The sequence below is a fragment of the Melopsittacus undulatus genome, chromosome 6, assembly GCF_012275295.1.
Source record: "Melopsittacus undulatus isolate bMelUnd1 chromosome 6, bMelUnd1.mat.Z, whole genome shotgun sequence".
In the NCBI taxonomy this organism is placed as follows: Eukaryota; Metazoa; Chordata; class Aves; order Psittaciformes; family Psittaculidae; genus Melopsittacus; species Melopsittacus undulatus.
Genome location: NC_047532.1, coordinates 83,871,577 through 83,987,709, shown reverse-complemented (window position 1 = coordinate 83,987,709; position 116,133 = coordinate 83,871,577). Strand labels below are relative to the sequence as shown.

Genomic DNA, 116,133 nt, shown 5'->3' with positions numbered 1-116,133 from the left:
TAAGTGGTTGAACTGCTGTACTAGCACAGCTGGGAAATCTCAGCAACTGTGTAGTAGAGGATCAGGGCTTGCAACCAGCAGGTGCATCTCAGAGTGCAGCTAAACTTTGTTCATGTGGATAAAAAGGGTTGTCTCTTCCCCTCCACCAACTTTTTATATGACAACCAATGTGATTCCAAAAGCACCCAAAAATCCATGACTAGCATATAGACCAGACCCTCTTCAGGAAAGTATTGTTATTTGCTGCTAAGAGCTGTCCTGAGGTTCTTTGCAAAACATCTACTTAAACTCTGCCTGGCTGTAGCAGGACTCTTAGTTTTCATGGTCACTAAGCTCACTCATGTGTGTCTGATAGGCACATATGCTACTTGGCTGTCTGTGTGCAGAGCTGGGTGTTGTAACAAAGCATTCAACTACAAGATTACAGTCAGCAGAAAAATCAGCAGTAGGTGGTTAAAGATCCTCTGTCCCAAAGGGTTTGGAGCTGGGAATTGGGTTTGGCCAATGTTTGTGAATCTGGGCTGGAGAGGGGGAAGCACTTCACCACTGTAGCATCCTTAGTGTGGGGGAAGTTCTAGAGCTGACATGCATGTCCCACTCCTGCCTTGGTAGTCACCATGTTTCACACTGCAGACTTCAAAGAGACTCTGGTGATGCAATGCAATCACACCTTTAAATACAGGAAGTGTCAGGTGTGACTGGCTGCTAGCATCTCCTTCTCTACACAGCATGACATAGCTCACAGACCAGCACAAGGTTCCCAGTATGTCTATTGTTGTAAGTCACAGCCCTTTCTGCATCAAGGATGTCACAGGATAGGGCAAGTGAGGAGAACAGACTGTTCAATTATGTCTTATGTCATGCACTGAAACAAGATAGTAATTACCGTAGAAGACACAGCAGAGACTGGGATAAAGGACTAAAAGGGATAGTTGGGTTACTGTGACCCATTGCCTGCTGCTACCAGTACCTTGTCACATCTCTTCATCCAGACAATCTCCGTCTTAAGAGTAATCAGACTCTGGGAGGGCTGAGATATTTTGGCCAAAATATACCAATACTGCAAAGCACCGCCATGGCAAATTAACATCTATGGATGTGCCTTGTACCTGGTAAACAGCAAGGCACACAGCATGCTGCCAACTACATATACTCTCTCCATATAGATCAATAGTCATTGGGAAAATACACTTGTGAAATCCCTGGATACAGTGTGAATATCAGGGTGAAAATGAGAGGGAAGCACTACATAAACCAGGTGGAAAGCATTCCCCTATATGTCTGTTAATACAGGCAAAGAATATCTTACTGCAAGGACTATCACAGGTTAAATCCTACATGCACCTCAGAAAATGACTGCATCTTCAAGAGTCACAGGTTGTCTGGACTGACACAGACCTCACTTTGTAATGTCTGCTTTACTCTTTCTCTCAGTCTAATTAGCTTCAGGATCCAGCCTCCAGCTTGTACTTCACAATCGGCAATTTCCAGTCTAAGTATCTTGGTAAGCATCATAGTACATGGAGCTTAGAGGAGGAAAAGGCACATATGGACAGAACCCAGGAACCAAACCATCCTGAAACAGCTTCAGCTCAGATTCATTTTTAGCTTTTCCTTTACAATGTCTTGTCTACTGTACATTAATGAGGAGTGGAGGAATCAATTTATACAAGGTTCAGCACACAGATTAACTGCTCTGATTTCAGGCAGCATCTAGCATTTAAAGAACAGTAGTTCTACCTACCAATTTGTAAAGCCCTGGTTGAAAGGATACTACCTGAAACAAAAACTAAGCCATGGTTTAACAGTTGGGCAGAGAAGGCAGTTGTACATCTTTGCCATAGCAGGGGTTTAATTTTATCTTCCCGAACACTCCATTCTTTGTTCCTGCCTTGCTTGAGACAACCTCTTTCCTCTCTGTTTGTCCATCTGCAATTCTGCAGAGAAGAAAACCATCAGCAGCTTTTCTTTCATCACATACTTCGCATGAAACTAACTTCTCTGAATCCTCCTAGCACATACAATGTCCCTGCTGCTGCAAGATAAAATGTGTCACTGCTCCATCTGCTCCTCATTTGCTGATGAGTCTGTACAGCAACATGCTGCTGAGCAGAATATTCCAAAGAGGAAGAAACTATGCAGCCCAACAGATCTGGCTTTGGCAGAGCTATGGCCAGGTCTCAATCATTCTGCTGTGCTGCTTACAGTACCTGGTGGAACACCAGGGCTGCCTTCCCAGTTCAGTGTTTCGTGGTACCATCATACACTGGTTAGACAACTCTTCGTTTGGTGCAGAACGGAGAACCAGAGGCAGCAATGCTAAATGATTCCTTGTTTCAGTACTGCTCTGATATTCATAGGCAACAGTCCTTAGTTTTGAGGCAAGGAATGATGACAATCCAGGTGCAGTTTTCACCCTCCTCCGTACCATGTCAAAGCTATATCAGAAGATGCTGAAAGCATAAGACACACAGTACTGAGGCATTGCCAGCCCCTTTGGATTCCTGCCCAGGCCTGCTTACCAAGGGGGAGTGGGACTCCATGTTTTGGAGAAACAAACTGCCCCTCAACATCAGCTATGGGGCAAAATTCAGCAGAACACAGCAAGAGATGTACAACCTCTGACCACTTTGGTGGAGGGTTCCCAGCATGCAGACTGTGAAAGAGACTGGATGGTTCTACCCCTATTCTAGCAACAACCAGGGGAACCTCCTGGGGACCAGCTTGAGGAGAAATGCCTGCTTGCCTCTGGGCTCACTCTGCCAGGGCTGATTCACTGATGAAGGTAGGTGAACTCAGAGAAGCTGGGGTGTCCATCACCTCTCAGCCCCATTAGCATCACCTGGAACATGAAACATCTCACATCACCATAAGTGGCCCCCACTGAAATCAGCCCCATCACATTGCACCTGCATTCCCCCCCAGTTCCCCCTGCTCAGCACCAGAGAGATGCACAGTCCTGCTCACCTCTGACTCCATCCTCCTTGTTCTCACCCCAGAGCCCCTCATCCTCACAGCCCTACCACTGCTGAGTGTCCTGAGATGTCTGAACCTCCAGAGCCCTTCCTCAGATGCAAGAGTGTCAGACAATCTCCTTCTCCCCAGAAGGCAGACTGGGGAAGCAAAAAAGGTTTTCCATTCGGATCATTCAAATCTGATGGACTTCCCACCCAGCAGCATCTGAATAAAGACTGCTCCATCACTTAGGGCTTGGGGCAACTTCTGGTATCCCAAAAGCTCCTAACCTGGTTTTCCCCACAGAGATAGCAATGAACCCAGGACAGTGTCCTCTTCATAGCAAATTAACTGGAAGCCACAGATTCGAAACAAAGTTTCCTAATGGCCATGTCTATTTAAGCACAATTTTCTGATGTAAAAACAAAAAAGTCGGTCTCTAAAACATAAATGTTGCTCTATTTTTCAAAATAATTGAGGGGAGGAAATGATGATTATTTGCATTTCATTTTCATTTTTCAAACCAGCTGCAATCAAAGAAACGCCTGATCTCCACTGAATTACAATCTGCCTTTGAACTCTTAATGCACAGCTCTTTCCTGTACTTTACATAATGTTGTTATGGTACATGCCCAGTCACAAAGGATACACAGACAGACAGATACAAGAAAAGCAAAGCATATGAAAGTGAGGTGATAACATTTTCAAGGCAGAAACACGTTTTTCTACTTATCGTTGCCTAAGGATAACACTATTTGAAGCACAAAGACATGCAGCTCCTCATGTTTGATGAAAAGGTTACTAAAAAAGAAGACAAGAAGAAATTATGACATTTCCCCCCACTCTTTCTCATTTAAGTCAGAGGAGAAACCAAACATGCCTAAAGGGGAAGCAAAGCAGCTGCCATAAGATACTTTGTGAAACTCAAGTTTTTGCTGAACAGCTATGGGGTGAAGTTATAGCCAAGTTGAAGTTGGTAATACAGGATCCTTAAATTTAAGAAGTCAGGTTTCTAAGACACTTGGTAAAGAAGAGCTGCAAAGGGGAAAGGTTAAAGAGAAGCTATTACAGTATGCTACAATTTCATTACAAACCTGAGGATCTGACAAAGGGAAACATCCCTCACCAATAGAGAGGTGTGAGTAACTGAGCTTTTGAGATCTGTGGTTCAGCTGGAGAGAGAAAAGATACCTGAGGTAGACATAAAGCAATTTATTAAACATATATATATATTTCCTTTTATAAAAACATGTGTATATGTATATATATATTCAATAATTGGTAATGATTTGTTTTGGCTTGAACTACTCATTTCAACCCTAAATGACTTTATTTCACTTTGTAATATTTCAAACAACAGCAAAAATGGAAGTTACCAGCTGCACACTATCACAAACCAGCAAGACATCACATCTGCTAATGCAGCTAGGCAGAGAAGAATCTAGAAAAGAAGAATCTTGAGGCATTTCTTTTTCCTACCCAGCTGAGAATAGGGTTTCAGATCTGTTTATCAGGATAGGTTTGTAAGCACCAAGACCTCTGTGCACCAACTCAGTTATGTTTAAATGGGTCCACTTCATAATCAACACTGGAAATTATTCCTCCCCAAGTCTGCAATGTTATTTTTAAACCAAAACCAGGCATTCCATGCCTGATTATATGCAATCCCCTGTTGTAGCTGTTGTTCCTTTTATGAAGTATTTATGTACCTCTTAGAGGTAGAGTGCATGGTGACTTTATAGCTCAGAGGTTGAAACATCCACATGGTACACGAGAACTATCCAAGGTATTTTACTTACCATAGCTATAGTAAACACCAGACTCAGAAAACTGGGCCTAATTCTGATCAGCGTTTTCCAGCTTGAAAATTCCTTTTAGCTAAATTTAACTTGATTCAAAGCAAAATACCTATCTGTAAACCCTAGCCTTTATAAAGGGTCCCACTGCTGTCACTGTACACAGAGTTGCTGTAGGACAAAGGAATCTCTATCTTGATCCAGATCAGGACCACAGACTTGTTTTTCAGGGCCTTGCCAGACCAAAAGCAACCTCGGCCATGGCTGGAAGATTAGCTATACCCTCCAGTGAGGACTGATACCATCAAGTTAAGTTTCCTTGTCCTAGATCTCACAACTGCCTCACTACACTGTTTCCAGCTCTTCTGCAGTCATACTGTGACTTAACAGGCTCCTCCAAACCCTTCAGGGCATCAAAAACTCTAGCAGCAACTACCTGAAAACTTCAAGACCCCATAACAAGGTAGGAGATAAGGCTAAGCCTGTACATTGAACGAACCAAGGCAAGTAAATAAAGCTGCTCTGAAAGTCCTAATTGCTCATTACCAAGATGCAAAGGAGAGCAAATCTGGATGGCTGTAAGCAGCAATCTCTTGTTACTATTACTCATTACTATTCCTCCAAGCAACCACCCTTAGTCTTATCCATGGTCAGCAATTACCACTCCAGTCTTTCAGAAGTAGGAGAAATGAAGGGTATTTATAAAAATAACCAGAATCCTTCCCCAAGGCGTTCTGAATAAGACATTCCCAACAGCCTCCAGGTTAAACATCAGCAATGCCAGGGTTGGTGAGGCATTGAAAAGGGACACCTCTCTCCATCATTAGAAGGTAACTTCATTTCTGATGACTTCAGTGGAGTGACAGTGAGTACGTGACTAACTCAATATCCAGAGAACTTCCCACACTCCCACCACCCCAGAAGACTCAAGCACTGGCTTGGAATGAAGGTGAAGGAATTTCAACCAAGTTTTGAAAGGATGGAAAAGTTACTGACAATTGGAAGCAGATTTAATACAGTGAGAAAAATTGGGCAACAGCAACAATCAGGGATATCAGTAACTTGACAGTAGATAGTTACTGATATAACTGACAGTTACTGATAGTAACTCTCAGTTAGTATCAGATAGTAACTGATAGTTACTGATAGTTTTAGCATTTTAGGTTGGGTGTGTGTTCTTGCACCAGCTAGTGAATCCCTTGGTCTGTGTGCTCTTGCTCCCACACTCAACATGTGCTGTTTGTTTCTTCTCCACACCCTCCACCATGAAGAGTTTCTGGAGAAAGCCTAGTCCATCTCTTCTGTCTTTAAATACTCAGTGTCAGCTACAGATATCTCGATGGTAGGGATTTACAGCAAAGAAATACCTCACAAAGAACAAGATGAGCTCCTAAGGAGTGAGGCTGAGTTGCCATGCTTTAGTTTAACAGATTCTTTTGAGAACCATATACAACATACAGTAAGTAACTCCAGCATGATCCTGAGCTAGCTGCATGGGCTACTACTGGTGTCAGGAACCAGGCATAAAACTGGGAAACCTCTCTAAACTGGGGAACAGCTGTTTTAACTCTGGAAGTCAGTGGTTGGGTCATTTTGTTCTGCTTGATGAGCAATCCCACCCAAAAGCTTCCCCCAGGAAAAGATAACTTATGTCTGTAGTGAAGGTTTTATTCTCTCAGACAATTCAAGCCCAGGATAGTGAGAGCTGTCTTCCACAGAGCACAAGAACTGCCTGTCAGTGCTTAGGATCTTGTCTGCTTGCCTGCAAGGGCTCATCAATATCCCAACCTCTGCCATAGCTGGGCTGCATTCCCAGCAACAGAACTGCACTCATGGAAAACATGTTCTTTTATTCCCCAAGTCTTTCTAAAAGCTCAGATTCCCACCTAGTCCTCAATCAGAGCTTTAAGAGCTCTACAAATCCAAGAGAGAAACTCTTGCTCTTACACCTAATACAGCTTCCAAACCTCACAAGCCCACTCACAAGTCTATTTGTTCCTTATGCTCCCCAGCTGGTATACATTGATCTGCTAATCTGTCAAGCTTGCAGCAGCCAAGGCAACACAACTGTACTTTAACCTAATTTATCATGCTCCTTTTGCCTTGGCCACAGCTTACATCAGCTTTTTTGCTTCCTTCCTGCTCTGTCCCTTGAGTCCTTGAGCCATCCTACAGAGTGTCATTAGCTTAATAACTTCAGAGCAAACGGATTCTGTTCTTGCAGGTTTTGCTGGAGTTACACACAGGGTTCCCTGAAAACCTGGACTCACAGAGGAAATCCCAGTCATGACATGGAGCTTGACATTAAATCAAGGAGAACAGACAGTTGAATTAGTACCATGTTCTTTCCATTCTAAACACACTTCTGTCCAGGGTATCACACATTCCAGCTCTTCAGCAGGAATAGCTGTAGCTTGTATCTGGATTTCAACCCTGGAAAGATCTCCAGCTCAGCTGCCACACATCTTCGCACTCCTACCAGAGCCACTAAGCCACATGCTAAGCTGTGCAGAATGCGCTGAAGTTCAGTCTTTTGGGAAGCCTCAACTTGCCCTCTAATATGACCACGTCTGAACATGTTCAGATATCCCTATGCCTGCAGTACATGAGTTGCCCAATTACTCTGCTCTTGAACATTAGTAAGTCCATCAAGCCCCAGATTTTGCTTTAGTGCCGGCAGAGGACCTCTGTTCAAGAGAAATGCTTACCATGCTACACGCTCTGCTTGCTGCCCACTCTAGGCAACTGCAGGTTGTGCCCATGCCTGGGGCCAGACCTCAGCAGGTCCTTCCAGGTCTGGTTCTGTTCCTTCCCTCTCACAGACTTATGAAGAAGTGAAATCTCAGCTGTCGTGGGGTTGGCGAGACAAGCAGGGTTTCTAGGTGAGAAGAACAGGCCAAATGCTCTCTCTCACCCTTCCATGTGCCAGCTCCACAAACCTGCTGACAGGCCTTGACAGCTGATGACACTTCCCAAAACATCGACAGAAATAGACAAGCACTTCCCCCTACCATTGAAAAAACCCTCAACCATTCCCACAAAGCCCTTCTGCTCTCCACTCTTTGACCACCTTCACAGCCAGCTCTTCTCCATCAAAACCTTTACCCAGACTCACCCCATTCCACAGTAAAAAACCTGCTTTTTGGGAAGCAGCTGACAGCTCAACCTATTAAGGGGTGTTAACATTCTAATGGCAACTCCAGTATGATGTAAATTCTGGTCCTGTCCCCTTACACAAGAACAACTCCTAGTGACTCCCCATGAAAATATTTACTTGAGTGAGAGCTTAACGTAAATGAAGGCATTAATACCTGTGACTAACACTAGAAACAAAGTGAAGTGCTCACTGAGCTCAATTTCAAATGTATTTCTGTAACCTGAGTGTATACACTTGCTATATATACAGTGTCCTTTAGTAATATGCAATAAATTGAACTGAATAAGTGTAATACCATTTTATTTTTCCTTTTAAAGACATATTTATTTCTGTACTTCTTGTACTGATCCTCTAAAACCTATAACTATGCCTCTGTTGGATGTAAATGTATCAAGATATTTAGTCTAGAGGTGCAATTTAAATACTTCACATACAGGGATTAATATGCCCATTATGAGCCATTAGTTGGCCTGGGAATAAACTTGCAAGATGGGAAGCATTTTGGCTCTTACTCAACTTGAAGTTAATATACTTACATTCAGCATTTGCCTACTTCCTCTGCAGAACTAGAACGAAAGCTGTTGACCAGATTAGGGACATGAAATCCAGCATCCTGAAGGATCAAACTCTCACTGATAAGTTATATTCTTGTGTCAAGTAGTGTGATATGTTTGACTGATCAGGTATCACAGGCAGAGGAAAACAACACAGTTCTACGAGAACCCAAAATCCAAAGCGACTGGACTGAACTCTTACAGGGTCTAGGGTCTATTTATGAAATACAGGATTCTTCCTAAGCTCCCAGAAGTTAGCTTTGCTTTGTCTGGCTCAGATTTTGATGAATTCCCCATTTCTTATATCCCTCCATATCCAAGTAGCTTTTTTCAGGCATGACATAAGTGGTGTGAGACCCACACACTCCTTTCTCTCATCTGACTAAAAGCTCACCACGCTAAACCAGAGCTATACAGACCATAATTCATTCAACACACATGAATTCTGCTTTCCAACTGAAGCAAAACAAGCTTTAGAAGCCTCAAAAGACCTCATATGCAAGCAAAGGATGAAGTCAGCACTGCAAGAGTTGCAGTTGAATTGTAGCTCTACAACCTGACAGTGTCTTTGCATTCCTAAGATTAGCTGTATGTACTACCTAGTTTGCTCCAAGTCCAAGAACACACCTAAATCATTGACAGTGTTATCTGTCTTTCAAATAAAAGGTCACAAATAAAAGCTATTAATTCTGCAACCTCAGAAATGCAAACACAATGGTTTTCAACTCAGTATGAGCTGGAGCCATATTATGGCACTAGGAAGAACAAAGTCATGTTAGTGACTGAACAGGTACAAACCCAAGGAGTCAAGGAGAGGCAGGAATACACCAAGACTGTCTGCAGAACAAGAGAGCATTGGCTCCTCTGGGATTCAGCTCTCAGTGCTTTGTCTTCATTGATATTTTCATAGCTTCCTCAATATGATTGTATCCAGTTTATGTTGAATTCAGTCTGCTTTCACTCCCTGTTTGATTCATCTACAACTGAGCAAGAGTCAGAAGGGAAAGGATAAAAGAAGAGTTGTGATGTTGAGACACTATGATGCACAAAGTGCCATCATGTAATTATTACAAAAATACTTGTAAAAAAACCTAAGTTAATAAAAGATTTTCTTACTTGAAAAAAAAAAACAGCATAAAGTTAACACCTGGCCTCATTAATATGCATTCAACCTGTTTTCAAGGTAAATAACAGCATTCCTGTAAGCCATTTAATATAAAAGCAATCACACAAGGACATACACAATCCAGATCATGCCAAGATTCTAATTTAATGTTTAGATCATAACTTTAGTTGTTTAAATTGAACATCAAAAAATAAATAATAACCAAATATAAATGCTTACTTGAGATGTGGCTTAGTCTTTAAGAACTACACAGCCTGGCAGAGGTGGTCATCAATGTGGGACCACACAGATTTGTGTGAATTTCTTCCATTTCCAGGGTTAAGGAACACTAAATATTCTTAGAAGTGGTCCCTCAGAAGGAAAACTCAGAAAACTCAAGAGATATAACAAAAAAGGTGTCCCAGGTCTCAATTGAATAAAAGCTTCAGACATCCTCCACTAGTCAGTTTGGACTGACATTCAGAGTATTAGACCATAGTCAAGACAGACATAGTAGTATAATGTAAGGCTTAGTCTGCCCTCAGCCAAGCAAGGACAGGCATGGACAAGAAGAGACACTCCATCACTGGGACAGCTTGCACCATTCTTTGATTTCAGTTATAGAACTTACTGTTCCATCCTCAGGTGAATACTGAGCATGAGGAACTGCCAGAAAATCCAGGTCAGGGCTATAGACTTTGTCTTCAGGTCCTTGGTAGTTCAGCCCTCCATTCAAGGAGGACTATTTTAATCAACCCAGTGGGCAGCCAGTGTGATAAGACAGACCAGTGCTTCTGACTACTCATGATAGTCTTTCCCAAGCAGAAGGAAAGCATTGCATGTCTCAGTCATCCCTCCATTCCTGAGTCCTGTCATAATATGGCCTAAAACTACAGAGGGTGGCAATGACAATGAATGGGGTGGACCCACTCCCTGTTTATATTCTTCGTTTACCTTCCTTATGAATGCTGCTTTGAGCATCATTTTACCCCTCAAAGAGGCTTTTCCATGGGAAGGATGACCAATGACTAAAAAAGGAAACAGAATACATGTTACCTCAGCAGTGCTACCTCCAGAAAGGTCATTTCTACTCATACTCTCATCTCATCTCTCAGACTCCCACCTCCAGTTAAAACATCCTGATAGCTTCCTTTGTCTCCTCCTTCAGTCTTTCCCTAAGAACAATCCCCATTTCCTATAACTATGTTATTATTAAGTCTCCTATCTTATAGTTTATCGGAGAACAGGTTTTATTTGCCTCCCCAAGGGCCCCTTGAATGTTAGTTTACATATTCTGACTTCAATAAACACCTTTCTCCCTCAAAAAAACTGAAATCCCATCTCATATAAATAAAATATCTTTTCAGAGGTTTTGTGTAAAGTAACCTCAAATTAATGACCTGTACACTGGAAAACACTTAACTGTATCCTGCTTCTACACACCTTGGCCTGACTCTAATAGTTCTATCCTGATGCTTGACATTAAATTCTTCTCTCCGGTTCAACAACTCAACAAATTGCTGTGATGTACATAATACAGGTAATAACGTTCTGGCAATCCTCACATTCATCCTAAGGTAGCCAGCTATCTCATAAACCCTTGTTTAGCAATGATTGATAGACCATTATTAACAAGCAGAACAAGACGCTGCAACAAGTCATTTAGTCCAATTCAACTCATTGCTTATATTCATTGAGGAAAGATGAAGATACATAGAGCACAGCTTGTCCATAAATAAGACTGCTTATATGAGATTAGAAAGCCCTCATTGACACAAAGCAAGCCATGTCATTCCAAACAAGCATCCAGAAGACAAACTTTCTGTGTGTGTGTTCTTGCACTGGAATGTTTGCAAATGGATCCAAAACCAAAAAATCATTCTTGAAACCTCAACTTACCCCAAAAAGTCATAACTCATCATTTGCATGGAATACAGTCCAGTCAGGCAAGATGCTGCAATAAAGCCAGTTAGTAACAGTTGCTGTGATAGCAACTGGCTGCATCTATTCAGAAAGTTTGGCTTCTGTGTTCTAACATCTTAATCAATTTTGTTCGATTAGCAAATATATCACTTCATCCCCATAGACAAACTTGCCCTGTGTGTGCTACCATTATGCACTGGCTGAAACACCCCATCTCCATGGAGAGGTGGGATGAAGAAACCTGGAGACGCCACCAACAGCACCAGCAGTAACTTAGAAGGGTGAGACTGACAGAGAGCAACACACATGGCTGTGCCTTCTCATGGCTCATAATTCTCCCTTCATACTGCTCCTCATCCTCACTAAGAGTGAAGCATAGCTCTACTATGAACACTCCTTATGTAAGATCAGAGGCAAATGGTCTGAATTGGCACACTCGGTTTTTATTCTATTTTTCAGGTCTTTCACACCTCATTCACTCATTTCACACTTCATACACCTCATTGTGTATGTGCTCCTGCTCTTGGAGCTGCATTGTCCCTGTGTGATGCTACAGCATCTAAGCATGATCTGTTTGCTCAGCCTCAGGCCCTTAACTTTAGGATTCATTTGATGTACCAGCTAAACACTGTACTTCTGAAGTCTACATTAAGGAAAAAAATGGAAATCCCATTACACTGCATAGCTCAGAGTACTGCAATGTATTCAGTGCCAAGTGCTTATACACACACAAACAAGCAGATATTGGCCTAATTCTTGACATGGTGAAAGCCAAGATACTCCCATACATTCTGAGCTTATGACACTGCAAATTTAGCTAGTGAGGAACAGCTTGGGAATAAGCTCATGAATCTAGGTCTTTTGCCTGGTCACAGTCATAGTCAGGTACTATATTTTACTCTGCATAAATGAGCTCTTATTCGCTTACCCAGAATCTTGAAGGGGAAGTTTACTCTGCTGGATATTTCCATCTATTTGATGAAAGCAGATTCACAGATTTCAGAGGAGCACTAATCTTCTGTATTAGCTTTTTCTTCACAATCTGTACTTGATTTGTGACATGGATGACATGGAATTTTCACTGTTCTCACTATTTTTTCCTTTAAAATTGCAAGTTTTTAATGAAAGATACAACATGAGAAAGGAAGTTTCCATTAAATTTTGTATCTAATTTTCAACCCATTTTATCACCCAAAATATACCCAAACACAGTGCCAGAAAATAGTTGGGAAATGGTACATGCTCACTGCTGAGAGAAGCCCAGAATTATCTTGTGTAAGAACACATCTTTATATAGCAGACAGATGGATCTTGCCCTTGAGTGTCCAAGCACTATAACTGCTACCAGCTCAGCAGCTGGAGGGCCTCAGGAGATAAGGTAGGAAAACAGAGGAAAGGGGAAAAAAGAGCTCTTCAGCTTTCATGCTGAAGTATTTAACTACTGTGTTACACCACAGATAAGTTCTTTGTTCAAGACTGCTAATACAGTCTGTAACCCATGGGCTAGGGCAGTCAGATTAGACTGGCAGAGCTACGGATGCATCCAAACCACTAGTTCACACTTAAAACTGCAACACCTCAGTTTTTGTTAGCATTTTACCTTGGGTTAACTGTATAAAACACCCCAGTTTTCCTCAGGGAAGTGAGGTTGTGAGGAAAAGTACTCTTACCTACACTGTTCACAGTGATTCTTTGGGGAGAAAAATGCTTAGAAAGGGAGAACTAGAAAACAGCTGGTCCTTTAAGACATGGAATCAAAACGACTGCAGCCATGGTGAGGAAGCAGTACTACAGGGGAGGGATCCTGCCTTCTTGTGTTCATCTCCCAGCCAAGCACCTTATTGTTATGCCAGGATGGCTGACCCTAGATCCACTCCCTTACATTCTTTACAGCTTTCTCCATCTTCACCACCTAGAGAAAAAGCAGCCTCTGCTCCCCCAGAAGACACAGTCTATGATTCTCTGTGCATAAATGGGACAAGGAAGAGCCTGCTTGTTTACTGCAGGCTAACAGGAGAACCAGGCTGATGCCAGCCCCACTCTCACAGGCTGCCTTACGTTTATAAATAGTCAAGCACTTAGAAGATGCCCATTATTGCTGAGTCTGAAGAGCAGCTAATTTTAGTCAGTAGCAGGAATTCTTCATCAGCACAACCCTTCATTACTGGAAGATAACATCTCTTTCACCTGGAACAGACTTATATAGTTCTGTCTTTCTGGTGACACTAATGAATTACTGCCCTGGGGATGCTTCACTCAGATCCCTCTAGCTGGCTTGCTTTAAGCTGTCAGCTGCTGGCTGCATCATAACTCCCTACTATGAGTTAAATCCTTCAGGGTAGCACATTCTCTATGCACTGGGCTTCCTGTATCTGCTTCCCCTCTCCTCAGATCTTAACTTTATTCTTTAAACTTAGAGCCACAGATCAGACCATAAAGTGTCAAGAGAGATCCTTAAATATGAATTCATTCTCTTCCTCCCACATAAACCTCACCTGCCATCACCTCCCTGAATATAGTTACCTTCACTCTGTCTTCTCAATCCTTTACTCACACTTTGGTCTTATACAGGCTTAGTAAGATGTATATCTACTTTAAAATGTGGCTCCTGAAGATTCCATGCTTGCTGTCTCTGAGCGACTCCAGATGAGACATGTTCAGTTCATAAATGGAGTGGGGGAGAAGAACCAAACTCAGCAAAGTTCCTGCCAGCTCAAGGCTTTGGCTGCTATCCTGCCTTCCTCACAAGGTTCTGCAGGATGAAGCGTGCATTTTGAAGAGCTCCTTACTGAAAAAGTACCACTCTTCCAGTGGTACAACTATCCCTGCTATCCACAGGAATAGCAGGTCCAAAATCCTATCCCAACTAAGTCCATCACTAAAGCCACTGAACCTGATTCTGTAGGCATAGGGAACAGATCCTGTGCAAACAATAGTTGTGCATTTACCAAAGCCCTCATGTTTTATATTTACAGGACCTAAGCCTTCTGTTGCACCAAGTGCTTCTCTCACCCTGAGAGTAGCTCCTAACCCCATTCACCTTTACTCCTTTCCAATGATGCCTTTACAAACCAGTGCTGATACTAAAAGCTGTCTATAGGTAAACTACCCTCTGGCTCCCATATCTGCTACCTACCTCTTTCCTCAGCCTGCTCCTTTCTCTCCTATTCCTTGTATCCTGTGTGTCAGCTTCCATCATGGGAGGCTACTGTTTTAGCAGTACCACCTGCTAAACTGCCTTCCAAGACATTGAACACAGCTGTAGGAGAACAGTAAATGTACAAAGTTTTCATGGACCTTAATGTGAAAACTGAGCTCTTTTTCCTTTTGAGTGATTTCAAGACTTGGACATTTCACTTCTGCAGTTCTGAGGGGTCAGTGGGCTGTTCTGAACATGAGATCATGATCTTGTGAGATGCAAGTTCTTTATATTGCTAAGCTGAAAACCATCTTCTAAGCCACTGAAAATGAACCAAATCATATGGAAGCTGCACAAGACACTGAGGACAGACAGAAACAAGTGACTTCTGGGTTCTATGGTGTGCAGTATGTGCAAGGACTATCTTAGTGAATTATGCCCTTACCATTGAACCCAAGTGAGCTTTCCTTGGGCATAAAAGAAACACAATACAGACATACAAAGCTATAAAGAGCTCTAGAAGTATATGACACTAAAACATCAGGCACTGATGACTGGTAAGATTGAATTCATCAGCTGTGATCAAATGAGAAGCAAAGATAACACAAGAGGTTCAGAAAAACAATAATAATGAAACAATTCAAGTCCAGAAGGCCCATGGGGCTCTGAGTGAAGCAGCCTGGATGGCTCAGAGGGACACAGCAGCCAGGCTAATTTATCCACATGGAAAAATGGCATTTCCTAAAACCAGCTAAATTAATCATTTGCCCCAGTGCTCCCAAAGGAGACAAGATGATGACAGAAAATGACATGTCAGATAATTCCCTCTGCTAGGAGGGAGCTAGCAGAGATGCAGGGGTTGAGGCCTAGGTATACTTACTGTGCTACTTGGCTGCCTAGGGCAAACCCTTTGGTTGATGAATACAGAGACCATAAAAATGACATGCCAGTGCTCTACAATGGAGAAGGTTCTGCCTGTAGATCTGACTCTCCTTTGCCTGTACAAAGTGACTATGAAATTCTTCTAAGTTCTCCTTTTTTTCCTGGTGGCAGCTCAACACTCCCTGTTCACAGGTATAAATGTCTCAACAAGGTGCAAAGGAAAACTCCAGGTACAAACTAAATGTCACTATTCACACAGGAACCAGGTCAGAAACCAAAAATCATGTGAAATTAACAGTGGGAAGACCTGGCCTTCATCAAGCCAGGCAGAGCCCCTGTGAGCTCCTGCTGCAGGGTGAAGGGGCTGCTGGCTTTCTGGTACCAAAGGGACCTCAGTGTAAGAGAGATTCCCAGAATGAAAAAAGCAAAAAGATCCTATTTTTTTTTCTCAACATCAATGTTAGCTCCATTTTTAACTGTCCATAACTCACTTCCATTTACTAAACAGCTCCCCCAGTGACTGAGGGTACTCATGCATGTATCCTGTGCAATGTGTTTTAACTACTCTCTGTTACATGAATGCATAGAGATTAGTGACTGCTCCCAAGGGTCTCACTCCATCCCCCAGCCTCCAACAAGTCAACAGCAGTACTCCCACTGCAGGAAATAGCACCTGTAAGGACATGATATTAGAGGACTTAAGTATAACCAACATACTAGAGCTAAAAGGGGGTAAACTCATTCTGATAAATATAGAGGGACACATGAACCCACCATCAAAAAGCAGATTGCAGAATTCTTGGTCATGCTTCTCCAGGTTTTCAGTACTACATCAATGCTCAAAGATTGAGATAAAACCCAGTAAAACAAGACCTGCACATACACTTGGCATCACTGTTGTTTTACTTCCCATAAGCACAGAAAGACTTTGGGATACCATGGTACAAAGATAATGAGATTGCAAGGTGTCACATTATTCTGAGTCATTCAGAGGTGGGTTACAGACAAGCCTTATCAAGATCTGTTTAACTGCACAGGTAGAGGAACCTGGAAGGAGTCATAACCTTCTTGCAGCAAAGCTCTTGGAAGCTGCAATAATCCAGGTCTGTCCTTCTTGCACAAGTCTGACCAATTCATTTGTCAGCTGCAAAACATCTGCCTACAGTGAAGAAAAACACATCTCAGAGTATTATCATCATACACAATGCAATCATGCAGTTACATATAGAGACATGAATGTAAGGGGGGGAAGGGATGGATAAGCCACAAAAGAGCCTGAAATGAGGCGGTTTGAATTCCCTGAATTCCCTCTTTTCAGATGTCAGCGAGTCAGAAGATCATGGCAATTGCTCGCTTTAGACACACTTGAGAAGGTAATCAATAGAGAAGAGAGAGTAATAATGCAATTTAATTTAATATACATAGACTGGGATAATAAATCTCCCTCTAAACTAAGAGATAATTCCTTTCCCATTATGTTTCATTCTGTGCTTCTAAACCAGCATGTATGTGAGTCTGATGAGATATGAAAAGCGCAAAACTAAGCTACCGAGGTATGCACAAAATTACACATGAAATGCTGTAACTAAGAGGTCATGCAAGACAAGGATTCATTTTACCTGTTGACATCTTATACATGTTCTTTTAGCTTTGCAGAATCCAAACTGCATTACAAGCTTCACCCAGCAACTGACATACCTGAATCTGGGATATCTTAGAACAACTCATTTTGAAACATCTGTAGCAAACTGGTAAGAGATGAGGATATTGTTGTAATTCCAAATGACTGGAAACAACCTGGCTGAAAGGATGTAAATGTCAGCATGTAAATAATCACATACTCTGGCTTAGTTCAAAGGTTGTTGTCTTCACTGATGGACTCTTGTTGAATCACAGAATCCAAAGGGTTGGAAGGGACCTCATGTTCTGTGAGTAACCACACTATTAATGAACTTCTGTCCCAACACATCCAACACAGGTAAAGTTTTCTGGGCATGTTAACTGTGCTGAAGTTCTGGTCTGGAATAAACAAAGGTCGAACCATTTTAGTGCAATGCGCCTGTAGCTTGGGGGCAGAAAAAGGAAAACAAAGTGTATCTTCAGTAGCAACGAGTTCCAAAATCCCAAAGTCATAAGTAACAAAGAGTGGTTATATACCTATGACATTTCAGATCTGTGTTGACATCAGAGGCAAGTGAAGCTGACTCTCATATGTATCAGAAGTTCACAGGTACAGGAATATATAGTTATCTCTAAGTAAAGATTACTACTCTAGGGCAAAAGCAAAGAAGCCACAATTCAACTGCACTATATACAATTTAAATCATTTCAATACTAAAAGATCATTCAGGGATGAAGAAACGGCACAATAGAGCACATTGACATGATTGTTGGTTTAGGTTTTAGGAAAGAAGGAATTAAGATTCTGCTCCAAAGAGGTGCTATGTCATCCTGGGCTCCAACACATGCAGGTAGCTGTGAGATCATCAAAGCTCTGCGCACTGCTGCAGATGGTACAGAAACATCAGTGTCTATGGAAGCGATGTGGCTCTTGTTCCCAAAGAGCAAGAAGACTGAAGTGATGCTTGTGCACAAAAATAGCTCTCAGCACAAGATCAGCCAGACCCCAGGCTAATCAATAATTTCAGGATGGCAGTATGTAAGGGCACATTGTGCTGCAGAGAGGAGTTAATCAATGCTTCATTATACTCTGGCACTCGATATCGGATGCTGCAGGATGCTCCTAGCTATTCACATTAGAGTGTGGTGCTTCTTGCCACAACACACAACTCGCAGTAAAAAGACAAGAGGAAATATGGTCCATGGGTAACCCCCTGATCTGTCAATGATTCTTTTTGATCACTGAGTCCTGTTGATGTTTCAACTGTGCTAACAGTCACTTTGTGGCAACCCAACTCCCTAAAAACACACAGTGACAAATCCTGGTCCTTATATTCCCCTCCAGCTCTCACTTATGGATGAGGTAATGGAAGGAATCATAGAATGGTTTAGGTTGAAAGGGACCTTTAAAGGTCATTTAGCCCAATGATGTCCCTGCAATGGACATCTTCAACTAGATCAGGTTGCTCACAGCCCTATCCAACCTGGCCTTGAATGTTCCCAGTGATGGAGCATCTACCACCTCTCTGGGCAACCTGCTCCAGAGCTTCACCACCCTCATTGCAAAACAATTCTTCCCTATACCTAGTCTGAATCTCCCCTTTCAGTTTAAAACCATCACTCCTTGTCCCATTGCAATAGGCCCTGCTAAAAAGTTTGTCCCCATCTTTCTTACAAGCCCCCTTTTAAGTACTGACAAGCCCAATACCCAGATTAGATGATGTAGTGATAACTCACTGGTATCCTGACCCTCTGGGATCTCCCCTCACAGAAACACCTTGGTCCACATGTTAAATACTTCTCTGCACATTTCTAGTGTAGTGTCTGGTTCTGGCCTGAAACCAGGGCTGCAGGATTGCTACTGGACCAGCCTGGCTCTGTTTTGCTTGACTTCTGTCCAGTCTCACATCTGTGGGTCCTAAAGCCAACACAGAGATGAGAAGAACCTGGACCTGTGGCTGATGGTGCATGCGAATCAGCTGCCTCTTCCACAGCCGGAAGAGCTGTGCAGTGTGGGCTCATTCTAGCAAGCCAGGGTAACATATGGAGTGCAATCCTCCATAAACTGACACCAGTTTATGTAGGTAGGACACAAGGCTCTTTTCTCACAGTCACTTCTCCGGCCATTGATGCATTTGGAGGACATTTCCTTCATTCCCTTAAGGCACTGGCACTGATGGAAAGTGTTTATAATACTTCTTGCCAATCTTCCATTGTTATTCCACAGCTTACAAGCTATTTCGCTATCCAGGATGAAACAGGAACCCACTTGAAACAACAGCTCCCAGCCACATTGCTGGGAGAGCAAAATGATAGTTAGCCAGGGGACTAGACAGTCCATCAAGGGAACCAGCATACAACCACTTGTTTGTAAGGCTCTGCCAAAATATGGAGGGGGAAAAAACCAGGGAAAGTGAGGCCTTACAAAAAGAAAAACCACTTTGTAGAGTATCTTGTCCCATAGAGTTACTTCCTATTTAATACAAGGTCAGTTTCCCTTGCTGAGACTTTTACTGCTTCATCTATGAAAAAAAGGAGTATCCAGCAATGCACAGAGGTTTTTTAAACTGAATTTGATACACATGCAAAGCCTCTTGTGCTATCTACAGCCAGATGTTCCGTGATTCAGAAGGTATCTCCTACCCTTTGTGTCTATTTGGCTGGATGCTTAATGGGCTCACCCTCAGTCTAAGTTGTCACGTCTATAAGGGCTATTCATATGGTCTTGTTAGATTTTAGGTAAGATTCACACCTGGATTCTACCAGAGCAATTATTATTTTTCCTTTTTCTGCCTCGGACTATCTGTAGTAACCAGAGATAACAGTGTTCATACAGAATGAGTAACAACCTGTGCAGATAGGGAAGGAAACAAAAGTTCCCTTCTTGCCCTCTGTCCATTCACTCTTGTTCTTTTCTTAGCTACTACTGATATTTGGGGTCTGGAACAAGCTGCTTTCCTGGGATGCTGCAGATAACAGTACCCATGTTTGGGGAGGAGACTGAAGCTCCCGCAGACACCAACAGCAGGAGGCCAACGGATGATCCTGCTTTAAACGCTGCCCATATGCAAGCCCGGAGCGGAGCAGGGGCCGCGCTGGGTTCCTCCGGCCTCGGCAGCCTCCGGTGGGAGCGTACGGAGCTGCCGCCCGAGGCTGCGGCGCAGCAGCGCGGCCGGAGGGCGACGCCTTGTGGCCAGACCGGGTACTGCGGCTTGGGCGAGCGGACAAGGGGTAATGGTTTTAAACTGAGAGAGGAGATTTAGATGAGCTATGAGGAGGAAATTCTTCACTATGTGTGTGATGAGGCACTGGCACAGGGTGCCCAGAGAAGCTGTGGCTGCCCCATCCCTGGCAGTGCTCAAGGCCGGGCTGGATGTGGGTTGGAGCAACCTGCTCCAGTGGAAGGTGTCACTGCCCATGGCAGGGGGTTGGAACTGGATGAGCTTTAAGGTCTCTTCCAGCACAAACCATTCTAGGATTCACAGCGGAGCTCCCAGGGTTCCACAATGAGCTTCCATTATCCATCAAACCCCCGACATTAACTCAAGATAGCATTGCTCACTAACAGTGGCACAGCACTAGTGAGCTACAGAAAGCAGTTACTTGTGAGCACAGAGCATGGTCTACACACAACCCTGCTCCATCCCTCCATCCAGTACAACTCTTGCCCCCTCATGCATTCCTCAGTGCTCCTTCCTTCTCACAACTTCCTTGAGCACTACTCATGTGCTATGGGAAGAAAAGCTGCCCAGCCTGGAAATTAAAACAATTAAGAACTTCAATTGCACCTTGATACTAAAAAAGGGGACTCTGATTCCTTACAATCTATTATCTACCAGACCAATAAATGACCTGACTCATCAAGCACCTACTGGGGCCAACAGTATTTAACAATATTTCCCCTTTTTTTACCCTTCTTCCATTACAGGAGGCTTGGAGAGGGCTCCACACCTCCGTGGCTGTTTGACACCTATAGGCTGCTGGTCTGTGGCCATTACCTGGGAAATCAATGTTTCTAAACCAGTCTTTGACTTTGCACACCTTAAGGCTTACCGAGAAACTGGGAAAACCCATTTGTGGAGCACACCCCATTTTCAGGGACTTCTTGACAGAGGAAGGGCTTTCCTTGTCCTGTGTATCCTTTTGCTTTGGGGTGATTAGGTTTATGTCATGTAAACTTCAGTGGTCACTTCACCAGCAAAGGATGGAGGAGCCATCACTACAGATCTCTGTAACACATCTGGACAAAAGACACAGCACTTGAGAGTGGCAGCCTGATTACTCATCCACTGCACTCACCTGGGGTGCAGGATGGGCATGCACACAGTGAGTTTCAGCCAGAAAAAGTCATCTCTCTCAAGACATCCAATGTGTCCCTCCATGCACTGGACCTCCCCTGCACCCAAGCACAGCTAATCTGCTCAGTGTCACTGCAAGTCAATGGGACTGGGCAGCTGAGCACACGTTGCTGCTACCATCTCATGGCCCTTTGTGGGAATCTGTCAGCATCAGTGCAACAAGGTTTGGGGAATCACTATTTGTGCTGGGTTGCCTCCCTTCCAAACACTGAAGTGAGTTATAGTTGGATTCTCTCTTAAAATGCCTTTCTGTGCAGGAATTCATTTACCTCACCAGTCTTGCAGGATGAAGTAGTCTTTACAACTCTTGAACCCATCTTATCAGTTGGCTCAAATACAGAAAGCAAACTTTGGGATCTTAAGCCCTTGCTCATGGAGAACTCAAAGGGCTTTCAGGAAAAGTCATTTTCTTGTGTATTTCAACAGGACATCTTCACATGATTGAAGTGACACGTGTTTGATGGCTGCCACCACAACACTCAGCCTCTTGCATTGGATTGATTGCTCCTAGGAACAAGTAGATGTCATTCACCTAAGAACTGGGATCCCAGCTTCAACAGAATTAACAGACCTTTCCTGCACCTACTAACTGCTGAAGCACAATAGACTCCATCAGTGACAAAGAAAGAAGGTCACTGCACAGAATGAATCTTAGAGCAGCAGTGGCCACTAGCAGCAGCCAGTGTTACACAGAGGGTTAAAATGACACTTCCTAGAGAGAATCCCTTTAATTCCCTCACGTCTGTGATGAGCTTTAACTCAGAAGAATGAAGCAACATCTATAAAACCATCACAGCATTGAAATTAACAGGGTTGCTCCTACACACAGCAGATTTGCAGAATCAGAACCATAAGTAGTGTCTTATTTGGAGAGAGTCCTGAAAGGGGCAGGTTATCCCTCTTAGTGCCTGTCTCTGCTGTCATCCACCACCCATGTCTCAGTACCACTTTTGCATTCATCAGCAAGACCAGTTAAAAATCACCCGAACTGCTGTTTGACCAAGTGCTTATCTGCACAACTGCACTGCCCATACCATCAGTTAGGGGAAAACAATTTCCCTTTGCTACTAGAGACAGCCTAATTACTGAATTTGACACGTTATTAATGGTCCAAGTCAACAGAAACTGTAACGGATGCTGATAAGCACAAGCTGCCTAGACATTTGGCACATACAACCCAGCTAGAAATCACTACTGTGAAAAGCTGCCCCTGGCCACAGGACTAAATTGTCTGATCTCTGGGTTTTATTTAACAGGTCTATCAACATGATAAAGAGACAAACTAGCAGCTTTAGTCCATTAATGAGGATTGTGAAACAGTATAACAGGGTAAAAGATATTTATGTTGCAGGTTAATGTACAAATAAATCTCTGCTCCCTTTCTTTATAATTACAACACCCTCCCATTTTACAGGGCTACTCTGGGGACAAAAATCATGTTATTGTCTGGACTAAGGAGAGCAGCACACACACAAGGGCTCACAAGGAAATGGACAGCAAGATTGAAGACATTCTTTCAAGCATTGTCAGCCCTCCTGTAACTCACAAGTGCTGCACTATTTCACAGCTGTTTTAAAGACCCAGTTACTAGACTCACACGATGCAATCAGAATCTCAGCTTTTAGTTTAGAAGAGGAAAGAGACACATCCTTGCAATTACTGAGAGCACTGCACATATGTGTACCCTGAGCAGCTCTAAGACAGAAAGCATACAAAAAGGAACTCAAGCTATCAGTTATATATTGTAATCTCAATGATTTCTGGGCCAGTCTTTTAACCATTTGGCACCTTTCCCCTGAGGAATAAATGCTTGGAAGTAGCAGCACTGAAGCCATTTAAGCATGAAGAGAAAGAAACACCTTTTGCCCATAGGCTTCAACTTGTAGTGAGCACAGTCTACCACTGACCATCACTGGAACAACTGCATCACAAAGGCAAACAGCAGCTCACATCCTCATGAGACAGGTTCTTCACAGAAAAGTATTTAACTTGTATCCAGGTCGTTGGCTTTTTATTTTTAATTAAGCAGAACATTTTTCAGTGTTTTTTGTTGCTCAATTCTCTGTTTTATCCAACACTTCTGCATATAATCACCCTTCTCTGCATAAGCATCCATTATCTATTGCTGAGGCAATGAAAGCGCTTCAGGGGGCTGCTTGAGCAATCAGTACTTCAGTAGATCTTCCATATGTTTTGAGACATGTGCCTTCATTAAATAAAACTTTACACCATGGAAATACTTATCTCTGTATCTCTGCAGACCCCCAGCAACATGACAGGAACACCTTGGACAAATACAAGAAGAGACACCTACCCACTGAAGTGCACCCTGAAGAGCATGTTTGACTGACACCTAACATGAAGATATTTCAGTTCAGGATATTCCACATTTATAGCAGCTTGTACTCCCTGAAAATAAAAGCCCTGGTGGCTCACTCAGTGCTTGCATTGCTTACAGCACTTTAGGCCTAAAGCCCAACTTCTAATCCAGATAAAACAACCATTGATTTCCTTGGATTCTTTTTCCCTATGCCAGCAGCAAAACTACAGATACCTACATGCTCATTCTACAGGAAACTCAAATTCTTTAAACCAGAGCAAAACAAATTGAAAACCAGTTTTAACTGGAACCACCAAGAGAACCACAACAAAATCAGAGCATTTCATTAATGTTAAGATCTTTCACCACTGCTGTGGTTTAATCCCAGTGGCAGCTCAGCCCCATGCAGCCACTCACTCCTCCACAGCGGCACAGGGAGAGAATTGGAAAGGCAAAAGTGAGAAAACTCCTGCTTGAGATAAAGGCAGTTTAATGGGTACAGCAAAAGCTGCACTCAAGCAAAGTCAGACAAGGAATTCACTCAGCACTTGCAGGTGTTCAGCCATCCCCAGGACAGCAGGGCTCTGTCACACATAACAGTGACTTGGGAAGACAAACACCATCACTCCCAATGTCCCCCCTTCCTCCTTCTCCCCCAGCTTCGCATGCTGAGCATGACACCACACAGTCTGGGATATCCCTGGTGTCAGTCAGGGTCAGCTGTCCCGTTGTGTCCCCTCCCAACTCCTGGTGCACCCCCAGCCTCCTCTCTGGTGGGGTCAGGTGAGGAGCAGAAAGGCCTTGACTCCCTGTAAGTGCTGCTCAGCAGTAATGGAATATGATTTGTGGTATTGGAGGTTCAGACATCAAATGGACATAATTATGACCAGAGAGAGCAAGACATAACATTACCTGCAGGATGTTATTAGCAGTGGCAAAAGGTGGCATCCCTGTTCAACACCAGGCAAAACAAGATGCCTCCCTCAAAACGCTTCCTGGGAACTTTGGAACTCAGAAGGCTCAAGGAAAACAGTCCACCAATGGCAAGCAGGTTCACCTAGCCAGAACAGGCAGCTGTTCTGCTCAAAACATGTTTTCACACCCTGGACCACACACTTGAATGCTGCAAAGGAGGCAGCTGACATTAAGGCATTTCAAAGAGGGTTTTCCCCTACAAAACAGGGCTGAACGTTATTCATTTTTTTAATTAGGTGAAAAAATTAGGCAGTGATCCCATCACTGCTTAACACTTCAAAGTATTATTAGGCCAAAAAGGCAGTAATCCTGTTGTGTTAGGTTCTGCAATAATAACCCTAATTGTAATCTAATAATAATAACACAAATTGTAATAATAACACAAATCATCTTTCAATAATAACACTTGTAATAATAACACAAATCATCACAATGTAACTACTCACCTGACATTCCTCACTTGCCTCTCAGGAACTCCAAGACTAGGCTTTGTACCAGTCCATCACTGCAGAGTATTTGGGGATCCCGGAGTCTCTGGCCACTCTCATCATGTGTGTGTGCATGCAATAATGTTGCAGCCCATTGCAGACATGAAGCTTCCTATGCATTGCCAGTGAAGTTCCCTTCAACTCATGGTCCTGGCCCTACAGATGGCATCACATACTGCTGCACTATAAAGACACAAAGAAAGTACATCCTTTTGTAAGTGTATAAACATTTCCAGGGGAAAAAAGATATCAAAAATGGTCTCACAAAGCCCAAGAAAACACAGCATCTTTACACAGTACACAGTAACCTGCAGTAATCTGGGATCTTATTGCCATTGCTATTCATTTTCTTCTTTCTATAGAGTAATTATGGACATCATTTCCACCTGTAGGATAAATCTCTGGAATTGTATCTAAACGTTTCTATATTCTAAGGTCAAGAAACCTAACAGAGGCAAAGTGAAGGCATTTTCTACTGCTGGATTACAAACCTGCTGAAGTCTCAAAAACAAATAAAGGGGAAAAAATACACTGTGTGGCATGGAGGTAATGCAGGAAATGGGGAAAAAAACTTTAACCAGGATTAGGAAAATACCTCTAAGCTGTGTTTGGTATATAAAATTGATCAACAGAATATATATGTATTTCACCATCCTTCATTCCCCGGATGTTTGAAAGCTACAATACAGCAGAGCATTTAGACTTGCTTGAAAGAGTTATGTGCTTCAGGGCTGTGTTCTGATCGCAGAAAATCTTTTACTTTCACGCCATTTGAGTTAATATTAAAGCTCTTATTTAACTGTCACAAGGTGCTGAGGAAAACAGGTTCTGTCAGTGCTATGGGCAGGGTTTCCCAAAGCTTTGTTCACATTTCTACGTCTACCACAAGAGGGAGCAAAGAGTCCACCTTCCTTCGATCTTCCATTCCGAAGAAGGGGTCTAGATAAGCAGCACGATGCTATTACCTACGACCAAGTTCAGGCTAGGAGTTTAAAATGCTTTATACACCACATAGATCCCCAAACAATTAAAAGGGTCAGGCTTTTGCTTTGAGAAAGGTGTTGCCTCGCATTCACACTGTGCGGAGCTCTATTCAGTGCCAGCAGATGCTGCAAAACCCACCCAAGGAACAGAGTTGTATTATAGGCTGGTAAAATCAAGACAATCCTGACGGAAGGAAACCTGCAGCTTCATCACAGCAGTGTGAATAGGATGTTTGCAATACACTCATAAGTATTCCCAACCATATCAGATATGGGGGCAGGCCGGGGACAGAGGAGAAAAACTACACCCTTCTAACTGCACATAATGATTTTTAGTGGCAGTGTGATGTGATTTATCATTAAAACACTATCAGAAAGTAGCTCCCTAAAGAAAAACAAATCCCCCTAAACCTTTTCTGCTAGAACACACACAACAACAGAGAGGGAACAAGTTCTTTGCATAGGAAAGTCTCCCTCGTCATTACTTCCTTCTCTCTCTCCCCACCCCTACCAACATTCCCCTATCTTCAGAACTCTTTTTAGGTTCTACTGTTGTGAAACTGAATAGTTATAATGATTAGAAATTAGTCTTAAATCCAGGCAGTTACAGGTTGCTGCTGAAGTATCCTTATACATTGCCAGGTAATCCAGATGCAGACTTTCCAGAAGGATGAGAGTTGTCTGCTTCACACTTACCTTCCTCTCAGGTAAGGTTACTTGTGGAACTATCCAACTCTTTCCTCAATCTAGGCTGCACTCATGCTGTCATTCACAACTAGTTTACAACATGCAGATGAGAGGTTGGCCCAGTTCAGGTCTCAGCTACTAACTGATTCCTTCTGGTAATTCACTCCATTCCAGTTCCACAGAGCTACTCACAGAGTAATCTTATGCAGCCTCTGCTGTTCAGAAGTGGTTCGTAAAATAAAGAAGTGACTAATGCCAATATCTCTTCCATGCTTTCAATTTGTTGAACCAAGTCACAGACTGTTTAAACCAGTAAGCAGGTGCCCCTTTGTAATATCCCTGTGGAGTCCCCATAGGTCAGCTTGGCTGTAGACCACAGTTACTTCCCTTTGCTACCAACAGCAGCTGTCACAAACACCATCCATGGCAGACTCCAGCTGCTGGTACCAAGTATGCTACAGTTCAGAATGACACATTTGCAGCTGAACACAAACCAGGTTTGATTCCCCTCACACTTGCACCAATATGAATCAGAAGCAGAACTACTGTCAGCAGAAAGGTGTTCCAAAATCACCCTTTTACCAAATGCAGGGCTCTCCAATCTTTAAAAACACAAGAACAAGTCAGAGAAGCAATCCACAAACCAGTGCAGGAATCTCATTACAACTACATCTGTTTTGTAGTGAACTTCTCAGCTATTCAGAAATGGCCATGAGCATACAGGCACACTAAAAGAAACATACTGGTGCAGACTCTCACCTACTTATAAGCTGCTCCACTTATGATTTTGTCAGGAGAACAGATGCAGACACTGAGGATTTCTACAGTTACACCTACTCTAATATTTTTAGTCTATTAAAGTGGGTGCGTTAAAGGGACAGTTGGATAGTTTAAGCAATTACTTCATATACATAGAACAGCCCATGACTATTCCTACAACATTCCATCTCTCCGTGCCTCAGCACCCCATAACAAATGACGGGAACAGCAAAAAGTGGTATGAAGAAGTTGGATAAAGCAGCAATCACTTACTCTATTCATGAAAGTGAGCCAGTGATAACACCAAGACTGTAGCAGAGCCTCCCTTGCACATTACTGTACAGTTCACACTCTTCGAAGTTGAGTGATTTCGGTACCTGCAGTGCTGGGGAAGAACAGGGAATCTCCATCCTGCAAAAAGACATGGACAATAGGGAAGAACACATCTGGTAGAGACATGTTTATAAAGCAGTCATGATGATTAACCTGTGTGCAGGGAAAAAACAAAACCAAACCAGATTTCTCAGTGCTCATTTGGAAGTAAACCCAAGTTTATATTTAGGGTTTAAAAAGGTAAAATGCTAAGGGTATATTCCATGGGCACAACCCATTTTACAATCATAAACAGGTAAATGTCAACTATGTGACCATATTCAACTTTCCCAGAGATAATTTAGTAGCAAAATCCAATACTTAGCAAAGATACACTCTGGCTTGTTAGCCTATTATCTGACACTTTGTCTTAAGAATGCCAAGAAGAAAGATAGAGCTGGTTTTACTCCTCCTTGGACTCACTGCCCCCAGGCTCTACCAGGCTTTTAAGGTTTTCTCCATAAATGCAAAGTGTATAAACTTTCAGAAGTGAAAACATACGTTCTTTACTTTCTAGAAGAGATGAGAGCCTCATGTAATTATGACCCCAAAAGGGGTGGCTTTAGAAGACCCAGTAAACATTTCAGTATCACAGCAGCACTGCCAGAGGTACCCATGCAGCAAAGAGCTCTTCACTTTTCACCTAGAGGGTTTGAGAAACAGTGTATTACAGCAGCTGCTGAGAGAACACCTAGTGCAGTGTTCAGGTTGTTCAAGGTGTCTCTTACAATACATTCATATAATTTCAACAGGAACCTCTTACAACCTCTTTGTGAATAATGTCTTCCAAGAGCCAAAGGCACAAAGGGAAGGCTGAAGCTCACTTTATTTGCCTGCATAAAGTAAAATGCCTGTGCAGGAAATACAACACAGATCTGAAATTAAGACTGCAAACAGATTTGGATGGGGACACAACAGTTGGGTACCTGCTCCAGGCTGGCTGGTCAGAATGAGCACACTGACAGCTGTATCCACCATCTCAGAATGACAGCTTCTCCAGAGTTAGTCAACAACACCCCAATTCTTACCTCATCTGTTTTCCAACTAATACTTTACTCTGCTCCTGAATATGCAGCACAGAAAGGGAAGCTGATTTGCCATGTACTGTGCACACATTCTTTCCAAGCAGTCAGGTATGCCTAATCAGCAAAAAGCACCTACATTATTTTCACAAGTTATTAACTGAAATGGGAAGCCAGCATACTGTGATTCCATTACGAAAGAATTACTGCACTCAAGTGCAGCTGGTGTAAGTATCAATTGCCTGAGAGAACCTAGCTATGCCAACTACAGCTCTGTCCCACCGCATCCAGACTTGCAGTTCTCCAGTATTTACAGGATTGCCACACGTAACATAGATTTAAACCCATAAAAAGAAAGAGAGGTGCTGATCTTTAGGTTCACCCAGATCTTCATGCAGCTGTGTAAAGCAGAAATACAATGAAAGAGAAATTGTATTAATAAGAATATGAAACAACCTGGAGATGTACATTGGCATTAAAGATGTTCTGCACCTTCCAGGCTACTTACAGCACACAAATATGGGTTACCTGCTAGTAAAAGTAGATTTATGGTACAGTCACTTAAAGGCACAGGAAGCACACACCTGACAGTATGTGAACAGGGAGAAATTATCTCATTTTGTTTGATCTGTATGAAAAAACACAGAAACAAAAGCAAAACCCACATCTATTTAACATAAGCTCTTCTGTGTCAAACAGTGCTGAGTTCCCTCAGCCAAAGGGCCACTTTGACACCACGCAGTGAATTTATGCAGCAGGAAGCCTTTGTCCATAGCAGGGAATGCTGGTTTCCTTCAGTACTGCCATGTGTGAAATATTAATTCACTTCTCTAAACAAGATAACAAGGTTTTATTAAGGGACAAAGTCAATAAAGCAAAAGCAAACAGTGCTGGGTGCGTGACCGTAGCCAGAGGCGCAAGTGATCAGTATTTGTTATAGGTTTATATACTTTCACAATTCCATTAGTCACATACATATTCATAATCCCTGCATATAGGCAGGGAACATTATAATTAAGTCCAGTAATTTATTATCATAAGTCTCCTCCTCTTGGCATCTGCTCACTGCTCTTCAATAACTGTGGGCGGGGGTCTTGAGGATGAAGTAAGCAGTCTTCCTCATGTGAGTAGGGGTCTACAAGATGAAGTAAGCAGTCTTCCTCACAGTGTGCTTTTCACCTTTGGCACAGTTGGACACCCCAGTAATCACACAATGAGCTAAAATCAGCATATCTGTAATTATTCTGATAACTAGCAAAGACTTAAATCAGTGTGACCTTCCTGCACAATTTATAGCAGGACGGAGTATCCCAAGCGAGCAGATGTTTGGGAGGCTCTGTCTCTAAACTAACTGATAAGTGGAAGGATGGTGTGAAATAACTCATTCATGTTCAGTGGGGTCACTAAATCTTGTTATCTCACCACAGACTTACAACACAAACGTTCTTTAAAACTAAAGATACTTTAGAGGACTGGTGTGAAATAATTAACTCACATTTAGTGGTGTCACTAATTCCACAGGCTAACAACATAAACATTGTTCTCTTTCTACAACCTAAGTTAAGCTAAGAAGTACTTTAACTCTATATACTTTACAGGCACTAGCTTTTCTTCTATCAAGCATGCAACCCCCCTTCTTCTTTTTACCTTTACACATTCTTCTACTATACGACCCCGTTTTGCTCATCTTGTGTCTTTATCGAGCTTTGGTTTTGTTACTATAAACTTGTATAGTTATATCCACATAATCACATCTATGATTAATTGCGAAAGCCAATACATTTATGTGTTTATCACACATGTAAGCTCATGGCAGACAGAGAAGACTCTTTTTTTCTCTCCACTCTAAGTTTAAATGGTGCACATGCTCACCCCATGCCACTCCAAAAGGCTACAGTGTTTTCCACATGTAACCTGAAAAGCAAAGATGACTTCCAAACCCTCTCCTCTAAAACGGGCCCAGCTGAAAACTACAGCCATGTTTGGGGATGCAAGAGTTCAGTTACATGACCTCTCTTTGCCTTCCTTTGCCCTCCATAGCATTTACCACTATTATATGGCTCTGCAGCCTTAGTTGTCCTCTGATGACATGTGTCTATGGACAGAAGCCAAAGAGGTCTGGCTCAAAATGATGCCTGAGGTTTGGATCTGAGTGTCAGGATTTGAATAGGACGAGAATCTGGGAAAGGTCAAGAAAATTCTATGTTAAAAACAATACTTTCTGTAAATGTTCCCCTTAAATACAGTCACCTCTCACAAAGGCTGTCAAAAGTCAAAGAGTTAGCATTGCAAATGCTTTCCCAAGGCTTCTCAGGGAAGGTGCTGCAGGATATGGTTCATGCAAGTATTGCTTCAGGCCAAACACAGTTCTTGCAGTGAAATGAATAAAGTTGAGGCTAATTCAGTGAAGAGCCTTGTGGCAGAGCACGGAGACAGCAAGAAGAGGTCTGTCAAGAACCAAAGAGAACACTAAAGCATCCACACAGCCCCAGTGAGGTAAGAGTAGGGGAGGACAAAAGGAATAACTCATCTGTTTGTGGACTACAAAGACAGAAGGAACTAAAAGGTTATTCAGCCAAGCATCTTGCATAAAACAGGTCACAGACTGAGGAAGCATTTCCTTTATGCCTTCAGCTAAAATGTAAACCATCCAGTCTTGGTGTAAAGACAGAGAACCCAGAACTTCACCAGCTGTGTTGTTTTCACTGTCAGCACACACATTTTTAAATCTAAGCCTCATTTCTAACCTAAATTCTTCCAGCTTCAGCTATCAGCCATTTATTTTTGGAGTTTATTTTAGGCCTTTTTCTGCTCCACCCTCTATAAGACTCTCTAGAAACCGGTATTTCATTCTCATCCCCCAAAATCTAGACCTCAGGATCAAGTAATTTTGTCATCTAATTTACGTCAGTCTCAAGCAGTACACCACAGCAAAATCAGAGAACTGCTGAAAGCCTCTCTGCATAGGAAATACTTTTTAAACCTCCTGTTGACAAATCATTGCTGCAACAGCACTGACAACAGAATTCTAGCAAGAGTGAAATTAAAGATCTCCAGGGGAAAAAAGCTCGATTTTCCATGGTTTGTGCCTTTTCCCTGCTCTTGTGGCCCACAACACTTTGCAAGGTCGATCTTAAAAGGATTAATTCAACAGGTTTAAGTTCGGCAGAAACAACAGAGAGACAAACTCCACTGTCCCTTCTCTGTGTGTAAGCAAGCGAGCTCCCCGCACACTGTTGCCCTCGGGCAGATGCTGTCGCTGTCACTGTCACTGTCATTGTCACTCCTTGCTCCCAGTTCTCAGCAGCAGCGCAGGGGCAAACAGGAACCCCTGCCCAGCAACAGGTCTCGACGAGCCAGGCGAGGCTCTCCCCTATCCCTGCGGGCACCGGCACAACTACAGCGCAGAGCTCCAACCCCGTGCGCTCGGAGGAGGCTTTAACAGGCAACCCAGCGGGTCAATGGGAATCCCCCGTCCCGGGGAGAGGCCGCTGCGGGCCCGGCCCCTGCGCTGCAAGCAGGACCCGACGTGTCCCACCCCCGGCCTTGACGCCAGCGCGCTAATGAAATGCTAATGCTGGGCGCGGAGCCGGGCGCTGCCCGCTCCGATAAAACCCAGCGCAGCACCGGGGCCGTGCCCGCAGCCAGCCCGCAGCCATGCAGAGCGCGACCCCTGCTGCCCCTCCGGCTCTGCACCTCCTTACCTCCTACTTCATCGACAGCATCCTTGGTGCGGGCCGACACGGTGAGGGGCGGCGAGGCTGGGGGCGAGCAGGGCAGGATGCTCACCGTTCTCCCCCCGGTAACTCCCGGCTTCTCTCTCCTCAGGCGAGGAGCTCCCGGCGGAGGAGCCGGTGGGGACGGGACGGGACGGGCGCCCGGCCGGCGCGGAGGCGGCAGCGGGAGGCGATGCGCCGGGGCCGGCCAAGAGGAAGCAGCGGCGGTACCGAACCACGTTCAGCACCTTCCAGCTGGAGGAACTGGAGCGTGCCTTCCGCAAGTCTCACTACCCCGACGTGTTCACCAGGTAGCGGCCGCCGGTGGGAGCGGGTGGGAGGACGGAAGGGGCCGTGCCGAGCAGTGCGGCAGCTAACGGTGTGCTGCCCCCGCAGAGAGGAGCTGGCCGTGCGGCTGGACCTGACTGAAGCCCGAGTGCAGGTGAGTGCCGGGGCACCGGGCCCCGATCCGGGTTTCAAACCGACCCCCGAGGGGTTCATGTCCAGTCCTCGGGTGGGCAAGAAGTTAATAAAGGCGGGGGGGGGGGATATCGCATGCAGCCCGTTTCGGTTCTTAAAGGACGGAGAAATGGACGAGTTACCTCAGCGACGGGCAAACAAACAGCAACTTAGAAACATTCCCAGCCTGCACTTGACACTCGCATCTGCTGCCGCCTTCATGGGTCTAAAGGCAGGTGCTGTCTCCTGAGTTTTGAGATGATAAAAACAGTATAAAAAACCCCACGAAAGAGAAACCCGGTTGGTTTGCAGCATGTGAGGCGTTCTGGGGGCATCCCAGTTATTCACCTGGGCTTAGGGAAGTTTATAGCTTTTTCTTGCTCTAACTTAGCTCAACACAGCAATCATGCTTCTATATGACTGGTTAATACAAATAAAAGGTTAATCTAACATCCATATGACAGTCAGGCACTGTTCAGGAGAATTTTATGGCCCAGATGGGCTGTAATAATAGCAATGCCTGTAGGATTTCACCAGACAGAAACAGACACTGCTCATCTTGTAGCCTGCAGCTTTCTTAAACTACAAATGCACCTTGTGGCTTTTGCTGGCTCCAAGTGCTCACACTTAAGAGGTGTTGTTAAGAAGCACTTTCTTTAGATTCTTCTCCTGTATAAGCTAGAAATGCCTTTTTATACAGAAACATTAACTTTTGTTACATTGCTTCAAAAGGTGTGGAGGCTTTCGAAGCATTTTTAAGCTCAAAATGACAATTGTACTAGATTTGTCTTGTGCTGCATGTACAGACTGAACTTTACATGTGTGCACACTGATGCAAGATAGAAAACGGGCAGAGCTGCTCAGTGTGACAGTTCACTCACTCCTGCACAGCTTCCTTACTGTTGATGGCAGGTTCTTGTTTATATACACTGTCATTCCTCCAGACACTGAATCTGCAATGGTTCATTCTAACATCTGTAAAGCTGTAAGATTTTTAACCTATTATTTTAACATGCACCATCTTCAAAGGGATGCGCGATACCTCATAACTGACTCGTCTGAATATACCTAGATGCACTTTTTGGTGCTCTTTTCTGGACCTGGAGGAAATGATGTACCCTCACCTACCACCACCAATCGCTAAACTCTCTAGTCACTGAAATACCCCAATATCTGGCAATTACACATGACATCTACCAGGGAGAAAGATCATGGGTAAAGAGCCATTAACTCACCTGTTTTTGTACTGTTCACTCTGTGGAGTACTTGCTCTGTAGTCCATTTGATCTGTGAAGACTAGTGCAGTGATAGATGGCAAAGAGGAACTCTTCTAATGACTCATCTAAAAGAAATGGAAATGTTTAAGTTTAATGGAGTCAGGAAGGAATTAACAAGTGGAATAGCAGAATGGATGTATCCCCAGTGAACGGAAGGAACAGCAGAGAGCTGTTACTTGCACCTCCTTACTCCTTGTCAGATCTTAACACAAGTCTCCTTGGCATGAGCACAGTTTGCCAAGAGTGAACTTCCAGTGCACGGTGCCTCTGCTGTGTACGTGTTCTTGTCCTGTGATAGACGAGGGACTACTTAGCCTGGAGGGAAAAGGATGCCTGGAACAGCTACTAGATAGATAGTGATGTACTGTAGTTAACAAGCTATCTTAATCCTCAAACATTTGCCTCCTGTGCCCATGTTGCTCTGCATGGTGCCCTGTGTGAAATGACTTCCACACCTCTCCCACGGTACCCGGCTGAATCAGCTGATGTGAGATGTGGTATCCTTTTATTTACTCCAGTTTAAATCCAGGAAACTAATCTTACAAACCCTCCATCGAACAGCTGAAATAGGGACCAGCCACTATATTGTCCCTTACTCTTGCATTTTGAGTCTTATGTGAAAATTGAACAAATAAGACAAAAAAATATTGCCCATTAACATTCATTTTAGCATGAGTTCAAAGAGATCCCCTCACCCAATCTCTATTACTTGCTTGTATGGAGAAAGGGAGATGGTAGCAAGAATCTTTGTATTCTTCCTTACCTTGGAAAGGGGTGGTCAGAGCCTGAAAACCCTTTTCATAACCTGAAGCCATGTCAGCATGCTCTTCAACTGTGTTTGCCTCTGTTGTTGCTATTCCACTTCTCATAATTCATGTTGTTAGGATGGGAGAAAAATAAGATGAAGTTAAAGGTGGAAGGAATATTGCCTTAATGTGAGGAGTGAAATATTACTTGGGTATTTCAGTACCCTAAGATGCATCAGTGTTAAAACATTAGCTTATAAATATAACTGATCTATTTTCTGATTATAATCCTATATTCAACTACAGCAGAAGTATGCTACAGTTAGTCACATTTGCCTTTTTATCATCATTACCAATTACAGCAATTAAGTAGGATACATTTATAAAGACCATTACAATAACAAAGCTGACAAATTTTACACCCTCACCTTTTGCTTTTTAAGTCTTAAATCTCATGAGGCACATGCGGTGCTAGTAAGTACAAAAATAACTGGGTAATAGTTTGCATACAATTCAAACATGATAGCTTGAAACTCATCTTTGAGTATTAAGTACTGCATTTTTTCCCCAAAGTACCACTGAAATTATAGTTGTACCATGAAAATCTGAAGACTGATATAGCAGTATCTGTTATGTTTAGTTTGGTACTTGAAATGTGTCTGAAAATAGAGTAAAGGCAAGTTAAGCCTTTTATAGGAAGCAAAAGAAAACTGCTTAACAAAAGGTTCAAGATGACTAATCTGAATGTTAACAACTCTAATGTACGCGCTAGCTTTTGAAAGCTGTTTGTCATGTCAGTGTAAGGTATGAGGCATGCATCTCCTTTCATCACTTGCACTGAGGGTTTTTGTACCAGTAAGGAAATGAAAGCCAGCTTTTTCCTAAAGATAATTATTATGTATCTATGCTGGTATTTCCTTCCAGTTTGATTAGTACAAAATCTAAAAGATGACTAAATAAGTTTGGTTATAAACCCAAAATCACTTGTAATATGAAAAACGTTATTTTGTAGTCAAAGCAAGTGTTTAAGTGATCAAATGGATTCACTTCAGGACAGCGAAAGCAGAAAACCAGACATCTCGTCTCGTGTTAGGCTTCTTTATGAAGAACAGATAGAAAAACTATGCTAAGATTTAGTAAGGTAATTAATCCCTTTGCAGCATTTGTTTTATCCTTTTTCAGAAAGGCTTTATCTGCACATCTCATGCAGGCCAAGTGTCTGGTCCTCACAGGCATAGCTGCCTGGTATTTCATTGATCCAGATATTCCTTTGTAAGATATCTGATCACTTAAATCCTGTGGTTGCTGGAGAAATGGCCAAAGAATGAGTCAGAGCAGTCAAGAATTTCAAGTACCAACTTCAAAATGCTGATGTTCTGACTTCTCTTCTAAGGGCACCTCCTTCTGCCAACTACCTGTACAGTGACACAGTTCTGTGCTTCAGACATAACCCAAGGGATGTGAATCCCTCCTTCAGCAGGACAGCAATTTCCCTGTGTAAAGATAATACAAGCAATGGAAGGATTAGATTTGTAACTCTTCAGCTGGCTCCCTAGAGCCCTATAGCAAGTGCTTTGAAAGAGTAAATTGTTACTGACATAGATAGGAACAACAGCAAACTCAGGGCAACAAGGCTGTGGCACTCTGCAGGCTTCTGGTTTGGGTATCAACACTCTGGTATGGAAAGAGTTTCCTTCCATTATACATTTTATATTATCTAAACATCTGAAGGTAAGTCATGTTGCTGGAAATGGGTATAAGGCATGTCTGAGATTAAAGCAAGCAGTGAAGCTGGGAATCCCTAAAACCTGGTTTTTAGATGTTATGTAATAGAAATTTAAAACTACTTGAAAACATTTTTGACTGAAATACAATTGCAAATACCAAAATGCAACTATTAAAGACAATGGATCTGTAAAACTTCTGCATCTGAATGTTTTGTCATAATACAGATTTCTATAGAATGCTACTATTTCAGGAATATTAGTACCAAAGGAATAACTATGTTTAGCATATGCTGTAATTGTTTTCAGATTTGAATTTTTGCAATCTAATTTCATTATTTCAGTTTGGATTAGTGGCTTTGCTAGATCCTTACCTGCATTGTGTGCTGAAAAAGCTTCATGTTTGAGGTTTACCTTCATAGTAAATCAGACGTAAATGTCAAAGTCATCATAATTCTGTACAGGACACAAGCTGGTCTTTCCAATGACTCATGTTCCTTGTGCTACCACTCTAGTAAATACTGAATCCTGATTAGTGCATTCAGGTATTATTCATAGAATGTGCTTGAAAGCAGCTCACAATTTCAACTACAGTTGCATACAAGACTGCTGAATAAGATTACGTGCCACAGCTAATGCCTTTCTTCCAAATCCAGATCCAGTTCAGAACCCACCTTCAGTGGCCTCCACTGCAGAAGGGGCCAGAAGACCTGAGCAGCTGAGTACATTTGGGTGTTGAGTGTTCAACCTCAGCCGCATCCATTTCTAAACATTCTTAGTCTACATCCTCTATCTCTTGTTTTAGAGCTAATGCTCCTCACTTCTCTCTGCTGCCATCATGGGTCTGAAAGGTTCTGCTCAGTAAATGCTAAAGAATAGGTGTGAAGAGTCAGTTTTCTGTTCTGTAGGTTCAATTGATTAAAGCCTTTAAACTATGTTTAGTGGGCTAAAATGACAACCAGTCAGCCTTGAAGAGGCAACATACCCAAGAGCTTAATACATAAAACCAATACTAACTAAAGCTCCTTTAGGAACAGCTTGATACCCTGGTCTAATGGTGCTTAACTAGTTTTTCTAGTTTAGTATTAGCTTTCACTGCAATTCAGATAATCACTTTCCTGTAACTATATGCTGTTTGCATTCATAGTAGATAACAAAAGCGTCTCATTTTCCTTTTGAATCCTCTGTATAAAGATGTTCAGCTACCACAATAAAAAGCACACACCATATATTTGGCATAGTTACTCTTACAGTCATGATTAAGCTTCTTCCTGAGGTGCCTGTACAGAAGTAGCCACCTCTTGAATGGCATTGTTGCAATTCAATTTTCAATAGCTTATGAAAGGAAGAATGATAATAGTTAATAACTGATCATGAGTTACAGGTGATAGGTCTGTGTATCACAATGGCTTTAAAAGATATGGGACTATTTTGTCAGAGCTAAAGTGTACTCAAATTTACCATATTTATTACTTTTTATTTCTTAGTAAATCCACTGAGAATTTATAAATGGATCTTGCATATTAAAGAAGTGCTTTTTGGTTTAACAGTAAATATTTTGCTGCCTCTATCGCTGCATGCAATAGTAGCTGGTGAGACAAACTGCAGAGTAAGCTCAGCTAATGCCTTTATAATTTCTTACTGAAGGTCTGGTTCCAAAACAGAAGGGCAAAGTGGAGGAAACGTGAAAAAAATGACATTCTGGGGACTGTTCCAGGAATCTCCGTAACGCACCCACTTGGTCTATTTTTGGATGTTCCACTGAGTCATTCTCCCCTCCTAGATCACACGTGGAGGTCAATGCCTCTTTCAACACTGGCTGTGCCATCTGTGTCTCCAGCCTTTAGTCCTTCAACCTTAGGGCCATTTGGCCTCAGCAGTCTTACCTGGACTTCTTTCTTCAGAAATCCTATTTTAAATCCACATTTTGGAAGGTATAGAATTCTTTTTTCTCAATCTCAAAACTGTTCAAAATTGCTGCATTTTTGTTAGTTTGATACATGTTCTCAATAAACACACTCCCATAGATAAACTGACTAAAATGGGGTTAGTGCCTGCATAGAATCAGGAGATTAGAAATAGCAAGATTTAGTTTAAGTCATGCTATTAAAAACTTAACATGTTCTTCCTCTTTGAAGAATAACTGTGCATACTTACTGAAATTTTGGGCTCATTGAACTTTGGTCTTCACTTACATTGCTGTAATGTAGATGGCTCCAACTCCATCCTTACCTCACAGGCTGATCCAGACTATACATCATGAAGATGTGACTGCATACAGAGTGATTTTACACAATAAAGGTGTTAGACATTTCTTCTCAGGAGACCTGAGGCCTGGCTACAAATGCAAGTGACATAGCTCTAGAGAGACAGAGAAATCTTCCCAGTTTTCACTAAAAGCCAATCCTTTTCCCTGGGTGGCTATGGGGGCTTGTTCTGTGTGTTAGAGAACACAGCAAGCCTCCTTTCCTTTCCCTAGTCAGACACCTAGAACTCCAGCAGAACCTGCTTCTGGGCTTGCTTGTCTGGCAACTTAAAATGCATCAGCAAAATGCTGCTGCTGCTCTAGTGCACCACATAGGAGAGATAAAAAGGGTTTGTGTATACATAATAGCTGTGTAGATATATACATAAAAAATACAGCACTATCCTCTTGCTGAAATTACAGCCTGTATCGTAGTCCCACATTAGCAGACAGACAAATGCTGGTTTTCAATTGGAATAAACTTGTCTGAACAAACTGGCCGCATAAACAGCCACATAAATTGGTCTTTTTATGAGGTGGTTTACTGCTTTCACAGAACAGGCTGATCTATAGCATCCAAAATCTGTTTAGAAAGGATTCAGCATTAGGAGTTAAGGAAATGGGTGCTGTTCTAGGTTTCTGCATGCCATGGCGGATCATCTCATTTACTTTACTTAAAAGTGTTTGGTTTTTGTTGGGGGGAGGATGTTTGGGGGTTTTTTAAGGGCAAGACATTATACTGTAAAAATAAAGTTAAAATACATTAATGAAACATACATCTGGAAGAAACTGGAAAATTTGGCACAATCTTCTCTAATACTTTGGGTGGGGGAAGCTGCATCTCAGTAAGTACTTGTTCTACAAAGCAATTCTTAATTTAGATAATATTGACTTCTTTCAAATACAGGTTTCTGAATGCTTTAAATCCTCTCATGACAACAGCTTCAGTACTAATGAAAGCTCCTGGACCCCCGTCAGACCCTGCTCTTACTGCCTTCACTGATCCAGCAGCAGTTGAAAGGAAAACGTCAAGCATTGCAGCACTAAGACTCAAAGCGAAAGAACATTCAGCACAAATCCCTCAATTAAACCTCATCTCCAGTCTTACAAACACTAACAAAGAACTTTGTTAGGAGCTCTCCCACAGTCTACAGCCACGCAGGAGGAAGTGAATGCCTGCCCCAATCAGTAGCTCACAACAGACACACATATTTAAATAAAAGAAAGAAAACACACACAGAGCTGTAGTTCCTCCGTGTTCAGTAAGGGACTGAAAGGAAATAACCCCACTGAAAACTGATTTCCTTCACTACAACATGAAATCAGGTAGTAAAATTGGCTTGTGGCATTTCTAACAGTACAGAAATAGCAGCAGGAACTACATCATCTTTTGTCATTCAGGCTAATGTGAATCTGAAGCTTTGAAATCCCCAAACTCACCAGATGCTAGTCCAAAGGTTCAAAATTCTTTGTAGTAATAAGCAGTTTTCTAAGCAATTCTTAACTCATTTCTCAGGAGGAACTCTTACATGCAATACTTGAGACATAGGAATAAGTACACAATGACTAACTTTAAGACCATGCTTCATGTTGAAGTGCAAATGCCAATGGAATCTCACATTTTAGACAGACTTTGCAGGAATAAGATGGGGACTGTTTTCAGTCAGGCTTTTGATTCAGAACTAGGTTTGTGTAAAGGGTACCTTACTTCAAGCTAAAAATATAATGTTTGCTTTATATTCAGGTTGACAATGTTTTAATCATTAAAGTTTAACCTTTGTATATGAAAACTGTATCCTGTGAAAGTAGGTTCTCAATGTGCAGTAAATTGTGTGTAGTTCTCTATGTATGTATATATGTATCAATAAGTAGCTCACACCTGTAAATAGGAGTATACTTTGAGCATGATTACTGGCACATCTTACCAGAACAGTAAGTTAACAGATTACTTGTGCATTTCCAGACATTTCATGCTTTGAGCAGATTCAGAGTTGAAGTGAAAACTAAACATGAAGTGTTGAACTCTTCCTTGGACTGGTGTTAGAACGAGTGAAAACAGAGGCCTTACTGAGCATAAGTCTTCAGTTCACCAAACCCCTGTGCTCCCTACCTGGCCTCAGACAGGTCATTTTAATGTTTCTGCTGAATTTCCCCAAGCTGGGAATGAGACTGAGAACATCTCTCTCATCTCCAGATCTGATGCTTTAGTGTAAAGCGAGGGTAAGTACTGTCCTCTTGCAGCTTACTCGCCTACCTCACAGGGCTGTTGTGAGGACTGATTAAACAAACATGACACTGTGCAAATGGCAGTTATACAAGTGCTAATTGTTGCTTAGCAATTACAAAAGCAAGGCCAACAGCTGACTACACATGAAGATTACCTTTCCCATATATGTAGCAGGGTCCAAGCAAGAGCTGTAAATACACTGAGATTTCATATATTCCAGAACTTCCTTCTCAAGGCAGCTCTAGGACAACTCTTAAGCCTACACAGATGTTTTCAAGGCTAAAGTTTAAGCACAGAGCCCCAGAGGCTTAACTGCTGCTTCTGGAGACTCCTCTGAGCTTGTACTTAAGTACACCACAGTTTGCTGGATCAGACAGATCAGTTTCCCATTTCCTCTGAAACACCAGTAGCTTTGAGGGCTCTTGGGTCATAACCTACCACAAGACTGCAATTATTTCTGGGTTTGTGGACCTCACTGTTACCACAGGTAGCAAAAGGTGGTGGTTTTTTACAGTTAGGAAGAGTAAAGCTTTCTACCCAAGTTACACCAGGCCTGCTCTGTGGGTCAAGCAGCAGGAGACTAACTAGGACCTCTCACACAAAATCTGTGTTTCTTTCACAACAACTATTCGCTTCCATCGATTGACTCTCACAGCCCAGGCTGTCAACCGGCAGCACAACACAGTATCTGTTCAAGTGCTGAGTTTGTTTCAAATTAACCTTTTAAGTAGGTTAATGGCTTGAAAACTAATTACACAACTCATGTTCTATTCTGTACAAACTTCTGTGGTGTCTTCCCTTGCCATCAGTGTCTCTCTTTTTCAATGCAAGGAAGTTCTGCAGGAGACTGTGTCACTGGTTCATTTATAGTAGAAACTGTCCTGCATTTGCCATGAGCCACCCAGAAAAGAGCTCTGCAATAAAAATAAAACCTAGGTATTTCTGCCAAATGATATTCCTACACAAGAGCACCAGAAGCATCATGTGAAAAAGAACTGTTGAAGGCTGTTTTAATACACTGCATGAAAAAATAGGTTCTATGTAATCGCGAAAATCATCATCAGTGACAGAGATCTCACTGGGGGGGGTGTCAACGTTACAAGCTAAAATTCCCTTAATTTCAGCAGTTACATCACTGATAACTTTTACCTACTCATCTATGAAAGTCTTTCCAGTAGCTATGGACAGTAATAATTTCAGGGACAGCAATTAAAACACAGAGGCACTCATTTGCACTGCAGCTCATGCCAGAACTAGGAACTGCTACCCTCACCCAGTACACACAGTGCCTTGAATGCCTCTCTGGGTTGGCTCCTAAACCCTTGCCAGACTGATTTGGAATTGCTCTTTCCTAATTCTCCTTACCAAGGGCACCTTTCCTCTTCTCCTTCTGAAACCACAGCCAAACACCTTGGTACCACACCAAGCTGTGGCCTCTCATTCTCCAGAGACTGTCACACCAAGGCAGGGGCAGTCTCACTTTGGCTCTGTAGCTTCAAGCTACTCCACTCTATTTGATACATGACAGAATAGCAAAGGTAAGTACATTGCCTATCTTGCTATATCACTGATTAAATAAATAGGAGCTGCCATTCCTGTGCCATTTGGGTGGAAGATTGTGCCTGCAATCATTGTCTTTTCCCAATGGGTGAAGGTAGAGAATACAGCTTACTGTTTCATCTGGCTTCAGTCTGAAATGCAGACAGGTTCTCTTCAAGCTGACTTCACTGTTTCCTGCTTTAATGAGCTCTTCCAAGAAAATTCCATTCTTTCAATGTGAATTGAAAAGCCATGGGAAAGCTAATGTGAGTTAATTATATACTGAAAATAAATAAGCAGGACAACACTCAAAGTCATCTTAAGAATCAGAGTGTGTGTGTAACGGAAACTCAAGAAGCTTCATATTTGAATTGTTACTATCTTATGAGGAAACACATGTCAAGGGAAAAACATTTACTTATTCAGTCTGTTATAAAGAAGGAAGCTTAATTACAATATATTGTGGACATAGTATTAAAACTGCATCTTAAAAAGATGTTGTGGAGCATTCAACTGAAACACCTTCAGCCTAGTTCATTGCTATACATGGGTCAACACTCCTGCCATGAACCAAGCAGGGACATCTTTCCTAGCTCTTCTCAGGACAATGAGGAGAGCAGCATCCTACATCCTGAGCAGGACAGCCATTTTATGAAGAGCTTCTCAAACTGAACATGGCAATTATTTCCCAAAACTTTATCTTGCCTTATGTACTAAATTCTTTAGTCCTAATTTAGACAAAGCCTGCACTGACCTGGATTAAGTCTGTAAAATCTGACCCTGTACCTCTCTTCTGAACAGAGAACGGTTGTGACACAAGTCTTCTCTGGGTGATATCGAGATGGTTTCCTGGCATAGGTTTCAACTGCAGCAGGCCTGGAGCCCTGATTGTTTTATTGGGTTTGTCTGGTTTTCCTGGAAGCAAACATGTAGCAGGAGATTTTCAAGGCAGCACAGATCTGAATAAACCACCATCCCCATTCACCTCCTACAGCCACTGAGGAAAGAAAGACATAAAAACCAATCTCCAGATTAAACCTCTTGACATCATGTCACACTTTTTGAGGTGTTTTGCCAGTAGATTCTGCAGCAATTGGCATCTCTTCAAGAAATGTGCACAAATATTCCTATTGGAGAGCTCACGTTTGGCTAAATCGTCAAGTTTGTTCAGTTTGTTCTGTGCCCCAAGTTAGGTTCTGATACCAGGACATTGGGTAAATCTCCATATTTGCAGTGACATAATATCATCAGAACCTTGACCCCAAAGAAAGAACGATTTTGTTGGGGGAAAAAGAAGCAGAATAATAGGCCAGGTGTTTGAAGAAAAGACAAAGAAACAAGCACAGTAGGGTGTTGTGACTCACAAATTGGTATTGAGAGAGAAGTATTCATGAAGAAAATTAATTTAAGAAGTATGTAGTTCAGGTTTTGAGCCCATAAGTTCCTTTCAAAAACAGATTAGTGATTAAAAACTTTTTTAGTCTAGCAATCTCTTAAACAATTAGCACAGTAATTGGAAAGGGACTACAAATTCAAATCTAGATGGACATAAAAGAGTTTCCCCATAGAGCTTTGCCTTGGTTTTGTGGGTAACTGGCATGCACCTGCCTTTACCATCAGTGGGGTTGAAATACTGAAGAAGTGCTCTGAATAGGGATACAAATGCCCCAAACAGTAATGCCATACAAATTACTTAATTCATGTAAAGTAGAAGTAATTGTATTGATTATGAATGTGTGAGCGACTCCTTTATTTCAAGTTACATGAGATGTAAACCACCAGTTTGCAATGGGGTACTCACTGCAAATTTGACAACTGTAGGGTGGGATGTTCCTTTTATTCCTTACTCTGAACAATAAATCCAAATGCACTGCTGCATGGAAATAGAGATGTGCTGCCTTTCATCGAAACCAGGTAAATAAGAATCTCTCTGTAAAGATTCTCTCCTCCAGCCAGGTAATAATTCTGTTCCACTTGTTCATCCTGCAAAAGATGCCTGAAATCAAAGGAAAAGGAAGGGAGAAACATCCCCAAACTTCACATGTTTTGCCCCAAGGCAGAACATTGGTTTTCTTTTTGCTGTTACTGAGATTTTTAACACTTGTTCATTTTCAACCCTGTCATTAAATGCCATGGATCACAGTTAGATACAGCCTACACCGCCAAAAGAAAATAACAGGGAAAAAAGAGAAAGACACGGGGGGGTTGTGTATGGTGCATCCCTGCTATTGTAATTGTACTTACCAGTAAATGTTTGAGCTGTGGCTCTCCAGGAAGCTGTATGAACAAAAGACTGACAGGAAGAAGCCTGTGATGCTATGCATGCCACCTGTACTTCACTTATTGAGCTATACAACCACACAAACGGCATAGAATGCAATCAAGGAGAGGACATTTCTATAGACCTTATATCCAAACAGCCTATGGATTACAAAGAAATCAAACCAGTCTGTTGTGTTACAGTCTGCACTGATCTACATGAAACCAGCCCCACTCCTATGGGTCCCTCCATGGCTGTTGCCTTGCCAGGAGCACCGGCTCCCTGGTTCCCCCTATGGGAAGGGCACCTTCCCCTCGGGCCTGCTGCACCTCCTCGGTGTCCCGGGGCTGTTCCTCACACTTCTCCCCTCACTCCTGGCTCTGTGCTGCCCCTTTTATCCATACATAACCTGTTTGCTCACTGCGTGTGTGCTGCTTCCAGGCTTGGGTGCTGCCCGTGGCAGGGAGGTTGGAACTGGATGATCTTAAGGTCCTTTCCAACCCTGACTACTCTGTGATTCCTTGGCTGCAGCAGTATTCCTGTGTTTCAGCTGGAGAGCTGCTCTGGGATGGCCGGTGGGAAGTCACTGAAGATTGGGAAGAGCCTGTAAAGTCACTTGGATGGAACAACAAAACTTTTACATTACAATAAATATGGAATGGGGGATTCTTATTTGTTGGCTTGGGGCTTCTTTTATTCTTCTTTTAGAAAACCTGCCTTATCAGTAATGACCTGCAGAAAAACTGGGACAAAATACTTGATGTAGCTGTTACAGATAAAAACTTAAGTCTGGTGTGAGCAGCATAGTGACATTATTGTGAACTAAAGCAGAAGCAGACAAGACAGCCTGAATTACAGTTCCATCTGGTTCAGAAGGGTTGCTAGTAAAACGTATTTAGGTGATCTGCTAAAGAAAAGAACACATTGCATTTTGTAAGTACCCAGTCTCAGCTAGAGATTGGGACAAAAGTTGACTTTCACACGCAATTAAACAAAATAATGTCAGTTTTCTAGTTTCATAGAAGCTGATCCACAGAATGCCCTATCTCCAGGGTTATTTTGTACTGATAAAAAATCACGGGATTAATGTTTGTGAAAGAAGACAAGAAAGGACAGCATTATTATAGCTTTATTTTCTCTATATATCCCAAAGTGAAGATAGGAAGAGAAGTGAAGCAGGCTGCAATGTTAATGTATGAGAAGAGCCTGGAGACACTCTCATCAGTGAGTTACCAGAACACCTAAGTCTTACCTCTGTTCGTGCTCTCAAACTGAACTAGCAGAGAAGTTGCTGACTGCAGCAATAAAGTTGTCAGTTGTTGTTTTAGCTGTAGTACTGTTCACCTTCTCTGTACAGAGCTAAGCAAAGAGAGAGCAGAGTGAGGGGCTACGTTTGGAGGATGGAAGAACAGTTGGAAGAGATCCACGCTCAGTTCCCAGGTGCACAACAGGGTTTCTGCTTTGGGACTGTGGTGAGTGTACTGCTCTCAGCCCAGCCCTAGATGTAAAACAAATATCCCTCCCTAAGCAAAGTGGATGCCAAATGCTAAGGACTGTTTACAGCACAGACATGACCATCACTAATGACTCTTACAGAAGTTTACCTCATGAAGATGCCATTTCAAGAACAGTTATTCTTGAAGGCATTTAAGTCAAAAATATATGTCTATGATGAAGTCAAATAGTGACATTATTCACAGCCTCAACACTGAAGCAGTGTTGCTTGTGCAGGAACACTTTGATAGGGGTAAAACTTACACAAGGGAAGTTTAGATTGGATATAAGGAGGAAGTGCTTTATTGTAAGAGTGGTGAGGCACTGGAATGCATTGCCCAGGGACATTGTGAACGCTCCATTCCTGGTGGTGTTCAAGGCCAGGCTGGACAGAGCCTTGGGTGATATGGTTTAGTGTGAGGTGTCCCTGCCCATGGCAGGGGGGTTGGAACTGGATGATCTTAAGGTCCTTTCCAACCCTAACTATTCTATGATTCTATCAAAGAAATAAAAAGCAGTGCAGACCATTCAGATGTCTGTACAAATCCAGTCCTGTGAGACTTAGACACACATATCTAAGGGTAACATACCTGACAATGAAAAGTTTTGATCATTGTAGCAAATCTGAAAGCACTCTCAAAATCCCCACTTTCACTACTTACATTCACATCCTGCATTTCACTAGGTGGTCTCCATTTGCTGTTAAATCTTCTTGGCATTTCCAATAAAACAGTGCTTTTTATGGTAAGTCACTATACTCTAGTAATGATTTAAAAAGAAGACATTTCTAGACTGGAAAACAAACAGAAGAACAAGTAAAACACGAAAACATCTAGTTCCATGCATACCAGGCATCAATGCCCTCAGCACTCTGCTGAGCCAGGAATCACTTTCATTAGAGCTAACCCACCTGAACTGATTCTGCTCCTACTGATGTATACTGTTAACAGTACAGAGTTTAGAGATATTAATGGCTACTTCCTTACTTGCAGTAGCCAGAAAGGTTTTAATTGACATATTTGTCCAATTTTAGAAGTTACCATTCACTGCAAATAGCTGGTTTTCCCTTGTGCCAGGAGGCCAAGCCATGCTAGGCAACCCAGAACATTACTCTTCACTTCCAGAGCTTGCTGGTGTTATTTGGGGGCTCTGTTGTTTCAATTTATTATGAATCAGTTACATTGTGCCTTGCAAAATGTACCTTTATAAGTTATTTTCATAACACAACTCAACTGAAATCATGGCTGCAGGATAACAATAAAACAAGCCTACAAAGTTACAGACAGATAATTCCTACATTACCTACAGGGAAGACGGATGGGGATTGTAGTAACAGAACATTGTTTCTTCTCTCCCTTTAAAGTTTAAAAGGTGTTATATACAGACTTTGCAGTTTAGCAGCTATACATCAAAAACAGACAGAAACTATTCTGTTCTCTGCTACTCTTTCAATATGGAAAGGTCTCATACGCAATGCAATGGATTCACAGCAGGTCCTTAGAAAACACTGTACCTTTAGTACCTCGGAGTAAACAGGGGACTTGAGAAGGAGAAAAATGAATACAACAAGCAATCCAAACAGATTTTAAAATAATTTCACGAATGGTTTCCCTTTCAGTACAATAAAAAACTCTGGCTACTCTCTAAAACACTCAACTGACGGCTTTCTTATTAGACAAAAATTAGTGTCCATTCAACCATGAAGAACACAAGCCATTATACGCCGAGAGAGATCAAACTGACATCAGCTACTGTACATCTTGACACTTACTACATAATCAAAGCAAACTTTGCTATACGTGGCTGATCTAATGTACCTGTCACTTATCGCCCTCTCTGCTCAGATGAGTTTGTGTCACCTATATACATGGGACAAAACAAATAAATAAATTGCAATGTTATCTCTTCAAGCTGCTTACACAGTAAGGGGAGAGTGCTTAGTATTCTGTAATGGGGTTAGGAGTAATTTACTGAGAGATAATTTCTTTTGGACCTAAAATCTCTTGCCTCCTGTAGAGCAGACAAATAGAACTATCTAACAGGAAATGGGGCATGATAATATTGCTCTTTAAATAGAACTAACAAAATGGAAATACAATAGGCATTACAAAATATACAGCTAACAGTTATCAAAACCTTTGACGTTTTTATAGTTATTTACTGCAAGAGATTGTATTAGCTGCTCCAGCCCATTTTAAGACAAGAAAAGATTAACTTTTCTTTTTAAACATTAAAAAAAGAAGTTAAACCTCTGAAGGAATCGTCTTGGGTACCTGGAGAAACTGAGTATAAGGAGGAAAAAACACATTATTGATGAAATAACAGAGATTCATCCCCAACAGTGGTGCACACAATGGACTACAGCCCTTGCACATGTTCCATTATCAATATCTCCAATATCAATAATATTCCTTATGACATTTTAGTCAGTGAGACAGAGAGCTTTAATAAATACCCATGGGTAAGGAACAAGGTAATGGTGACAAGAGAAGTTGGCTCTGAATCACAGGATGTGGCTCCTATCATGTACATCTAGCCAGGTGAACTTATCAGTTTGGAAGAGATTTATCCCTCACCAGTGCAAACACACATCACTACGGTTAAATATGTGGTTAAATATGCCTTCAGGAATGGGCTGCAATGTTGCTGAAGTGGGGCTTTCACATCTGGCTTTAAAGGATCAATTCCAACTACATGGAGTTAAACAGGGACCAAAACTCAGTTTTCTTCCACACAGTCACTCTTACTGAGACCATCTCCAAAAATATTTATTTTTTTTTAAATTTATGTAAAAAGTTACAGCTTTTTCTTAAATTTTTCTTAAATTGTAGTTATTTTTCTGGCAGTACTGAAAAAAAAAACAAAAAGAAAAGAAAATGTATCTGTCTATATTACCAGATCTTCCTGCTTTAAGTGAATTTTTCTTGTCTCAGCAGAACAGATCCCAGATTTCCATACTTTTCTGCTTGTAAAAACTGATGTTTTCTTCTGGAACAGAGAACTTAGACTCAGTTCAGTCATTACATTCATTTTTCTAACGCATTCCAGGTCTCTGGAGACAGGTGGTTCAGCATAGAGAGAGATAAATATAGCTGCTTCTCCATGGAGCGTTCTGTTGCCTCAGGCTTCCAAATCCAAATTAAGTAGTTAATGATTTATGTATACACTGAGCATTAGCATCTTTGTGCCACCTTAGTCATCAGAACACAAGTGGCTCTAAAGAGCCTTTAGTCAAACAAATGAATATTGGGTTGAATGATTCAGCTTACTTCATGTAAACAGTTCCAGCACGTTTGCATTGATCATCACTAAACTGCACAGAGGCAGGCAGTCTCAGTTGTAAAGTTAAAGGAGAAAACCCAACACTGCCACAGAAGCAGCAATGAGTCCTTGGCTCTTTAAAATTCAGGTTTTATCTCGCTGCTTATGCCTTCTCCACACGTACTATCCAAGGTTGCAAGCATTCACTCGGAGGTAGTGTTTATATCAAAGCTTCACTGACACCATTATGAAATTGCAGGACTGCATCTCTCACTTTAAAGGTAACTTTCACCTTCCATAGTCACAAGAAACCCTGAACAAACCCCTCTAAAGCTATAGCCAGGGGCCAGCTGTATTTATACATGTATGCAAGTGATAATAATGTTTTAAAGGTAATTTGCTGGTGCAGAAATCTAACTCAGACCTTTTAGACACTGAGAGGCAACACAGGGCAGGTGTGAACTCTTTATCCTCAAGAAACCTTCTGGTTGCACATATTCCTCCCTAAACCAAAGTTTTCCCCAAGGTTGGGTATGTTTTTCTTTCTCAGATCTGATACTCAATATGAATCCTTTTATCACCTCAGTATATGCAAAGATCAGCAAAAATACCATTTTGGATAAGGCAGCATCTAGCAAGAGCAGTGTTTAACAACCAGTTGCAAAGGTGGCTTGCTTTGCATACACCAGGTTTTGTTTTGCTAAGGATGTCTCTCTAGTCCTGAACAAAATCAACAGTCTTTGTCTAGTGAGTAACTAACCTTTCTTTGCAGTACTGCCCTACATTATGCAGCCTGTTGTTTCATTTTGGTATTTCCTGCATGCTGGAAAACATTACTTATACTGTGCCTTCCGCCTGCTCTCCTCCATGGCACAAAATCACCTTTATTAAACACTATACAGATATTTCCCCAATATTGGAATAATCATCAGTACTATCTGATCAGTGCATATTTACCCCAGTGAAGCCTTTTTGGACTTCTGTCACAAAATACAATATCTGGTTATTACAGCAGTAATCCTCTCAGTCTGAGTTTTGTTTCATTGGGAAACCTTTGTAATGTTTCATGTTCTTAATACTTCCATCCTTCCCCAGGCATGCTCACCGGGGGCTATTTCTATCATTCTGAACCACGGTACAACTACAGCTCACCTTCAGTCTTTACTATTGGTAACAAGCAGATGCGTGGCTAAGGTTGTGGTGCTGCAATGCTGGGTGAAGCAGGGAGAAGTCTGAAGAAAGAAGCTTCACTTTCAACACAACAGCTGAATAGCAAAGATGAAGAACAACAAAGCACACTGCAGTGAGACAGAGCAAAAGAACAAGACATGAGCCAGCAAATATTAGGCATCTCCTTTCCAGACCTAGTGCTCCATTGTCTGGACCAAGGAGGCAGATCCTCACCATGACAACACTGCTGAATAAGGGATGCTATAAAAAACCAATCCTAACACGTTGATTCCTGCTCTGGAGCAACACAAGTCTTTGCAAAGAACAGTGTAGTTCCTTTTAGACTTTTCCTCTCTTGGGGGAGGAGGTGCTGCAAGGGTTTACTCTTGCTTAACATAAATAAAGTTTCCTTATAGACAATGAGTATCACTTTCCATAACCACACTTTAGCAGTGCATTTTTAGAGAGCCATTCTGATGGCATCCAACTAGATACGCACTGCTAACTACAAAGCCAAGCATTCCAGTAATGAGCAAGGGTTGGGTTTACTCTGCAAAATGTAAAGTAAAATTGTCACAAAAGTAGAGTACTTGTGAACCTGCAGAGATGGCCTTAAAAGAAAAGTCTTCTAGAAGCAACTAGAATAACACTGATTTTCAAGGTTCAGTTAGTTCTGTTTTGCAGACACAAGACCATTACTGTAAATGGTTTGGTTTGACCGAGTAGAATAATTAAATTTCAAGGAAGGGAATGGTTACCCAAAGAAAAATCATCTCCTTTTCTGTTTGTCCTGTGCTTCAGGTGAACTGCCATCAGTCCGGTAGCAGCAGCACTGCTCAGCTGTATTCCCAGTCCCAATTGACAACAAGGCAATTCTCCGAATACAGAGAAGATAAATGGAGTTAATGCCACTAAGCAAACATGACATTTTTGTTGTACTGTGATCATAGATGAGTCACTAAGTAAAATGATTAATCACAAATCAATGTTACTAGGCTCATTTAGAGATGATTCTCCCTTTGCAAAGCAGGTAGAAGCTCTAAATTTATAGGCTAATGCGTTTATTCTGGCTGTAGCAGTCTCGTTATTGGTCTTAAGCATCAGAGTCTGCAGGAAATTTGTGTGCAATTAAGCTAAAGTGATGACCTCCTTATACACATTTTGGCACTTTTTTATCTGATAGTCTGTTGTGCAAATATATAAATGAATTGAAGCATTACATAGAAATTACAGCTAATGCAATTCTAAGAAAAATAGACATATACCAGAACTTTAATACATATGCCAATAAGGTATCTAGACCATAAATTACACTCATTTTATCAGTCTGCAAATGGGTTTATCAGTCCACAAATGGGTTTGTACTAAGATGTTAGACTGCTTTGGTTTTGGTTGACTAACGTTTGTAGCTTCCACAAACAGTTTTATGATCTAAATCGTTTCAGGAGGAACTGCATGGATTTGTTGAGGGACATATTTATAAGTCACACACACACTGTGAATACTTTCTATTTGATAAGCAAATTCACCTTATTTAAATATTAAGCAGGGAAAAAATATATTAAACCTACAAAGTGATCCAAACTATATTGGAAAACATTTGTCCATACATGAAAACTGATCTGTCTTAAAATGAACCCGTCTCAGCTCTTTCTTTGCTCCCACTACACACAATGGAAGGTGGAACAAAACTCTGTGACAAGCCTGTTTATTTCTACACAGAACAAAAAAACCACGGACTAAATCAACTGCCTTTTAACTAAGAATGGGAAAAATACCAAGAAATGAGAATTACCTAAATAACTATGAAAGTCTATGATGGATTAAAAATATCTTTTCAGCAACCCCTATGACAAACTGCCATATTGCACTTGCTACTTACTGTTTTCAGGAGGTATAGGCAGGAACTAGCTGACAAGAACAAGTCAAGAGAGGTAAGCAGATATGAACAGCTTATATGTCACATTTTGAAGCTTTTTACTCTTCAATCATAATTTAAAACTTCACTCCCTCCTTTCCAGATTATTTCAGCACATGCTTTCCTTAGGGGAGATATCCTAGAATGAATGACTTAGGAATCTGCTCCTTGAGATCCTGAGTAGGAAGCATACCTTCAGAGGAGCCATGTTGCAGGCATCTGTCACAGTGATGGAAGTGCTATTTTGAACTTGGCATAGCAGTTTTCAGACCATTTGCTCTATATTTTTCCCTACTTATAAACCATCAATAAGGGGGATAAGCAAAACATTCACAAGAAACTTTACACCCTTGTCATGGTAGAGGTAATGACCCTTCAGCTCAGGTCCACATTGTAAGAGGGAAAGTGCATGTGAGCACCGAGCCACCTCAGCTCTTCTACAGCAGAAGCAGCATGCTGCTGCTGGACATAAGGCAACTTACCTTTTGATGATATACTGGCATATTCAAGCTCATTAAACCCAGATGGCAATATTTAACCGATATAATTAGAAGCATCCCATTGTCTTGTGAGCCCATGTTGTAGCAACCAGGAGAAACACAGTGCATATGCTCATGAAGTCCACGATTATACAAGTACCAAGCCAACGACATCAGTTCTCCCAACACTGAACACAGGTGTGCTGTGAAGATGAAGGTTGCTGGGTCATGAGACTTCCATGCTATAGTGATGGGAAGTACCCTAATGGTACTTCCTTATGCCTTTTGTTTTTATGACAGCTACTGACACAGTGATAGAAAAGACACTATAGACACTGGTATATCTGCACCACCACAGTGCTCAAAGCCTTGCTAATTCTGCACAGGACCATTAAAAGCTTAACTTCCAAGAATGAATTTGAGATTCCAGGGATAGCTCCTCACATGCTCTCTGCTGTTATGTGTTAGTGAGCTTTTAAACGGAGCAGGAATTGTCAAATAAGTGGGGGTGTGAGGGGAATAGATTTAACTACAGAACACCTCCTGCTGAAGCAGCATTTGCCTTTGCTCCAAAGCCCCAAAGCCCTGTCCAGAAGTTATTATTCACAAACATAAAGGTAGTCAAGCTCCATCATCTCTCTCCTGCCTCCTGGGTATCTACATTATGAGAGCGCATTAAAAGTCAACTGCTTGTTTTCTATCGTCACCTAATATTTTTAACTGCAAAATTCTCAGCCCACATCGAGAAAGGCTGAATTTGAAACAGAGACCAGTCAATTTAAAGCAGCAATGCAGCACGCACACATAAGTTAACACTAAACAGGAATACACTTCCACCCTTCAATTGCAGTAAGCAGCACCAGGCAACAATCACCACAAACAGAAAAAGCAGATTTTTCCCCTAGTCATTGGAAATGTTATTATTGTAAAACTAACAGCGCTGTCTCTCCTTCAGACACATGCAGGAGGAGAAGCAAATCCCCCTAATGTTGTTTTTAACAGAACAGAATAAAGGAAAGCGTTTGTAGCAAAGCAGCGTTGGCAGCTGTGGTCTCAAAGGTAAGATGACTACAGTGCTCCCTCCAGTGGCAGCAGATATGGGTGACTTACCTTCCGTTAAAATCACAGCAAACTGGGAGTCACAGTCTAATTTCAGCTACAATAAATCTTTCTTTGAGAAGCTTTGCAACAATACAACAGGTACTGCAACTGAAGTAGCATTAGGCAGACTCTAGAGCCAAGATGAATTACCACACGTAAGCCTCAGGACTGTGGTCCACATTACGAGAAACAAGTTTTTACACCAGTGATGCTGCTGAGAGCAAGACATGAAAAATCATTAAATGAGGGGTCTTGGATCAGAAATGTGGAAAAAAAATGTTTTGACAGAGGATATTTAGGAGCAAATGCAAAGGATCTCAGGAAACCAAACTTAACTATGTACTGGGAAATGTTTGGATCAAGTGTACAGCTCAGGCCAGTAGTAAGAGGCTTGCTGAGGACGGCAAGATCAATGGTGAATACCATGACCTTTCCCTCTCAGTTTAGTAAAGGATGTTTGTTTTGCCAGTGTGAAAATTCTGGATCAGCTTGAAACTAAATTGCCATCAAATGAGACTTTTTCACTTGACACACTGGAGAGATAAATGAATAATTTTTTAAGGAGGAATAGCAAAAGATCCGTAACACGTGGGGTTTAGTTGCAACCACATGGCCTCACTTGACAAACAGGCAGCTGTTTGCCAGGAGTATGTAACAAGTCATCCATGCAACCATTACTTTGGTAATGAAACTGCTGCAACAAGACTTCCTGGGGAAGTTCAGATGCCCAAAGCAGAGCAAACTCACAGATACCATGACTCAGAAAGCATCAACTTGCCTGCAGCTCGTAAGTGCTATCCAGGGAGCAATAAGTCCTTATGAGAAACAACAGGTCAATGTCTTTGACAACATTTACATTTCTTTTGCTGCAAACCACTCTGCACTGTCACCCACCTGTGGGTGAAATCAAAACCCACAAGCAGGATGTTGAAGTGATTCCACAAACTTGGAACAAAGGTTTCAAGCTGACAAGCAGGTATTCTTTATTGCGGCGCCTGGAGACACAGGGGATAGCTCCTCCTAACGCAGTCTCTCTATTGCTACACAAGCCATCCTCATATAGTCCCTGGGCATACATACATATTCATGAGGCTACGTACGGATTACATTATTTTCCAGGAAGTTCCCCGCATGTGTACAGAATTGTGGTGGTCTCTGAGGGTCGTTTACTTCTTCCAACAATCTTCATCACTCCTGGCAGCCTTTGAAGCACGTGCAGTAGATGCTTGTACCAGTTTAATTGGTTCATTAGCAGCAGAGACATAATAATCCTCCTATCCTCCTACTTATCAGTTAGTTCAACTGTAGCCCATCCTGGACACCTACCCTTCCCAGATACTCCTTATCCCTGTGTCCTGTTCTTCCTAAACTGTTTTTCTTAAAACTACATCAACTGTAACAATTTATCTTGTGCCAGTATGTTCTCTAGCTGTATTTTTTTCTATGTACCATGCACCTCAGTAGTTTACCATTGCTATTCTTACAAAGCCATCGAACTTAAGATTGCTTAAAACTAATTCTGAAGGTTTATATATTCCATTTTGTGATTTTGTGTTCCCCTCGTTTCAGAAGGCAAAGCACCACAACAGCAACGGCCTCTGCAGTTGCTCTGCAGCCTCCCAGTCGCACGTCCCACAATTAAAGATCTCTGACATTCGAACATACTTGCTGTGACATGCAGTGTCCTGCTCTGATCTGTCCCTCTCCATCCCTCAGTAGCTACAGAAACAGGCTGGAATGGTACCCATTGGGCAGCTTTGACTTCTGTAACTGCTTGATGAGACTCAACATCTGTAAGCTGGGATGAACAGGCAGTTTTGCTCTGCGAGATGATGGAGGAGGCTTTCTGAACACAGACGAACACATCCTTATGCCAGCTATTCTCTGCTCAGGTCTTCAGGGGCTTTTCTACTGGATTCAAATGTAATAAGGAATTTTTATATTACACCTGAAACTTCAGTACTGCAGAAGATAAGCTTGGTTCAGGGACAACACAGAATACACAGATTGGCAAGTGTTCTCATGGTAGCTTACTCAGACACTGGTGACTGCAAAGCCAGTCATTGCTGTGTCCCTGCTGCTGCAACTGTTGGTGCACATCACTTCTCATATCCCCAGGCATACCTGCTTCTGCTGTAGCAAAGGGGATCAAGACTCACACAGTGACACAGGGGTGCCTGCACGATGAACTGTAAGAGTGTGGTAAGATGGCAGCTTGTAAGTCCTATTAAGGATTTTAAAACATGATAGGCTAGGTGGTGGGTTGATGGCTATGGGTACTGAGGGCAAGAGCAGAAAAAGATCCAGAGTTATTGCTGGCAAAAAAAGTGATGAGACTTCCTACATCCACAGCTATATGGAATACAGCATATGTATAAAAAAATCCTCTGGCACAGAAATCAAAACTGAAGACAGCTTTCAGTACAAGATCTTGGGTTGTATCATTCACAACAGATCATTGTTTTCCTACGAAACAATTCTGATCAGATTTCGTGGCTAAAAAAGGGCACTAATTAAGGAGGGACTGGTTTACTTTCACAAAGAACAGCTACCATGTACCACGTTCTTGGTACTTTCTGCCTGAACAATGCAGAGTATACAAGCCCTACATATGAATGCCCCTCCTCTGAAGAAGATGCCACATACTTTCATCAGAGTATCTTTGCTATGTCATCAATTTTAATTCCAACTTGTACTCCAATATGCACATAACTATTTTCAAAGACAATGAAAACTTGAAGTCAACAGCATCAGTCACCAGCATTGCAGCTCTCAGTAATTCCTTCACAACTTCAGAAAAATCTCTATAAACTTTGCATACAGAATGTATAGAGGACAGGTTTCTATACAAAAGTGCATTTAGCAATACAATTAGCAGAAAACCTGGCAGGGGACTCCATTGAAGTCATACCATATACTCTAGCCTTACCTATAGCCCTATCTCTCTCCCCCCAAAAAAAACAGAACCCCCACCTTCCCTTTGCTTTGGTTATGAACTATAGTGAAGCTTCAACATTACAGTTCTCTTTTTCTTTATTAACTGAAGAACTTGTTTGTAATTTGTAAGTGTTTTAAAGTTATCCAGATGAGGCAGAATGCAAGAATGATTAACCAGAGTTAACAGGCAAAAGAGATGAGCTTTGAATATTACTAGGATCTGCCCTTGGTAGATTAATAAACTATCTTTGCAATCCTTAAGTGGAAAATTGAATGTAGACTTGCCTTTTCTATGCCCAAGAACTGCAAGATCAGTAAGCTAAAGAACATTAAACCAATAAATCAAACAACATTTGCCATGAAAATCTGAATTATAAGAATGAACTTCAAGAGCCCCCAAAACAGTCAGGTTTATTAATATTTGTAGACCAATGCATCAACTGATTTCAAAGCTGAGTGTTAGAAGAAATGGCTTCAGACCATTCAGTGTAGATGAACAGCCAATACTGCCATTTTTATATGTTTCTATATTGTAGATGGACTCTGATGTAAATGGTAAATTCAAGCAGGTCAGTTTGGTTTTTCCCCAAAGAATGATCTTCACAGGTTTCAAATCACAATATGAGAACTGAAAGTTAAGCCCAGGAAAGTCTTGCAAAGACTCTTCTTGCTCTTCTTAGTAAGCACCTCATACTGAGCATACTATAACCATCTTTTAATCAGTTTCCCAGATAAAGAAAAATAGATATTATCTTAACAGAGACAAAGGGTGACATTAGATACATACACACAAATTAGCTTTGTCAGGCAGCTAGCTTTCTTCCTCATATTTAAAATAAGAAAAGGATGTTCTCTATTGTTTACAGTCCTATTGCAATCAGACTGTCAGTGCTCCTTCTAAGCCTTTTTAGAGAAAAGTTACCATGGAAGCAAACTGTTAACATTACAGAGAGCAAATTGATTACATTCACATGACAGTGGGTACAAAGTACCTGGATACACAGCTTCAGTACCATGAAGCCATACAAGTATGAGTTTTTTCCTGTTTGTCTCTTACTTTGCTTTTAAACTTGGCATTGTTTATCTATGAATGAAAAGTAGAGATTTGATTCTATTTTGAAAAAAAACACTGATAAGAATGCATGATTTTAGCAGCCTGTTACTCTTCTTTATCTATCTGAACCCAGTAACGTGTAGGTAACATGCTATAAGACAAACCAATAGCCAAAATCAACAATGCTTGAATCAGCAAGATCAGTTTTTTTGAGAAAAGGAAAAGAACCCAAACATGTAGAAGTATGCAGGAACTCTTGAATCCCACAGCTACTTCAGGCCCAGTTCTGTATTTGGCAAAGACAACATTTAGGTAAGCAAGATGTTACTCTGCATTCTCATCAGAACATAAATTATAACCATGGAACCCCTGGAAATCCATTTTCTTCTACAGTTTTAACTGTCACACAAGTGACTATATATCCAACTGAAGATGATATAAAGCAATCAGCTACTGGCACAGCCATGACTTTTCCATTCCATGTAGCATCTAATGAAGCCATCTAATCACTTGGATTAATTTATGATCACACCAAGATAAAGCTGGAGATACTATCCTCCCTCATTTTATGATCTCTGGAATCTAGTAGACAGGTGCCCAAAAAGACCCTCAGCAAAATGAAGGGGTCTTCTCTCAGCAAAGACTTTAAACTCTGAAGAGCTGCTGAAACAGAATAAAGTTACACAGTTTCATGCCCCACCACCCTGAGATATCACACCTTTCTTACAATTCATTTCAGAGACTCAATTTTCTACTGTACTAAATGTGCACTTTTCTTCAGGGAAAAAGAAAAATCACATTTCAAAGTCACTGCAGAAAATAAGGGTTGTCCTGAACTGTGTATATATAGTGAAATATTCCGTGATGATTTCATCCATTATGATTTCATCCATTACAGCCATGGTAAATTGCAAGAATTCAACAGCTTCACCCCAAAATTAACTGAATTGACAGCAATTCATTTTTTTCTTCCACCCAAATATTTAACAGAAGCTCCAGATTTAAGTCAATCTGGATTCTCAGTAACTTGCATACTGTTAAGAAGTTTCTGGTACTGTTCCTACAGGAGGAAGGGAGGCATCAACCAGCTATAGTTTGCTTATACTGCAATTAAGCTCTACAAACGAATACTGACAGAGTTACTTCTAGTTAATGAACAGGTAATTGGTCATACAGGGTAGCTAACGAGTTTAGAAATGACACTACGTGGCTTCAACCAGTCAGTGGCCAAGGCTGGGCACCTGCGTCTAGCAGCAGTACGAGTGACTAAGTTCACATGAGTTTAACTATGAACTTCATTTACTTCTTATTGAAGCCCTTTCAGAGGCCATTGTTCAGTATTTTACTCATCAGTTTATTCTGAGGATACAAAGAATGCCACTTCTGAAAGGAAAACACTAATTCAGCTGTCAGGGCTAATAGGTCTGTGCAGGACATGCAGAATGAATGCAAGCAGTCCTATATCCTGCAATTACAGGTACCTGTGACTACACTAAACTGCCAAACTCCTGAATTTAGAAGAGCAAAATTAAAGTAATGAAACATCAAGATAATGCAAAATTACCTCCTAAACTCAGAAATAGAAAATTATTTTATAATCTTTTAAGTTTCACATTGAAATTTCAAAGTATCACTTTTATATCAGCTGTGGGGAGATGAAGTTCTCTAACAAGTAGCTCCAAAATAAAGACAAAAGTCCCCTTGCAGATTGTCACTATTAGGAAACAGGTTAAAACTATTCCACCTCCCTACCTGAAAGCCATAATTTTACCTCATGTTCTTAGCAAGAGAAATTCCAAAAGCAGACAACAAAAGGAGAATTCTGTAACATGCAATGGTGTAACAACCCACAGAGAAGACACATCCTCAGCTAAACACACAAGTAAAAAACACAGCTGCCACCAGAGTTGTGTGCCATGCGTTTGCACTTCTGTTTCCAGCTGCATCTTTAACTAATGTAAGTAGTGTCCTAGACAACTTAACTGCAGATTAATGTACTTTCATTGCAAAAAGGTGTTTCTAATTTGAATCTTTTCATAGATGGCAAATCTATGTTATAGCAAATCTACATTAACCTTTAAAATACTAAGGATGGACTGGTCAACAACCAGTAACAATCATACTCACAAGATACTGAGCAGCAAAATAACTTTCTGAAGACTAAGCTTGCACGTTTGGGGTTTTTTACTTTTAATTGCTTCCTAAAGAACTACATTGTCAGGTATTGTGTTACAGATTCCCTGCACCAGAAGTCCTGCTTCTTGTTTTCTGTGTAGTTTTAGTTAAATCATAACTTCTAGAAAAGCCTTCATCACAGTACTTTGATTTTGTATGATCCAGGAGTAAGACCAAAGAAAGCCCATTAGAACTAAAGACTTTTTCCTAGGATGCTAAACAAACTTCCTAATAATGGGAAAGGAATAGAGAACAAGCCAAGTGCAGTATTAACCCTAAGTTGAAAGAAAAAAGAAACCAAGCCAAAACCAAAAAGCTGAAGCATAGTAATGCATATTTAGTGTCATTCAAAAGAACCCCCAGACTTATGTCTTGTGAGTAAATTAGCACATTTGCCAAGTTCAAATTTCCTTAAAGTCGTGTCTATTCAGCAGCTTTTCAGAAGACAGTTAAGTTTCTGAGATCTTTCTTGCAAAATTAGTCTCAAAAGGTTACTCAATACCCAGACCTTCTTAGCAAAGTGACATTTCAGAAAAGATCTGGTTTATACTGTTAACACTAAGCAAAATTTGGTCAAGAAATGCATGTAAACAATAAGGATAATACATTTAAGGCTTAGAAAGAACACTGATAAATTCACCCCCGTCACATTAAAACATCCACATCTCCTTCATGGTCCTCCTCAGTCACTTTTAAAGAGAGCACTTCTTCATTAAGAAATAATCCACTCAGTCTTTCCTTACGAGCTTGTCTTTGTTCTTTCAGCTGTCTCTTGCGTAAGGCCTTTTGCTGTAGCTTCCGTTGCTTGGAACGTTTCTGTCAAAACACAGAAGAGGAATAAAAATAAGGTTTTATTATGTAGATTGAAAACCACCTTTAAAGCTGGCAAATATACATTAACCTTTAAAATAACATCTGTTCTGAAAAACAACTAAAATGAATTCTCAGAGGTGGTGCAAGCATTCATCCAAAATTATATCTAACATTAATGTATCGAGACCTCCACATTCAAAGAATGAAGTAAGATACAGAAGCCTCCACTCACCTTATTCAAAACAAAAGTAATGAAAAAATCTACTACATAAAAACATCAGGCTTTCACTTTCAAGTGAGAGTAAGAGCACAAGTTTAAATTCCTTATGGTCATATCAGAGCAAAGAGTCAGCACTGGTTTAGCAAGATCACTTCAGCAGATCCTCAGTTACTAACCATGCTCCTCCAGGACAAATATCCTCACTAAGATCATGCAAGCAACTCTAACAAGTTAGGTTAATACACATGCACAAAATTAGAAACTTTACTTTGGAATCCCGGATTCTTTCCGCAGCACTTGTGGACAAATTACTATCACTGTGTGCTCGACTCATGTTGGCACTCGAGTTGGAAGCAGAGTTAGCAACACTTGAACCACTGCTGCTTGCTGAGCTGACCATGCTGGCACTGCTGCTGCTGGCACTGGTGCCGCTCACACCACTGGTACTTGCACAACTGTAGCTACTCCTTTTCCAGCTTTCCCTTGAAGGCCGCTGACGAGGTCCGTGTTCCTTGATATAGTTTCTCACCTTTAGAACAGAGAAAGCAGAATTACTAAAGCCTGATACATACCGGACCAAGATACTCCTTTTCATGGAAAAAACACGATTTACCTGTTAATAACGATATATTTATTACATCAGTCCAGTTTTGCCACATTTTGCTGTGTCTGCTTAAATTCCATCTGGCAGTCATCAAGAGAACTTAACTAAGCACTAAGTTAATATTAACTTCATTAGGGAAGGAAGAAAACCAAGTAAAATGATATGGAGTTTCTTTCCTTCTCCTGCCCCCAAGCTTTCTACTGAGAGCTCCCCAGCAAATTCCAGTCCTTTGAAGTTTGAAATGTTACCTTATCTTCAGTGAGCAAATGAAGTTCCTCTACCAGCTGACAGTCACACATGCCAGCAGAGGCTTAACATGCATTGAGAATATATAACCACAGTCTTTCATATAAGATTTAATACATAAAATATGCTTTTGAACTCTGCTTTCTCTCATTGGCAATACTGTGCTCTGGTTTATCTCCTTATATAACGCTTATGTATAAAAACTGATCACAACTCTGTAAGAGATTTTGCAATACTCTCAGATGCTGGAACCCCAAAGTCAAATGTACAAACCTTAACTCACCTGTTTCAGTTTCTCATCAGTGAGACAGTTCAATTCAATAATGAATTCACTATCTGTAGGTGAGATCTGAGCAGTCGGATCAATAATTTTAATAATGTCAAGTTGCTCTCGAAGGCCCATCTCTGTACTGACTTTACGACTCAAATATTCAATATATTCAACCTAGGACCCAAAGAAAGACATGTCATTTTAAGCATTATTGATTCTAAATGAGTGTCAGAAAAACAAGAGGAGCAACAGAATAAAATGGGCTCAAATACTGCATTTCCTACCGGTCTAGCCTCATTGAGTAGCCTAAAAAACTCATGGTGAAAGCTCAAATGCCCATTAAGCTGCCTATTACAGATGCAAAAGACAAGAAGATTTAGTTTTAAGAATCAAGCTGTATTGCACAGGTCTACATTTACACTGAAGCAATCGGTATGTCTTTTAAGATGTGGCACTAATTGAAAGTTCTTCTGTATATTACTGTTTTCACATAGGAAAAAAAGTCAGTTTCACCTGCTCATCATTTGTCATTGCACTCCATGGAAGTTCATCAAGATTCCTATGCTTGTTTTTCTTTTTCGGAAGCAGACAAGGAGAGCTTGGAATACTAGGTATAACATCAGAAAGTACATCACTCCCACTTGTAATGTCGCTGCCAGGCAACTTGTGATATGCAAGAGAAAGAAGAACAAAGCCTTAGAATACAGTAGGCAGATTTGAAGTCATTCTGCCACTATTAACAACTCAAAACACACCGTCAGATTAGCAAAGAAACGCTATCCATAGACTCTAACTTAGTAATTACTCCTAACCCTGTAGTATTCCTTTGAATCTTCCACCAAACAGCAATTACAGCAAACTCAATTCACACTATTCTCTACTTACCAATCTTCTTTTTAAACACATTGGATTTAAGAGAACAGCAGAATGATATGGCATTTCAACTGTTTCCCTTCTCCATTGGTGTCAATTGTGCACTGTCCAACCCAAACCTAAATCTCAAACCTCCCATTTTAAAGCATAAAGGAAGTTCTAGTTTAAGGAAGATCATTTTAAAGTAGATTTGTACTTTATAACCACACCCCATAATTACACAAGACAATTCAATTAAAATCACTTTCATTTTCCTGAAAGCAACTGCAGAAATGTAGCTTCATTTATACACCTGATGTAATTTCTGAAAGTACTTCCAGTTTAAGTGACAGCTGGACTAGTCATGCTAAGATTCTGTCAGATAACACCAGAGCTACAAAGCGTCTTCCCCAAATTCTGCAAGTCCAGTCAAGTCAAATGGCTCTTAAGAACGGCTTGTTTTAAAAACAAATGAGAAAAGGTAGTTACTAATCAAGGATGCTGTCAGCTAACTGAGGTATGGGAAACTGCTTCTTTTCAAAACAGCATTTCACAGCTCAGTGAAGCTCTGAGTCTTTGGGATTCAATCCAAGCTGTTCCCACAGGCTGTAACATACAAATGCACTTGTGAGTTCTGTGACACAACATACACAGATACTGGCAGTCAGACTAAAACCAGTAATAAATTCAGAGCTAATCTCAGTCCATGCTGTCTTGAGTTCATCTGCATCTTCTGGAACAGGATTAGCACTTTCTCAAAATCAGTACTTTCTTTCAGTCCTTACATTGGTCTTTTGCAGACTCTGTCCACGCTTTGCCAAAGCTTCCTGACAAAACTTAAAAGCATTCCTCAGTTTCCTATTTCAAAGCTATGTATATGCTCACAGTTGATATAAGTCCATAATATAAAAAGGCAATTCAAGTCTATAATATATAAACCAATTTGCATATCACAATTGAAAAAGCTGTTGAACAAAGACAACTACCACAAACTAGAGATACCTCACCACAGCTGAATCCAATACTGACTAGGAAAAAGGAGGATGTGATTCAGCTTTATGCTTTGTCCATCCTGGTGAGACAAAGTAAGCTCAATACTCTTTGTACAGGAGAGAAAAAAAAAAGATGGGAACAGGCTATGGCAGAAGCTTCTACACTTTGTCTAGATGTCAGCTCCATTCCAAAGAAAGATTTAATATGACCAAACCACTGGAAGCAGACATCTACAGGCAGATTCCAATATCAGGGCAGATCCTCAGTACAAAGGATTTAAGTTCGTGACTGTAAGACACATGCTGGTCCTCAAGACCAAACTACCGTAATATATAAGCACCCCTCTTTGAAGAGCTGACTTTCAGTCTCTCCCTCTAATTCAAGAACACTGGAACAAAATGGAGCAAAGCATTTTCTTTATCACTGAAGACTCAGCAATCTGCTCTTATGTTCAGTAGTTACCCAAAAACAAGTGCTGAGGACTTTTCAATAAAAGCTAAACCAGCATTTAACAGCCTATACAGAATTTCACATTTACAGTGGAAGTAGTTTACCTGCCACTCAAACTCACTGTCTGACCAATCCCAGTATGTGCTGATAGAAGAAGAGACATCACTGCAGACACTACCCTCAGGGAACAAATCAAAAGAGGTGAACTCCTGGTCATCCAAGAGAGAGTAACAGTCATCCTGATCCCCAACGGAAACTGATGAGAACAGCTCCTCACTGCACTCTGAGCTGGCTACGCTGGTTCCACACGATGTCAAGTTCCACCTGCAAAACAGAGAAAGGAGCAAACTATCAGTATCATGTGACCTGGGAAAGTCTTCTAAGCCTCATAAAACCATCTCCACTTTGCTTGTCAGTAACCTTATACATTGATTTTATTCCAGTGTTATAATTACGTAAAGCATTCTATTTTCAAGTATTTTTAAAGGTCCATAATCAACACCAAAGGGAATTCAACATTAAAAATGGTAAAACAAAATTCCATATACTGTTAACAGAATTACATCTGGGTCAGAGCAATCCCAGGCACAGCTACAGGTTGGGCAAAGAAGAAATTCAGAGCAGCCCCGCAGAGAAGGACTTGGAGGTGTTGGTCGATGAGAAAATGAACATGAGCCAACCGTATCCTGGGCTGCATCAAAAGAAGTGTGACCAGCAGGTCAAAGGAGGTGATCCTGCCCCTCTACTCTGCTCTCAAGAGACCTCACTTGGAGTCTTGTGTGCAGTTCTGGTGTCCTCAACATAAAAAGGACATGGAACTGTTGGAACAAGTCCAGAGGAGGCCACGAGGATGATCAGGGGACTGGAGCACCTCTCATATGAAGACAGGCTGAGAAAGTTGGGGCTGTTCAGCCTGGAGAAGGCTGCATGGAGACCTCATAGCAGCCTTCCAGTATCTGAAGGGGGCCTACAGGGATGCTGGGGAGGGACTGTTCATTAGGGACTGTAGTGATAGGACAAGGGGTAATGGGTTGGAACTTAAACAGCAGAGGTTTAGATTGGATATAAGGAAGAAATTCTTTACTGTTAGGATGCTGAGGCACTGGGATGGGTTGCCCAGGGGGGTTGTGAATCCTCCATTCCTGGTGGTGTTCAAAGCCAGGTTGGATGAAGCTTTGCATGTCATGGTTTAGTGTGAGGTGTCCCTGCCCATGGCAGGAGGGTTGGAACTGGATGATCTTAGGGTCCTTCCCAACCCTAACTCCTCTATGGTTCTATAATTACACTTTTATTTTAGTATATTAACAGTTTCCACACCAGAGCCATGACTCCTGTAGTGTGTACATTGTCTTTCTTGGTTTTGTTGTGGTTGTTTTTTAAATACGCTGAACTTAAAATATAATTTCACATATACTGGGATACTTAAACTTGCGTGCAAACTGAAACAAGCAAAACTAAGAGGCGAATCAACTGGACTTCAGGATAAGTAAGAGTCAAAAGGGAAATCTAGGCTGATAATCTCCCCCCAAAAATAAGACTTAATAAGGAAATTCATTACAGATATACCTAAGACTCAAACTTTACAGTTTTTTTCAGTCTAATGAGAGTAAGCCAGAATTTAGCAAGCTCATGAAATCAGTCTCCATATCTGGTTTTACACATTGGTGAAAAATAGGTCGAGACAACTGTGAGTCAGCACACCACTGCCACATGGCCACAACAATTTGTGGATTTTAGAAGCCCTTTTCAAATCCATGCCACAAACTCCTGTCCCATCAGCCTTTCCACTTCAGCCTGGGTCACTAGAAAAACATTCCTCTATCCAACAGCAAAAGCTGAGCGATGCCATCACCCAGAAAGGCTGGTTCCCACTGCCATTTAAGCTGCATACCAGGATGGCTAAATATGTTTGTGATGGTCTCACTCCCACACCTCTTTGGCCAGCACTGAATTTATCCAGTGCTAAAGGCATTTCAAAACTTTGGCAGATTCATGAGATCTTGTCCTCCCTTTTCTGCACCCCTTACTCATGTGCGATTTTTTACTGGTACAGACTTTATAGTGAGCAGGGCAATCAATACAGAGTACATAGAGAGATACAGAGCAGAACATGAATGTGGTGACACAGCACACTTCTGAACTTCACTATCCATGAACTATTGATGAAAGGAAAACCAGAGTGGACAAAGTTTCCAGACCAATCAAAACAGAGGATGAGGTGCAGCTGTTATACCACAAACAAGCTATACACAGACATGCCAGGTTGGCAGTATCACTGCAGGTACAGGCAGTCAGCCTCTGCCTTCTCATAACCTGGGGATGCTGTACCTGCTGGGGTAAGCAGGATTAGCAAGACGTAGGAACTACATTAAAATTACTCATAACTTAAATAGAAAGCCTTACATGAACACTATGGACTGAACTGTGCATCCACAATGGCTCAATCAGTGCAAGACAGTGCATGTCCTTGCCCCCAAGAAAAGAAATACACACTCAATATGTCCAAACCTAGGTTTGTAAAATGAGCAAGCCAGAGTAACACGCTCACGAAGTGACAATGCAAAGAGAAATGTACTAAATAAAGGCAAAACTGTTGAATATCACACACTTATCTTACAGATATGCTATGAATACATCTTACTGTTCATGTCACAATTGAGTCTCTATAAGAACCAGATAATGAAAATGCTTCATATTTCATCAAGGCTCTTCACAGTGAATCATTTAAGAGTCTGTAATTAAGAGCCTGCCCTTGTGAATGACACTTTTAAAACATAATTTCCATTAGTTCACACAAATTCAATTGGAAGATTATCTTATCATCCACTCTTCATAATGCTGTAATAGAAACCCTAGTAACTAGTAAAACTATTTTGCAACTCTGGAACAGGAACTAAAACTATCCCACAAGTATGTTCAAGAGAAAAAGTCACAAACTCTTCTCACAAATAAGCTGTTGCTATATTCAAGCTTAATACCATGCATAAACAGTAGCAGAATGAGGCTCTTAGGTAGATAGGACTGTGGGTTTGACTTGAGAGACACAACTGTAATTCCTTTGTAGAGCTGAGTTTGCATTTTCAGAACAGACCTCTTCTACAAATTACAGGCCCTTAATTAGCAGCATGGGATGGAAATGTTTCTGCAGGAATCGGTGCAGCCACAGAGCTGCCTGATTCATTCTGAACCTCTCCAGGCTTGCTTGGTGTCCACGCAAGGCCTGCTTTTAATTACTATAAGCACACCACTCTTCAGTTCCCTGTCCTACAGTGTTCAAAACGGCGTTTCAAGGAATTCAGAAAGGAATAAACATACCTTAAAAACCGACCAAGCTCACACTAACATTCTAACGCTGTCAGCCGAACGCAGGCTGAGCCCACCTGTACCCTGCCAAAGGCAACCGTAACCCAGGCAGGGGCCAGCGAGCGGCTACCAGCAGCAACCGCAGCCCGGTCGCGCCGTGCTGGTAGCAAAACGGGGAGGGAAGCACGGCCCTGCTGCGGGGCAGCCCCGGCTCCGCCCGCCTCGGGCCCCTCGCTACTCCCGAGCCGCGGAGGCCCTGCCGCCTCGGCCCACCGGACAGGCAGCGACCGGAGAACCCCGCGGAGAGGCGGACGGACCTGTTGGAGTGGAAGCGGTGCAGCGGGTCGGTGCGGTGACAAGACGAGAGCTGGCAGCCGAAGTCGCTCACGTCCAGGCATCCCTCCTCGCTCAGGCTCAAACTGCCGCCCCGTGGCGTGTGCTGGTGCGAGAGCAGCGGGCACGGCTCCTCGGGGGCCAGGAACTTCTCGTACGGTTCCTCGGTCATGTCGACGGGAACGGAAGAGCAGCAGCGAGGCCCAGCAGGGGCGGGGAAGGAGATCGCCTTACGGTCGCAGCCGCCGCTCCGCCATCACCGGCCGGTCTCAGGATGTACCTCAGCCTCGCTGACGGCTCCTTCCGGCGCGGGTCTTCCGCTCCGCTCCGGCACAGCGCCCCCTACCGCTGCGGAGGGCGCTCAGTGTGCCCGGCGATGGCGGCGGTGGCAGCGGGCAGGGCCGCGGCCCACGGGCACGGCGAGAGCGGTGGCGGCCGCGGCGGCAGCTTCCTGGGGCCGAGGGTGCCCGCTGAGGTAGAGGCCATGGCTCGGGTCCTGCAGGACATGGGCAAGGAGACCTTCCGGCGGCTCCTCAGAGGTACGGCCCAGCCCGGCCCCGGGCATCCCACCGCCCTCGGTGCCCCGCTGCATGGTGTGGGGCAGAGCCGGAGGGTAGCGCCGCGTTCCGTGGGGAAGGCTGGGACAGATGGAGGGTGCTCTTCCCGTTGCTTTTCCCTACAGGAAGCTGAAGCTGAGCGTTGTATTCATGACGGGTTTTCCTGTGTGTATTCTAAAACCCCGTGAGGTCCGTGAGAGCGAGGAGCTCTCACTCTTCTCTCCCGGCTCAGTCCCAGAGCCAGCGGTCGAGTCACGGTGGGATTGTGTCACTCAGGGGAAAGCCAGAGCCCCCGTGGATGCTGTGCAGGAGGAAATGAAGTACGCTCGAAGTGGAGGTGTTTGCCTGGAGCTGGGGCTGCAGTGATTGATAAGAATGGTTACATCCTTTATCCATGGTGCTAGACATAATGTAACTAGAGAGGTTTTTCTTTGTGAGGCTCCTGCCTGCGGTAAAGCAAGAAAGTTGAGTTTTTCTCAAGGCACCTTTGACCACCAGAATCAGAGTTACTTGGCTGAGTAAAGTATTTTATGCAATATAATTGTGGACTAATCCAAGAGTTGATAAGTAGGACAAGAACACAGCTCTGAGGAGCCCAACTGCTGCACAGACAGGGTAGTGCTGCAGCCTGGAACGTGTATTCTCGCAGATAACTTATTTTCGGGCAGTGCATCCAGGGCTTCCTTACAGTAATTGAAGGTAATAAAGCAGATGTATAGGTAGAGGCATGGAACAAAAGTAAATAGAGGTGTTGAACCATATTTGCTGTCCAGTGCAGAGATAATGAAGACCAAAAAGTTATATTGGTGCTAGAAAGCCTGACTGTCCCCTAAGCTCCAACTGAGTTTTATTTCAGTGTGAATTATTGCTTACATTTAGGTGTGCAATAAATGCTTCCTGCTGTAGGGGGAACAAGCATACCTTCTGAGCTGCCTGAAGCCGGGGCAGGTGCTACCACAGGGATTCATCCAAGTGCCCAGGTTATGTGAGGTTGGCAGAGATCTCCAGTTATCTTCTGCTCTGACAGCTTGCAGGGCAGTGGGTTGTTCTTCGAAGGGTTAATAGTCTTTGAAGACATGATGGGTTTCAACCCAGTACATCTGAATTGCTCTGGCATTTGCACCAAGTTAGTTTTTTGAGACTGTTGCTGTTATACTGCTAAATCATAACAAAATGAGATGTGGCTTCATATACCTGCACAGTTCACAGTGTGAAAAGTGCATATACCATTAGCTCAGGGTTATCTAGCCTGTGTTATTGCAGGCTCTGCGAAAGTGTCATTTGCTTCCTACCAGGAGCAAATGACCCAGCAGTGAGATTTTCTTGGGATAATTTGGGCTTATTCTTTTTATTTTCTACTTCAGATTGACTGTTGGAAGTGTTGTGACAGTTGATACTTCTGAGTTCCCTGAACTGTACTGAGTAAAAACCATCTTGTATTCTAGGGTAATGTGAGTAGGTTATAGAAGATGATGTGGACTTTTAACTAATTATTAGGGTTAGTCAACAGAAAAGCAGACCACTACTGTCATTAAATCTGTCTAGTTGTCTAACTATAAGTGACCTGTTGCTCTTTGAAGAAACAGATCAAAGTTGTACTTAAGTAGGTAAGTAAGCAGCAAGCTATTTCCTGCTCTGTGCATGGTGTTGTAGGCAGGCTTCGGTGCTGATCTGTATGTGGCCTTTCCAGCAGACTCAAAGTCAGTTTTGTTGTCACAGAGCAGAGCCTTTTTCAGCATGGAAAGCATGGTACTAGTACTACTAGCATCTTGCATGCCCTCGCTACTTGTGCAAAATCTACCATGTACGTAGCACCAGACAAATTCAGTCAGCAACATGACTTGTTAGGGGAGAAGCTGCTGCCTGAGCACTCGCACACCATCCAAGGAGTTGCACGTACACCACCCGGCATAACTGCTAGGACAAGAGTGCCTTCACAGCAAGCAGCTCCAGTGAGCACATGGGTGCTCCTTTCAATTCCTTGTTCACACACATTCTTGGGCACTCTTCCTCCTCCTTTGGACACAACCCGCTTCGTACAAGCCTTTTTAGTCCAGTGGTGATTTTTTGGTCTGGGGTTTTCTAACACCTTATTGGATTCATTCTCTTGTCTCCATACAGGCAGGCAGTTTACTGTTCTTATCTTGCCAAGTTATAGCTTCTACTGATGGTTGTAGCCTCCTTATCTTCTGCTTTGTGCTTCTTGTGGACCTGCTAGTCAGCAGAGCACAGACACTTAAAAAGCCCTAGACCTATGATAAACATTATCTAAATGGTTAGCAACAACTAAAACATCAGTGTGTTATCAAGTTCTTCTCACGCTAAAGACAAAACACAGCACCATACTAGACAGCAAAACACAGCAACATTCTAGAAAGATCACTAAGAAAACTAACAGAAAGCATATCTAGGTAAAAGTCCACAGCTTACAGCCTAAGGCTGCAGCAAATCTAGCTACTGATGTAGCAAGTTGAACTGAGCAAACAGCATACTAAATCACACAATAGTTTAAGTGACTCAAAGTATTCAAAACTTATTTGAACTAACTAACATTTGAACTAACTCTCAACATGGAATGATCCAAGACTTGCCACTGAATTTGGTGCACATAAAAACGTGAAAAGCAAAGAGAGTTTATCCAGAATTAGAAAACAGGAGCCAATGGAACTCACCGAATACCAAGAGGAAGACTGTCAGTTTGATTAAAACTCTTTTTTATTTATTTCCCAACATTAATATTAAGCTAATATCTTAGTGCTGGTTTTCAGTACCACTTGGTGGACATTTTTAACTTTTCATGTTTTATTCACAGCACTAATACGGCTCACTATAAATGACTAATCTAATGCCCTGATCCTGCAATGGGATTGTGTCAGTAATCTGTTTTTCCCACAGTAGGGCTTCCTGTGGCTCCAGCAGCCCTTCCAGGCTGATCAGGGTGCAGGACAGAGGCTGACGTGACAACAGAAATTTATATAAGCCAGTACATACGTGGAAAAAGAAAGAGTAATTGAATGATGGAGATTGAGATAAACCCACACCAGTTATTAATGCATAATGTTGCAACACAGGTTAACTGTCATTTCCTTTCAAGTTTGCATTATCAGCAGTTGTACAGACTACAAGACTTGAAGGTTTAATTTTGTCTTCTTGTCATGTAATCCTTAGTCTCTGCTGAAATTGCAAGATAATGACGTAAAACGTTGGAGAACATTGTTGAATCGTTTGCTCAATTCCTCTCTTATGCTGTGTATCAGAAGTGTCATTAAGCATTAAGCAGACTTCTGATGTGAACACGTTTGTTCATAGAAGCTCAAGCTGGAATTCTACCTGTGAGCAATAACTTTTGTTTTACTCTTTTTGCATGATAATGAAAGAAATTTCATCAATGAAAACATCTTCCATTTTGCAATGCAAAAGAATTAATCCGTTGAAGTTCTCTTGGTAAAATGTTGTGAGAGTGACCTATGGGGGTGGATGATCAGATGTATGTACAGAAACCTGAAGTGGCAGTTTCACGTCAGGAAAAATGTCAGTAGAGTAAGTCAAGTAAAATCATACACATTTATGCTGATGTTTGCGGACTCCAGGTCTTCCTCTTTTTAAAGGCATCTTGCTTTGCTTTCTTATTCACAGTCACTGTTAATGCGCTGGAAGGAAAAGACTGCAAGGAATCTGTCAAGCTTATTGCTGAAAGCACTAATCTCTCAGAAGAGCAGCTTGCTTTCCTCATTTCTGGCATGTATACCCTCCTGCGAGAGGCATTGAGACTCCCCTTATCAACTTTCAAACAAGAAGTAAGTTCTGGGAGTACTTGGGAGTCCTGATAAGTTAAAAGCTGCATCAGACAGGAGTTACCACCTAAAACCTATTTGCCAGGGTGGGGAGCTACACATAAAAATGTTCCAAGTTAAAGTGGCTGGAAGAAACTTAAAAATCTAGAGGTTATTGTTCTACTTGTTACATAGGTTTACACTGAGCTTCTTGGAAGAGTATTTAAGCTTTGGGAGAGATCTTTTTCTACTTCAGCACCTGAACTGTGCCTATTTGTTTTCACTCTTAAATTAAACCCCCAAAAGAAATTATTGCAAAGTTATTTCCTTGGCATTAACTCTCTTACCATAACTGTGTGTCCACACGTACCATTCTGTCCACACTTACAAGTCCTTGTATTTGTCTGCCTGCCTTTCCTCATGCTTCTGCCTTAGAGGAAGGAAGGTTGCATGGCTGGAACAGTGGAGTGAAAACTGGGAGAAGGTTTTCCTGCTTCTGCTGTGGATGTTCTGTATGAATATGGGTACATATGCCATGTTTCTGACGCCTGTCCCTGCTTCATGGCTATTTTCTTTTTCATGTTACTTTATGTAACATTTCTTCTTACTTTATTTTTATGTGAGTGAACCACTTCTGGGCTTACAGCACTGTTCTCTTGTTTAAGATACTGTTTTCATATTTACCCAGGCATGCTGGAAAATCTCATACATTACAGGAAGCATATTGAAAATATGCTTTTAGTACTCAGAGCTTATCTTTCACCATTTCCTTTCTGTTATCATAGTTTAAACAAGTTACAGCAAAACATTTGAGAATAAGGGTACATAATTAATTACTCTAAAAAAAGAATGTTATAGATAGCTACATAAAGGAAATAGCAGGGATGTTGTTTTGAAAAATAAAGGCTTCCAACAGATTTAGGTCTTTAAAATTAGTTTCTCACTACTTGATTGAGGACTTCTGGAAATTGTTCTCAATATGTAACCTGTCATTTCAAGACTACTGGCACTTGAGATTAAGACTTTTGGGGGGAGATAGCAAGCAGGTAACCAGTATTAATTCACCAGGTAAAAAATGATCTTTCAAGACTACATCCTGTAAAATCTCACCTTCTTTGTCTTTCTAGGTTTTTAAGGAAGACCTAAAGGAGCTCAGGTATGCCTATTTATGCATGCAGAATACATTTGTTACCGAATGCCATGTGAAGCCAGAGGTGTTGTGTGAGATTTGAGTTAGCACCTAGCATGAGCAGTAAATTTCACATGCTGGGGAGATTGGTCTAATTTAGACTGTAATGTAGGTTATGCAAATGTGAGTGACCTTCTCTCTGCCATCCCCACCTTGCTCTGCAATATCTTTTAACATGCTTGGTAGGGCATTTCAGAAGCTAAGAAACTGCCCTACTTTTCTTCCTTCTTTGAAAGGCCAATGATAAAATGTTCATGACATTCTACCACCTTGTTCAGCTGTGATCTCTTCTGCCCATTACTCCAGAAAGCATAATGATTGTTACAGACTTCATCAGAATCAGTGTCAGCTTTTCCAGAGCATCTCTCAGTAGAAGTTCATATCCTAAAAGCTAGACCTCAGATGATAATCATCTCTATAGATTTTTCCTTATTTCCATATTCAGTAGCAAGGAGAGAATAACAGCAGTTGCTGGTTTCATCTGTAGAGAAACCTCTGCACCAAGGCTCAATTATTTTAAAATGCTCATTTCCCATATCTCTCAGCATCCTGATTCCCACCTAGGAGAAATAGATCAGTATGTTTCTACTTCTGTCTTTTTTCATCCTTATTTGTCTGTTAACCTGCACATTGGCTTTCTCCTCAGACTCTGTTCTGCAGAGTCATAGGTGTAACTCATTTTGTGAGCAACTTCAGGCAAGTTAAAGCTGCGGATTTAGACATGTAAGTGGTGAAAGGTGTAACTGGAGCCATGATGAAAGGTACCTGGCTAGTTGGTACAATTTTGCCTGCAGCTCAGTGCTGGAGTTTGCCCTGCCTTTTGTCTTGTGAGCTAAAATGCAAGCTGCTTCCTCTCCCAGGTCATGGAGTTCACACCCAGGTTAATGTAGGTCAGTAAGAAATTGAGGAGTTGCTTTTGACCCAGTGGGAGCTGGTGTTCTTGGGGTGTGCACAGGCTGTATTCAGTGTGATTAAGAGATAATGAAGAGCACTGAAAGCTCCGTGCTGAGCTCTCTGGATAAATATTCCTCTGTTGAGCCGTGGAGAAAGTTGGTGTACAGGAGTGCCAGAAGTCACTGGTTGGGCTGACTGTGTTACACTGGCTATGTCTAGAAATACAGATTCCCAGGCCTCCGTCCCTGGCATTTGACCACACTTTTTGTCATGTGCATGAAGAACACACAGTGAACAGCGTGTCTTGGCATTATTGGCACCCAGTTTGGGCAGGAATTTTGCATTCTTAAGGCAGAAAAATGGCTTATTTTGCTTTTTTTGTTGTGTTGACTTTTAAAAGGGTTGGGCTCTGGGTCATCATCAAGCTGAGTTAAGTGATATGCTTTCAGGGGAAGTATAAGTAATGTTTGCAGAAATAAAGTCATGTCTCTTCTGAAAGACAGACAGACACATGCAGCCAAAAAAGCACTGTCTAGTTCCTCCTCCTCACTTCCCGCTTTGCCTCAGATGACTACCTTCCTAATATGCATTCAGTTTTATCCAAACACCATTTAAAAATGTGTTTTAACCCCACTTCTTCCATTAAGAATTAAAGTGCTGATAATTGCTGTTTCGTCTTCCCACTGTGTGAGTTGATGAGTTGTTTTTTCTCCCATCATTAGACACTGTAAGCTCTTTAGGACACATAACTTCCCTGTTTGCTTTGATTTTTCTTTGCTATACTGCTGTGTATCTCAGACCACTGGTGACTAATGTCTCTGGGCACTGATGCATGTCGAGTGCTGGATTGAACTGTGGCAACAGCAGTAGCTCTCTCACTTGTCCAACCTGCCTCTCTGTAGGAGGTTACGGTCCCTGTGGCAAAGACAGCTGAACAGATAGTGTTTTCGCTGCAGTCTTTGCAGTTCACAGCCTGATATATTGAACTGGAAATCAACAGCAGCTTATTTGTGAGGCAACAACAGTGTCGGAGGAATGGTAAAGTACTGGAGAGATACAGGGTGGATGGGGTGAAAGTTAGTCTAGGCGACCGGTTCTCATGGTCCCTATCAAATCTGTGTTTGTCCTCCCCATCTTAGCTTATGCTCCTTTTGTAAGTAATCTTAGCTACAAGGGCCTCTGTTCTTGCTTTTGTAGGGGCAATTCATTCCATCTTCTTTTCATTACACTTCAGGTGAAAGTGAAATGGGTAGGTCTAGGTTTCTGAAAGCATGAATTGCTGGCCTGCCTTCTGCACTTGGCAGAGGCATCACTAGAACTTTTCTTGACTGAGAGAAGTTAAGCAAATACTGTTGCCATACTAGGTAGGACAGGAAGATGTAATACAGTTTTTAGGGTTCTTGATATAAAAACGTAGGCTGTCCTTTTGAGAGCCTAGACTGAGTCAATACTGAAGTGCTTATGGCAGTTTTAAGCAATGGAAGATGGAAAATGATGACACATTTTTGTGTTCTGTAATAGATGCTTTTCTATTTTGGTATCTAAGGCCATATATTTGTGGTTACAAAAAAACTTAACTATTTTGTATTGGTCTTCTCTTTAAGGATACCAGAAGATTTCATTGTGGACTTCTCCAGTATAGTCTTTGGAAACAGGTTTGTATGTTCATGTATCTTGCATTGTGCCTGCAGCAGGGTTGCACAGAGCTGTGCTGATGTAAGTCCCAGGCCTATTGCAGGAACAGCAAAATTCTCTAAACTGATATGAGCAAGACCTGTCCCATTGTTTTGATTCAACATAACATGATGTCCATCATGTGTGGCTGTAAATACAGCAAGTAGCTTTCATGCCAATTTCCAGTTTTGCTGTGATAATCACCCATCAATTTTTATAATGCTCTATGGGCTCTGTAAGGTGCATCAGTACATACAGATGAAAATGCATTGTAGAATTAAGCATTTTAATCATTGTTATCATTCAATGTAAAGCAAAGTGGGACTTGCTGTGTTGGAAGGCAAGCTACATATGCCTTTTACATACTGTGGTTTATGGAAGCTTTCACAGACAGCATTTAGTCAAATCTTTATGTACAGTTGAATTGGGAATTCACACTGGGTGACTTGATGACATGAATGAGATATCAAATGCTCTGATAGCTGTAATTCACTTTCTAAGCAGTAGCTTCAGAGGAAGTACTGAATCAAGAACTTTTTGAACCACTTAGCTCTTTTGTCCCTTCTAGGAATTCTTTTTTTCTGTATGGTTCTCTGCTCAACCATATTCAGTTTATTTTACATCTGGAAATTGCTTGGAGTTTTTACATATGCAGAACTTTTCTCCTTGAAACTTGAGGTCACTCAGCACATAGCATCACTAACCCAGTGCTGCTCCAGATATTCTGCATGGAATCCCAGGAATCATAGTTGTGGTATTTCAGTTACCCTCACAAGGGTCTGAATGCTGCTACCAAAGTTAAAAATACTTTTCATTTCCTTGGTTAGGATCTTGGCTTAAAGCTAAAGGTTCTTGGAGTAAAAATAAATTCAGCCTTCTCATCTTTTTCTTGCTCTTCTGTCTGAATTATAGGTGTCAAGAATGCAAAATTCATGGTTGCAAAGTGGAAATATTGTTTGTGGTGGAGAAAGAAGATAAATTTAGATGTCATTTGAAGCATGCATGATTGTCTGTTTTCTGCTGCAAAATCACGATGCTGGAAAATTTAGCTTTTTCTCATTTCAAAAGCTGTGATTATCCAGTGTAATCTTGTTCTGTGTTTTGAGACCAGAGAAGAGTACCTCAGATTTGATTTCTAGACAGATCTGCTTTTATAATCTTAAATGTAACACTGAATCATACATATGCTTATTGAGTTGTAAATATATATGATTGTGATGGTAAGAGAAGTATTAGCATCTGATCAAAAATTCAGTATAAGCTAGATAACCCAGAAAAATACATTTTTAATACTTTTCCTGGCATCTTATCCTGTTTCTGCAATTTTGCTCACTAAACAACAGCTCTGAAGTACTGGAAATTTGTCATTTGTACTTCAGTGTCTCCAAGCTGGGTAGACCAAAAAGAAAGAAAGACTTGCCCCATTGACACCATAAAATAACTGCAGAAATTGTAAGGTGTTTAAGGGAAAAAATAATCCTAACTTCCTCTTCTCTGAATGTTTGTAATAAATGTAATGCTTTCTCTTTTAATAGTGTAGTTTTAGTTTCTACCGGGAGGTTGCATTCTGTGTGCCATTTGTCAGTATTTCACACATACATATTTGTTCATTCTCGCTGTTCAGTGGCCTGCTTGGCATGTCTTGTTCTGTGCATAGGGAACCATCCAGAATTTGTCTTTAGTTTAGAATTGTTAGGTCAGCTGCTGCTCCACATTCTCTAATGTTTCATTTTCAAGTGCTCTTCTGTTGCATCCTTTGGCAGATGATGTTCTTGTCACCAGGTGTATCATCCTTTCCACATATAATTTGGATGGTCTCTAACTGATCATGGTGCTTTACTTGTTCTAACTTCTGCCTAGGCACTATGTGCTGACAGTACATTGCAGCTGTTGGCACAGAGTGTTTACAGAATGTAATTATAGTCTGTAGGTTTTGGATAGAAGATCCATTGAGTCTTTTCTACTCCATTTTGCTTTTCCTCTTAGAACTCAATGGCTTGATTAATGGCCTGTATAATTTCTGTATGCATGTTGGCCACTATGCACATTCTGTCATCCTTACAGGATTCTTGCTGTTCCAGCTGTGATCTTGTCCAAGCTTGGAAGGTGCTGACAGAAGCTTAAACTAAGCTATAAAAGCTGTGACTCTTTCTGAGGGAGTGGTGCTGAACTACAGTCCTGACCAGAACTAAAGCCTTGTGGTTTGGCCACAGAAATGCTGTAGCTTAACAATATTCAGAAGCTTCACCTCTGTTTGGGCATTGCTGATCTTCCCCACCACTGCTAACTAAAACATCTTCCTATTTTCTCTACTCTTTCTTCCCACAAAGTACTGGAGCTGCACTGAATGGATGGTCTTCCATTGATGGCAGTTAGCATGCCTTAAGGAAGCGGTAGCCGTGTGGCTATTTTTAGGCATTCCCCAAATGAAGTAATGCTCCTGCAGCAGCTGCCACAGAGGGAAAGGCCTGTTCTTACTGTTTAATCCTGTTAATGACCATTCTAGACTCCAGCTCCTCATGGTTGCACCCAGCTGTCATAACCTACTTCCTATCTTGTAGCTGACAGTGAGTAAGAACCAGATGATCTGTTTTTTTCTGCTCATTCCTTTACCGTACTATAAGGAATGTGTCACTTCTGACACCATCCACCCCCCCGCAAAGAAAAAAAGGATTAATTCTTTCTTACACTGCTGTTGCTAAATGCAAGAGTGTTGGAGGATCTCAGTCTGCCAGTCCTGTGGACCTTACCAAATCATTAATCCTTCTGGGATCTGCCTTAAAGGCACCAGTTAACTTGCACACAAGAATCTGAGTTGGGATGTTAAACTGTCATTCCTGCAATCCTGGATTTGTTCAGAGAGGATTCCTTTCTGATGTAAAGTCTCTAATTAGATTATGTCTAGCACCATGGATAAAGGATGTAACCATTCTTATCCTGCCCTTAGTGGAAGTACTGGAGTAGCTTTGAAATGTACTGGAAATAACTTCAGGATGCATGGGATGAAGGTACTTCTGAATGTATGTCTAAAAATGGGGGGTTGTTATGGCTGTGTATCAGATTTGGCTTAAGTTACCCTGAGCTTAAGATGCTGTTAAAATTTCAAAGATTGTCAACCATCTGAAGCTGAACCACTGTCAACTGTATCTCCTCACAGGAATAAACTGAGGCTGGATCAGCCTGTTTGTTCTTGCAATATGTGTAATAAATTCAGGCCTTGGCTTCTCACTTGTTAAACTAGACAAAAATCTTGAAGGTTGTGCAAGGGTTGGCAGTGAGTGTTACGTAAGGACTTCAGAGGTTGTAAATTGTGTTGGATTAGCAAGAGTCACTGTGATTATTTTTGTAGGTATGCTTCCAAGTACACTCTACTATTACTATATTTTTAACATTGCTGCTTGCTAATACCAGATGCTTTCTGCTGAAGGAGCACAGTGACCTTATTCCTACTTGTTTGGTCAAGTCACCAGTTTCATCCCTGCTTGCTTTGTTGCTGTTGGACCTGCATGAAGATAAAGATGCATTTGCAGATCCCTTTCTAACCTGCGCAGTTGTATGTAATTGAAGCAATAGAAATGCCAGCCATTACAGTGACTCTTGCTGAACTTTAGAATGACATCAGTTTACTGGAATTACACAGAGTCACTTGCTCTTTTTTTTTATTAACATGGACTATAGTTAAGCATAGGAAAAGTGGATAATCTGGGCACAGCTTTCCTAAACACACAGAACCTCTACTCATTCAGACCTCTCTAAATGATTATAGATGTAGGAAAGAAACAAGTTCCAGATCAGTTTGTTCTAAGGGATCTTATTTTCTGTTTAGATTGCTGTTTGTTTTATTAATTTGCTTTTCGGTCTCCCATTTCTCATCTACTCTGTAGGCGTCCCACTTCCGAAGGCACAGCTCTGATACAAGGAAGTAGGCTGCCAAGGGTCCAGGACTTCAAGTGGAGAGTGGACGTAGCTATATCCACAAGGTATAAAAGAGAATCCTGCATGACCCTAGAAATTACTTTGCCTAAGGACTTCTTGTGCTGCTTAAAAATGTGAATAGTGTTAAAATGTACCTTCTATAAGGAACTGGCATGCAGCATTAAAGGGTAAGATATGGAGGGGATTTTCTGAACAGTGTAGAAGTCAGTTTGTATACAGGTTGCTGCTGTTAACATGGGTTGCCAACAGATTGCTGCCTTCATCTTCTACTAATGTTACTTTTGAGCTCCTTATTTGTTTTGATCTCTAAAACCTTTTTGCTAAGAACCATTTAATTCAAAGTCTGAGTTTCTTTCAAAATTTTGAAACTTGATGGAGCTGATAGAACTCCATGCACAGGTCCTCAGATATGATGGAATAAATGAGATGGATTGACCCTCACACAGCCAGCCAAGCTCTCACTGCAGCAGGGAAGGGAAATCATCTATACAACTTCTCAAGCAGACTATCATTTCTGTTTTGCATATGATAAATAAAATCTCATTACCTGTACAGTCTGCTATACATACTACAAAGAGAAGCTTTGGAACAGCACCGTTACACTGCCATAGTTACGCAACTTGTCAGTGATCTCCTAGTTTCTTTCACAAATCAGGAGCAAAGGTCTTTGTAATCATCCTGTCTGTGCCTGCAGTGAATAGCTTCTTGCCATCTGCCACAGCAGAGGCAGCTGGGGGATGACTCTTTGGCTAGGGCCAGAAGGAAATAGAAACATGTTGTCTGTGCTGTTCCTGGTCTTTGTCTTGTTCTAACCAAGATGACCAAGGTGAAAGAAATTAGATGATGATCCAGTATTTGTCAGTAGCATACATTGTTAGCATGAGTGACTTCATATTGCATACATTGTTAGCATGAGTGACTTCATATTGCATACATGAGTACCTGCATCCGAGGGAGAGTCTCTTTCCCACCATATTTGAAGCACCCATGGATCAAGGATGGTCTTCCTGAAAGTGAGAAAAAAGGCTCCTGAGTTGCAGTTGTAATGGCCACAAGCTACTAAGAGATGTGACTTTCAGATGAAGTGCTGTAAACACTGCTGCATAATGATACCTGTAAAAACAGGTACCACTATGCAGAAAAAAATCTGTATCTCTAAGAGAGCAAAATGTACAGATAAACATCCTCAGGCACAGTGCTTGCAAGCTGCAGGCAAATCCTATTTGTTTTCCAAACACTGGAGCAATACACTGTCCTTTTCTATTTTCCTTCCTCTTACTTCTTTTCCAGTCAACCTCCCCCCAGGATTTCTTACTTATCATCCAGCACCAGTCTCTGTGAAGAGGTATGGCTTCTGGCTGTAATGCCTTTCAGTACCTGAGCAGACTTTGGCAGGGTTGGTTGATGAAAGCTGCACAAGAATGACTCATTTCCCTTTCTTGGGTCATCAAATAAAATAACATCCCACAAATTTAGGATGAAGACTGGAAGAGCTTGATTCCCTAAATGAGATGGGGGTTGAAAGTATTGAAGGGATGGAAAGGATTAATGCGACATGGTAAACTACATAAGAAAACTGCGTATTATTACTAGCAGTGCTTGGTTAGCTCTTATCCTTACCATAGTTCCACTGAACTATTATTTAAAATTAAAATTGCTCCTAAACTCACAGTTAACTAAACTATTAAACAAATTTGTAGTCTCAATACTGAGGTAAACTGGACATGACTCCCATGCTCCTGAGTTGCCAGCCAGGTACAGGTCTCTGTGATTGAAATTACTCATGTTCTATGTAAAGCCTACATGAACCTCTCAACTTGCTGATGTACAGTGCTGTACTCATCCCACTGCCCATGTCTATTGCTGTAATACTAATCATGTAAATAATTTCAGTTCACTGGCCCGTGCACTTCAACCATCCATTCTGATGATGTTGAAGCTTTCAGATGGGACTGCTCATCGCTTTGAAGTAAGTCTGATTACTATAATAAATTAAAAAAGAAAAAAACAAACAATATCATTGAAGTTCTTTTTAACAGTTTTTACCAGTTCTTTACTGTTTAAAATGTTAAAGCTTTTGTAAACAGTACATTATCACTCGTTAGTTTTCTTTGGAATCCTCCATGCTCAGAGTGGCTGCATATAATGAAATGCCACCCCAAATCATTTTATACCTTGTTCCTACACACATATTGCTGGAAACTCATTTGCTACAGAGCATTAATTACTAAAAACCACTGTTGTGTAATACCTGGTTTGACTAAAAAATAGGGGTTTGTTATCAACTGCAACCTTCACACGTGATGGTGGTTCTTGAGGGCAAGAAAATCACTGGGATAGTTTATGTAATGTATGATACAGGTCTAAAATGGTAACATTCTCTTCTGGGGCAGAGATAGTTTTATTCTTCAGTAAAGTTCTTGCTGCCAGAAAGAAAGTAAAAGAACCTCTTTGCTTTTTTCCTCAGAATTAGTCAGTGGCAGTATTCCTGACGCTGTACATAAAGGCTTGCCAGAAGATGGCATAAACTCTTCCATATTTTTAACTTTTGAAAAGGAATGCTACTTGTTCTATAAATAACATGGTGGTGCATACAGGAATTCAGTGCACAGCAGGCGCTGTTACATTTGAACTCTCTAAAGATTTTGGCTTCAGTTCAGGTGTTAGTAGTAGTCTGGAGGAAGCACTAAGCACTGTGGGTTGAAAGAGGAGGACTGATTTTACTTTTACAGTGTTTCACAAGCAGGCAGCTATTGAGGAAGGCACAAATTCAGTGTTACATTGCAAAGTGTTGAGATCAAATTCCCTTGCTGTGGACAGTCCAGCTCAGGGCATCCCATGCACTCTGAGGTCTTCCATGGAACTGAAATGATGCCATGGACTTCAGGATAACCCTTTACAACAGGGTGAGTTTCACTTGTGAGAACTAGTATATATTCTTAATTGTCTAGATTTGAGTCCTGTATATATGTCAAAAGTGAAAAGGATGTGATGCTTTCTGATGCATTTCTGATGCATATGGAAAATGAAAATCAGATGTTGGATTCCTCTCACACAATTGGTATCTGTGCTGTAATAGGCAGAAGGATTACGAAGGACTCTGTCAAAAGAACTGTATGTCTTCAGTGTTTTCAAAGAAGTAAATTAGTCAGTGCCTTGCAGAGCAGGCTGGAACTAGCTAGACTGCTGCTGGTACTCACATGAGCACATGTTTGTGCTGCACTAACGTGTCAGCCAGTCTGTGCCTGCACTCAGATGTGGTTCTCTGTCTTACCAAGTAACAGATTTCTATGCATTTGGCTTCTCAGGCTTGAAGTGGTAAAGGGAAGTCCATTAGTCTCCTGCACGACTGAAAATGTTTTGTGTACTTTAATCAAAACCTTCGGCCTCCCACATACAGGCAGTGCCCTTTGCTCTTGAGGTTGCTGCCAAGTCCTCGGTTCCTTTCTCTTGCAAAGTTCAGGCAAGCAGAATATCAGGAATTTATTGCTTGAGAATTCTTTAGTCTCTGCAACCTTCCAAGTGTCTTTATATTTCCTTCCAGTCCGTAACTCACTTCACCACAGCAGCCATCAGTTTACATTCTGGAGTACGTCCTTTCTCACATCAGGCAATGTAGAATATGTATTAGGTAGCTGTCATTTCTGGGCTTTCCCACTCTCCCTTTTTACCTGGATGATTTCCTTGAATTAATGGCATTTTCCTAACCTCAAATTTTTTAAGTCTAAATAAAAAACCCTAAATAAGTAAATGGGGTTGGCACTGTGGCACGTCCCAGTCCCTAGGCATGTCCTTGTGACAGTTCTCTCATATTATTAACATGAATATTCTGTTTCAGGTGCCAGTTGCAAAGTTTCAAGAACTGAGGTACAACGTTGCCCTTATACTGAAGGAAATGAACGACTTGGAGAAAAGGAGTGTACTGAAGATCCAGGACTGAATGCGTTGAAACTGGGATTTACAGATCTGAAACCACCCTCAGCGTGTTTGGTGAATGGCAAAGCAGGGAAGCGTCACCACTTTGCCTCTCTGAACTTTAAAGTGGCATTTATGGCATTTATGATGTCAGCTGTAAATATGTTTTCATTTCAAGCATTAAAAGCACAAGGTCTTTTTGTAAGACTTAGGAAAAAAGCAAAAGCAATTCTCTGAAAAAGCATAATGCTGTTTGTGAGAATTATTGCATGATTCATCAAAACATTTTTTAAATAACAGTCTTAATAGATGTAAGAGTCATTTATTTCTGATTGTGATTCATCATTCTCAGTATTTTTGAAGGCTTGCTACCGGAAGCCCCGTCAGTGTGTAACAGAAGAAAGCTCTGCAATACCTCAAATAAAAAATGCAGCAACAAAAACCATGCACTCCTGTGCTCTCATATGACAAATGAGAACTGGAGTTTTGCGTAAGTAAAAGTGCTTCTGGCTTCTCACTGACGGAGTTATGGCTGTGGGTATTTAAAGGCTAATTTTTAAGAAAATTGGAAGTCTGTGGATCAAAAAAGTTGAGTTTCCAGAACTAATTCCATGGAATTGCACAAGTGGAAAGGTACAATGTAAGTCTTTATCTGGTTGATCAAAATGGGCTAAACAGCGGTAATCTCATAGATTTCTAACTGGAAAGGCCTGCTTCTTGTTTTATGTATTTCCCATATATTCAATGTGAACAGAATCATCTGAATTACTGGGCAGAAACCTCTGGCACTGCAGTCATAGCAAATGGCAGGAGACAGTGATCTTGTAGTGTCTCCTACAAGAGACATCTTGATATACAAGATCACTGTATACTCATTAATAGTGCAAATCATACTCCTGGGATAAAGAGGCTGCATACAGCTTCTGGTAGGAAAGTCATGGGTGTGAGAATACCAAGCCACCAGGCCAAGGAAACTGTTACGCATAAGCTGAAGTTGCCTGTGTTGGTCAGGCAGTTGGACTGGATGATCAATGTAGGTCCCTCCTAACTGAAATGAACATTGTATTTATTTGCCCCATGAGTAAATCTTGGAAGAAGTCCCTTAATTTGAAACGTATGTTTTAATTCTCATTTAAATGCCATGGGACCACATGTATGTCCCTAAGACTTTTGCCAAGAAGAGGTGCATTCCTCGGTCATTGCCTGAACAAGCTTTCCCCAGCAGCAAAAATACAGAAGCTGTGAGCAATGGCCCAGTGACAGCACAAGCCATGGGCCCTAGAACTATTGGATTTATCCAGCTGCCAAAAGCAGTTTAGAAACCATGTGCCATGACTGTTTTTCTCAGTGGCTCATTCTAGCTGCTTTTAGGGGTTTTACATCAATAATACCACCCATACTTCTCACTCTTGGTTTTTGTGACTGTAGAACTTGTCTTTATCTCCCTTACTGCCTGCAGAAAACTATTGAAATTAAACCCATGGATTAGGAGGCCTTTTACACTCCCACAGCTGTTTCTGTATGAAAGGATGAATTGGCTCTTGGATTTTAAGAATCACAACAGGTATAAAATGACTTCATTGTATTAGTGCAGGCTGCTGTCAAAGAAGTTCTTTTTAAAAGCATGACAAGGACAGCTCAATAGCTATGGTCCAGAAAGCTTTTAAAACCTCTGCAAGAATGTGTCCTGTAGTTTAAAATAAACCGATCAGCCTTTATTTCAAACTGTTCCATTTGCTTTGTAGGCTACTCATCAATAAGTCTGAGGCTTGATCCATACTGCATCTTAACTACTGTGTTCAGGTTACACCAAAGCATGTAAAGAGGAGTTAGCTCCTGTAACTTCAAATGGACTGCAGGTTGCATTAATGTGATGGGGTTTTTTTTCTTTTAGTTTGTGAAGCTTGTTTATCTTATTTCTGGAATTCCATTATCACAAAATGTGATACAAAACACACATTCTTGCATTCCTTGTTACAGCCTTTTCCCTCTGAATGTTCAGGTTTATTGGTTTCAAACTAGAAAGGAATCTCAACTGAGACCACAAGTGAAGTCTTTACACACAAATGGAAGATCCTACTTCACAATTAAAATACTCCAGCATTTGAATTCCACTGCATTTCTGACTGCAGCCCTTTCATTTCAATAAAGAACAAAAATGACCTTCTCAGAATCTGGGTATGCTTGAATAGAAATTATTTTACCCAGCTCACTCTAGGTTTGGTTACACTTCAAGGACACGCCATGAACCCCCCTTTCTGTACAATGTGAGAAAGATACAGCTTGTATGGGATGCTGGCTGTGTTGGTCCTGAGCTCTTGTCAGGCTGATCACCAGTCAGTCATCAATTAGGAAGGGAGGAGGTTTGTGTTGGGAAGGACAAGTATTTTTTTTTCCTCTTACACACTGTTCACAGAGCAACAGGTAGCAAGGACCTTTCCCAGCTTCTATCAGTAGTGTTTCCTGAAAAACAAACCTCAGTGATGCAGTTGCTTTCTCTATTTGATGGTGTCATGCATTTATTTAAACTGGGTAATGTGTTTGTGAATGTCTTAGTTATAGCTATTTTCTAACCTGTGGTGTAGGAACATAAATTTCCCCAGTTCACTTTTTCTTTCATTTCCTTTACAGTATATGGAACATTATACTTTTGCTTTCAAGATTAATGTGTCAAAACCTATTTAAAATAGAACTGGAACTTGATTGTTTCTCAGTGTTAATTGTGTGCGTATAATAGCAGAGATGCCCAGCACATGCAGGAGTAGTCATTGTAGGCAGAATGCAAAAGGAGAGTCAAAGACAGTTGCCAGAAGTCATTCAGAGACTCAGTGGCAAAATAATACTAAAGAACTCGCACATGTTCACTTCCCGCTCTCTACCCGTCTGTCAGCACTGCTTCTCAACATACCGGTCAGATCTCGCTCTTTTATTTCCAGTTGGCTCAACTCCACAGGCCATCAGTCCAGATCTGTTCTTGCCTATGGACTATTACAATGTGTGCACAGCACTTGAAAATAACAAGCCATCTGTGGCTGTATTTGTGATGCAAGTTTTCTCATCCCTACTTCCAGCAGAGCAGGAGCTCTGTCGGCATGACTAGGAGGTCAGAATTTCACACTTGCGTTAGTTGAGTAGTGAGTCTAGAGGGGAAAGAAATAGGCTGGTTGGTTTTGTGGTCTCAAAATCTGACGCAAGATTATAGCTCCAGAAGGCGGCTGAAGAATATAGTCATGCTCTCATCCTGCCTGTTGTGCCAGCCATTAACTGCTGGAAGAAGATCAGTATTGTGCTCATTGTCATTAAAAGGAAGAAATTAAACCTCCCTTTGCAGAAAACTCATACAAGGGAGATGTGCTTTTGCAGAGTGAGTCACCTCCTAGCTTTAACTTCTGCTTAAGTGAGGGATAAATCGTTCTTGATCTCATGAACAATGCAGGTAGGTAGGGAGTTGCTTTGGGGTTTTTTCTGCTTTTTGCTTTTTTCTTTTTTAGCTTCCTAATCAAGTACACCTCATGACCCACTGCTGCTCCAAATCCATGAATATATGTATGAATGTATGAAAACTCCACGCTTTCAGGATGTGTTATATAAAAACACCCCAGCATATCTAGATTGAGTATGTACATTCAACTTACACAGCTGTTCTTGCTAAAATAATCTTTGCAGAGCCTGGCCTGATGTCAGAATCAAATATTTTGTAGATGCTGATTTCTAGTGAACAGTAAAGCGGTATCTTGGCTTAAGAACATTTGCCATTAGTGATTGTACAGTTCACTCTGTACCTGTCACACCCCACAAAGTACTAACATTTACCAAACACCACACGTACCAGGAACTAGCAGAGGCGGGGCCAGCTGGTTTCCTCCCTAAGAAATCACAGCCTTGTTGCCCACAGGCCATCCATAATAAGGTCTGAACATTTTTTTCTGGCTTTGGATAAAGGACCGTGCTCTGTTCACCCTCCTAAACACACAGCTCCCACCACGGGAGTAGTTCATAAGTACAGCTGCCCTTTTCTCTTGAAACGTTTCAGCCACGTCCCTGCTGCTGTAAGAGAATTCCCAGAAGTACATTTCACAGTGCTTTTTTGAGAGTCATGCCAGTCCGGAGCGATCAGCCTGTCAGCAAGCCCTGTGGATGCCTTCATACATTGTAAATAGAAACTGGGGAAGTTCCTTTCCGAGCACAAATGCTGATCACATTTTCCACAACAATCTATTTCCCTATCTTGAATTCATGTGCTGCTAGAAATCCTGCCTTTGTATGTGTCTTATCTCTTTAAGTGGCTGCAATGTAACTATGTAAATACTGGTGGCATATTCCTGATGGAGAGATTGTCATTGCATTGCTACTGGTAACCAGCGGTTCTGTCACTTTCCCTCGCTTGAATAGGCTTTGACTCATAGTGGTTTTCAGTGCAGTGGTTATAAAATAACACATTGAGGGGCTGCCGAGGCTATTTTGCAATAGAGACGATTGCTGACCTCAAAGCTACAGGAAAAAGTCTTTCTTTGTTCTTTTATAGTGATACAATATATCACTTGCTATATTGTGCACCTGCAATTGGTAGCCATAGTTACATAGTTATTGCATCTTGGGCCTGGGACAAAATGAACCTCTTGAAACAATAAGGAATTCATGGGTAAAACTAGATCCTGCTCTTGTTCAAAAGATTAAAGGAGGACATTCAGAATTGGTAGTACTAAAGGATGAGTTATTTGACAGTTTGGCCAAGTGATCATTTGATTATCTAACATGGCAATAAAACTAACTTTTAAGGTGTCCTGAAGTGAACTGCCTTCATTATAATACTAAAAATCACACCCACAGAGGTCAAAAAGTCTCAGGCCCAAATGAAGACCTCCTCTCTGAGCATGTGTAATGATTAGAAGGAACAACACAGCAAGTATTACATGTAGATTAAACCCAATCATTGTAACTGGTAGTGTGTTACCTTGTAACTCGTGTATATAAATGTAAGGAGAAAGCCAGCACTGGTGAGCTTGATTTGTGGAGCCATCCACTGAGCAGGCAAGCCTGAACAAACCCAGGACCTCTGCTGAGTGCACGAATTTGGGTTATCACACAGCAGGCACAAACAGTATGAGTTTTTCTTGCATGGAAGTTGGGGAAATGAAGTCTGCATTAGTGAGCATCAATCTGTGGGGAAAACCCCATCCTTCTGAGCTCCAGTTCTAACTCCACCTGTTCAGAAGCATTGCTTAACTGAAACTTTAAGTGCTTCAGATGTCCCATCTTTCTTTGAATTATCTGATGGCAGGCTGAGCTACACTTTGGATTATTGTGTGATTTAAGCTACGGCAGAAAAAAAATACCAAAACCAGCTGTTATTCTATTAAACATTTTCTAATTAAAGGACTTACCTGGGAATAATGGTTGGATGTTGCCCTTTCTTTTCAAGATCCCTAAGGATGGAGTCCAAACTTTTAGCAGATGCAAAATGTCTTCTTGTCATTGAAGTTGAAGACAATTATTGAGGGGTCTGACAGCCGGTTTCTGTTTCCAGGTATAACTTGGACTTCCTGTATTATCCCAAAGTTGCCTACGCATGGACACATAAACATCACAAAATTAGCCCTCCTTATTCTGGTGGATGTTATCAAGAGTTAAGAGCCAGAATTCAAGTGGCTTTAAATTACTTTTTTGCTTTAAATCTAAGTTCATCTGAACTTTCTCATGTATCCTCTCTAAACAAGGTCTTACAAAAGTCATGTTTCTTCCTTCACCTTTCTTCCATCTTCTGTCCTGTCCATTCAACCCCCATAGGCAGGACTTGTCCCTACCTGCTTGGTTTACATAGACAAAGCTGGGGGGTTCAAATACTTCTGTATATAAGAAATGGGAAATCAGTTCCTTCATCCCTTCTCTTGTGTTTTGTGAGGAGGACAATAGTACCAATAACAGCTATCCTCAGAAATATCAAACATTGCAGTAGGTTCTAAGTGTGAAAACTGCTCTATATTCTTAGAGGATTTGAAAACATCTGTCTAGATATCATGGACATTTCTAGAACCTGTAACTGTGATCTATGTAAAATTGCAAACAAACAAAAATCAGACAACTTCTTTTAAAACAACTGCTTCTGTTCTGTGGTAGCACAGGTGATTTTCTCCCTAGTTCAGCACCAACAGTTACACAACTAGTGCAGACCTTTTAGATCATCAAAATCGGTTGAAAAGTGCAGACTGAAGGGGGCAACTCAGCTAGTCCTAAATACAACAAACATACATTGTAAGGCATGTGTTCTTCTACCTAGAACCTGGCAGGTATACCTATGCAATATGCCACACCACATACCCAAGTAAACATGGCATTTTTTTCCTGCTGTTCTAGTCCTAAAAGCACAGGTATCCGACAGCAGAATAGCTTCATAACTACGCAGATTCTCTTCAGGAGAGTTATTATCTGTGTCACTACAGCCTCTAAAATCCCAGTTCTAGCAGGAAACGGCATTGCTCTTTTTTCCCAGCTCGGTTTGAACTGCTACTTATTTCGCACCGTGGCAACTATCGAGATGCCAAACCCGGGACTGAACCGAGCTTCTCGCCGCGGTGTCACCGTAAACCAACGGCTCAAACACAACTTTCCAGCCGCCCAGCGGGAAGCGTTTCCCATCGGGGTTGTGTTCACCTGCGGCACGGTCCTACCCAACCCAGAACTGGGGCTAAGAGGAACCGTGCCCGGGCAGGAGCCATTCCCTCACCTCACCGGCCTCAACCCCTCACAGGGCGCCCACGCTCATAGGAGGACCCCTCCTCAGACCAGCCCGCTCCGGAGACAGCACCGGCTCCCCGCAGGACCCCGGCAGGGGCTGTGGTGCCCTCTCCAGTGCCGGACCGGCGGGGATGCCCCCTCAGCGGGGCCGGGGCCGCTGTGGGCGCGTTACAAAACTGGCTGGTTTTGTAACAACCTGCGGGCGCTGCCCAATGAGCGCCGCTGCCCGGCGTCACGTGCCCGCCTTTATATAAGCGGCGGCGGCTTGGGGCGCTCCCGGCGCGGGGCGGCAGCAGCATGGGCCGGTGGGGCCGTGCCGCGCCCGCGCCCCCTCAGCTCCCCTCCGCCCCACACCGTTAGAGCCGCCGCGGCCATGGGGTCCCCGCTGCCCCCGCAGCAGCGGCCGGAGCCGCCGCTGGTGCTGCAGCTGGCGGCTGGGGCTCTGCAGGCGCAGAACTTGGAGCTGCCGGGCGGCGGCGGCCTGGGGCCCGAGTGGCAGGTGCTGCTGGGGCGCGCCGACGCGCTGGCGTTCGGCGGGCGGCTGCACGAAGCGCTGCCGCTGTACCAGCTGGCGTCCCGGCACCAGCAGCTGCGCGCTGAGCAGCTGGAGAAGCTGGTGGAGTGCCTGGCAAACAGCGTCCGGATCAAAGAGGGGCTGCCCGCCGCCGGGAGCGGCCCCCCGCAGCCCCGAGAGGGGGACGTCTTCAGGTGCCGCAAATGCCAGGGGTTCCTGTTCGAGCCCGTTTCCTTGCCTTGCGGACACACGTTCTGCAAAAAGTGCCTGGAGAGGGACCGAGCCGCCGAGTCCCGCTGCGTCCTGTGCAAGGAGGAGGAGGGCGGCACGGCGCCCGGGCAGCTCCCGCGGGTCAATGTCATCCTCAGCAACCTGCTGGCCAAGTGGTTTCCCTGCCAAGTGAAGGCTTCGCAGCTCAGGCACGAAGGGAACCTCCTCTACAAGGAGAAGAAGCTGCAAGCCGCCCTGCAGAAGTACAACGAAGCGGTCAGCTTAGGTAACGGCACCCACAGCCCGACGCCGGTCTCCGGGACAAGTTATCTCCGGCCAGGGCCGCGCTCCCATTGAGTCCCCGCTGTGCTGGGCCGGGTGCTGGGCGGTGGGGGGAGGCCATGGGGAGCCCCGGGAGGGGCAGGGGCTCCCCGGCCCGCGGTGGAACTGGGTCAGGAGAGCAGCGGTTGCGTAAGCCGGAGCCCGTGGTCCGGCCGTTGTGTAACCGGCTGGGCCCGGGGGCAGCGGCCGCAGGGCACAGGGGGGGTCCCGGCTGGGACGCGGTCCCCCGTGGCAGCCCATGACCGGTGAACTGCTGCTGTGTGGGGAAAACTTGTGGTGCGATCGTTGTAATGTAGTTTGAGGAAAGGCAGCTATAACCTGGCACATAGTAAGTGCGAATTAAAGGCGAGGTATTAGCGGTAAGAGCTCAGTTATTGAGTGTTCTGAACGAGCGTACAGCCTTAATCTGGTACGCACTGTCTTGATGCTACAACACACCATGTGTAACCAGCAGATCGCTTCACTCACTCTGTCATAGCATTATCCCATTCCTGTAGTTATCACTTGTTTTCCTGTGTTGAGCTTTGGCACAAAAGGATCCTCATGTATTACTTGAAAACTTTGGGGATAAAAAGTGTGAAGCTCCTCTACAGCAGGACAGCATTCCTGTTGGAATGTCTCTGGTGTGTTTCTATCACCCATCTGATCCTCAGTCGGAGCCAGTAATTTATTGTGCGAGTGTCTCGTGGTTTATTTATGCAATGTTCCCTGCAGTTATATAAGGCATAGCTGACGTCTTGTCTGGAGTTACCCAAAGAGGTTTCCAGTTTTCATTTAGTACGTAGTTATTAAAAGAAAAGAAAGTGTATTTTGTAGGTTTTTACAATGTGGACCCCCCAAAAAAAGAATAGAGTTTATGTAACTGATTAACTTGCTTCCATCAACCTATTTTCTTATTTCTCACAGCTCCAAATGACCACTTGCTCTACAGCAACCGGTCCCAGATTAACTCGACTTTGAAAGCTTGTGAAAATGCGCTTCATGATGCAGAAACAGCGTGCAGACTCCAGCCATACTGGTTGAAAGTAAGTCCTGACTCCAGCTGTACTTTAAAACCTTGATTTGACCCCGATACAAGCCTGTTAGAATAGTCAGACGGCTGGATCAGAGTGAGGCTTTACATCCTGTCACTTTTTGGCTTCCTGGGACTTGCAGACATTCAGCTGTGATACTTCTGGGATGCAGGAAGAGAGTGATAATCCTAGAGGATAAACTGAGACTATTGTCTTTGACCTGCATGAATCTCAAGTTCATGAGCACTCTCCAAAAATCCCATGCTGTGCTTACATCATTATATAAGGATGTAATGAAAAATTTAAGAGATTAATTTGGGGAAGTAGATTTCTCCAAGATCAGTTTGGCTCAATGCTCTGAGAGCATACTTAAGAGTTAGAGAATATCCTAGTTCTTCCTGTAAGCTTTAAAATCCCAAGAACTGGTGGTGTCATGGTATAAGATATGTTTATAGTGATTTTCCTGCCTAACATTTTCTTCTCTGGAAAGATCTTTTGTAGTTTTACCTTGGTTTTAGTGCACGTTCTCATGACGAAAGGTGCCAACTGTGGTTGTGTTTCATTGCAGGGTCACCTAAGGAAAGGACAAGCGTTAGCTAATCTGGGGAAAACAGAAGAAGCTTTAAGAGAGTTTCTGTTCTGCCTTGCTCTAGATACTGGGAACAAGACTGCCAAGTCTGAGGCACAAAAGGTGAGTTCCCTAAATCATCCGGAGCTGTGTTCCTGTGTTCAGTGGCATTTCATAAAGCAGGATCATTTTTTTTCCCTTCTCTTTCCCCCTCTCTCTCATTACTGCAAAGGGCTGTATGGAGACACATATCCTGACTGTTAAGATTTGTGTATTGCTTGAAGATAGAGAGGTAGCAAGAAAACATACTCAGCAGACACTGTGGAAACAGTTACTCATGGTGTTAGCATTGCCAGATTTGAAGTAAGACTGATTTTGTTAATAACTCACCCACAGACTGCTGAGTTTCTCTAGAGCTGGGTTTTTAACCTGTTTCCTAGCGTGGCTATGTCTCACCAGTGACAGAGTGCAGCAGAGGAGGGGTTGCTGTGGAATGTTATGAGGCCATTGACTGGTAGAACGCAACACGCAGCACCCTTCAAACTCCACTTGGGAGCAGCAGCTCTCTTCCTACTGCCAGTCATACTGCACCCAGGATCAGTGTGTGGAGGCATGAAAGGAAGCAGTCAACAAAAGAAGAGCTGTTTTAAGATAGCTTTTAAAGATTGCTAATAATAAATGCTAAATAAGCAACAAAATGGATCTGCAGTGAGGCTTTTTTACAGTGACACCCTAAAATGTGGTGTGTGGATTCTCCAACAGCTTTTGTGAAGACTACTTTGTTTTGCAGCCCCTCAACTCTCTGATTTCCTGTGAATCAGTGGTTTTGACATTTAGCCTTTTTTTGTTGTTGTCATAGCTAAAAACCTCAGTGTCACAGGAATAGTTTATGGTAATAAAATGTAATGTGCTATTTTCCTTGTACTGAATTTTCTTTTATGGCAGTGCATTCAGGCTTTTCTCCATCACTGGTGGGATAGGAACTTTGAGGGTTCTGTGTGCTGCAATAAATAAAGCACGGTAGAATTCTTACACTAAAGCACTGTTCCTGAAGGAAACAGAGTATAGCCTGGATAGCTGTAGTACAATCAAATTTTTATCTCATTTTTGCATATGGTTGAGATTTCTATCTCCTCTGAGGTCTTTGGCACTGATATTTGGGAGTTTTGGTTGGTTGGGTTTTTTCCTGGTGGGTTCCATGCAGTCTTTCACTGTCATTGTGTCATGGTTTGTTCTCACAGTCACACTGTGAGAGTTCCTGTGCACCAGAGCAAAAAGAGCAGGAACAAACAAATGTGTTTCTAATTTCTGACTCCAAGTAGCCTTATCCAAGACACCTCACTTCTGAGGAGTGGGGTTCTGAGGCAAAAACAGGCTTTTGATGACTGAAAGAATTACTTGTGCACTCATCAGACAGGGTTCATCCATGGTTCTACTGGGTCACTTCCAAGGTCATTTGCATAACAATGACATGCTACGTTTTACCAAATGCTTGGTGTGCAGCTGTGATTCTCTGCTGGCATTAACTGTCCATGTTAGTTTTGACACAGTGTGAATCCTTTTTGGTTTTAAAAAGGCACCTTTGCTGTCATGTGGCTTCCTCAGGAATCAGCAGGGTCACCTCAGTATGTTGAAAGTAGTTTGGGGAGTGTAAATCTTCCATTCAGCACTGCTTCTTTCCTTAAACAATCATCTGAGAAGCTATGCCATACAACTGGCTACAAGGTGCTACTCAAAACAAATGCACTTATTTTCTGATAGCAAATGAAGAAGTAGCATTTTTCTACTGCCTACATTTTCTTGTATCCTCATGTAAGTGAATTAAAAATAGCTGCAATTTACAATATCAGAGATGTTTACTTCATTGAACTTGGATTAAGCCTGTGAGATGAGTGCCCTCTGTTCTAATAAACCCCAGTGAAAGCTTCTGAGGTGCAGCAAAAAAACATGTTTAAGGTGGATGTTAGTAATTTCTGGTGAGTTTATGACCTACAGGACAAAGAGGACAAAGGTGTGTGTGTGTGTCACATCCCAGAGTGGTTAATAACTTTATGGGCTTATTTAAGTCTGAATATGTCTCTTGCTGTCTGTTCAGCCTATATTGCATTAGCTCTTGCACTTTTTGTTCTTCTCCTCATCTAAAGGGCTCTTTAAATGGTTTTAACAAAATCAAGGATGCTTCTTTCAGTTCTTCCTTTACTTGCTTTTTCATTTGAGGTTGCAAGGAAGGAACTAAGCAGTGAAGTATTCTGTTTTATATCACAGCTTCTACTTAGTTTGTTTTCACTCATCCCGGGAAATGCTCAGGAACACTTACCCGATATCCTGCAGCTGTTGTCACATCACTCTAGATTAAAGGGGAATCTCCTAAATTCAGTGGGATCTGGAGGCACCAGCCATAACCTACAGAGGTTGCTCAAGGTAAAAACCGAGTCTGATGTGTGGTTCTTAATTCGTGTGTGTTTTATGTTCACATTGGGAAGCCTTCTCTCCTTTTTCACCTATGGGAGACAGGAGGATACATTTTGTCAGATTTTTACTGAGTTTCAGAAGATTACAAGAAAGTGTTGACTTACTGAAGTCTCCTTATCTGACTTAGTTTTCTCTAATAGAAGTCCTCTGGTGTTTTACTCCAGAATTGAGTGGGTTCTAGTCCTGTAATTGTCTTTAGCTCTTCCAAGTAGTTTGTAGTGGGAAAGGGCCTCTGAAGACTGGATTGAGATACCCTCCAAAGCTGTGAAATGCTAAAATCTGGGGTTTCAGCTTGAACTGTAACTGAGGATGTCAGTGACAAAACTATCCTGCATTCAGATTCTGTACACTGCTTAGAGGTTATTCTAGAGCCATATAAGATGTATTAGCTGCTATGTAAGTTTAGTTTCGCAGTCCTAGCTTTGTAAATGACTGTAGAGCTTGGCATCCATAGGTTTGTAAGGACCACTTTTGCTTCACTGACATCTGAACTTTGGGGATAGGTTTGGCATATACACATATATACATATATATGTGGGAGAAAACTTCACAAGTCCTCACAAACAAAAATGGCAGGTTTTGAGCAGCCTTGAGACTGATAAGACAGTCAGTGGCTTTGCCTTCTGGAAAGGCTATTAGGATATTCTGACAAGAAATCCTTTTGTATGACTCTTTAATGCAGTCATTTGAGGGGCAGGTCACTCATCTTTCTGCATGTTACACATTGACACAGCTTCTGATCACTATCCACAGTATCTACTTTCAGGTTCACCTAGGGAGTTGATGTGACAAGCTGATAGGGGATGTCCTGTATAATGGCTGCTCCAAATTGTTCTGTAGCCGTAACAGGATGAAGTCTCATGATTTTAGCCTTTGCAAAATAAATTTGTCTTGCTAAAGGAAGCTCTGTGCATCTTTTCTGTTACTAATTTTGTGTTTATACTGCTTCCTTAAAATAAATTCACACTGTTTTGGTTGGTTTTGATAGTTGATACCATCATTATGATAGCTGCAATATGCATTTCCCCGTAGGTTAAGTGATAACAATGTATATAGCCTGAAATCTGGCCACATTTCTGCCTGAATCAAGTTTCATGATCAAGCTAAAAAGCCACACATAAGGGCTGAAAATCCTCAGTGCCATGGTGAAGCTGGGATGGGTGGGGAGAGCTAATAGTTTGCCTTTTTCCCTGCCACTAAAAACAGGCCCTGACAACAATTCTCAAACTGTTGCTTCTTGACCTACAAAGTCCTTCCTGGTGATCCATAATGTTAAAGACTTGTAATAGGTTTGGGGTTTTTTCCTTATCGAGTTGTCGTAAGATTAGTCCAATGTCAGACCTCTCTTCACACAGGTAAATGTGGAACAGAAAAAGGGTTTTTCCATTCAAGAGGAACCAAACGTAACTACTTCTGGTAGTTTGAGGAAATCTGTACAAATTACAGAGAGCAAAAAGGACTGCTCGGAGGAGGAGAACAAACTCACCTCTATGCAGGAATCTCCCTTTCTCATTTCTGACAAGTGCAGCCTCTTGAAAAGGAAGTGCTGCTCTGAGGAGATGCGGAATGCTGAGCTCCCCTGCAAAGTGATGAAGAAAGGTATGTTTGATTGCTTATAGGGTAAGTTTCATGGCATGAATCAGTATAAATTTTGCTTTTATACAAATTAGAGGAAGAGGGTCCAAATTGCACTTTGGCTTGTGCATTTTCCCTTTAATCTAACCAGGGCAGCATGGGGAAGTTTTGTGTTCATTAAAAACAAAAGCCAGTCTAAAAGCGGGTAAGAAGTTTGGGTCTGCTGATGCTCGTTCATCATCAGAGAGCTGAATCTTTTAAGGAATATGAGTGTCACACGTGGTCTTAGCACTTTCTGCATCACTGAAAAAAGGTTGCTTAAAAGCACAAATTGTTTGTGGATGATATTTGGCCTTGTTTTCATGCTGTAGGATATGTTTACAATGGTAGGACAGAAGAATGCATCTCACTTCCAACACCAATGAAAAACATGTTTTGACACTGTTAAGGCCAGGCTAAATTCAGCCCTCTGTAAGTGGGTATAAATGCCACCAAAATTAAGAGAAAATATGCTGATTTGTGCCAAAGCTGAACTTGATGCTTTGCGTAGAAATTACTGTAACAATGCTTGATGGTTCAGTAACTTGTAACACAGATTTAAGTATTGGCTGCTGCTTGTAGTTACACAGAATACCACTGTGTTTACCATGCTTCTGCTCAATTACACTGTAATATGTTTTCTGTTATTGATAGATACAATTGATACTAAGGGAAATAGTGCTGGACAACATACTCCATTTGAATTTGTGGATCCATCAGATTTGGACTGCTCCCTATGTATGAGGTATCTGTTGTTTTCTTGTGGATGTCTTTAGCTTTTAAGCTGTATCTCTTTCCCTTTAATGACCTAGAGGTTTTCTAGTTTACTTAGTAATTTTTCCCTCTGTCATGAAATTAGGTTTTATTATAATTGCTCCTCCAGTGATGCATTTCTAGACCTGTTCATCAACACTGTTGTTGAATAGGAACTTCTTGATCTCTTCTAGGCTGGTGATTGTTTAGGAAAGGGCACATGAGAGTTATGCCTGTTAGTAAAGGTCCCTGAAAGATTTCCTCTCATCACTTACACATGGCCACCCACTGACATACATAGTGCACAGAACCAGTTTGTCCTCTGGAATCTGTACAGCCCTGTATCATGTTATATAAAGCTCAAAATAGCTGAAGATACCACATCCAATGAATATTCCACATTTGCATGTAAAATACTATGTTGCTGCTATTGCAATAGGAGACTCTTGCAAGCAAACAAGACCATGTTTTTCTTTTATTACTTAAGAGATGTGCTCCTTTCTTTACCAAGGCCATTGCTCCACTTGCTTCATGATCTCTTCCTCTAGTCATCAGTCATTCTTGGGGACAGCAATGACTTGATAAAACCAGTAGTTGTCAACTACATCTATTTTACTACTTGTTTGTAAAACACATTTTAACTTTCACAAGTATACATGTAGGATTTTGTTAACTGACTTAGAAACACTGGAAAGGTTTTTCACAGAGGTCTTGACTTCTGCAGTGAGTGTCGCTTAGGTTTGTAGCTGTCATTACCCAGAGTTATCAATAATGCATGTTTAGGTTAGTTTTGCACTATATTTTAAATTCTTAATAGCAGACAACCTCTTCATGGATTTATTTCTGAAGGCCTGTACTTTGAGAAATGTGGAGTTGCTTGGTTGGTTGTGGGTATGCAGGGAGAGGAGGACATCTTCCATTTACCTCAGACAAATTGAAACAACTATTGTGTTTGATTTGTTTCTGCTTGGAATAAATTGGCTCTGTCCCCCTCCCTCTGCTTACAGCTGAAAAGTGATCTGACAGTTTATATAGCTGTCAAAACAATGGATACTGCTAAGAGCAAAGCTTTCCTTTAACAGAAAGCCACACAATTAGTCTTAGCTGATTTAATGAGTCTGCATGTGTATGATCATTGTGTCAACAAAGCATTTTTCAGATGTTTTAAATAAATTAATTAGCCCTACTTCTTCATCCTCTATGTTAAATCAGAAACAGCCAGACTACAATGCATTTGTAAAGGAATTAGGGAATTGGCAGTCCTTGAGCTTACAATATAGAGGATGGCGATGCTGATCTGTAACCGCAATCACAAATACAGACCTTGCATCTAGGAGGATGTTAGCTTTGTAACATCGCTGCAATAATGAAGGCTTGTGCTAAGGCAAGTGTCACAAGATCTTTTCCTTGCTATTAATGCAGATTGATTATAATTGTTTCCTGCTGTGTTCTTCAGAGGTATTTTGGGGATCTGGATCCTAAGATACTTTGGACTAATTACCTAGTAACCTACTGACCTATTCACAATTAACTGCAAGAGCTGTTATTAACCTATTTGTCTGACAGTGGCTAAAATGTTATTGATCTACATTCACTCCAGCAGCAAGTGGAAGATAAAAAGTAATACTCGAAGCAGTGCACTGGTGGAAGAATGAAGGAGCATTATTCAGCAGGAGTGATTATTTAGTTTCTGCTATTATAATAGCTTAAATGATGTCATGAGAAATCAGTTTGTGTTTCTGCAAGTCATGAGGCTTGGTCCAGGTCCCTTTAGTGTCATCAGGAAGAAGCTGCTGCTGGCTTTTGTGAGACCTAGAGCAGAATCACACATTTAAACAGGACTTGCTTGTCTTTATGCTAACATTTCAGATCCAATAAGTGACTACTAAGTTACATGTGCAAACCAGTGCTTACTGAAACATATTGTAGAAGTCAGTATTTTACATAGTTGAAAGCAATAAAGGAGCCTTGGTGCAGTGAGATTTCCCTTCATAAAACAGTTACTAAGGATTTTCAATTAAACAGTCAAACTGCAATATAAACTGGCAATGTTGTTAGGTGCCAGTTATATTCTTGACTACACTCATTTAATAGATGCTAATAAATGTGAAATTCTACATACGTAAACCCAAATATGTAACAGGACTCAGTGTACTATTTCGACAAACTGTAATATTTTACATCTCTTTAAGGTACTTACTGACAAGGAAACACCACATTCAGTTAGCACATAAACATAATAATAAGTAAAAAGCCCTTATATGAAGATGTCACAGGGGTACTTGAAATAGGTAAAGATTAGATACCACGATACACTGGATACCTGGTCTTATATATTGAAATACTTTTCTAGATGAAACAGGAGCCTAGTATCACTGATGTGCAAGAAAAGCAGTTGTTTGAAGGTTAAAACCTGTCTATTGCAATGAAACTGCTTTCCAAGTCCACATTAGAAGTGGCAATAATAGTTTATTGCAATCACTTATGTGGGCTATTACTGCAAATAGCTATTTTGTACTTAGCTCTACACATATGAGTAATCACATGATTTCCACAGTAATAGTTGTGCAAGTATTGCTCAATTTCATTAGAAAAAGTCAGATGGTCCAACTTCTGCTTCTATTTATCACTCATGTAAAGGAAAATTAAACCCTGGCTTATTGGAAGCTAATGACAATATTCACTTGCATTCACTGAAATTGGAGTTCATGAGCTGTTTTTGACATCAGGTAGCAATAAGAAGGTATAAGCTGAGTAAATTCAAGAGTTGATTGAAGAAATGAAAAGCAAGGAACAACTTTATCCCTGGAGTAGTTAAATTCGGGAATGAATACAGCTTTTTTGGTACATAATATTACTGTTTTGTTTTTGGACTTTCCAATCCAGGCTCTTCTATGAACCTGTCACTACGCCTTGTGGACACACCTTCTGTCTCAAATGTCTCGAGAGATGCCTAGATCACAACCCAAAATGTCCCCTGTGCAAGGAAGGGCTCTCAGAGGTAATAATGCTTGGATTTCTCTCAGCATAAATTCAGGGGTAACAGGATAGGATCAATGACACTTTCAGAAACCTCTGATAATTCCTAACTAAAAAGAAATGTAAGAATTTGACTTTAAATGCTCTTATGACTTACAAAGCATGGATAGTCTCCCCTGCTCCAGCCTTAGGGCCACACCTGTTCTTAGAAAATCTGTAGGTATTTTTACTTCCCAAATTTCCTCAGAAAATGCCCATAACGTAGGGAATAGTTCAATAAACAAGTCTTCAGTAGCAGTGTAAGCTTAAAAGATCCATTTGATTTGCTGTAGACATAAGAAAATCGAGCTAACAGATGACTACCTTGTTCATAGGCACCATACACTCAAAATACCACACGTTATCTCTAACTGCTTGTGTGTGTGTTTTCTGCAGTGCTTGGCTATGAGGAAATACTGTAAAACAGTATTAATGGAGGAGTTAATAGCTAGATACCTTCCAGAGGAACTCACTGAAAGAAGAAAGATTTACGAAGAGGAAATAGCAGAGCTTTCCAAGTATGTAATCCATTTACGTAAATTCCAGTCTCTGCTGTTAACTGGGGAATGGCTTCTTTCTTGGTATCATGTCATTTCAAAAAGAACAAGTTTCCAGGTGAAATTGTGCTTTGAGTTACCATAAAAACTGAGCCTGTGCTGAACAATAAAGAGGAGAAATCCAGAAGTAAATAAACTATAAAGCAATGTGGTTGCTTTCAGTGGCCTCCACAAAAGCCACAGTAAGTGGAAGTCTCACAGGCTGGGGGTTGGAATGTACTAGGCAGGGAAGAAATGGGATTAAGGAAAATATAGTAAACAAAAGTAATAATCGAGATGCATTAATTCTTTCACTAGCAAAACCAGAAAGCATAACCAAAAACTCTTCTGCTAGTAAGTGGTATATCACTTTCCATACTATCTACTCGATTAATGGGAAAAATTATTTTAGCTTGTACTTACTCCATTAAGAATTTTATTCTAAAGATGTTTTAATCTCTATTTAAGGATATCATAATTTTAAACAATATGTTATTTCATAAAATGTATTTTATACCTTATTAGTAGTTTGGTAAATGTCGTATCTGATTTGTCCTTTTTTACAGCCTAAACAAGAATGTTCCCATATTTGTCTGCACGATGGCTTATCCCACAGTCCCATGCCCTTTGCACATCTTTGAGCCATGTTATCGCCTGATGATTCGAAGGTGCATGGAGACTGGCACCAAACAGTTTGGGATGTGCATCAGTGACCCTGTAAAAGGGTGAGTGAGCTGCATGCTTGGACTATGTGATGTACCCTACTTAGTGTGGAGCAAGTCTCTTTTGAGAGGAGCAGAAAAGTCCATGTCTGTAATATATGTGATGGTTTTCCAGTAGAGAAAGCTTCTTCTTAATCATGCCAGTTAGAGACATGGAGAAGACTTAAGTTTCTCTCTTGAATACTTAGATTCTGACTAATATGACTGCCCAATTTTCTTGTAACACACATAGGTAGTGTGTATTGTACAAAGCTGAGCTGCAGATCTCTTGTAATACATGAAAAGTGAAGCGTATTTTCTACTGTTTTGAAATCTTTTGGGTGCTTTGGCACAAGAAATCAAATTGAAAGGGTATTAAGGTGTTTGGTAGGGTTACGTTTTCTTAAACTATGAAAAGAACAGCTAAGCTATTGGGATATATTTATATCCTCACTGTTGTGAATATAGCAGAAGCTGCATAGGTATAACAGGACCTTCATAAGGACTGGCTGAATATTTACATTGAGCCATTTACAGTCAGTCTTAAATAATCTGATTTTAATGCCTGTCTCTGTTCAGCTTTCCTCCCTTATGGTGCATACCTACAGGGTATGTATATGCCATAAAAAGTTTGAGGTACACAAAACACACCTACAAAGTCAAATCTGCTGAAATTGTGAGAAAACGTTTTTCTTTACAGACTTTATAGTCCTTCCACAATTTTAGTGTTCTGAACTGCACTTGTTGTTCACAAATTGTGTGTATCAGGATTGTAAAGTGTGTTGAAGCTGTATAACTTTCAGTTTTATAAGATGTTCCCTGTCTTCCACAACATGCAGTTAGTGTTAATCAGATTAGACAGCCTGAATCTTCCTGATAGATTCGAAAACAATTGTGGAATCATTTGAACTGCAGCAGGTCGGTACTAGGAACAATAGAAATGAGCTGACACTGGTAAATACCTTTGTGGTAGGGACTGGCTGTATGGCAGTTCTGTGGAGCTAAGGGTGGAGAGACTAAGACTTGTTTACTTGCTTTTGTTCTGATTTCAATAGGTTTGCAGATTATGGCTGCATTCTGGAGATAAGAAATGTGGAATTCTTTGCTGATGGTCGCTCTGTTGTAGACAGCATTGGCAAAAGAAGATTTAAGGTGATACAGCACAGCCAGCGTGATGGCTATAACACTGCTGATATTGAGTACATTGAGGATCAAAAGGTAAATGAAATATTTCATTTAAACTGTGCTACATGTGAAATATAAGCACCTCTTTTCAGTGAGTTCTTACTTTTGTAGAACAGTTCCTAGTAAAACAAATTTACTAGCTGCTCATGGTTAAATATGGGAAACATAAGAGGTACCCCAAGCATGCACACATACTGCCCATATACTGAGAGTGTTTTTCCTAGAGGTTTTTAGCAGAAAACAGAATGACATGAATCCAGGATGAAACTTTACATCTCTCCTAGACATAATAACTGTGCTTTATAAGGGTATCAGGAGAACCTGCCTCTATTTGCATGGAAGCTGATTAGAAAACTCCCATTCATATAGAAGGAGCAGTATTGGGTCCACTACACCTTCAAAATTACTTACATTAATTCTTTCTTTAAAACATGACTGTAGTCAGTCAGAGTATTCTGGGTGAAGTATGAAATTTAGTGTACAATGGGAAGATAAAATGTCTACTCTGAACAGCTGATACTATTAAAACCACAAAGCTTTGCATAATCTTCTGTGTACTGTGATGTTTGTGTAAAGTGTTTTTTACATAGCAATCAAGAAAGTGCTTGTTCTGCAAATAGGTATCTCTGATTTAGACTATAGGGTAAGAAAGTGAAGGATTGGATGGTGGGGAAATGGGGAGGAAGCAAATGAGGGACACCAGCCTAGCTATTTGGATCCATCCCAGAACTCTTGCTGCTGTTCTTCTTTCTTTTCCTTTCCCCTATCCACCCCAGAAATTCCTAAACATCAGTGTTGTGCCTTCCCCAGCATGTGGACTGAACCAACAGTAACTGTCCTCTTTACTCATTTCAGGTGCAAGGACAAGAGTATGCTGCATTACTTGTTCTCCATGATTCTGTCTATGATCAGGCATATCTGTGGTTTAACTCCCTCAAGCAAGCACTCAAAAGTCGAATTCTCAGTCATTTTGGTCCAATGCCAGCTAAGGATCCTGACCCACAGGTACCCAGAATCAGTGGCTTATGTAATGTTTAGAGACAGAAATAGCAGGGATATCGGATAAACTGGGAGGCATTGTGTTTTAAGATGAAAATATGAATACTTTTCATTTATCCTGCATAAGCTAAGTATCTATGGTATGTTGCCAAGCACCAGTGGTACCACAGGTGTGAACAAAATGCTCATATTTAATGTTGGTAACTTCCTGAGACTACTGACTTGACTTTATTAATTCCAGGAGACTTAAATGCCTTTTTGCCTACTCTGTTTCCCCAGTTACATGACTGAGAGAAAACGGGCAAGAGGAAACTTTGTTCAAGGACTGCAAATAGCAGGGATCCTAAAATAACAGATTATAAGAGAAAGTGAATATACAGTAGTGTCATAAAGCATGAAGAAAGGAGGCAGGAATCCCAAGGAACTGGGTCAATAATAACATGGGAACAAAATACATTAAAAAAAATCTAGAAGGCCTAACCTATAAACTATTGCTAGAAATAGAAATGCAGATAGATAGAAATAGCTTTTGTCTTCAACATCCTATTCTTAGGAAAGGTGCAACTTGGTTATAATTTGTTTCAAGCCAACCTGTAATCACAGGCCATTAGGCTGGCAAAGAAATTACCTGTTTGCTCCACTGCTATCAAAATACTGTGTTAAAACAAGACCTAACCGTCTCCGTGCATCCTAACTTCTTTGTTTCCCTCTCCCACCCTGTCCCTTACCACAGGCTAATCCTAACGGGCCAGCATGGTGCTGGTGGGTCCTAGCTGTCCTTCCACTTGAGAACAGAGCTCAGCTTCCTTTCCTTGCCATGAAATCCCTCAAAGACCGCTTGAATGGCATCAGACGTGTCCTTACATTCATGTCTCGTACAAGATCACGGTGATGGTGAGAAGGAGAGCTGTGAAGTCTCCCACAGTACTTGACTGTAGACTGTCTCTTGTAACTTCATCTAACTGCAATAATGTCTTACAGATTTGAGTGTCAGGATGTTTCAAGCTTCAGTGTGAAAGAAAATGAGTTATAAAGAGCAAGGGATGTTTATGGATACTTCAATAGTTTCCATTTGGAACTCTGAGATGATTACTCAATCACTGCACTGCTAAATTAGTAACAAATGTGATAGAACAAAAAGTGATCTTGTTTGCCATAAACCTTTTAAAAAGCTTAAGGGGTTTTTATTTATTATTTTTTTTAGTGGATAAAAGATAAACTGTGCAGTTTAATGTGAAGCAGAAATAATAATGTTAATGCATTATTTCAGTGAACTGCAAAGTCTTTTATTCCAAATGGTTCGGGTTTTATATAACATTGTGTAAAATAATGTTCACAACTTCCGTTTGATAATTTATTTTTGCAATATGATTTTTTGTTTCAAAATGTGTATTATTTATGTGTTCATTCTCTAAAGGAAAGTGAGCTGCTCTATTTATTTATAGTGTTTTTACCCTGTATTTATGACTGGGGCAAAATGATGATTCTAGCAGTACACAAGCAACTGCTTTGATAATTTTTCAGATATGTGTTCAAATAATGAATGTTTTTCTACTTATCCCCAGTTCTACTGTAGCTTAAGAAGGATTTTTTTCCCCTTGAAACAGCCTGCCATAAAGTCTTTGAATACACAGATTATGTCTGAGGTATTTCAGGCACAGTTGTTGGATATTGATCCTATGCTTGCCACTGTGTTCCTGGTATCACAGAACAGTTAAGCACATGCTTAACCTTAAGCATGAGTATTCAAGTGCTTGAGATTATTCAAGTCTTGATCAGCTGATGTCAGTGGGGATTTGTCATACTGGTGGCAGAAGGATCTATCCCTGAGTTTTCACAGAACAGGGAATAACTTGGAGTTAAATTTATGTCTGAACTCTCTTGAAGAATGGATAATGGCTACAAACAGCTGTGAAGAAAGAGCCACAATATATGGGAAGTGGCTTCTCCTAAGGAAAACTGGAAGCTATTGGTATCATTTCACTGTAGGCTACTACATTAATTTCTTCATTTTTAATTATTTTTTCAACTCTTGTTGCTGTTAACATCAGTTTTATTTCTCATTGTTTGGTGGGATTTGGCTTTGGAGTGTGTATATGTGGTGGGTGGGGGGGGTTATTTTGAACTGTAGGACTCAGAGGGCAGTTTTTTGTCACATGAGAAGGAATATGTTGTAATAAATGCTATTTATTTCACCCCAATCTTCAGGTTTCTGTTAGCTTCAAATCTCTACCCAGCCACTGCATTTCTCTTAAGAGATTGGGTAGTGTTGCTAATAATTAGCTCTCAAGGAAAACAAGTGGATTTTAGTGCAATTACTTCTAGCTATAAAGAAGGTAAAAATAGAGCAGAAATGAGAACAGGAAGTATCTTGGGTTTGATTTTTATTCTGTTTTAAATCAATAGTTCATATACTTGTTTTGCTGCTTTTACTGCTTTCAGTGTACCACTTTCTGGGACTGATCTTGCCTCCATCTGACTTTTGACTTCTCACTGATTTCAATGTGAGCAGAACTGGGCCTTTTGTTCTAAGCTATTGTTTTCCTTTTCAGTGGCAAAAATAGATTGAATTGAGAATGTTATGGAATGCTACAAATGTCTTTATTTTTACACAGGAGAGCACTCTTTGCCATTCCATGCCTTTATGAAAAAATGCAGTAGAATTTCATGTCAATCACATCATGAGAAATACTTATTAGTTAAAATAATTTCCATACTGTTTTCATAAAACTACCTTTGTTCCCCCTGTTCTGTACAACTTTTCAACAAGGGTACCAAAGAAAGGAATGGAAGACAAACATTTCAACCTTGTGATGCAAATGGCATGCATATCCTGTATTTGCATTGAGCTACTCTAGAAAGGCTACAACTTATTTCCATACAGCTAGAGTGCTGCACTTCCATAGGTGGTATTTTACAAGCTTCTCTGTAAACAGTGTATAGAAATACATACAGGTATTTTTGAGGTTCAACAAGGCAAAATGCCAGGTCCTGCATTTGGGGCTACAACAACCCCACGATGCTCCAGGCTTGGGGAAGAGTGGCTGGAAAGCTGCTTGGGTGAAAAGGAGCTAGGGGTGCTGATTGATGGAGCTGAACATGACCAACTTGTGCCAAGGCAGCCAGCAGCACCGTGGCTTATGTCAGCACTAGTGTGGCAATAGGGCCAGGGGCAGTGATCATCCCCTGTACTCAGCACTGATGAGTCTGCACCTCAAATCCTGTGTTCAGTTCTGGGCCCCTCAGGATAAGAGAGACACTGAGGTGCTGGAGTAGGTCCAGATAAGGGCAATGGAGCTGGTGAAGGGCCTGGAGCACAAGTGTGATGAGGAACAGCTGAAGGAATTGGGAGTGGTTTAATCTGGAGAAGGCTCAGGGGAGACCTTACCACTCAACAAGTAACAAGTGATAGGACAAGAAGAAACAGCCTCAAGCTACACCAGGGGATCTTTAGACTGGTTATTAGGAACAATTTCTTCACTGAAAGGGGGCCCAGGGTAGTGGTGGAATCACTGTCCCTGAAAGTGCTCAGAAACTGTGTAGATGAGGCCCTCAGTGACATGCTTTAGTGGTGGACTTGGCAGTGCTGGGGTAAAGGTTGGACTTCACTGTCTTAAAGGTCTTTTCCAAGCTAGTTGATTCTATGATTCTACATGTTCTGAACAAACAAGTGTATGGTGGCTGATACCTACTACAGTACTTGTCTTCAGAAATCAATAACAAAGTGATTTCTACCTGTTTGGAAGTGGAGCTGCATTAAATGCAATTCTTCCTTAAACCATTATGTGTTATTACATAACATAAGGGGCCCACATTGCTCCCATAGGAAAAAGCTTTCTGTTACTCCTATCTGTGAGAAAAGGACTTTAGATGTCTATTTTAAACAGTTTTCTCACTGATGTCATTGTTCTTTTCCTCTGCGTGCTGCATCTTCTACATACTTATATTCTGCCTATTTTGTTGATTCAGAAGTTTGCATGGAAAGAATCCTTGATTTTAAAAGTGAGTACTGTCTTCCCTATTAGCCCTCACTAAAAATGCCAGAATTTCCTAAGCAGAAACTCATGTCATAAATCATAATGTATCATAAATTCTCAGTGCATCGATTGCAACCTGGAAACACTGGACCTACTGCATATAATGCGTTCAGTTGATCTGCATATGCACAACAAATCAAACACGTCAAGGAAGTTCATCTGTACATGGGGCTGCTCTGTGGCCACACATCTCACATTAATGGCTAAAGTCTGCGAATTCCATCAGAAGAAACAAGCCAGATTTGCTAGAGAACACAAACCTGTCCAGGGAAAGGTTTACATAGATGTAAATTACATTGATTATAAGCATGAATAAGCAGCTAAGCAGATTTAAGAGTACCTTCACTTATAGAAACAGCATTGATCAGATGAAATACTAATGGGGGGAGTATTTTATTTAAGCTTCTCACATTTTTTTGAGCCACCAAAGCCAGTCTTGCACATCTGTTTAAAAGACAGAAAAAACCATGACTCAGTTGCATTTCTTGTGTGACCAGAAGTATTGATCAGTCTTTGTTGTGAGACCCTAAGTAATGCACTGGCTTCTTGGAAAGGAGTTTTGTAGGTTTTAATAATGTAATGGTGGGATAGGCCATTATCATTGTAAGTCTTAAGAGATATTCTGGTCTTACTAGTAGAAGATCTTCTTCTTACTTTTGTTTTCATTTTAAGTGCTGATATCTTCCACTACCTTGTAGCAATAAGAGACACCAGCTGTCATAGTGAATGACTGACCTATTCCTTGGCTTATCCTTCTGACCTGTATGACTGCTTACTAATGGAACATCTAAACCATGGGTTTCTTAATCCAAAACAAAAACCCTACAAACCAAACATGTGGATTTGGATGTTGCAGGTTTGGCTTAATCTGTACTGTAAAGAAAGAGCTTTAAAATGCTTTTTTTTAGGTGGTCTTTTCGTAGAATCATAGAATCCAAGGTTGGAAGGGACCTTAAGGATCATCTGATCCAACCTTTTTTTAGCAAAAGCATGGTCTAGACAAGATGTCCCAGCCCCATCTTAAAGGTACCCCATGTTGGGGTATCTGACACTTCACTGGAGAGGTAATTCCCATAGCTGTTTGCTCTCATTGTGAAAATTCTTCCTTTTACTGATTTCTACTTGGTGCTGAAGTTTTGCTGGCATTTAGCTGAATGAAAGGAGTTATTTAAATGCAGTGTTTAGGAATGGAGAATGTGTTCACAAACTGATTAAAAACAAGTGTAAAGTAACTATAGGACTTTTGTGTATAAAACCCCACAAAAGGTACTGCTCCCCACTCTCCCAAGTCCTACATCAGATGAACTCAGTCACTCTTTGCAACCCCTGCTTAGTTCTCATTTAATTTGTCAGCTTCACGGCCTAACTTGTAACTGGTTCAGCACACAGTTTAGCATCGCTACAGAAAAGTGGTAGTTTCAGCAAAGTCATTCTTTTGGGACACTTTGCTAAATAAATAGCATCTGGGTGCAAGAAATTAATCTGTTTAGGATTAAAATGGTGGATAATAAAACCTGAACTATTACATTGACTTACTCATCCAGGTATCATGTGAAGTGCTTACTAATGTTGGAGTTTCATAAGGTCTAAAGTAACCCTCACATAGAAGTGCCTGTATTCTGTTATTGCCATTCTGGAGCTTTGTAATAGAATCATAGCCATATATTTTATAAATATAAACACATGCACCTTTAAATCTTTACATTCAATTTGCAGAACAAAGGTTTACAGAGCAGAAGTGTAGCAAAACCAACATCAAAGCTTCTATAATTCCCTGGTGAGGAATGGGAGAAGTACCAAAATGAGGAGCAAAAGACTATCTATGTAAGATGTCTTAATTTGGAACCATATACTTGTCCAACTTAATCCCATCAAGCTATGTGGTTACAAGAGTGCCAGAAATACATCTCTCAAGCCATTTTAAAGAAAACGTTTTGTGGACTTGTATATTCCATTTGTTTGTAAAACATCCTTTTGTGCACTGTAATGAACTTGAAATGAAACTTAAGTTATACTCTTCTATCACTGAACAGAGCACTGTTCAGCTACCTCTACATAAGGTTGAAGTAATGGTTCTTTCCAAATTTGTTCACATTGTCATATGAAATATATTTTAAAATCATAGTCCAAAGACCCTGTACATGTTTGTAGCTGTACTTGTACCGATGTTGTACCAACAAAGTCTCTGTGGACAGTTGTTTGCTAATTAAAATTGTTGTGTTCTTTACTCTTTGGCTCGCATAACAGAACGGCAGCGCTGAACAAACTACACGTGGGTTAGATAAGGGAAGAAAGAACGAATCCTAGATACTGCAGTATCACACAATGCTTGATGTGAGGGAACCAAACCCTAGTAATGAAGCTGTCCAAACAAAGGACATCAGGTGCTTTCCTTTTTACCTCTTTGCTGTATTAAGTAAGAATAATGCGAACTGAAGAGGGCCTGGCTGCCAGCACTCCCATGTGCTTCTCTGGGCTTTGGTACCTCTCATGCCTTGCTGTTTGCTTGATAGGTTTCAGTGCTTTAAAGCCTTCTCATTTATAGTCTCAGGCAAGACTGCATCTTAGCCCCATTTAAGCTGCATCTGTGAGGCGATGAAAGGACTATTTTCAGTGAAGCCCCCTTAACAGGAAGCACTGTGGGATTTTCAAAGTCCTTAACTTCATAGAAAAAGCTAGAGAATAGTTTTATTCATAAACCGAATATTGAGAGAAGTGACTCTTATTCTACAAAAATATGTAAGAGTTGCCAACGTTTTTCAGTATTACATATGTACAGGCTGCTCCTTCTGCCTTGTCATTTAAGCAAGATGTGGCATGCTTGTCCCCACCACCTCTGATAGCAGAGATTGGCTTGCTGGTTTCTTATGTAAGCTTGTTCAGGCCCTGTATTTATTTTAGAATCCAGGGCACAGGATAAGGCTGTATATAGTAAGCCAACAACTAATTATGTCAAGACTGCTGTTTTCTGTAACAAAATACATTTGCATCCGAGTAGAGGAAGTGTTTTGGTTGAAGTACTTTTCCATCAGGAAATAGTAAATAGTCAAAACCGAAGCCCTGCTTGGGAACATGTTGATTTAAACTATTCCTTTTAAGTCATTATTTCAGTTTTGAAAGCTTTAAGAATGGTTATAAAAAAGTGGTGGTTAAGTGCAGTATAAAGCAGAGAAAATTTAAACCACATCAAGAATAACAAATTCTTTCCCAACTACTTGCTCACTGTGTTCTGGTTTTATAACAGTGTACCTACACAGATTTATTCAAATGATATTTGAAATATTCTAAAGTCATCTACACTTACATAATGCCTTGTATTCAAATGATCATCCAAAACTGCTAATGAACTCGTATCAAGTGAAGCAGTTCAAGGGAAACCACTTATTCCAGTCAGTCTTTACTTCCCAGTATAGTTCCCTGACATGAGAACCTGCACTGACTTTCACTGGGACTCACTTCAGGACTGTGTCCCACTGAGCAAAGAGAAGGCCATGCCTCATGACCTGCCATGGCTTTGAGGGTTCTGTCATTCAGCTGCAATATGCTTTTTATTCTACCAATGAGATGCCACAAACCCCTGGAATATCTCTTAATGTTCTGTGGTTCTCTATAACTGAGTGGAAGGTATGGGGACATTTTTATCTTCAAAAGATGTAGCTGGCTTATTGATTTAACAGTTATTTAGCCTCTGTTATAAGAGTCATGGATCAACTGGACTCTAATCCATTATACTTACAATTAATAATGATGTAAGGTATACTAGTCATCATCCTCTTGGCCCCATGTACAGATAAAGGAAGAATAGAAACTGCATCACTAAACTATTGCTAGGCTGGGCTTGGGGTTTTTACAGTGGATTTCTAATTTTCAAACAGATTTTTATCAGCAGTCACTAATACCAAGTTCTCCAAAAGCTCCACAAAAGGACAGATGAAGTCATGCTTACTAATAACCAGTACTATCAGTTATGGTTTTAAGTACTCAGATAAACTGTAGATTGATACAAAAACTAATATTCAGAGGCTATGTGAAAAACAGAGCACTGACATAAAGAGCAAGATTTGCTATGAAGACAGACTAGCCTGCTGCTGCCACATACTGACCTGTTTACCTCTTAGGATAGGATGGCTTTCAAGCTGTTAAAGCACAAAGATGACTGGCTGAAAGAATCTATATAATGAAAGCCTGCACAGGCTGTCAGTACTGGTTTTATGCCAGTTTAACATCTTTTGTTTCAGTAGAGCTGCTCTTGATTTATAATGCCATAACTGAAAGGAGAATTAAGCTATTTATGTAAGTGACTTTCTTTATATAACTGACTTATGCTGTATTATGTGATGGAAAAGAAAAGCAAGCACATGCTTTTTTTGTGTTTTCTATGAGCTACAGAAAGAGTTTGCAAAAGTAATGCTAGTAATAGATAGTTTTCTCTATATAAGAAATTCATCCACATGGAGGTTTTAGCCTGAGTAGAATACGCAAGAATAGACGACAATAACATGGAAGGATTTTAGCAAGTCTGCAGACAGTCTAGAAGATGTGAATGCTGAACATCACAATTTAGACTGTAAATTAGTTTAACAAAGCAATTGTTATTCAGGCTCTTCCTTGGATGAGTCAATGATTTGCACTGTGATTATTAGTACTGAATGTACCATCTAAAATTCATTTTGAAAGATTACTGAAGCATTAATGATTTAAAAGTGGTTTCTACAAGTATTTTTTATCAATGAGAAGCCCAAGCACTATCAAGGCTACAGAGCATACCCAGGGATTTTCACATAGCGGAATTAAGGGTTTTTTAACATGCCTTTACATTGTTTTTCACTCTTCAGTGAATGATGACTATATAATATGTAGGAAATCAGGGTCAGTAGAGTAAATGTTTCTGTAGCAATGTGGCAGACACACCTTTCATAACTCATAAAGTCACTACTGGAAAGGCACAACTGGGTCACAGAAGTGCATGGTGGGATGCTGCTTTCCAGTTATGCAAGCAGGGTAACTAAAGGTTAGAGCAAGCACTTGAATAACGAGCTTTTTGCCAGAAAGAGTAGAACAGAAAAACACAGTGTTTTTAAATGCTGGCTTCTGAGCAGCAGCCGCCTAACGTGTCTAGTTAGGAGTCATCAAACCAAAATAGAACCGGATGCGTCAGAACTTTGAAGAATGGCAGTTCAACATCCCAAAAGAAAAATACATCTGCTTGTATTCCAAAAGCAGATCCTACCGGTTCTCTCATTCCTGCAGATGATACTAGAGCCATTTGCAGCATGCTGCTCAGCGTTTTCACCCAGCCCACTTTAACTGGCTTCATTACTCCTCTCTTGTCTTTTTACTTTCTCCATCATCCAGCAACGTTTTCAGCTTTAAGGAATTCCACAGTTTGCCTCTGTTCTCTTTCCTAGTTCTGTGTATATGTTACTGGGTTACTTCTAATGTATATAATTTGCAGAATCCTTACCTAAGTTCTGACAGAGAAAGAAGAGAGAAAGGAAGTTGTGTTTTTGCATTATAAAGGTTTGGAGGGCTAGGACCACTGTCACAGATCATGGCATTAACTGACAAATAACTCCTATCAAGTTTGGGGATATTAGTTACAAAACCTGAACACTATCACAAAGAGACTAAATAAAATAGTGCTCTTTCAATCACAATTACATCTCCTGTTACAGCTGCACAACAGATAAATGTATTAATCAAAATGACCTCATTTTAGGCATATATGTTATATAACCATGTTAAGTATGCTATTTTATGTCCCTCCTGCCAAGGAGAAATGGTGTTTGTCTTACAAGAGTTCCAAATAAGTCTGGTTATAAAGTGATGGGGAGAAGAACAGGAAGGAGAGACCAAAGTGAGAGAATTAATAAGCAAAATGACTCATTCCCCGAGTGCAGAGGTGATGTTACACTCCACTTAAATCTCAGTTGCTCTATATAGGAAGCTAATGTCACATAACATGCCCAGCATCCATCAGGAGGGAAAGAACAGATGTGTTACAAGGAGCAAACTATGTCTTTTCAGCCCTCATATGTTCACAGCATTCCTGTTTTGTTTCCAAACCTGTTTATGAAGACTGCCTCCATGAACAAGGAGTTTGCAGAATCCCTGGACACTGTCTGTTGCTCACTTCTTTGCCATTCAATTATGTATTTTCTAGTGCTACTAATGCCTCTTTAAGCAAGCACAAGAGCACCCTTAAAAGAAGAATACATCCCCACACGCACATAACAAGGCTGAAACTTCATGAGATTTATGGTGTGCTACAGAAAAAAGGACCAAGAGGTCCATTTTTTGCAATATAAGATCACTCAGCCATAGAACTCTGATAAGCACTGAAAATGTGAAAAACAAATGGCAGGGTATGCATTTCCCATTTGCTCAATACACACACATAAAAGAAACACTGTGTAGGCTTCACTGCAGCATACCAGTGCGTCCAAAACTCAAAGGTTAGTTACATAAATGATAAGGCGTGGGCTTAAATGCTTCATTCAGCTTGTTAATTACTTGCTTTGTGCCCTGAGCCAATG

At 41.4% G+C, this 116,133-nt stretch overlaps 3 protein-coding genes across 4 annotated transcripts; 2 read left to right on the top strand and 1 right to left on the bottom strand.

Annotated features, from left to right (window-relative positions):
- Positions 1-57,368: 57,368 nt before the first annotated feature.
- On the bottom strand, positions 57,369-69,230 carry FAM199X (family with sequence similarity 199, X-linked). The gene is made up of 6 exons (XM_034064217.1): positions 68,947-69,230; positions 65,431-65,650; positions 63,545-63,694; positions 63,044-63,205; positions 62,179-62,439; positions 57,369-61,693 (listed from the first exon to the last, which is right to left on the bottom strand). Exons 1-6 carry the CDS (start codon positions 69,132-69,134, stop codon positions 61,523-61,525), a joined length of 1,152 nt encoding a protein of 383 aa, XP_033920108.1. The 5' UTR covers positions 69,135-69,230; the 3' UTR covers positions 57,369-61,522.
- Positions 69,231-69,320: 90 nt separating this feature from the next.
- Positions 69,321-87,608, top strand: COMMD5 (COMM domain containing 5). The gene is made up of 7 exons (XM_034063825.1): positions 69,321-69,501; positions 73,156-73,316; positions 74,420-74,448; positions 76,980-77,030; positions 80,934-81,029; positions 82,879-82,954; positions 84,824-87,608. The coding sequence occupies exons 1-7, from the start codon at positions 69,339-69,341 to the stop codon at positions 84,923-84,925; spliced, it is 678 nt and encodes a 225-aa protein (XP_033919716.1). The 5' UTR covers positions 69,321-69,338; the 3' UTR covers positions 84,926-87,608.
- Positions 87,609-91,947: 4,339 nt separating this feature from the next.
- LONRF3 (LON peptidase N-terminal domain and ring finger 3) lies at positions 91,948-107,655 on the top strand. Of its 2 annotated transcripts, XM_034064271.1 has the most exons (12): positions 91,948-92,645; positions 93,608-93,726; positions 94,283-94,405; positions 96,548-96,703; positions 98,110-98,353; positions 99,023-99,113; positions 102,008-102,122; positions 102,536-102,657; positions 103,242-103,400; positions 104,432-104,594; positions 105,417-105,566; positions 106,294-107,655. In XM_034064271.1, exons 1-12 carry the CDS (start codon positions 92,009-92,011, stop codon positions 106,450-106,452), a joined length of 2,238 nt encoding a protein of 745 aa, XP_033920162.1. In that variant the 5' UTR covers positions 91,948-92,008; the 3' UTR covers positions 106,453-107,655. The 2 variants fall into 2 exon arrangements, with proteins under 2 accessions (XP_033920162.1, XP_033920163.1); XM_034064272.1 differs by lacking the exon at positions 96,548-96,703 and having other exon boundaries at positions 91,949-92,645.
- The last annotated feature ends 8,478 nt before the right edge of the window (positions 107,656-116,133 follow it).

What these genes read in the sequence shown, in the direction of transcription:
- FAM199X (XM_034064217.1), bottom strand. Translation starts at nt 69,134, where the DNA reads ATGACCGAGGAACCGTACGAGAAGTTCCTGGCCCCCGAGGAGCCGTGC. An exon ending in CACCGCTTCCACTCCAACAG is followed by an intron (nt 65,651 to 68,946) that starts GTCCGTCCGCCT and finishes TCTGTTTTGCAG; the next exon opens with GTGGAACTTGACATCGTGTG. An exon ending in CAATGACAAATGATGAGCAG is followed by an intron (nt 63,206 to 63,544) that starts GTGAAACTGACT and finishes TTTGGGTCCTAG; the next exon opens with GTTGAATATATTGAATATTT.
- COMMD5 (XM_034063825.1), top strand. Translation starts at nt 69,339, where the DNA reads ATGGCGGCGGTGGCAGCGGGCAGGGCCGCGGCCCACGGGCACGGCGAG. An exon ending in AGTATAGTCTTTGGAAACAG is followed by an intron (nt 77,031 to 80,933) that starts GTTTGTATGTTC and finishes TCTACTCTGTAG; the next exon opens with GCGTCCCACTTCCGAAGGCA. An exon ending in GACGTAGCTATATCCACAAG is followed by an intron (nt 81,030 to 82,878) that starts GTATAAAAGAGA and finishes AAATAATTTCAG; the next exon opens with TTCACTGGCCCGTGCACTTC.
- LONRF3 (XM_034064271.1), top strand. Translation starts at nt 92,009, where the DNA reads ATGGGGTCCCCGCTGCCCCCGCAGCAGCGGCCGGAGCCGCCGCTGGTG. An exon ending in TCCAGCCATACTGGTTGAAA is followed by an intron (nt 93,727 to 94,282) that starts GTAAGTCCTGAC and finishes GTTTCATTGCAG; the next exon opens with GGTCACCTAAGGAAAGGACA. An exon ending in GACTGCTCCCTATGTATGAG is followed by an intron (nt 99,114 to 102,007) that starts GTATCTGTTGTT and finishes TTTCCAATCCAG; the next exon opens with GCTCTTCTATGAACCTGTCA.